General features: G+C 41.0%; 2 protein-coding genes and 1 long non-coding RNA gene across 8 annotated transcripts; 1 reads left to right on the forward strand and 2 right to left on the reverse strand.

Annotated features, from left to right (window-relative positions):
- The first annotated feature begins 33,179 nt into the window (after positions 1 to 33,179).
- On the forward strand, positions 33,180 to 74,841 carry LOC149313716 (nuclear factor erythroid 2-related factor 2-like). Its single transcript, XM_089519692.1, has 5 exons — positions 33,180 to 33,330; positions 69,079 to 69,348; positions 69,521 to 69,625; positions 70,168 to 70,365; positions 72,919 to 74,841. Exons 1-5 carry the CDS (start codon positions 33,310 to 33,312, stop codon positions 74,125 to 74,127), a joined length of 1,803 nt encoding a protein of 600 aa, XP_089375818.1. The 5' UTR covers positions 33,180 to 33,309; the 3' UTR covers positions 74,128 to 74,841.
- Positions 74,842 to 77,763: 2,922 nt separating this feature from the next.
- On the reverse strand, positions 77,764 to 80,771 carry LOC149313717 (uncharacterized). Its single transcript, XR_016280850.1, has 3 exons — positions 80,062 to 80,771; positions 79,652 to 79,708; positions 77,764 to 79,356 (listed from the first exon to the last, which is right to left on the reverse strand). It is a non-coding gene; the product is annotated as an uncharacterized LOC149313717 (long non-coding RNA).
- Positions 80,772 to 83,681: 2,910 nt separating this feature from the next.
- LOC149313718 (heterogeneous nuclear ribonucleoprotein A3-like) lies at positions 83,682 to 98,229 on the reverse strand. Of its 6 annotated transcripts, none has more exons than XM_089519693.1 (13): positions 98,127 to 98,229; positions 95,514 to 95,600; positions 93,654 to 93,753; positions 89,959 to 90,081; positions 89,641 to 89,787; positions 89,292 to 89,502; positions 87,200 to 87,289; positions 87,017 to 87,109; positions 86,841 to 86,924; positions 85,362 to 85,499; positions 84,006 to 84,131; positions 83,855 to 83,926; positions 83,682 to 83,770 (listed from the first exon to the last, which is right to left on the reverse strand). In XM_089519693.1, exons 3-12 carry the CDS (start codon positions 93,714 to 93,716, stop codon positions 83,874 to 83,876), a joined length of 1,128 nt encoding a protein of 375 aa, XP_089375819.1. In that variant the 5' UTR covers positions 93,717 to 93,753; positions 95,514 to 95,600; positions 98,127 to 98,229; the 3' UTR covers positions 83,682 to 83,770; positions 83,855 to 83,873. The 6 variants fall into 6 exon arrangements, with proteins under 6 accessions (XP_089375819.1, XP_089375820.1, XP_089375822.1 ...); XM_089519694.1 differs by lacking the exon at positions 98,127 to 98,229 and adding an exon at positions 98,062 to 98,082; XM_089519696.1 differs by lacking the exon at positions 98,127 to 98,229 and adding an exon at positions 97,765 to 97,923.
- Between the last annotated feature and the right edge of the window lie 45,950 nt (positions 98,230 to 144,179).

Raw genomic sequence — 144,179 nt, forward strand, 5'->3', positions numbered from 1 at the left:
GGGGAGACAGGAGACCCCCCCTCCCAAGGAAAATCAAGCAGGGGCACATTCTGTGAGTGGAGCTCTTCTGCCCATGGAGAGCAGATCCTGGACTCAGCTCAGTATATGAACTCTTACAAGTTCTGTGTTATTTTAGCATGAGATAGGTGGGGTGTGTTGTATGGTCAGAGTTTCGAAGATTACACTATGCTTCTGCTTTGCATATTCTAACAGACATGTTGCAAGACAGACCATGTATTTGATTAAGTAATGTAGGTAATCAGCTTTATAAATAATTGAATAGAAGTTACCTGTTCATATACTTTTTTAGAAGCTACATTCCAATACATGACTGTCTTACCAATTTGTGGCCCCCTACTGAGCAAGGGCATGGAGAGAAGAAAGAAAAATGAACTCTTAATTGAATTTAATAAAGTTTGCCAGGGTCACTTGGAGGCTAGAGTTGCTAGAACAAGCCACCCACTCTAGATTTACAACAACAACAACAGGTTTAGGGGAAATCACATTTCAAAGATTAATTCCAGTTCGATTAGGGTCAATGCTCTCTTCACAAGGAACTTAACATTTGTTTGGATTTACACTGTGAAGCGACCGAAATTTCATTTAACTATCCATGACAGTAGTAAGTGCTCTTAATGTGTTTTAAACACATTAAAGCCATTTTCACAGATGATGAAGATGATGCCATTTCCACCTCTGTAATTTGAATATAAAATGCATTCTGGTTGCAGCTATGAATTGCCATTATCAGTCCCACCGTAACGGTATTTATTTAGCAGAACTAGTAAAGACTTAGTGTGTATTTCTGTATGTGCCTTTAAGTCACTTGTCGCCTTCTGGTGAAACCATGAATTCCTTAGGGATTTCTTAGTCAAGGAATACTCAATAGGTGGTTTTGCCATCTCATTCCTCTGAAATATAGCCCACAGCACCTGGTATTCATTGGTGGTCTCCCATCCAAGTACTAACCAGGTCTGATCCTGCCTAGTGTCCAAGATCAGATGGGATCTGGTGACTTTAGGGTACAGGTTCCCAATCTTTTTGACTTGTGGAGCCCTTTTTAAAAAGATCAATTTCTATAGCGAAGCCCCTAAACGGCCTACCCTACGTCTTACAAGTTAGTGGGGTTTGGGAGTAGTGTTATTGGGCAGGGGGGAGATGGAATAGATTGTAACTTTCCTGGAGTGGCTGCGGAGTACCTGGGAAGTGCACAAGGAACCCTGAGAGCTCCTCGGAGCACAGGTTGGGAACCCCTGCTTTAGGGTATTTAGGCCAAAGACCTTAGTACCTCCTGTGAAAGTAGAAAGGAAGGGAAAATTTTCACAATCTATATACACACTTCAAAAAAGTGTTGCTTTTCAAGGAACAGAACACATCGACTTTGGAGGGAGAGGAGGCTTCTGTTTGCATTTGTTTGATTGCTTAATCTTTGCCCAGCCCAGGCTACTTGAAAACTGCAAGAAGGTAACCAAACAACTTTTACACACAAGGCTCTATTGTGACTTACTACTCACCCCAAACTCAACTCAGGTTGTAGAAATAATGCAATCTGACACTGCTTTACCTAGCATGATCCCATGCTATGGAATCCTGGGTTTTGTAGTCTGTTGTCACATTAGAGCTCTCTGACAGAGAAGCTAAATAGCTCACAAAACTACAAATACCAGAATTAAAGCAGTGTCAAACTGTATTAATGCTGCAGTGTAGATTGGGCCTGAGACAGACTTTATATATTCCATTTTTCATTTCTTTATACATTGTTTAAGTTCAGTGGCTGATGATGATGATGATGAAATGACAGATAAGCAGATTGAACTACACAACTTCTACTTGTGTACAATGAAACAATGAGGCAATGCCTAATTTTGATTTATCATGTGCAATGTTTTCCATTATAGAATTTCTCCTCTTTTTTCACTGCTGTTTATTCTAAGGTTTTTTTTTAAAAAAACATATTACAAGGGAGTATTGTAATATTCTAGATTTATGTAAAAATGTCATTGGGTATTATTTACTACAGAAATTAAGGGTTACTGGAATGCTTGAGTTCACATACACATACTGGTGGCAGCAGTTGTTCAATAGTGGTGGTGTCCATTGGGGGGAAATAGACAATAATATCTTGTGCAGGAATCACAAGGGCATCTAGAAGGTCCTCACATTTGCTGCCATAGCAGTGGGACAAAAAGAGGTCCTCATATTTGGTGGGAGCAGTGGGATAGATGGACAAGCCCACAGATACTCCTGCCAGTCTGTGGCAACAAAACTGAAACCCATTTGCTAGCCCCAACTCCAATAGGCCCATTAAATCAATGGGATGGATGCTAGAAGTGTTGATTTATCAATAGGTTTACTCCGCTTAAAGTAGCAGTTGGATTTAGAGTTCTGTGGCACCATCAAAACTAACAAATTAATGATAGCACAGCCTTTCATGGGCTTTTACTTACCTTTTCAGATGCGTATCTCATAAACATCGATTAATCACACATTTCTGATGTGTTGTGTGTCCTGTACGTTCGGCCTCTGTTGTTGTTGTTGTTGTTGTTGTTGTTGCTGTGTGCCTTCACGTTGTTTTCAACTTATGGCAAACCTAAGGAAAACTTATCATGGGGTTTTCTTGGCAAGTTTCTTCAGAATGGGTTTGCTATTGCTATCCTCTGAGGCTGAGAAAGTGTGACTTGCCCAGAGTCACCCAATCACTTTACATGGCCAAGCTGGGATTTGAGCCCTGGTCTCCAAAGTCATAATCCAGTACCCAAACTCATTTAAATTGTGGTTAGTTGGTGGGCACACATGCAAACCCTGTCTTGCAGCTCACCATTCCCATGTGTCCAAGTCCTTGGTAGGCCTCCAAGTGCTGAGCACAAAGGTCTTCAAATGAGTTGGCGGAAGGTGCTGCCAGTGGAATAGCATTATATGTGATAAAGTCCATTTATCACACGTGAGGAATTTCTCTTAATTTCGAATGAAAAGAAAGTGGGGCTAGAACGTATTTACGTGAATTTGCTAGTTCAGTTAATTTACGTGAATGCAAATTGCGTTCGAACTGGCTTCCCATTGCCCGAAAATAGCATGCCATTGCCCAAATTTGCATGTGGTAGTCTATCACACAATAACATAAAACCCCATGATTGCGCTCGGACTGACTTCCCATTGCCCAAATTTGCATGTGGTAGTCTATCATGCAATAACATTAAACCCCATGATTGCGTTCGGATTGTCATTGGATTATACTTCCAATTTCCCTTGTCTGATAACGCCCAATGTCTCTGCAGTCAGGAACATGGAGAAGGTACCCTTTTCATCCTGACTTGTTTTCAAATAACTGCTGGGCTCAGTTTTAAAGGTTGACACATTTCTTTGTGGAATAGAAACCATTTCATCAAATGTACATGCACAGGTACACAAACAAGCAGTCTGAGGATATTACTTCAATCCTTTGAGACTCTATGTTAAATCCACCACAGATCTGTCCTGCAATAACATGCTTGCTAATCTTTAAAGTCCTCCCAGTTGTGTTTAGCTGCAAAAATCTAATTTGGCTGCTCCTCTGATGGTTATTTATTTATTTATTAATTGCTTATTCAGAAATTCTCAGGGGTGTACATTCTGTTTAACAAGCCACACAACAGGGACAGCCTGGACATATTTGTTCAAGGTGACACTTTTGTTGTAAAGATAGGGCACTTTCTGGACGTTTAAAACATATTTAGTATGTGGAACAATTCAGTGTCTCTCTGTACCCCATGATAGTGCCTTCATTGCTACTGTAATTGTATGGAGCAACAGGATTGCACAAGTGCCATGGATATAATTAATGATGAATAGCACAACCATCTTCTTTGTTCCACTGCAATTGAGTGAATTTTTTGTTTTAGATTAATTATTTTCAAGCTTAAAAAAATATATTTGGGGGCTGTGCATGGAATATAATCAGCAGGAAGGTGTTGTTGGTGTTTGTATTGTTAATGAATAGGCCCACAGAGAGATGATCCATATGACTATGCATAAGCAGACAATTACGTGTAACTTAGAAATGCCACTGTGCACTATCAAACACCAGCTAAATGGGTTTGTGATGTCTCGAGGGATTGTGCAGAGTGATACTAACAGTCAAACAGCAACCCAGCTTTATACTGTCCTGTTTGGGAATAAGTCTTGATCACGTTTTTCAACAGACAAATTCCCAGTTCTGAAACAGGAAGTTTTATGGTGAGCTTTGAAAATAGGCACAATCATGAAAGGTGTATTCAGAAGTAAATCATACTGTCTTCCTTGGTCAAAGAAAGTGTATACTGGGGTTGTTGTATCCACTAATAGTTTTACCTGAGCATAGCCTTTTCGAATAAGGGTGGATGGTAGGTAGGTGTGCTTGAGATGTCGGGTTACGGCTCCCAACATTCTAAGGCAGTATGGGTGATTTTGGTGGGATTTACGGACCCACTGGAACAGAACAGGATGTGGGGCTAAGGACTGCAGTACATAGGAGGGTTAGTGAAATCCAGAGGCACAGATGGAAGCAGTTTCCTCTAAGCTAAAGTCATTACTGGATTCAGTGCAGAGTCTCCTAAAATATGCTGGCTAAGACAGGAGGAAAGGATGGAAAAAGGATAAAAGGAAGGAGACTTGGCTCTTTAGTGCTGAGGCATAAAACTGAATTTTCTCTTCCTTTCACTGGGAAATTTATTTGTTGATCCATGTTGTGCAGTGATCTGATCAGTGATCTGATACCCTTATGGTGGGTGGAAGGATTAAAACAGAAGCCTTTGTATTGTTGAGCGGTGGTAGCAGAGGCTTTGCAAATAATTTCCTTTTGTGTGCTCACGGATTCCTAGCCCTGCAGTATATGAGAGCAAGGAGGGAACAGTTGGGAGCAAAGGGTGGCGGCGGGGGGGGGGGGGGAGAAAGAAAGGCTGTATCAGGCTCCACAAAAGGCATTACAGCTGTAATGCCAGAAAGCTTCACTGCACCCCTGTATATTTGCTGCATCATGAGATTTCCAAGCTATAGGCTGGCATCCTGTTAGGGACATACACATGTGCAATTTTCCCTTTTTTGGTATTGCAAGGGTTGGCATTCTCTCCCTCCCTCTGCAGCATCCAAAGCTGCCACACACACACACACACACACACACACACACACACACACCATATACGGAACAACCTCTGAAGAAGGCCCATGGATGGCCATTCCCTGCTGTGTGGGGAGGGGGTAGGATTGCAAAAGTCTCTCTGTGGCCAGTGATGACATCAGCGCTGAGTTCCGCCAGAGGTCTCAGTGCTGCTGTAATCATTTCACATCTGGCTATGTGGACATAGCCAGAAACTTCTGTGATCCTGGTGACTCCCCATGAAACACAGAATGGCTTGGGGTAGGGGAAAGGCTTCAGAGGCTATTTGTTAAGTTTTGTTGTTAACTGCTTTTGAGTTGTCCCTGACCCAGGGCAACCCAAGACCTCCTGTCCTCCACTGCTCTGCTTAGATCTTGTAATTTCATTCTCATACCCTCCGTAATTGAGCCCATACATCTAGCTTTTGGTCCTCCTCTCTTTCTATGTCCCTCCACCTTTCCTAGATTCCCCCCCCCCCCACCCCCAGTGATTCATGCCTTCTCATGATGTGTCCAAAGTAGGATCAGCCTCAGTTTGATCATCTTGGATTCCAGAGAGATTTTTGGCTTGATCTGTTTAAGGATCCATTTGTTAGCCTTGGGGACGGCACATGGCTCAGCCTAGTGAATGTCTTCCTGCAGACCTATTATGCTACACTGAGCTATGCAAGATTGCACCCCAGAGTGTTTTCCATGTAAAAGAACTGAACATGGCTTCCCAATGGTGGTATTATGGGAAACTGCCAAAGAATATCAGGTGCCCAGTTGATGTAGGCAATATGTCAGAGCAAGACAATCAGTAAACCACCACTCCTTATTCCTTGCCTAAGAAAACCCTATGAAATTCATGAGGTTGTCATAAATCAACAGGCAACTTGAAGGCACTTGCCCACATAAACCAAACACCTTGCTCAACAGAGATTTTCAAAGGAGTAGCTGTGTTAGTCTGTTCCAGCAAGGCAGAAAAGAGCTTTGTGGCACTTTTGAGGTTTATTTTAGCATGAATTTTTATGGGATATTATTTGTGGAAGCTCATGGGGAAATAAACAAAATTAACAGCTACAAAACTCTGTTATCTTGCCCAACAGGTTTAGATGTATTTGCCATCTTAGTTGTTAATTCATGCCTAGGCAATCATTTGATATTCTTTTTTAAAAACAAAAACATCATGCCACCTACATTGGGTGCTGTGTTTAATATAAAAACATGGAGGTGCCTGAATCAAAGTTAATACATAAGGGAGAACTCTTCGGTGGGGGGGGGGGGGGGTATTTTCCGATTGATTTTTTTCCCCCCATGGAGGAAAAAAAGTTTAAAAGTGACTTGTTATTTTGCCAATTGAAAGTAAATAAAATTAAAATGTCCACCCCTTCTCCTTCTCACATGGCCACTAATACACCCCAGCCGCACCACTGACCACCCAAAATCGGCATTAAAATGGAATTGAACTATCAAAGGAAAAAAGGCCATTAACAGATCTTTGTGTTAATAAAAAGAAATGCTTTCCAAATGGTCTGCCACTGGGAGAACAACAAAAGAGGAAAAGTGGTATGTGATACGCTCCAACCAAAGATACTATTATTGTGATGTAATTGCAATTTACCAGTCTAGTGTGATAAAGCCCCTAGTAAAGTGTATTTTAATATTTCAGACAATCAGAGGGTTCCTGGTATTCAGTATCTTTTCGTTCGAGAAACCCAGGTTTTTACAAGGCTTTAAAACTGTTTCCATACATATATGCTTAAGAAGAGCTGGCCTGCAAATGTAAGTTAAAGCTGAGCCCTGAGAATGCCACTTCCTTGGCATTTTCTCTCTCTTTTGTTAAAAGGCAAAGATCTGGCTTTTAGAAGTCTCAATGAAGATGGGTTTGATAAGAACAAAGATAAAAACAGTACATCAGGTTTCTAAGCAGAAAGGCAGAAGATTAACATTTCACTTAGTCAAGTGCCTCCTCCTCTGTGGGAAAGTTGGTTATGTCCATGATGGACACTTCTTGGCCATCTACAGCTTTTCCAAAGCAGGGAAAAATCAGGATGCTTTTTTATTCATCAGAAGGCCAACTGCCACTGATAACAAGACAATAAAATATATGCTGAAGCATGCTAGCTAGTCATTTTTGGGACTACAGATGGGAATATAGAAAGACAGCTTTGTTTACAAAAGTGCACCAGTTTGAATTCTAAAAGCTAATTTATTTGGTACTTTCCGACAGCTTTCCCTTCCCCATGGGAAAATGTTGATTGGCTTTGTTTTTTTGGTAGTATGTGTGCTTGAAGTGTAAGTAACAGATGAAGAAGCATCTCTAAAGCTATGTTTCTTCCATGCACTAGCAGTATATTAATGTATGGGGGGGCATGTTCCTCTCCCAATATCCTCTATGGCTTAGATGGAAGGCTGCACTATTTCTCCTCTGTTTCTTTGGCTACATTCGCACTGAATAAATAATCCAGTTTGACTACTAGAGCATGGGATCTGCTCTTTGGACTTCACAAGGCCCTTGCTGGTTTTGGATCCATCACTTCTTCCAACAAATATGCCACCTTTTAAGAAACTCCAGATTGTTTTTCCTTTTTAAAATGCTCAAAGAAATAAAATTTGGCATTAATTCAAGATAATTAGCTCAGACATCAAGATTTATTGCAAGTATTCAATATGCCAGCTCTGGATTTATGACAGATTTATATCTAGTGTGTAATTCTTCACTAATTTTCTTCTTGTAGGAAACAATGAGTAATTTTAGCAATTTTCTTCCAGCTTCAAGACAGATTTTTAAAACGGTACAATTTTGAAGACTGTTTGCAATTCAGAACTTACTGTGTGCAAAATTCACACATAGATGTTTTGCACAGAAAACAGCATTTTCTATGGAAAAGACCCATGTATAAATTTTGAATAGGCTAAGTTCCCAATGACAGCTTTTTCTGTACAGAATATAATGTTTATGAGCCAAAATATTATGTCATGTGCAGGGGAAAAAAAGCTTTTTTTGGGCAGAAAAGGTTATTTTCCATGCCAGCAATCTAATATACACATTTTGCATATAATAAATCCAAAACTATTATGATTCTTGACAGTCCAGGATTCAGCACTTCAGAAATGCGTTTTTCAATTTTTAAATATTGTTTTCATCACTTTATGTATGATTTTATAATTTAACACTAGTTATTTCATCTATTTTCTGCGGAGCATGTTACAGAAAAAATGAAACTAGCACATAAAGTAAAGCACATCTGTTCTCCTGGAGAGCCAGCATTGCATAGTGGTTTGAATATTAGACTACGACTCTGGGGACAAGGGTTTGATTCTCCACTCAGCCATGAAACCCACTGGGTGATCTTGGTCAAGTACATGCTCTCAGCCTCAGGGGAAGGCAATGGCAAACCTCCTCTAAACAAATCCTGCCAAGAGAGCCTCATGATAGGTTCATCTTAGATCGCCATAAGTCAGAAATGACTTGAAGGCACACAACAACAATATTTGTTCTCCACTATCCGCTACAGTGGGCCCTTGATATCTGCTGGGGTTTGGTTCCAGGACCCCCTGTGGATATCAAACTCCATGAATGTTCAAGTCCCATTATATAGAATGGTATAGTAAAATAGTATCCCTTATATCAAAAAGCAAAATCAAGGCTTGCTTTTTGTAATTCATATATATATGAATATTTTCAAGCCATGGATATTTGAATCCATGGATAAAGAATCCTTAAATATGGAGGGCTGATTATGGAGATTATCATACAGGGGATGGAATGTCCTTGTCCCATTCTTTTCCCATTCTTATAGCGCCATCGAGAGAAGATTTTGATATGATGTCACACTTATCCTGTCAGTGTCCCGTCATTAAACTGTGATTGACTGTGATCATGTGCAAAACTTTTGCGCTGATCCTGTCATTGTTCCCTCAGTGAATTGGAATTTAATGACAGGATCAGTGCGAATGTATGAATGTATTTTGTGCAATCTCTGTAACGGATGGGATAAGGATGGGTTTTGCTCCTGTCCCCTGTCTGATAATCTCCTATATGTTTTTTCAGTGGTTAAAGGTATTCGTGGTTATTATTCAACAGCTATGGTATTGGTTGCAGCAGCAGAGGAAGGAGAATAAGAGATAGGTAGGTTAGCCTTTGACATAAGGTTCATTTCCACTCAGACTGACGTATCCTGTTGGGGATACATACAGGCATAATAGCAGGTTGCCTATGAATGAACCTTTTAAACCTCTTGGAGACCTTTGCAGGTATGATTGGTGGGAAAATAAGAAAGGGCCTTCTCAGTGGCAGCCCCTAGACTTGAGAACACTCTCCTTGGAGAGGCTAGAATGCCCCCATGCCTTGCTATCATTCTGTCAGCAGGTTAAGAACTTAAATTATTATTTAGACACATTTTTTAGAATTGAAGGTCTGTAAGTGCTGTATTGTTTTTATTATCTTATTTTCTTATATCCCACCTTCCCCCCAATACAGGGGCTCAAGGTGAAATGGTATTGTTTAATGTGAAGTCAAAGGCTTTCATGGCCGGCATCCATAGTTTTTTGTGGTTTTTTGGGCACTGTGGCCATGTTCTAGAAGAGTTTATTCCTGATGTTTCAGCAGCAGGAATGCACACGTTCTCTGAAGATGCCAGCCACAGATGCTGGCGAAATGTCAGGAATAAACTCTTCTAGAACATGGCCACGTAGCTCGAAAAACCCACAAAAATCTAGGTATTGTTTAACTTTTTAAAAATCTCTTTTAGGCTATATGTTTTTAATATGGTTAACAGTTTAATAGGACATGGAGAGCATTTTCACCTTTATGGGGCCCAGGAGAGGCCTTTTTTAGAAAAACAATGGGAAGTGAGCAGAAGACACTTACATACACTTCATTTTGTATTTCAAAATAGGTCTGTCCTGTATCTAAAATGGCCAGTGCAGTGTGGGATGTATGTGCAAAATGTGGAGAAAATGCCCCATGCCTCCTAGAGGACATTTGGGAGATTGTTTTTAAAATTATTTTAAATGCAGTTTCTTGACCACTGGGGGGCACTAGGGAGCCATAGAACAGCCCTGGGGTGATCTCAGGCTGTCCACAGGCTGCACTTTGCCCACCCCTGAAGCAACTACTACATGGCTGCGGGCAGCTCCTTCCTCCATGCTCCCGTCTTTCTTTTTCCACTGTAATTTCTGGTGGCCATCCAAGTATGATCTCATATACCATAATACAAATGGCTGTTTACTGATCATCAGTTTATTTGTCTTTCTCCCCAGACGCTTTCTGGGATTTTCATCGTAATTCCTCATGTTAATTCTCCCCATATGAGAAGCTGGGATTTATCTTCTTTATGGGCCTTATCACACGTGGGGGGTTTGCAGCTCAGATCCACAGCCACTCCTGTTCTAGCAACATGAAACGTGATGTTTTTTCACACCAGATCCGGAGTCACTCCTGTCTAGCATGTGAATTCACGTTAAAACATGATGTTTTATCACACCTGGTTGCAGAGTCAGTTTGATTCCAGACAAGTCACGTGATGCGGATTCAAGCAAAGCGGGGTGAGTGCACATTGTATTATCACACCAGAGGGTTCAATGATTTGAATCAGCACCCTTGGGCATGCTCAATGAGGCTCTGCAAGTTGTCCTCCTTCTCTGCCGCCTCCTTTGCTGTCATCCTTTATCGGGGTGAAGGAGCAGTCAGGCGGTGATGGGATAGGTCGCAGGGGGCACTGGGGCCAGGATCGGGATGAAGGAGCAGTCAGGGGATGATGGGATGGATGGCAGGGTGGGAGAGGGGGCGAGATGGGGTGAAGGAGGAGGAGGGGGATGAAGGAGCAGGACGCAGGGAGCCAAGGAGGGTGACATTGGAGTGATCTTCCACACCAGACCAATTCGAAGTGAAATCGAAGTGAGCTTAGATGCAGATTTTGGTGAATTCACTTGTTTCCGAATTCACCAAAATGAGGAGTCAGTGCAGATTGAATGCAGAAGTGCCTCCTAAGAACCCCCCATAGAAAGCAATCACGTGAGATAACATATTCGCATCGTTGGACCCGCAGTCACATCGGAACTGAGCTGTAAAAAGCTGCAAAAACCTCAGTGTGATAAACACCTATGACAGTCTATTCCTAACTACACAGGGGTTACACATGCACTCTCCAGATGTCCTCATAAATTGACTAGGAGGAGATGATCTATTACACCATGCTGGCATGGCACCTCGGTGCATCCACACTGTAAAAATAAGGCAGTTTCACACCATTTCAAGTGCTGTAGCTCCATCCTATGCGGTCCCAGGATTTATAATTTTACAAGCTCTTTGCTTTCTTTGACCATGAGTGCTGGTACCTCACAAAACTACAAATCGCAGGATTCTGTAGGATGGTGCCATGACACTTAAAGTTGTGTCAAACTGCATTATACAGTGTGGATGCACCTCTTGTTGCATAGCCCTATTTTCTCTCCATGGCTTCCGGAGAGGCTCCACGCTGGCATACCACATTGCCACTTTTCTCCTAGGGATCTCTTGGAGGATTGCTCTGTGTTGTTGGGGCTAGCTCTGCTTTAGCATCTCCCCCCACCCCCACAACGTTTCTGTGGTTTTTACAAAGTGACTGTCCTATTTTTTAATTTCTATTTCCTCCCTCTTTCAACTTCTGCCGTGTTTTAGTGGGAAGTGTGAAATGGTATTCCTCAGCAAGCCAACCCTCAGTTAGTGTTGACACAACTACAAGGGCATTATAATCCCCCACCTGCTTTGGATGCCACAACCTACTTGAAGCACCATGGACCATGGTGAAGCAAGAATTACTGGTACATGTCCAATACAAGCAAAAAAGAGGTCGATCCATAACGAACAATGAAGAAGGAGCTAATCCCAAAATCATAGATATAAAGATCCTGTAAGCTTTTTCTGAGAAACTCTCAGACTTGGAGGGAACGCACTCTGGAACAGTGTAAGAATTATTGGGGTTACCATAAAGGTGGGAAAATGAGGACCTCACAACTCCCATTGCCTCCTGACTGCATGCCATTGGATCTTTCTCCTAGTTATAAATTGCTTGGGGACATAGATCTCTCCTACAACCATCACAAGAAAACTTGGTCTCACATTAAGCATTTCAAGGCATTGTCCTCACACTGTAAATTAGGGCATCAGGAACAGTCCTGTCATGAGGACAGAGTGAGGAAGCTGCCTCGGCCTTTATCACACGAGTCTCAGTCTCACCTTGGTCTTGCCACAAGTGCGTTATTTAACAAGAATAGAAACATACTGGTTTTGGAGCTTTTATTATCACACCTCTCTTCAAAAACAAGATGAGGATTTTCTGCGCCATTGATGGTCTTGCACTCTCTCTTCCGCATTCCCCCTTAACCTCACTTTCCTGCCCTATGCCTTATCCAACATGTCCTCCTTTAAAAAAAAATAGGCTGTTTAGGCATAATAAGGAAGAGGGGAAAAGAGAGAAAGGAGGAGACTGACACCATGTAACTGCTCAATATCAGGACAGCCACAAACTGTCACTTATCACACTTGTGAAGTAATGGCGTAGCAACACAACTGACCACTTATTGATGGGTTTTCCCCATCAATGAAAATATGTGTTCTAACAACACTTCAGAGACACGGCAGCAACAGGTCGGAGGCGATGTCATGCAATAGGGATTGCCAGATGCTATTCTTTTGCTAAAATTGCCGTTTAAAACCCGTGTAAGATAAAGTCCTCAGAGGCATGGAATGGATACAAGTGTATGTGATTTGCTTTGCTCAGCTGGCCTCAGATTGAGTGGAAGAAACTATCTTATGACCAGCATTAAAATAAGATTCAGTTGTCAGTCAGATCAACATTTTTAAGGGAACAGTCCAACAGGAAGCCACCATTGTTGCAAGCTGAGATGTAAGTCACTTTCGTCACAAATAGAGTTGGTAATGTAAAGCAGAGATGGTAAACAACTACTAAAAATGTTCATTCTTCCTCTCTAAATCCTCTGCCATGACCTTTGACAGCTCAAAGCCAGGAAATATCTAGAAATGCATAGCATAAAACTAGTTTTTTTAAAAGGTGGATTCTGCCAGAGTCATAGACATGATGGAGCTGTTCTGCTCATTCTGCACTCTTTTGTTAATAAAATGGCAAACTATTCCACTTCAGGGTGTAAAGGCATTCTTAAAAGCGCTTCACCGTATAAAAACCTTCCTGCTTGAGGCATAATAAGCACATAAAAAAGGGAAGAGATACATCTTGCTCCCTGATGTGCTTGTTTACTACATGAAGAGAGTTTTGTTTTGTTTCATTTGGAGGACCATTCAAGATTATGACATTCTCACCTGTAGTCAGAAGTTTTATAGTCTGTGATTACATCGCTGTAACTTCCCTGTTCTTGGCTCATGAGTGGAAAGACTCAGGGATTGTGAGGAGGCCCACAGCTTGTAGGGTTGTGTAATGCATGAGCAATTAGTGCATCTACAATTATTCTAGACACTTTGTAAGTTCATCATGGATGCCAGCTGTCGTAAACTACAAACCAATCCCTAACTATGTGTGGGTAGGAAGAATGCCTTCCTTAAAGAAATATGTGAATAGATTTTACTTGTCTAGTTTAATCCATCCTCATCTCTTCCTCCTCCTCTGCAGCAGCATATAATACACACCTGTTTCTGACCCTCACCTACAGTTGTTGCTTTTTAATGTCATGCAGTCCTTCGTTCATGTTCTTTAAGCCTTTGCTTTCTGAATCCTGACCTTTCTGGATCTGGGTCAGGGTGAACTTGAGTCCAGTTTACTTGCTCTCTCCTCCTCACCCCCACTTTCCTGATTACATCGTAAACTCGGTTGAACTTGACAGAGTTTACAGTTCAAAGGTTTCCAAGGAAATACAAACAACATTCCAAAAGAAAAAGACTGGCAGTTAATTACATTTTCAGAGCAAACCTGAAAAAAGAAAAAGCAGTGGAAGGAGAGGATAAGGTTGATGTTGACTTTCATTTCCCCCATGGGAAACAAAAAGTTTGCCTGCTAATGGATGGTTACCACTTAAAACAGGGGTGGGAAAAGTGCAGCTTTCCAAATATTGTGTGCATGTGTGCGCGCATGCCTTCAAGCCAACTGTCAACTTACAATGACGCCATAAATTTCATAGATTTTTTTAGGAAAGGAATAGTCAGAGGTGGTTTTGCCAGTGCCTTCCTCTGAAGTATAACATGCTACAGCATCTGGTATCTGATGGTAGTCTCCCACCCACATCCTAAAAAGGGTGTTCAAGGTCGAATGGGATCTGGTGATTGCTGAACTGTAATACCCCTGTTCCTCATCATTCAGTCTGCTGATTGGGGCTGAGTGGGAGTTCAGGAGTGGCAGTTCAGCTACCATCTGGATAGCCCTACTCTCCACCTTAAATGTTTCAATCTGCACTCATTGCTCTTCAAAAGAGAAGAACCAGAAATGGAACCAGATTAGAGGTGTGACTCCCTGCACGTACTCTTTTGTGTGGTGCTCCCTCCAGGCCTGTGGGAAATTCATGTGAGGAGGTTCCCCTGATCCAGAAGCTGTTTGTCCTTAACATCTGGTAATCAGCAAAGAGGTTCTTTAGCTTCCCTGTGATAGAACTGTCCGTAGATGCTTTGGTTTGATATGCTTGGAAGTAAAGTCTAGCACATGACTGTGCTACTGTGATGCAGGAATGGCAACCAAGTGGCCTTCCAGAATAGACTGGAGCTCCCAGCAGCCCTGGTCAACATAGCCAGTGATGAAGAATGCTGGGGGCTGCAGCTTAACAATATCTGCAGGGATGTTTGACTCCCCTCTGTGCTGTATTAGTTTTTACTTTTGATGATTTGTTGTTGTGTGCCTTCAAGTAATTTCCAATGCATGGCAACCCTAAGGTGACCCTATCATGGCATGTTTCTTCAGAGGGGGTTTGCCATTGCCATCCTCTGAGGCTGAGAGAGTGTGACTCACCCAGTCTTACCCTGTGGGTCTGCATGGCTGAGCCGAGATTCAAACCCTGCTCTCCAGGGTCATAGTCCAATGCTCAAACCACTGCACCACACTGAAGTAATCTGTTGACCACCAAAAAAAACACCTTCGCCTGCTAATGAATGGTTACCACTTAAAACAGGGATGGGCAAAGTGTAGCTTTCCAAATATTGTGTGTTTGTGTGTCTTCAAGTCACCTGTCAATAAAGGTGTCAAGTCACCCATAAATTTAATCGATTTTCTTATGTGTGTTTTTCTGCTATGTGTGTGGGGTTACAAGTAACATCATTATTTACACCTTGGAAGGCACTGGTATTGCCACTTAACTGTATGAGCAGATAACTTTTTCTCTACTTTTTACTTTAAAACAATGTTTCTGCATTTATTCATTTATTTTATTTCATTTCATTTATATATCATCTTTCTCCCGGAAAGGGACAAAAACAGATAAAAACAGTTTTAAAACTTTACAATAAAATATATATATTTAAAAAAAATTAAAATCATCTCAGTAAAACAAGATAAAATTGCCTAAAACATACACAAGTGAAAAAACATAACCCTGTCTCAAATGCAGATACTCTGAGTAGACCAAAGGAAATCTGTGCCATGCCGTTCAACACTGTACAAATGAAAATCCGGACATGTGTGGCCAAGCAATATCAAAGTGTTGTCAAGAGGGCAAAAGTTATTAAAGAGGAAGAATATGCAAGCAAGGAGAGGCTGCAGCAATTTGAGTCTACTAGGAAGGGCAAGATTCTGCCTGCTTCTTTTCTCTCCTTTCCCTAATGAGATCATTGCACTTTGCACCACCACCAACAGTTTATTTGTATAGGCCACAACAACCATTACAAAAAAATTACAACAACAACCAAACATTTCACTGGATAACAACTTATTAACATTAAAAAAAAACAGTGATAGGGAAAACCTTAGTATGGGCAGTGGAAGGTCAGCAGCAAAACAAACTGGTGTACCATTCCATCTGCAGCTTCTCGTCCCATTTACAGTTCACCATTTTTGTTTTTATAAAATTACTACGCATCTTTTGGGCCGCCCCAGCAAAGATAGCAACTTTAGGACTAATACTTTTAGAGCTATCTGCTGGCAGATCACAAATAATGTCAAGTTGCATTCAGCCCTTGGAGTTTATCACAAGGGAGGAATTTCTCTTAATTTCAAATGAAAAGAAAGTGGGGCCAGAACACATTAATGTGAATTCTCTAGTTCAGCGAATTTATGTGAATTCAAACTGCATTCAAACTGACTCCCCATTGCCCCAAAATAGCTTGCCATTGCCTGAAATTGTGTGTGGTAGTCTATCACACAATAACGTGAAACCTCATTATTGCATTTGGACTGACTTCCCATTGCTCGAAATTGTGTGTGGTAGTCTATCACGCAATAACGTTAAACCCCATGATTGCATTCAGATTGCCATTGGATTATACTTCCAATTTCCCTTGTCTGATAACATCCCTTGTTTTCAAAAGCTCACCCAGGAAATGTCCCTCTGGCCTGTTACAGACTGCCAAAATAAAGCTGCTTCAGGTCTCTTTGGAGGTATGCTATTTAAATGATGCATGGGTCCTAAGAGTCCGGAGGTCAGGCCAAAGCCACACTCCATTCCTAAGCACTGGAGTGCAGCTTTGGTGCAGCTTCCGGATTCTTAGGATGCATGCATCATTTAAACAGCATACCTCCAAAGGGACCGGAAGCAGCTTTATTTTGGCAGTCTGTAACAGGCCTTAGGATCCTCATAGAGAGGACAATATAAAACATAATGGGCTAGGTCTTCCACTTCCCCTAAAACCACAGATGCAAAGAGGGATCCCTTTATATCTTCCATCTAGGTAGACTGTTGGCATTGTCTGAAAGTGAAGGGCAGTTTACACCAATTCAAGTAAGCTGAGGACAAAGGGGAAAAGTGGGATAAGGATTAAAAACCTGGACATTTAAAAGCAACTGAAAAAATAGGACAACAGAGGATTCATTTGAAAGGTTCATGCCAAATTGGGACAGTTGGAGGGTATGCCATGCTCTCTGCTACTCCAGGAGTGTGGTCAAGACCAGACCCCTCTTCCACTCAGTGCAAAGTTGTCGGAGCCTTCAGAATATCTTTTATTTTCAATTTTTTTAATGAAGGAGCTTTACAAGCTCTGCAGACAAATATTTTATAACTATTTCAAGCAAATTCAGTAGATAGTGGAATATACATCCAAAGGGCTTTGCTATCCACTGACTATACACCGTTATATTTTCTTATATTCCTAACACAACAAGAATTAGGATTCCAGTCAGCTCAGAACTGCAGAGCAGATCATATATTACCTGCAGACACTGGAATATTAAAACAGGCTATTTTTCACCAACCACTGAATGAAGTAATTCCTTAATACAATTACCTCCGTATAATTGAAAGTTAAATCAAGGATGACTGTATGATTTGAATATTAATTTAAATAATTTCATCTTTATTACACTATTTCGTTAGTACATTGTACTGCCAGGTGGTTTATTCATTTTCTAGTTGATTTTGATTTGCATGTGCATAGTTAAACAAAGGAACATGTACAAAGCCTTCTCAAATCTTCTAGGGGGCCAATGGGAATTCTTTTGATTACCTGGGCTACAGTTCACAAACCGCTTATTTATACTCCTCCCTTGGCATCACTAAATAAGTAGCTTGTGCAATAAGTAAAAGGCGCAGCTTGTGAACTGTGGCCTTCTTCCAAATAGATGTGAAAGAAAACGTTTGCAGTGTATGCCACATGTCTGGATGCCATATGGAAAAAATAAGTGTATGGAATAAATACATTCTGGCAGAGATCGTTAAGAGGGTGTTTGTTGGGGCAACCGTAACTAGTTCTGAAATCTGTTAAAATGGTCTGGGAGCACCTACTGCTATAGTATTGCTGACAAATTATTCAGTACTTTCATTCAGTAGTGAGTGGGGCAGTTGCCACGTGTAGCAGACCATGGAGATTATCGCACTGTGTTCTGAGAACGTTCCTATCATCACGTGATGAGAATGTTCCTGGAACAGATATTACTGCATTAGTAAACTAGAACGTGATCAGAACGTGATCAGAACTGCATTTTACCGCACAGCGATTCCTGAAACCGTTCCGAGAACATATTCCACCAAGGCCGCCTCCGTCTCCTGATTGGCTGAAAGAATGACAGGCAGGGAGGCAGTGAAGCAGGCAGGCGAGCGACTGCAGTGAGGGAAGGGGGGGGTGTGAGAGAGAGAGAGGGGGGAAAGGAGGAGGGAGGGAAGGGAGGGAAGAAGGAGGGATCGGGAGGAAGGCAGGGAGAAAGAGAAATGGGGAGAGATGAGCCTTGCAAGTTACATCCCAAACCTCCTTTGCAAGGCTGGGAAGAAGGAGGAGCTCCATTCAGGTCTCTTCAAGCCGAAGAAAAGCAAGTTGCCAGGGAGGGGACTGGGCCAAGGGCAGAGCCCCGGCAGCCATAACAGCTCTTTAAACCAGTTAGAAAAGAAGAGTCCTCTGCTGTCATCCCAATTCCCCATTTTGGCTGCTTGTCAGCCTTTTGCCTCCTGTGTGTGTGCGCATGTAATGTGTGCCTTCATAGAATCATAGAATCATAGAGTTGGAAGAGACCACAAGGGCCATCCAGTCCAACCCCATTCTGCCATGCAGGAAATCACAATCAAAGCATCCCCAACAGATGGCCATCCAGCCTCTGCTTAAAGACCTCCAAGGAAGGAGACTCCACTACACTCTGAGGAAAGAGTGTGTTCCACTGTCGAACAGCCCTTACTCTCAGGAAGTTCCTCCTAATATTGAAGTGGGATCTCTTTTCCTGGAGCTTGCATCCATTGCTCCGGGTCCTAGTCTCTGGAGCAGCAGAAAACAAGCTTGCTCCCTCATCAATGTGACATCCCTTCAAATATTTAAACAGGGCTATCATATCACCTCTTAATCTTCTCTTCTCCAGGCTAAACATCCCCAGCTCCCTAAGTCGTTCCTTGTAGGGCATGGTTTCCAGACCTTTCACCATTTTAGTCGCCCTCCTTTGGACACGCTCCTTTTTGAATTGTGGTGCCCAGAACTGGACACAATATTCCAGGTGGGGCCTGTGAGTTTCCCTCCCCGCTTTAATTCTTGTCTGGCTCTTTGCTATGGAATTCTGGGAGTTGTTTGCTTGCTTTTGTGTGTTGCTCCAAACAGAGGAGCTTTTGTGGGTTCCTTCCTGGAGGGAAGGAGGAGAAGGTCCTGGGCATCCCTGCCATCCTTGCCTCATGCAGGCTGCCAGCACAGGAGCCCCGCTGGACATGACACTAGAGGCCCCTGCAGAAGCAGCCAGACCCTCTCCCTCTTGCTCTCTGCTCTGGCCCCCCTGTTTCCCTCTCTCTTTCTCTCTCTTTCCCTTCTTTCCTCTTCTCTCACTTGTCCCAACTTTCCTCCCTTCCCTCCCTCCTTCTTTCCCCCCTCACACACACACACCTTCCCTCACTGCAGTCGCTCGCCTGCCTGCCTCCCTCCCTGCCTGTCATTCTTTCAGCCAATCAGGAGACGGAGGAATGAGAGAACGGATTTGAGAACAGATAAGAATATCGCACACACCTCTGTTGGAACGTTCTCATCACGTTTCAGCTCTCTGGGAACACATTCATATCTGTACCCTCCTGGAACACATTTGGAACACATTTAAGCGTTCTGAGAACCCGATTGGAACACATACGTGCGGTATACTCAAATGCGTTCCGTTCTCATCACGTGATGAGAACGGTCTCAGAACGCAGTGCGATAATCTCCTTTGTGTGTCATGGCAAAACATTCCATTTTACTGTTTCTCAAAATTTACTGATGAGAAGAAATTGATTATGTTTTTTCTCTCTCTCGCTTAAGTGCCAAAATAACTTGCTTGGCATTTGGAAGTATGGATTTTGACTTGAGCAGTAGGCACCATTTGCTGTTTTTTCCGCAGGCAGCAAAATATCCTGGGCAGCCCTGGATAAGAGACACATCTCCTCTCTTCTCATTATCTCTGAATGTAGATTTCTATAGAGAATTCCCTTTAGGATGGCTATTTGTCTCACTTGACAGTCGACAGTCCTTTATTTGAAGGCCACCTCCTTCAATCCACTTCTTGGTTAGGAAGCTGACCAAAACTGAGAAATCAATTTGTTTTAGTACTGTCAACTCTGACTGGCAGTAGCTTTCCAGGGTTTCAGACAGGGTTATTTTCTATCCCTAACTGGGGATCCCTGGTATTTCCTGATAGTTTCCAATTCAGTTCAACCCTTTCCAGGTTCCAAAGTCAGATTGTTACTGTTTAGGGTGGTAAAGACACCCTAAGAAAGCAGAGCTGGAGCCCTGGATTTGCCCATCAACAACTAGCAGTCCCAAAGCAGACTGAGACGGCACACAGATCACCTGGCTATCGTCTTCCAAGTTAAGGTGAGATCCTTGCTGGCCAAAAAAAGTTGCACACACACAGATTTCATTTAATGGTTTTTGAACTCACTGTAATTGCAGTGATCATTTATAGTCACCTTTATGTGCTATTACATTCAAGCAGGGGTGGAAATTGTGCAGCCCTCAGATGGTGTTGAACTGTAGTTTCCAAAAGTTGTAACTGGCATAGCTATTGGTGAGAAATGCTGGGAGCTGTACTTCAGTGGCAAGCCACAAATGCCCACCATTGCATTAAAGGGGCCTAGAAAGATAGAGAATATGATTGAGACTGCTGCTTCTCAAGACTCCTGAAGCTATAAATATCCTTACCCTCTGTTTTCAACAGTGCACCAAAACCCTGCTCTCCATTGCCCCATCCAAGTATATATATATAAGAAAAGCAAAGCACGGTGATTTGTTTAACAATTCCGAATTCAAATTAATAACTGAATTAGTAACTCTCAAGGGGGAAGCAAAGTGCCTGGGGTGGGAGGGTGGAAAATGTCACAGAATGCCTGATCACAAAAACTCCCTGGTTTCAAGAACTCCCAAAATGATTAATCTGCAACTCTCTGAGACACCGCTGAAATTATTTCCATTGCAATTGTTCTACCACAAAAAAAGGTAAGTGTGTGTGTGTAGCAACACTGCTCTACCACTCTCTTCAATCTGAAGGCTCCTCTGAACTAGCAGTTAGAAGCATAGATCTTATTTACCACTAGGTGGCAATATCCAGCAGAAAGCCAAGAGTGGATGTGGAACTACTTAAAGGTCCAATCCTGCTTTCAAAGTGATCACATAACAGCAGCTATAGGTCTGTGCTACCACATAAGAACCCCTGTGCAGATATTTGTGTGCCCTGTGTATTAACAGGCTACTGCACTATAAGCAGAGTTGAATTTAATATATTCCAAAAAGGGCAGTGAACCATAGTGTGTTCCTTTCCTCATCTCAGCACTCTGAGAGAAAGTCATAGTTAGGATTTCAGGATCTGCGGGCCTGGGCCTGCAGCTCCAGTTTTCATGGGTCATCTCCAGGCAAAAGGAAAGCTCAGCTCAGCAAAGCCTAATTCATTTCTTGATGCAACTTGCAAAGTCTATGTATTTACTTAATTAGCTTACTGCTTCTCTTCTAGTCATTGTGGCATCAGGGCTCACCTTCCATTCTGCTGTTCATTCACCTTCTGGCTAGTCATGGTTGCAATCTGAAACCATCACAGTGTCTTAGGGCCTAAAAGGAACATGTGTAACCTCCCGCTGCCTTCATCTTAAGTAAGATTCTGACCTTCATCTAGTCCTGTGGTTCTTAACCTTCTTTCTTTTTTTCAACCAGGTGCTACCTTTAAATATATTTTCTTGCCAAAGGACCCCCCCCCCCAGACTTTACTCCAGATTTTAAACCATAACAGCAGCAACAATATTTGAACACCGCAGGGACATAGCCAGGATTTTAGGAAGGGGGGGGGTCCAGACTAAGTGCCACCATTATAATGGGGCTTGGTCGCGGCAGCGCAGCAGCACACACCATTCATGTTTCTAGTGGAAGGGGGGGTCCGGACCCCAAGAACCCCCCCCCCCGGCTACGTCCCTGAACACCGAACCATTAACAATTACACCTTCCCTCAGAGGTTCAGGAGGGGGAGGAAAGACTTTTCTCTTGCTTCTTCCCTATCTGTTTGCAGCTGGAGGAGATTAAACAGCAATGGAAAGGCCCAGCCAGGCTTGGCCCTGGCTTCTGTTTTATTCCCTCTGCTCTAGGAAGTGGGCAGGTTGAGCAGCTGGACAACAGAGGAGCAGCCACTTGACAGGAGCCAAGGCAAAGGCTGGCTAGCTGGTGGGACCTGCGTGGTGCTGTTCAATCCACTCTGAAGCTGGAGCAGATTGAACTCTGCAGCCCCAGAAAGTGGGGGCTTATTAAACACTGTCCAAAAAGGGACCTGTGTAGATGGAAGTCGATAACTCTGCCTCCCCTGCAGCCCCTTCCAGCTGTGGGATTCTGGGATTCTATGATATCCCTCAGAATGTTCTGATGGGATCTGAAATTATGTGGAAAGAGGCAGAAAAGGGAGGGTTTGAGGTATTGCGGAGGCAGGCACAGATTAAGGCACAGGCGTCATGGTACTAAGGCATGGTAGGGAGGTATGGAGCTATTGGAAGGAAAGGAGATGCGAGGAGGTGGAAGAGGGTGCGGAATCTGTGGATGATACAGGGGCAAGCAGGTCTGCATTGTGTGTAAGTGCCCCAGTTAATTCTGTATAGTTTCATGTTAATTGACATCAGTGCAGAGGAGGAGTGCCCAGGCCCTTGTTTTGCTTGTTTGTTTGCTTGCTTACTAGTCAACCTGCTCTTTCTTTCCCTCCCTCCTTCCTTCTCCCAACTTGGTCTCATCCCCTCCCGTTGAAGGCCCAAAAATGGATGTTTTGAAGCATTTCTGATAGGAGATTGGACTCCTCATGGCTGGAAAGCAGGGTAGGGAGAGGGAGAGAAATGCAAAGGCTGGCTGGCTGGCTGTCAGCTCCGTTATCGCTTTGCTGCTCAACCCACCTCCTGATCTGATCTGTTTTAAAATTTCTCCTGATGTCAAACTGGTTGTTATGACACCTTACAATAAAGAGACATGTAATTCTCAAAAGCTTTCACACTTTTTCGTTGACTGAAGCGGCCTGCTAAAGGAATTGCTGCTGCCATGGTTTCTGAAATTATTGTTCTAATGTTTAGTTTCCACTACAAAAACTAACTTATGTGTATGTATGCGTGGGGTAAACTCTGCCTGACTCATCCTCACACACTTTCCTGTTTCATCAGACTTACATCCTCTCAATTTTGAGTTTCAGTTCCTTTTGCTCAAGTTCTTTAGTGTTCATGTTTATATCTTCTTAATACAAACTACAGGAAAAGAGTTTCCACCTAAACATTAGGAAGAACTTCCTGACAGTAAGAGCTGTTTGAGAGTGGAACACACTGCCTCAGAGAGTGGTGGAGTCTCCTTCTTTAGGGTTTTTTAAAGAGAGGCTGGATGATCGTCTGTTGGGGGTGCTTTGATTGTAAGTTCTTGCATGGCAGGGGCTTGGACTGGATGGCCCTTAAGGTCTCTTCCAACTTTCTTAAGTTTATCGCACAGGACTTGAAGAATGGGAATGGAGCGTAATGGAAGGTAATGGAATGGAAAGGGGGAAAACGTATGTTATCACATGGGAGAACACTGCTGATGCCGCTGGGAGTCCCTTATCCATTCCCCAACCATCCCACAGCACCCGATTTTGAGGAATGATTCTGAACAGTCCTTCAAAATCGACTGCTGTGGAACGGTTGGGGAATGGATTGGGGACTCCTGGCAGCATCAGCGGTGTTCTGTGCGATAACATACTTTCCCCCCACTTTCCACTCCCTTCTGTTCCACTCCATTCCTGTTCTCCAAGTCCCGTGCGATAAACTTATATGATTCCATGATTCTAATATGATGCCTAAATTTTATTAACTTTCTTTGTAATGGGGTGGAATTAGCTTACTTGCTAATTAGCTTACTTGCTGTTCACCGCTATGATCTTTGGAATAGCGGTATATAAATAAAACAAATTATTATTATTATTATTATTATTAATTGCTTTATATTTTTATAGTATCGGATGCATACAAAATCAAGTATTCCTTGTTATATCTCACACTATATGAGAATCCAGGACTAACCCAAGATATCCTTAAAACCTGGGGCAAAGGATAAGATAGCTCTTCTTCCCATTCCCTGTATAGAAGCCGACTGAATAGCAGCTGAATTTTATTCAATACAGTTGACAGGACACTATCTTCCACCTCACCTGAGAGCAGCAGTCTAACTTAGTGGATACCAGACAAGCCAGGACCTTTATCATCAATTGCTCTGTGTACACTTGCCTTTTTAGAAATTCCCCCTAAAAGTCAGTTCCTGGGCCTCAATGCCAGATTAGGCATTGTGCGATCTTTCAAATGTTGGATTGCAAATCCCAGCAGCCCTAGCCAGCATAGCTATTGGTGAAGAATATTGGAAGCTTCTGTTCAATAACCTTCATACTGCCTTTTGACTGCTACCTGTGCTCCACACAAACACATTCCTAGCTGACACATTCACAACCCACTACATATCCTTCAGACCTCCCAACTGCCCTGCCTTCACAGGAATAATCTCAAGGAATCCTTTGTCATCAGTTTTTTTTCAGCGGCTTTTAAAATATCCTGGTTTCTCTCTCCTCTTCTACTTTTTTCTCTTGTCCTTAGCTTACTCCAATTGTTGCAAAATGAATTCAAAGTGCAAAAATGGTTTCCACCCAAGTAACTCATCAGTGGGCAGAGGAGGAGGAGGCGGTGGCAAAATCTTGCCCTTCCCAGTAGACTTAGGCAAAAGCAAATTGCTGCAGCCTTTCCTAGCTTGTCTATTCTTCCTCATTAATAACTTTTACCATCTTGATCATGCTCTGATGTTGCTTAGCCAACTGTGTCTTGGTTTTCACCAGTGAAATGTTGGAGAGTATGCCCTTGGCATAATTTTCCTGTGCTTGCTGTCTCCCTTCTCTGTCTTCACACAATGCCCCAGTTTTAAACCAAACATTGACGACTTCAACAATGCACTCAAGAATAAACTTTGCTGTGTTTTATGGTTGCAATAATTCAGAAGCTATTTCCACATAATAATCTATGTCGCCAGCCGGTCTTTTTATTCTATACCCGAGATTACTGTAATCAGACAAACTCTGCCTTTCAGGGGTTCAAGGTGCAAGGAGCAATACATTACATGAGATTGTTTTCTTCAAAGTCTTTCTTTTATTGTGAAATGGAGCTGCAGGTGGCTTCAGGTTGAGAATAGGACTGTCAAGCTCTTTTTATGTCATTCCTTCCCAGCTGCAGCTTCTTTTTCTCCTGGAGGGATAAAATATATGTGGAAAGAGACAGTTTAAGATTACAGTAAACAATCAGCTCTGATATTACTAACAAGGGATAGAATCATAGAGTTGGAAGAGACCACTAGGGCTGTCCAGTCCAGCCCCCTGCCATGCAGGAACTCTCAATCAAAGCATACCTGACAGATGGTTGTCCAGCCTCTGTTTAAAGATCTCCAAGGAAGGAGACTCAACTACATACCCATGGGGATTAGTTAGCCTATCATCAGGCCCCTTTTGCCATAAAAGGATCTGGAGTATGAAGTCCTAGTGCAGGAGTGGACAACTGGAGCAGAGGCAAGGTTTTGGCCACAGCAGGCTACACTATTATCCCTTTGGGGGCCATAAATTAGCCAAAAGTACAAGCAGAAAAAAATTGCAAATCATGCCTGCTTTGTACTTCTAGGGTTTTTCATGCTGCCAGCTTTTTTCTATGTTGGGAATTGTGCAGGATTTGGTGGCATTTCATGGGCAAATTTTCACCCTCTCCCAAAATATAGGAGCTGTGGGCTGTGTGTGTGTGTGTGTGTGTGTGTGTGTGTGAGACACTTAGGGTCACAAAAGGGAGTTGAGGGTCATATAAAATTACACCCAAAATCCACCAAACAGAGATACCTTTATTGGGTCAACAAAATGCACAAAATACACGAGGCAAGCTTTGGAAGCTCCATTGGCTTCTTCATCAGGCAAAGGTGTGAAAAATCATACAAGAGGAAGAAAACTATGATGATGTTAGAGTCATAGGCCTACATTTTGTCAAGATGTTGTTTTCAGTTAGGATGGTATGGAGGGATATCCATGTAGGCATAGCCCTTTTCCTTCTGGCAATGTGGGTTCTGGGAGACAGAGGAAATTATCACACCATTGTTAATTCAGCAACAATTGCACTTTTGGATGGTAGCACAACAGTAGAGCTATAGCAATAGTTATTTTCCCATGATTGTTCAATTGCATGACAATGGCAGCATAAAACCTAATTAATTGCGTAATTGCATTCCACACATACGCATGAATGAATTGCTATTAAACTGTGGGTGATCATTTTGCGTTGTATGGCAAATCCGTGGACAGCTACCCCAGGACATGTTTTCTGGATAGAGATCACAGATTCCCATTCTGAAAGAATAGTCATGCTAACCCAATGCAGCAAAACTAGTATAGAAGTCTGTTCCAGGTGGAAGCCTGAGTTGCATAAGGCCAGCAGGGTTCTCTGTTCCTGAGGCTGCTAAGTTAAACTGGTTGGACAAACGGCAGTCTCTCTCCATGCTATTATTGCAATGGTGCAATAGTACAATGACCAAACCTGAAATCCTACTCTTAAGCCATGCAATGTCCCAGCAGAAGCATTTCAAAGATGCTACAGATCATGGTGCCAGAAAACGATGACTGCAACATTCTCCTGGCCATGCTGTATATTGAGAAAATTAGCTATGGCAAGACCTCAGGGTCTCCCAAGTCATAATTTCCCAACACCCCAATCTGCAGAGCCTCAGAAACCCTTATACTGAGGCACTGCCTGGGTTGACACATCAGTTTTGGGTGGGAAACGGTAGAAGTATTTGCAACAATGGAGCTCCTTCGTCATAGCTAGGTTTGCTGTTGCAGGCTCTTGGCCTACATATAGTACCTCATATGATTGCTTATTCATGGTCTTGCTTTCTTTTTAACATTTCTTTTTATTGGAATGTGTATCTATGAAGATTATCAGACCGGTGGGAGGGGGAGACCAGGAGTAAAAGGCATACTCCCAGCAAAGCTGCTTAATCACGCTGAAGCTTTTCAGACACATTGCACTTATCCAGGATTTAACCCATGAAGATCCAGGAATGTACCAAAAACAAGTCATTCATGGAGAAGTCTCGGGAATGGCTTATTGCTGGAGCATTCCTGGATCTTCATGGGCTAAGTCCTGGATAAGCACAACGTCATCTGAAAATCTTTGCTGGGAGTATGCCTTTCTCTCTCCAGATTTCCTCCTGTCTGATAATCTCATATGTCTGAGGCAATGGAAGATCAGAGGAGACAATTTAATCTTTGTTTCATTAATGTTGGTGGTTGTTTTTCTTCATCATAAACTGGCAAAACCAAAGAAGTTCTTTATAGTGCAGGTGTTCTTACACTTCAGGACTCTGTAGTGTCAAGTGTATAAATATTTCCTCCTCCCATAAGATCCCATGTGTGATGCAAAACAAGCTGCTTCATGTTTTCCTTCAGTTGTCTACCAACAACAACAAAGGAGTCTCACCTTCCCTTTCTGAGGTTCAGGCCTAATCCAAACCACATTAGCAAGCTGAAAATGTAATCTTAAGTGCATGTGTGCTTTGTTTGGACATGTGCCAATGCTGTCTTCTGGTTGCTTCAGCAATTTACAACTCAAACTACTGTTCCACCCTCTTCTGTCAGTTTGGCAGTGAAAGTGATCTGGGAAATAAAATGATCACGTGATCATCTCACCATTTGGGGAACTCTTTATCTGTTTTACCTTGAGATAGACAAGGTATCGCAACACACTGTTATGATATCATGCATATCTCATGGCAGAAAGTTAATGTATAACTGGGCCAGACCTTGGTGCTGATGCAGATTTGCTGTTAAACATTTAAGCCAGGTTCCATTGGAGTCGTTGAGAGTCATTAAGAGTCATTAAGCCCCATTGGAGTCATTGAGAGTTTTGCCATTTGTGGAGTCCACTAAAACATTGTAGTAGTTATCAAATAGTTATAAAGTTATCAAATAGCTAACAGCTTTAAAAGGAGAAAGGAAGAGGGTGAAGAAGAAAAATTGCAACAGTTTTAAGACTGATTTTTATTTTAGCATGAGCTTTTGTCCTCTTCTCCAAATGCAACAGTGTGATATTAAAACCTCAAATTATTTACCATATTTACCATTTACCACATTTGGGGAGTACAACAGAATGGATGCCTGCCTTAAGTTAGTAATGGGCAATGAGGGAAAACAAACTCAAGTTGAATCCAGAGGAAACGGAGGTACTTGCAATAGGTACCCCAAGTCCAGGGACGGAGATTTGTCAACCAGTTCTGGATGGGGTCACACTTCCCCTGAAGGACAAAGTTTGCAGATTGGGAGTACTCCTGAATCCATCTCTACAGTTGTCATCTCAAGTAGATGTGATGGCCAGGAGTGCTTGGTATCAGCTTCAGTTGATACGCCAACTGTGTCCCTACCTGGACCAAAAGGATCTTGAAGCAGTGGTACATGCACTGGTAATCTCTTGTTTAGATTTCTGTAATGCGCTCTACAGGGGGCTACCTTTGTACCAAGTCCAGAAGCTTCAATTGGCTCAAAGCGCGGCAGCCAGACTGGTCACTGGAACACTGGAATGGCAGGCCTCAGGGTGGAGGGTCTGCAAAAGAGGATTAGTGTCTGCTTGATAGTGCTCATTGTCTGTTGGGAGATTTCTCATTTCTCACTATCAAGCAGACATTAATCCTCTTTTGCAGACCCTCCCACCCTGAGGCCTGCCATTAGCAACAGAACAATCCACATGCAAATCACTCCTGCCTTTCCAGGTCACACAATATATATACCCAAGTGCTTTCCAGGCAAGCATTCTCTGAAGATGCCAGCCACAGATGCTGGTGAAACGTGAGAAAGAAACTCTTCTAGAACATGGCCACATAGCCCGAAAAACCCACAAAAAACTATAGTAATGTTATTGTTTTAATGATTGTATTTTATATGGAATTGTTTTATTGTTGTAATCCCGCCTCGATCTGCAGGGAGAGGTGGGAAATATAAATATAAATTATTATTATTATTATTATTATTAGGATCCAGAAAGATGCAAATTGTGACTCTCCTCCTAACTCTTCAAAGGGCTCTGTGAGGTGATACAAGTCTTTCGGATCTTTACTGTGGTCAGTTAGTACTAATGTGTGAAAGCAATAAATCTTGCTTAGCAAAAATCAGCTCCCTTGAGTTTGAACCCTCTGAGGAGGTTCATTTATTATGTGTGCAGTAGTTAAGACACAAATATTAATATATGCAGTGTGCCTCAAAGCCATTATCTTTGTTCCTACCTCTTCTAATGGAGTGGAATTTGTGGATATAATTCAATTCAGATGTTTCTCTTTCTAGTTTTCCTCTCTGATACTTTTGTTTGAGAACTGTGACCTGTGAATCTTGTATTGTATGTCTAGGAAAGTTGAAATGCTCTGCAACTGGATTTTGGGTACCACCGTTTCTAATGTCAGATATTTATGTCCATTTATCCTGGTGGATAGAGATGTCCTGTTTGTCCAAGGTTGAGTGCAGAAGAGCACTGCTGACATAGGAGGGCATATATCACATTGGAGGAAGAGGAAATGAATGCACCTGACATTGTGGGTTACTGTATATTACTGGCCCCTGAAATATCCCTCTTGGAGTAGACCTAAGGACAGAGTTCACATCTGGATTTGTGGCAGGGTATTACCATCCATGTTATATACAGTCGGCCCTCCTTAGCCATGGATTTTTTATCCATGGATTCAAGCATCCATGGATTGAAAATATTCAGGATAGATTCCAAATAGCAAACCTTGGTTTTATATAAGGTACACCATTTTGCTCTGCCATTATATTTAATGGGACTTGAGCATCCACAGATTTTGTTATCCATGGGGGATCCTGGAACCAAACCCCAGCAGATAACAAGGTCCCACTGTATCTTGCTGTAAGTTACTAACTACTGTACAGCACTGCCTCTTCTGTAAAATGCTCATCTTCAGAGGAATAATTTATGGGAATATCATTAATTTATGATTTACTCCTTGATTCTGATCCCATAGTATGTTTCCAGCCAAGCAGCAGAGGCAATAAATTCTTTTAGTGTTTAAAAACTTCTGAGTTTGGCTAATTTTTTTAAAGCAAAAATACTAAAGCTTCTAGGCAGAGACTAATCAAAACAACTAGTTTCTACAACCCAAACCATAAAAATACTCAAGAGGGGCACGTGGCAACCTTTAGCTTATAGACAAATAAATGGAGAAATTGATTGTTTTTTTTTTCTAAATAAAATAACTTTTATTGGGTGTGATAGATGCAAAGACAATAGGTTTGATTCAAAATCAATCATACCCTACCCAGTAAAAATAACAAGAACCATATAAAAAGCATTTCAACAAATATATGAAAAGTAAAAGGTAACAGAAAGAGCAAAAACAAAGGATTTTAAATTTTTATATATATTTTTAAGCGTACTGTATTGAAGGTTTTATATGAACAGAATGCATAATATAACTACCAGACTATTCATTTCATAAAGTCTTTTCTAAGTCAAGGTACACATCATGATATTATTTCAGAGGTTGTTGTTGTTGTGTGCCTCCAAGTAGTTTCTAACTTATGGTGACCCTGAGGCGAACCTATCATGGGGTTTTCTTGGCAAGATTTGTTCAGAGGAGGTTTACCTTTGCTTTCTCCTGAGGCTGAGAGAGTGTGACTTGCCCAAGGTCTCCCAGTGGGTTTCATGGCTGAGCGGGGAATCGAACTCTGGTCTCCAGTCTCCAACACTCAAACCACTATGCTATGCTGGCTTGTTCATATGCTACTATGCTATATTTCTGCATTGTGTTTTGGACCAATACTTTTAAAATACATTTGTGCATGAAACACTGAACCATCAGAAAGTAAAAGGGTCACTTCCTCAGCTATCCATGTGGACAGTTTTGAATTTTGGAATATTTTGGATTTCGGAATTGCAGGTAAGGGAGGCTCAACCTGTAGATTTCTTTCCCGCCAAGCATCGGAAACCAGACCTAATTAGGATGTCATAAATTTTGGAAGTGACTCCTTTAACCCCATCTGGATCTCTAACAACTATAGTAGGTTCTCAAAAAGGTGTGTGTGTCTGGGTCCTTTGAAAAGGTATGTATCCTTACTTTTGGGCCTAGGACAGTGATGGTGAACCTATGGCACGCGTGCCAGAGGTGGCACTCAGAGCCCTCTGTGGGCATCAGTGCCGTCGCACCAGCACAGAGTTTGCCAGAGCTTGTTACTAGAAAGCCAGAGGGACATGGCACTTTGCAATAAATAAGTGGGTCTTGGGTTGCAGTTTGGGCACTCAGCCTCTAAAAGGTTCACCATCACTGGCCTAGGAGGTTGGGCCTAGCATTAACAAACAGCTTCATTTATATACCGCTTCATACTGAACTAACAGTGTCTAAGCGTTTTGCAACTGTAAGCTAATTACAACCCAAAGTGGCAACAACACCAAGTCTTTGGCCATGTGAAGGCCACTAGCTTGATTCCCATCTTCCCCAGACGCTGTGTCAGGGAACTATTCCTTTAACCGGGTCAGTCACAAAATGTGGGTGCCCACAAAGTTCTGTCACTTATTTGGGTGCAATGTACCCAGGGAGGTGGCTAAAAGGCGTAGCTCCTGCTCTCCTTGGAAGTGGGAATGAGAGGTCGAAATAATGCAGTTTGATACCTCTTTCAACTGTCCTTGGTTCCATCTTACAGAATCTTGGGATTTGTAGTTTTGTCAGGGACCAGCACTTTTTGGCAGAGAGGACTAAAGACCTGGTAAAACCACAAATCCCAGGATCCCGCAGAAAAGCGCTACAGCATTTAAAGTGGCATCAAACTGCATTGTTTCTATGGTGTAGATGCACCCTGGGAAGAAAGTATGGGGAAAGGAGAGACGGCTTTCTTCTTGTTCCCTCCATTGTCCCTTTATTCTCTTTTCTTCCATCTGGGAAGGACTGGGTTTGCCAGTCTCAAAACCATCTACTCACATCCGCACTGTAGAAACAACGCAGTTGGATGCTACTTGTACTGCCAGGGCTCCATCCTACGGGGTCTTGGGATTTGTAGCATTACAAGGTCTCTAGCCTTCTCTGCCAAAGAGTGCTGGTGCCTCACAAATAGAGATATGAAAGCCTGCAGATACCTTTCTTGGGCCATAACAAAAACACACAGTTACATGGTGCAAGCTTTTGACGTCACACTGGCTTCTTCCTCATCAGGCAAACAGGAGAAAGAAATTGAAGATGATAGTCATAGGCCTTATAATTCATTACCATTTATGACATTTAACCCAATATAAGATATCCTTCAGCTACATACATGCATACATATATATATATATATATATATACCTCCCAACTTTGTTTATATTACTACTATTACATTCCATAATAACAACAATAATGAAAGTGGTGTCAAAATTCCAGAGTGAAGGCATAAAAGGGATGACACCCGCAGCTCTCATGCTGCGTCCGCACTGCAGAATTAACCCGCTTTCGCACCACCATGGCTCAGTCCTATGAAATCCCGAGAGTAGTAGTTTTGTTGTGACACTTTTAGCCTCCTCTGTGAAGAGAGTTCTGACGCCACTACAAACGACAGGTTGCACCTACACTGTACACATAATGCAGTTCGACATCACTTTTAAGTGCTTGTAGCCCCATCCTGTGGAATCCTGGGATTTGTAGTTTCACAAGGCCTTCAGCCTATCTCTGCCAAAGAGTGCTGGTGCCTCACAAAACTACAAATGCGTAGGATGGAGCTGCCAAAAGTGCTGCCAAACTGCTTCGTCTCGACAGTGTAGATGCCCTCTACAGTTCCCAGGATCCCACAGCATGGAGCCATGGTAGCTAAAGCGGTATCAAAGTGGGTCATTTCTGCAGTGCAGATGCAGTAGTCTCCCAGCCCTTATGGGGCTTGTGCTCAGGAGAGAGAGAGAGAGAGAAGGAGAGGGCTGTCCCTGGCGTGGCCAGGCCCTCCTCCTCCTCCTCCTGGGCTTCCTCCTCCTCCGGGGCGGATCGGTGGTTTCCCGGCAGGGGAGGACGCTGGGCTGGCAGAGGCAGAGGCGTTGGGACGGCGGAGAAAGCGCAGAAAGGGTCCAGTCCTAGCCGGCCTCAGTCGGCTCATTTCCTTGGGCGGCACCGCCAGACAACGCAAGCGCGCCATGGAGGTCGAGGGGCCTCAGGTGAGAGACGATGAAGGGGAGCCTGTCTCAATGTATCTGTGGGGCTGCGCTTGTCTTTGGAATGGGGGCTCGAAAGGGGAGGGGCTACCCAAAGCCACGCCCCCTCGCCCATTGTGGGGGCGACTCTTTCCGGCCCGGCCACGCCCACCGCCGCTGTGGCGTCACAGTGACATTGGAAGGCGCTGACTCACTGGCCTTGGCCCTGAGGGGATGAGGAAGGGGCTCTGCTTTGCCTTCATAGGCCCTGTCCCCCTGTTCAATACCCTGAAAGAGTGCCCCTGAGCATGTGCAGAGCGCTGTGCCTTTCTGTGGCTAGAGTCAGGACTCTGTTATAATAATAATTATATAATAATAATAATAATACACTTGTCCCTCAGGCCACATTCCCTGGGGTAAGGGGCACCAGATCCCTCCTGTGAATGTGGAAAAACCATAAGTACCTGAGAGGACACCTCTCTAGGAATCTCTAGGTCTTCCAGTGAAACTCTATGGTTAAAATCTGCCATAGAGTTGCACTGCAGGAGCTACAAATACCTAGTGGAGTGTTCTCTCTAGGAATTTCTAGAGGTTGACCGTAGAGTTGCGCTGGAGGAGCTACAAAGGCCCAGTAGAGTATTCTCTAGGAATAGCTAGGTCTTTCAGTGCAAATTTTGGTTAAAGTTGACTATAGAATTGCACTGGTGGAGGACCTAGATATTCCTAGAGAGAACATATTAATCAAAATCCGTGAATAATCAAATTCGCAAATGTCAAAACCGCAAATATAGAGAGATAATAATAATAATAATTATTATTATTATTTCTACTCCACCTCTCCAATAAGATTGAGGCAGCTTACAACAAATATGATCCACACAATATAATAAAATAAATCACACTATCCTCTCCCTCCTTGAAGCAAATCGACATAATAATTGCAACATGGCAATAATAAAGTACAATTAAAGCCATTAAAACAAGCAGGGGCTGTTACAGGATTGTATAGCTCAGGGTTCCCCAAACTGTGTCCTTTAAGGAGTAACCCTAACCTTGCAAGGGGAAGAGAAGGGGTTCCATTTTGCTGGCAGTTGGTGCAATTGTGAATGATGTTTACGTCATGTTCAGCAGGGTTGAGCAAGGAGAGGTTACTTAGTTCAGTATACTTAACTAAGTAGGCGATGCAAAATACCGGCCCATGTTGATGCATTCACTTAATAAACCACTGTAATACTCACACACAGTTTTGGAATTAAAAAGAGATTAAAGCACATGTAAAGCATCCCAGCGAAAATGGCGAGTGATTGCGCAAATGATTATCACACGCAACAGCGCAAAATGAAGCGATGTCGGAAATTTATTGTCACCAAGATCCCAGAAGTAAAAAAGATTTGTGTTAATGCTTCTTTGTGACCACTTTAATGTGCGACCTCATGTGAAATGGTTTCGTGTAATTACATGATTTTTCCAGGATCTTCACGGGATAAACTCCCAAAACTCCTTTTTTGGACTTCAACTCCCAGAAGCCTCAGCCATGATGGCCAATAGTCTGGGATTCTGGGCACTGAAGGCCAAAGTCCCCTTAAAATAAAAACACTCCAACATGGCAATAATAAAGTACAATTAAAACCATTAAAACAAGCAGGGACTGTTATGGGATTGTATAGCTCAGGGGTCCCCAAATAAAAAAACACTCAAATAAAAACACTCAAAACACTCATAGGAATGTAAATTCATGCCTCTTTGCCATTTTCAAAACGGAGGAATTCCTCCTGGAGAGAAGATTGAAATGGAGGGCCAGTGCTGGAAAAGGGCCTACCCTGCATATAAATGTAAATCCATGCCTCTTAGTCCTGCTCAAAATGGAGGACACGACCAAATAAAAACCAAAAAAACACTTAATAGAAATATAAATCCATGCCTCTTAGCTACGATTTATTTCTGTGGAGGAAAAAAGTTTCAAATGTAATGGGTCTGTTGTAATGTGATTGTAATGGAAAAAAGTATTGAAGGTAATGGGCCTGTTGTCGGATCAGGAAGCAGATAACCTGCTGCAGAGTCTGTGTGGACTTGTTGCTGGAGGCTTCACACCTTTGTTTTCCCACATCCGGATCTAGCTCTTATATAAGTATAGTGCTGGAAAAAAACCTCAAACGTCCAAGGTGCACATTTCTAGTAAAATGTGTGTGTTGTGTGCCTTCAAGTCATTTCCAACTTCTGGTGACCCTAAGGCAACCCTATCATGGGGTTTTTGTGGCAAGATTTGTTCAGAAGTGGTTTGCTGTGGCCTTCCTTGAGGCTGTGAGAGTGTGATTTGCCTAAGATCAACCAGTAAATTTCATGGCTGAGCTGGGAATCAAACCGTGGTCTCCAGAGCTGTCATCCAGCACTCAAACCACTATGCCACCCTGGCTCTATACATTAATACAGGGGTAGGCAACCGTTTTGAGCCGGGGGCCGGGTTGCTGTCCCTCAGACAACTGGGGGGCCGAAGCCAATAAATAAATAAATAAATAAATTTTTAAATAAATAAATAAATAAATAAACTGGGACAAATGTAGGACAACATTTTCAAATGGTGGACACTTTTTTTTAAAAAAAGTGGAGGACACGCAAAAAGATTTGCTGATTTTTAAAAAAATGTTAATATAAATGCATGTTTCTGAGGCGTCTATAGACAATTGCCCCCCTTGCCCCTGCGCGCGAGAGGCCAAAGGCCCCGGCGGCAATCAGCGGCAGGAACAGGCTGGGGCCGGTCCCAAGGCCTCGCCGGGCCGCATCCGGCCCGCGGGCCACAGGTTGCCTACCCCTGCATTAATACATTACTGAAAAGAAGGCTATACACTATTTTCAGTAGAGCTGCTGCTGCTTTTAAAGTAAATTTATATTAGCTACAAATTCTTTGCATATGTGCCTGGAAGTAAGACCCACTGTACTTATTGGGACTTACTTCTAGGTAACAGGGCTGTGCCCTTACTCCACTTACCAGTGATATCGCTAGAAATAACCGTAGGTATTGTATACAGTTTGGTAGTGAATTTAAAATATTTAAAGTATCCAAAACAGTTTGGCACAGATATTAATGTAGAAAAGGCAAAATAGTAGAAAAGCAAGCAAGCTTTAATCCAAAATACAAAATGCTTTTAAAGCCCTTGAGCAGACCTGAATTCCGTGGGCTGGACCTGAAGTTGTATGCCTTCAAGCCATTTCTGATTTAGAGTGACCTTATGGGGTTTTCTGGGGCTGAGAGTGTGTGACTTGCTGAATTCGGAATCAAACCCTGGACTCCAGAGTCAAACCGCTACAAGTTATCCTTCTGCAAACAGAAGGGCTCCTTTCATTTGTGCAAGTGACAATGATCCAAAACACACTGCAGGAGTAACCAAGTTTGAGACTGCTTTAACTGTCCTGGCTCAGTGCTAGGGAATCCTGGGAATCATGGTTTACTGTGGCACCAGAGCTCTCTGATAGAGAAGGCTAAATATCTCACAAAACTATGGTTCCCAGAATTCCCTAGCATTGAGCCAGTCTCAAAGTGGATTATTTCTGCAGTGTGTTTCAGACCTATGTTTCACCACAGGCTTCCCACTTGAGAAATGGTTTTATTTTTGGTGGAAGGGAGAAATTGATATCTTGGATTTTCCCTTTTGCCATCTCCAGTCTTTGGATGGCTTCTCCAATGTGCTTGTGCAGCTTTCTGTATTGAGTGGAACTGGCAAAAATTACCCACAGTGGTCCCCAAACTGTGCCCTTTAAGAGATTGTGGACTTCAGCTCCTAGAAGCCTCAGCCATGTTGACCAGTAGTCTGGGATTCTGGGAGCTGAAGTCCAAAATCTCTTAAAGAGCACAGTTTGGGGACTACTGGGGAGTTCCCCATATGCTGAGTTGTGCTCATGGCAGTGGTGTGACTAGGGGAGTGTGAGGGGTACCGCCTACACCAGGCGATACTCCAAAACAAGGGTGACACTCGTTGGGTTGCCCTCCTGCTGTGGGGTGAGAAGGGCTGACTGACCCCTCCTGACTTAGCTGCTGTGGTGCCGGTCTCCTTATGAGGAGCAGCGCCAGTGCAGTGAAAAAGAGAGGGCCGAGCGCACCATTTTGGTAGTCCCCTATGCCACACCAGAGGTGGGGACGTCAAGGGTGAGGATGTCACTCATGGGATGTCTGAACCATACAGACAGCAATAAAACACTGTAAACCTTGGAGAATACAAAGGCCTCAATCTGTATCTGAAGTGAGAAAAGTGTTGGTTGTCTCACAGGTCTAGGGAGGGCCCCATAAATGTGGTGCCATCACTACAGAGGCCTTCTGTGCAGCCAACCTCCGTAGGTATAGGTAGCGGGATTACAACTCAGAGCATCTCATGCGCCAAGCACCACGTGCACAACAAAGTGGGCTCTCATGCGCTAATAAAACATTATTTTTAAAAGTACAGTAGGCCTTCCACATTTGCTGGGGTTAGGAGCACAGGACCACCGTGAAAGTGAAAAAGCTGCAAATAAAAAAAATACTACTCTTTTTTAACCTGAGAGACCACCTCTAGGAAAATCTAGGTCCACCAGTGCAACATCGGCCCAAAGTTGGCCATAGAATCATGCTGGAGGACCTACAAACACCTAGACAAGTGAAGTCGAAGGCTTTCATGGCCGGCATCCATAGTTTTTTGTGGGTTTTTCAGGCTATGTGGCCATGTTCTAGAAGAGTTTATTCCTGACGTTTCGCCAGCATCTGTGGCTGGCATCTTCACAGAAAGTGTTTCACTAGTAATCTCTAAATCCTCCAGTGCATCTCTATGATCAGTTTCCAGCAGAATTGCTCTGGAGGACCTAGGGATTTCTAGAGAGAATGTATTAATCAAATATGCAAATAATCAAAACTGCAAAAGTCAAAGCTGCAAATGTGGAAGGTACCTGACAGTAGTCTCTATTTGAGTCAGCCTTCTTATGAAAACATGAACAAGGGAAGCAGTTTGGACATATACAGACATTCTTTAAAATCCTGGATATGAAGCTCGAGCTGGTTTGACTTGAATAATCTTTCTCCAGAGCAAAGCTTGAAAACATTACCTTTTGGACCACAGCTCCTCAAATCTGCCAGCCATACTGGCTGGGGGATTCTGGGAGTTGTGGTCCAAAGAAGTAATAGTTCCTAGTTTTTTCCAAATCTAACAAGGATCTGTGTGTTTCTAGAAACAGGCAAATTCTGACTGGCAGGATCTGTAAGAGCTGGGAAAATATAGTCTGTTCTCTGTTTCTTCAAAGTTGGGACCAAATGGTGCCAAAATAACAAAAAGAGGATCTACTGTAAAAATTCTGCATCCCGAGTGAATACAGGAAGTGTCACCCTCGATCTCTTGCTATACCACAGACTTACACTGAAGGGTGTGAAATTCAGAACTTAATAAAAAAAGAAATCCCTTGGCATCTGCTGATGCCTCTTGCATAATCATACTCTTCCTTCAGCCTCCCCGATTGTTGTTTCTCAGGGCTTCAGCGTACATACGTGAAGGCTAGATTTTTATTTATTACTCCAACTAGAGTAGGCACGTTGGGTCAGTTATTGAATGGTGAGTCAACACAAAGGTCCCAAACAGCACCATTTAATATTTCTGTGCACACTGACGTCCTGTATGCAGGGAAAGAAATTAAGTATCTGTAACTGCAAGTAGATAACCATTGCGTAACAGGCATGTAGTACTCGAAAATGTTTATTTTGGTAGTATTAGAATACTGTGGAGAAAGCCTGTGGCAAAGGTGTGTCTCCTTTTCTGTGGGCATTTCAAATTGTTAGCTTTCATTCAGGTTAAACTTGAAATGTCAATGTTAGCATATACACACCTCTTGCAAACAGATTAAAGGTGAGTGCATGGTTTTCAGAAGTTTTAGTACTTCTAAAATTATATTTATTGTCTCTGCTCCCGGCAGAAAACCCCTTTAGCTAATTTGCCATGATATGCCTCTCCATCAGTTATGTATGTATGTGAGTTCAAGTTTCCTGTCATTATACATGTCTTTAAAAAGTAAAGCATGTGCCTTCAAGTTAAGTGACCCGAATTATGGCAATCTCATATACTCCTGTACCCCATGTACTGCATAAGGTTTTCATAGGCAAGGAGTATTCATTCAGAGGTGGTGTGCATCTGAAATATACCCTACAACATCTGGTTTTCCTTGGCAGTCTCCCATCTAAGTAAGAACCAGGCCTGACCCTGCTTAGCATCCCAAATTAAGACAGGATCTGATGCTTTCAGGGTATCTGCTGTGGTTGCAGAACAGTGACCAGAAGCAGAAGATCATAGAATCATAGAATCATAGAGTTGGAAGAGACCACTAGGGCCATCCAGTCCAACCCCCTGCCATGCAGGAAATCCAAATCAAAGCATCCCTGACAGATGCCATCCAGCCTCTGTTTAAAGACCTCCAAGGAAGGAGACTCTATCACCCTCCGAGGGAGTGCATTCCACTGTCGAACAGCCCTTACTGTCAGGAAGTTCCTCCTAATGTTGAGGTGGAATCTCTTTTCCTGTAGCTTGCATCCATTGTTCCGGGTTCTGTTCTCTGGAGCAGAAGAAAACAAGCTTGTTCCCTCCTCAATATGACATCCCTTCAAATATTTAAATAGCGCTATCATATCACCTCTTAACCTTCTTTTCTCCAGGCTAAACATCCCCAGCTCCCTAAGTCGTTCCTCATAGGACATGGTTTCCAGACCCTTCACCATTTTTGTCGCCCTCCTTTGGACAACACGCTCCAGTTTCTCAATGTCCTTTTTGAATTGTGGCGCCCAGAACTGGACACAATATTCTAGGTGGGGCCTGACCAAAGCAGAATACAGCGGCACTATTACTTCTCTTGATCTAGACACTATACTTTTATTGATGCAGCCTAAAATTGCATTGGCCTTTTTAGCTGCCGCATCACACTGTTGACTCATGTTCAACTTGTGGTCTACTTGGACTCCTAGATCCCTTTCACACGTAGTTTCATTCAGCCAGGTGTCACCCATCCTATATTTGTGCATTTTATTTTTCCGCCCTAAGTGCAATACCTTACATTTCTCCGTGTTGAATTTCATTTTGTTAGCTGTGGCCCAGCTTTCTAGTCTATTCAGGTCATTTTGAATCTTGGTCCTGTCCTCTGGGGTATTAGCTATTCCTCCTAATTTGGTGTCATCTGCAAATTGCTCCCAATTCTGTCATCCAGGTCATTGATAAAGATGTTGAATAACACTGGGCCTAGGACAGAGCCCTGTGGAACCCCACTGGTCACTTCTCTCCAGGATGAAAAGTAGCCATTGTTGAGCACCCTTTGGGTTCGGCCAGTCAACCAGTTACAAATCCATGTAATAGTTGCCTTGTCTAGCTCACATTTTACAAGCTTGTATGCAAGAATGTCATGGGAAACCTTGTCAAAGGCCTTACTGAAATCAAGATATACTATATCCACAGCATTCCCTTCATCTACCAAGCTGGTAATTTTATCAAAGAAAGAGACCAGATTTGTCTGGCATGACCTGTTTCTCTGAAACCCATGTTGAGTTTTTGTGATTATGGAATTGCCATCTAGATGTTCACAGACTCTTTGTTTAATTGTCTGCTCCAGAATCTTTCCTGGTATTGATGTCAGACTAACTGGACGATAATTGTTGGGATCGTCTTTTTTTCCCTTTTTGAAGATGGGGACAACGTTTGCCCTCCTCCAGTCTGCTGGGACTTCTCCCGTTTTCCAGGAGTTTTCAAAGATTATTGCCAATGGCTCTGATATTACATTTGCCAGTTCTTTTAATACCCTTGGATGTAGTTCATCTGGTCCTGGAGACATGGGCGGGTTACAGACCGCCATTTAGTACGTATTCTATACGTACTAGGGTTAGGAAGGGGCAGTGCTTCCGCACCCCCCTAACCCTAGTACGTATAGAATACGTACAAGATGGCGGCGCCCTGTTCATACAGGCGCTACCATCTTTACGTATCGGACGCTGTGCGTCCAAACGTGTCGCGGTGCTAATGACGTCGCGAATGCGCCCCTTGCACCTCGCGACATCATTAGGGCGCCGCAAGAAGAAGCTCCATTTTGGAGCTTCTTTTTTGCTCCGTAACGGAGCCGCCGGTTTGGCTGCGACGGCTCCCTTACGGAGCAAATGGCGGCAGCGGCAGACTGCCTCAAAGCAGCGGTCTATAACCCGCCTTAAATTCATTTAGATTAACAAGGTGTTCCTCTACTATCTCTTTACTTATTCTGTACTGAAATTCCCCTAATCTGTCCTCTGCTCCATTATCCTCAGGTTGAGCACCCTTTTCCTTTTTTGAGAAGACTGAGGCAAAGAAGGTGTTGAGTAATTCTGCCTTTTCTCTGTCCCCTGTTAACATTTTGCAATCCTCTCGACACAGTGGCCCTACCATTTCCTTCTTCTTACTTTTGCTGCGGACATATCCAAAAAAAACCCCCTTTTTGTTGTCTTTAACCTCTCTAGCAAGCCTGAGTTCATTCTGTGCTTTAGCTTTTCTGATGGAGCTCTTGTTTCTGTAGTAGTTCTATAGAGAAGTTTGGAAGGTATGGATGCCCTTTCAGAGGTAGGAGTTCTTTGTCTTGAAACCTCCTATACCATTGGAGTTTATCAAATGGGAGGAATTTCTCTTAAATTCGAATGAAAAGAAAGCGGGGCCAAAACGCATTCACTTAAAGTCACTAGTTTCGCGCAATTACGTGAATACGCATTGCGTTCAAACTGGCTTCCCATTGCCCTAAAATAGCATGTCATTGCCCAAATTTGCGTGTGGCAGTCTATCACGCAATAACATGAAACCACATGATTGCATTCGGATTGACTTCCCATTGCCTGAATTTGCATGTAGTGGGTTATCACGCAATAATGTTAAACCTCATGATTGCGTTCAGATTGCCATCGGATTATACTTCCAATTCCCCTTGTCTGATAAACTCCATTGTTTAATTGTGTAAGAGCCTTGTTCACTTTTGCACTTAGTTGTCCTGAGTTCTGTTCATTGTGAACACATCAGATGGTCAGGGAACAGTTGCTTCACCTGAGATAACATAATGTCGCAGGTACAACTCACTGTGTTGTTAGATTGGTCTTGCAGAAAGAGTGACAATACAGGTTTTACAACTGGTGTAACTGCTTTAAACAAAAGCATGCCCCTCCTTGTAAAGGAGTGAATTCAGTAGCAGCCATAATAACAAGATGGTTTTTTGGCATCAGTGCAGAGATAGAACTGATTAGTTAAATAAATTAATTAGTTAAAACTAATCCAACTACCAAGTTGCTATTTTCTAACTGAACAGGGCATCTTAATTAAATTTACTTTTTTTTAGCAAAAGCGATGGACTTAAGTTGGAGTTTCAGTTCCAGAATTAAGCCATTTCATTTAATTATTAATTAATTTATACAAGAGACAGTACTAAACACCTAACAAATTTCACATTATTTGCCTGGTTCGTCACCCAAGTACTACTTCTCTTAGATATTCCAAAAACTATGTACTTGTTGGTTTTTGTTAATCTCACAGAGCCGGGGAATTACAGTGTTTGGGTCACAAGATCCAACCCACTTATTTCAGTTCTTGATCAGTATGTGACAGCTTAGTTCATTTTAAGGTTCAAAGGTTTTAAACCAACAAGTAGTAAGAACAGGTTTGAAGGGGGCTGTTTTATTCACATCTACATGATCCCCCAAGTGTTCTGTACTGGAGACCACATAAAAGCTCCTCAACTGCCCCAGGAACCCTGGGACTTCCTGGGATCCACATGGGAATCAGTAAACCTAAAGGAAGGGTGGGATAAAATAGTGGGATTATAAAACAAGAGGTGTTTTGGTGCTGCAGGATGAAAAGGGGTTTTCCATGATGATGATGATGATGATGATGATGATGATGATGATGTAACTGTTTTTCTTCTTTGTGGTCTCTGCAACTCATACAAATGGGTTGTACTGCGCCTGCGCAGTGCTGTTCGGAAAAAAAGAACTCATTTGTATGTATTCGCAGATGACCACTCGAAGAAATACTGTTACAGGTAAGCAACCTGTCCCTCTCCAAAGCTAAAAAAAGAACAAAATAGGGATGAGTGTGAAATTATGGGTGGCATTTTAAAGCTTAATTCTGACTCTGGTGCAGGCAATTTAACATAACTGTAATAGTTTAGTTGATGAAAAATTCTAAATGACTAAATCTAACTAATTAATAGTTAAATATTGCCACCAGACTCATTTCACAAGTTATATTTGTTAGTTGATAGACTGTATTTGTTGTTTGATAAGGTAAGGGAATGGGTTTCTTGTAGAGTAATGAATCACATTCATTTTTTACAGTTGTCAAAAACTCCCAAACATTAGAATAATCATGACAATTGTGAAAACGTACATGTAAACTTGGGAGGAATTATTTCCTCCCCCCACCTGATAATAAATGCAGGTAACCATATTTGTAGGTATGAGAAAATCAAACTCCTAAATGCCAAGCAACAGAATACTGTTTCAGACTGAGTCTTTGTTATTTGACATGTTTGAGACCAGAGGTGTTTTAGATTTTGGATTGTTTTGGATTTTGCCATATCTGTATATACATAATGAGATATCTTGGAAATATAATTTATGTTTCATCTATACCTTGTACACATAGCCTGAAGGTGATTTTATACCCAGTATTTTTAATATTGTGGGGTTAGGCAAGGCTGCATACTGTCACCCTATCTATTCACCCTGTATGCAGAAAGCATTATCCACAGTGCAGACTCAAAGACAGAAGGAGTGAAGATAGGAAGTAGGAACATTAACAACTGAAAATACATAGATGACACAATACTACTAGCAGAAACCAACCAAGACCTAGAGCAGAAAATATCTTGTCCTTCAAGAAGGTCAAGGAGGAAAATACCAAGGTTGGATTAATGCTGAACATTAAAAAACAACAAGAATAATGGCTGTAGAAGGTCTACAATAATTCACCCTACACTAAGAGAAAATTGAAATAGTCAGAGTTCCTATACCTTGGATCATACGTTGAACAGAATGGACTCTGCAGCTAAGAAATTAGAAGACTTGGATTGGAAAGGGCAGCTGTGAAAGAACTGGACAAGTTCAGAAAGTGTAAAGACTTAACTGAACACTAAAGTAAGGATCACCAAAGCCATTGCACATCACCATGTATAAATGTGAGAGCTGGAAAGTGAAGAATGCCAACAGAAAGAAAACCAACAAATGGGTCCTTGAACAGATTAAGCCGGAACTCTCCCTGGAAGCCAAGATAACTGATAAATTGAGGCAGTTGTACTTGGCCACATCATGAGAAATCATTAGAAAAGACAATAATGCTAGGAATGGTTTTGGAGCATTTTGGAATTCCAGAACAAGAGAGACACAACCTGTACAATTGAAAGAGCTGAAGAAGTGAGCAGAGTTTAATAAAAAAAAAAAATCTTTATCGTGTTGGATATTGAGCCAAAAGAAGGGGATGGGTAGGAGAGAAACATCTTGCTGAACATGATTTATTATTGTTTGCATCTGAAGGTTTTAAGAATGTAAAATGGAATGGAGGAGGCGTTACTCAGACTAAATATGATTAGGCAGTGCTGGGCGCAATTGCAGTTTGTAATTCCAATCCCACCCAGTTTCCGAAATGCACCCCGACACAATTGCAGCTATTGCAGTTTTGGAAATCTTGGCTCAGTAAAAGACATGCTTGGATATTTTCAGAAAACAATTGTGTGCACATTTCATAGCATTTCAGAATATTTGTCAAAATGGAAACGTGAACATGTTCATAGCACAGTACTACTTTTAATTGTGGAGAAGACTGAATGCAGGTTCAGTTTTGGACTTGTGGGTGTCAGTTGTCAGTCAGAGTTTCCCTAAAACGGCCCTTTTTGTATTTTAGCGTGCAAACTTCTCTGCTTTCAGAGCCAGAAAGAAGTTGAGAGTTGTGCAATCATTTCTATTCCCGCAGGGCAGCTCAGTTTTTGTGGAATGAGTCTTGTCAAGAGTGCAGTTCTAGAAGTCAGCATATGCTGGTTACCAAGAGAGAGAAAAAATGGATTGTACAAACTGTAATTATTTAAAATTGCTGTCCATATTTAAAAATTGAATTTTACTATTAAATCTTGCTTCTTACAACATTGACCCAAACATCATAATTTTTGTAAAAAAATAAATAAATTACAACTATTGTTACCAGTGACTTTTCTGTATGGCATTACTTTTGTGGTCAGAGAAGTTGAATACCATTTCACTGTATTGTGCTATGAAAATAAAATAGAAGAAATGATTATGTCTTTTCTGTTGTTATTTTTTATTTGCTTTGTGGGTTTTTTTTTATTGTGTATCTTTCTAAATTCAGTTTACTTTTTTGGTTTTTAAACCAATTTCAAGTAAAATCATGTAACTACAGTATTTCTTATTTGGAACTTGTTTCCCTCTGAATTGTGTGGTACAGTTCCTTTGTAGTAAAGAATTTCACCCTGAAGCTAACAATCACCTAGATCAGCAGTGGGAATTTTGCTGTCCTTAGATGTTGTTGAACTGCAGTTGAACAACAGGCCTAATTGGTAACGCCTGTGGTGAGGGATTATGGGAGTTGCAGTCCATAATCTGGAGGGCTGCATGATTGCCACATCTGACCTAGGTAACCCTAGAGGGACAAAGAATGAAATTCAGAAAGAGAGAAAATCGTGCATCAGGTATGCTGAGAAACTAGACTAAATCTTGGAAAGGGGATGAATTCAAACAAGTCTGAAAAATGCAACATGAATATATCACAAATCCAGAGAATTGAATCTCTCCCCTGCCATCCCTTTTCTATAGCTATCTCTATCTTTTCTTTTATATCAGATGGATGTGCATAGTGGGCTGGGGCCATTTCTCCTTCATGTGCCGGTCCAGCAGTCCACACCTGCATGTTTCAACAAGCTCAAAGTGATGTGATATCTTTTCTGGCTGGCATTTTTGGCCAAATTTGTGCCAACACCACTCCTTTTGTTGCTTGGGGGAGATTTGATGGGGCTTGGCAGACTTGAGAAAGAAAAATGCTGCATTTTTAGGCAGTTTTGGACCATTTCGGGGCAAAAAAAAAAGGCCAAATATTGGCCTTTACGTTTTTTGTATGTGTGTGGTCGTGCTGAGGGCTGAAGATATCTTCTGGAGCATCCCAGGGGTAGCGTTTAGGGATCCACGGGCCACACTTTGCCAACCCTTGATCTATACTTTTATGTATCTAAAAAGCAGTTTAGGTGGCAGGTGATTTGGAATGGAAGAGCCACAAAGGGAAGGTGTCATAATATGGGGAAGCCTTATGGACCATGCAGCAAAATACAACAAAATCCAAATGCACAAAACAGCCAACCAAATTATTGGCCAGCCAAAATGCAGAAAATACACCATGCAGGTTTTCCAAGCTTTATCAGGCAGAGATGTTAAAAAATCATACATGACAAGAAAAGTGATTATGTAGGTCACAAGTGTACATATTGTTTCAATATGTTACTTCTGTTACCAGCTGAAATAGTTTGGAGAGATCTCAATGCAGGCAGAGACCATTTCCATTCTTGACCATGTATGGATTAGACACAAAGTGCAATAAAAGGCAGGTAAGAAACTTTCACCTCCATTAGCAACAGAAAAGTAACTTCCCTTGCCATCCAGGGAAGGTCTGTAACTTTTTCCTCCCTGTACCCCTTTAGCCTTTAAATGCCTCACCTATTTGCTGTTTCGGTACAGTTTTTTTAAAAAATCCCAGCAGGAGAGGAAAAAATTTGGCAGTTCTCCTCCTCCACTAAAACCTCCCCCAATAATTTCTTTATTTGAAATCTCCTTCTCCTTCTCCTTCAAAAGGTCATCAGGGCATTTCAGTGCATTATGTTGGTAGGCCTTTAGTGGGGGCACAGGTCTGAGCAGATATTTGTTGGGGCAAATTAAATATTAATTTGTTGTAGGCGTGTTCTGAATTCCATCCAGAATGAAAAAAGTAGACCACAGATTAACAGCCTAGTTAAACTTTGTTTTGGCCCCGGTTACTACATTCCATTCCAAAGGAACCTATTTCTTTAGTTTAGAATATAGTTTGAAAACTTGGAAAAACTACATTCTCATAATTTTTGAGTTTTGTAACTGAAGTCTGCTCTGGGGGAAAAGTTGGACCCTGCACAGAAAAGTATATCGAGAAGTGTAAATGTTCTCTTGACGTCCTAAAAGTACGGCAAGTTGAACAGTCTCTGGAAACATTTCATCTACTGTACTGGTTATGCAACCGACCGATTTGACAACAGGGAACGGTCAAGCAAGGTTTGTCGACATACCTAAAAAAAGCCATCAGGACCTGGCAGACTGAGTTCCAGGGTCCTGTCCTGATAGCTCAGAAATCAGAATTGCTCAACCTAATAGGTTTATTACATGCTTGTTTGAATACTATAAAACATTAATTTGGGTTGTAAGAAAGATGTAGAGAAATACAATAGTTCATGCCAATACAACCTAGGATTTCAAGATCTTTATTATGTGTCTTTCAATATCCAAACACAGATTGTGACATTTTAGTATTTAAAGCATCTAAAGCAAATCAGATAGTATTATAAAAAGTAAGCCAGACACAAAGATGAAGTTTGAGCTAAACATGATGTATTTTATTCTGCTCAACTTACTTGTTTTTGTGGGGGTTTGTTAGTTCCTATGGGATGGTCTTGTGTCTCTGTTCCTCATCTTTACTGGGGCTCTTGGACTCTTACTTCTGAAAAGGCACATGTAGAATTGTGCTGGGATTTAGATAAACTAACACTAACACACAGACACATCTGTAATATTTGTAGAATGGTAAATCTGAAATTTGAAGTTTCTTTTTCTGTTGATGTGCAAATCAACAGGTCTGGTCTTAATACAAAACTACTCAGGTTACAATCTTACACTGATATAGTGACCACTGTACCCATAAAAGCTTATTCATTTTTTCATACATGCCTACAAGGTAACCCTACCTTATGGAAACCCTGTTATAGGGTTTTCATGGCAAGATTTATGCCCAAGGTCTCACAGTGATTTTCCATGGCTGAGCAGGGATTCACAAAACACACAACAGGAGGATTTCACACCAAACACCAAAAGGACAGCAAGGAGAAACTGACAATAGAATAAACAATATTACAACAATGTCCCAAAGGAATGAAACCACAACTCTACCATCTATACAATGATCATACATTTATATGTAAGTAATCATGTTACAGTAATGCTACAAAACACAGAATACACAATACAAAGTGCTGTAGAGAACTATATATCCCAAACTATGTTCAGTGTGCTTCCTCTGGTCCTAACAGCCTCTGTTCCAGTAAAATGATTTCCACAAGCAGTATATAACAGGGATTCAAACACTGATTTCCTAGAGTGCTAGTCCAGCATTCAAACAAGGACACCATGCGGATTCATATGAAACCTTATAATATACAGTGCACTGTAATTATAAATGTGACTTAAGGTGACACAAGGCTCTTAATGATTTTTTTATTGCTTTGTTTTTTCTGAAACACACTAACGGCATCCCTGTGGAGAATGTATCCACACAGTAGTTACTACGGAGTAAGTTTTATTGAACTCAGTGCGATGCATTTATGATTGAAGGTACATAGAGTAGCATTTTTGGTTGTTGTCACCTGTTCCTGCAATCAGTTTTCCTGTTGGGAACATGGATGGGCGAACATACTGGATGCTTTTAACAGAACAAAAAAGCATTGCAATCCACTGAATGTTTTACCCAATATCTGTTGTTGCTGTTGTGTGCCTTCAAATTGTTTCCAGCTTATGGAACCCCAAAGACCAGTGGTTCGCAACCTTCCTAATTATGTGACCCTTTAATAAGTTTCCTCATGATGTGGTGACTCCCAACCATAAAATTGTGATGTCTCGGTTCCTAAAACCATCAGAAATATGTGTTCTCTGATGGTCTTAGGTGACCCCTGTGAAAGGGTTGTTTGATCCCCAACAGGTTGAGAACCGCTGCCATAGATGAACCTATTGTGGTGTTTTCCTGGCGAGATTTGTTCAGGGGTGTTGTTGTTGCTGTATACCACAGGTGACCCTCCATATCCACAGATGTTTTTTATCAACCATCCATGCCTTGAAAATATTTAAAATGTATATAAATTACAAAAAGCAAACCTTGGGTTTGCCATTTTATATAAGGGGCACAATTTTACTATTTACACTATTATACTGTATATAATGGGACTTGAGCATCCACGGATTTGGTATCCACAGTGGGTTCTGGAACCAAACCCCAGCGGATACTAAGGACCCACTGTATTCCACAGAATAATGGCATTATCCTGTGCAGGTGTGTGTGTGTGTGTGTGTGCGCGTGTGCCTGCCTGCCTGCCTTCATGTGGCCTGTTGACTTATCGTGATCCCATGAATTTCATAGGGTTTTCTTAGGCATGGAATACTCCGAGGTGGCTTTGCCAGATCCTTCCTCTGTATACCTTAATCCATTAATTTCGGGATCTACATAGCCAACCAAACACTATAGAACTGGTGTGTGTTTGTGCATGTTTTCTCCCAGAGTTCTTACGTTGCTTCTGTTGTGTTTAAGACTTCTTTTAAAAAATATGGTACTGCACTGCATATGTAGTCCAAATATGAGGTATTTTAGATAAGTATTTGTATTCTGTCAATTTGTTAAATGAGTAGCATTGTTAAATGGGCTCCTATTGAGAGTGCACTTTACTTGTCTTTATCGGAAACTTGCTTCTTTTGTTCCAGCCATTTTGATTTTTGCAAACATACCAGATTTTCTAATGGACACTGTGTGAGACTGACCAACTAACATACTGATTTTTTTAAAATTTCTTGTTTCGTATAGCATTGCCTCATTTCATTATTTTACAGCTGTCAGTAATGGAATCATGAAGTCTGATAGAAGAAAGTCACACACTGTACCATTATGCAACCTTTTGAAAAACCAGTGTCTCCTTTTGATAAACATAGCATTTTATTGTCTCCTTCAAAACCATTTGGTATTTGTGAGAGCCAGAATGGTATGGTGGGGTTTTGGCCTAGGACTCTGGAGACCAGGTTTCATGTCTCGGCTCAGCCTTTGGGGGGCCTTGGGCACGTCACATTCTCTCAGCCCCAGAGGAAGGAAATAGCAAACCCCCTCTAAACAAATCTTGCTAAGAAAACCCCACAATAGGTTCAATTTAGGGTCACCCTAAGTCAGAAATGATTTGAAGGCACACAGCAACAGCAACAATTTGGTATTTGCTGCATCATGATTAAAAGAAGAATCAAAGTCTCTGTAAATTTAGAAAATATTTGGAGAGAAGTAGACTTTTGGCACCAAGGGAATCACATGTGGTGGTGGGAACTATATTGGTGGGGGGACAAAGTGGGCCCATTTGCTACAGAAAAAAAAATCTCTACACTGCACTCAATGAGCCCTTTTGCATTACAGAATTATGGTGCTATACTTTAGCTACCATGGCTGTTCCTGGCTTCCTGGGGCATTCTGGGGCTTGTCGTTTGGTCAGGGGGACCAGCGGAGAATTCCCAGGCTGAATGTCCTGTCCTTCCATTGCCAGTCCCAGGAGCCCATAGAACGGAACCATGGCACTTAAAATGGAGTCATAGTGCTACAGTTCTGTAGCGTGAAAGGGGATAAAGAAAGATAAAGCAAAGATAATATGAGCTACTGCATCTGTACTTTTTAGGCTATCTGAAGTTGGGGACCAGCAAGTTCCCTCCACCCCAGTGTGCCAGGGACTGGTATCATGCTGATGCCCATTGGCTATAACTTCCTTCCTTCCTTCCTTCCTTCCTTCCTTCCTTCCTTGTAAACTCACCAGGGAAAAGCACCTGACCACTCCTGGACTGGTATCAGTCTATGTACTACCACTTTGATTAGCTCTATATTCCAGAGTTCGAGTCTCAGCTTGACTATGAAACTTACTGGGTGACCATGGGCAAGGCACACTCTCTAAGCCTCGGGGGACAGCAGTGACAAGCCTCCTCTGAACAAATCTTGCCTTAGGGTCACGATAAGTCAGAAATGACTTGAAGGCACACAACAACAACAACAACAACAACAACAACAACAACAACTACACATGCAATAAAGTGTGTGCAGGCTGAGCATCCCTAATCCAGAAATCTGAAAACCTCCAGAACCAAAACTTTTTGCCACCAGCATTTTGCCACTTCCACCCTTGCAAGGCAGCCGCAGTGCTCCTGTTCATTTCTCTCTCAGATCCTCAATCTTTCTCCAACCTCATATCTCATACACAACATACTGTAAGTAGCCAGCGAATGAGATGTGAGGCTGGAGAGAGACGAGACCCAAGGATTTGTGAGATGCCAGGATGCATAGATTTGCACTGAGCACTACACTTGGATTCCTGTCATTTGACAGATCCTGAGTCTCTCTAGCCACAGCCCTCTCCAGCCTCACATCTCTCATGTCTCTCTCCAGCCAATATGTACTATGCTATTTGTGTTGTGTAAATGTATTATGTATTCAAAAAATCTGGGAGGAACCCCCCCATGAAATACTAAAGACTTCTGATCCCAAGGATTTCTGATAAGGGCTATTTAAACTGTTCAGTGAGCCCTCCGTATCCATGGATTTTGCATCCATGGATTCCATTATCCATGGTTTAGAAATATTTTTTAAAAATATAAAAAGTAAACCTTGATTTTTTCATTTTATATAAGGGATACCATTTTACTATGCCACTGTATTTAATGGGACTTGAGCATCCACAGATTTTGGTATCCAATCATACAGGGCCTTGGAACTACACCCCAGCAGATACCAAGGCCTGCTATATTAAAAAAGCAGTTTGTTGTTGTGTGTCTTCAAATCGTTTCCAATTCTTGGTGATCCTAAGTTGAAGTTATCATGGGGTTTTCTTGGAAAAATTTGTTTGGAGGAGGTTTGCCATTGCCATCCTTTGGAGATGAGAAAATGTGAAATGCCCAAGGTCACCCAGTGGGCTTTACATGGCTGAGCCAGGAATTGAACCCTGGTCTCCAGAATCCTAGTCCAACACTCAAACCACTATGCCATGCTGGCTCTTAAAAAAGCAATACATATAATTATTTATGTTTCCCAAATGAAAGAAATTAAAACATTGAATTCCACCTCCCCTGAAATCCTGATACACCCTCTGACGAACAGGGCATGTTTCACTGATTGAGAAAACCACCACTATAGTATCAAAAAGTAGCTTTTTAATCACAAAAAGATTTAAAATAAGTGTTTTCTTTTCTTTTGCTAAATCCAGCAACCTCCTGCTGTAGGTGAAAAAATCCAGTTGTTGTCCTGTATCTTCTATCTGCGAGACTGATGACCATGTTTATTATTATTATTATTATTATTATTATGTTTTTATTTATATAGCGCCATAAGTTTTGCATTGCGCCTTACAAAATCAGAAAACAACATAAAATTTCTGAATGGCGTACAATCTAAAATCACAAGATATAAAATATACAGGAAATAGGTAATCTATCAAATTAAATAACTATAAACTAGAAAACTGTAAACTAACAAGACACCCTCAGACTGGATTATCAGAGATATCAAACTGCAGTCTGAAATGCTTCCATGTGTTTCCCGGAGTTAAAAGAGCCTCTTCTGTTAATGCCATGTGGCTTTTCTCAGTGTTGGTTAGGCTGATGCAGTCTGTTTGAGATCTGCAAGCCACATAAGGATTGTGCCAGCCTCTATGCTGGTACCTTGTGCTGTTCCAGATGAGAAGCTGGTTGCACTTGCATAGCCTTATCCAAAACTCTGTGCAACTTGATACTCCTTCCTGTAAAGGTACTTTTATTAATGTTTCTTGTTAACCGTAGACCACTAATCATTTTCCATGAAGCTGCTGCCTGGGTCCAGCCCTGCATGTATGGCTGTAGACAGATAACAGTTTTTAAAAAGTTAGAAGGTGATAGGACAGAACTATTACTGCCTGTGGGGTAAACATTTCCCTTGTTGAGCTGCTGCCTTTCATCAGACTAGTTCTGCAAGTCTTTGGCGCTCTTTTAAAGATTTCATCAAGGACATGGGAGGCCTGCAAAGAGGCCTAAGGCTGCACAAAGCATACCAGAATTGCCACCCCCACTGATAATGTAAGGACCCCAAACCTTTAATTAGCAACAACACAGAAATATCTTTCTAAACAGTGAATAACTTGCAGACTAGAAGAATGGATTCACAACAGATATATATGTTGAATCTATTCCTGAAGAGTGTAAATATAATGTAAATATTTATGCCAGTATAATTATGCTGGTGAGAGACAGCATTCTGTAGTGGTTTGAGCATTGGACTATGACTCTGGAGACCAGGGTTTGAATCTTTGTTCAGCCATGGAAATTCACTGGGTGACCCTGGGCGAGTCACACTCTCTCAGCCACGGAGGATGGTGAAGGCAAAAGCAGCCCCCCTCTGCACAAATCTTGTCAAGAAACTCCCATAATAGGGTTGTCCTAGGGCAGGGTGACCAGATGTCATTACTGCAGAGGACAAGGCACCTTAAAATGTAGGATATTACAAAATAAAAGCTAACAACCCTCATGTAAATATAAGTTCATGCTTCTTAGTCATGCTCAAAATGAAGGACATTTTGGAATTCCTCTTGGATGGAAGGTTGAAATGTAGGACATGTTCTGGGAAAGGAGGAAGTCCAGTCCCCCTGCCCTGTGGTTGCCGTAAATCAGCAATGACTTGAAGGCACACACCAATGACATGCTGGATCCCACAGTTTCACAATGTTGAGGAAATGGGCTCCATGACCTTGGGTTCACCCACTGCAGAATGGTTGATGAGTCCCCTTCCCACCAAAGCCAAACGTGTGAGAGAGGACTGTGGTGTATGCAGTCCTGGAGACCAAAGTTACGGTAATTTTGGAGAAAGCCCACCAACTGGCTCAACTATTTTTATGCTAGTATAAGAGCATAAACAAGATTCCTGCCTAAGGGGTACTTGCTCAATATTATCTTGCTGGTCTAGCAGTTTGGTATGGGAGGACGCCTTGGGTGATCTTAATACATTTACTTTTTTAAAGAAGAAGTGATCCTCATGGAAACACTGTTTATCTGCAAGACCTAATCTGTGTAAGAAGGGCTGAAAGAAAGAAAAAAAAAATACTAGGACTTTGCTGAGCCCTTTATTTCAAGTACATGACTGTGTTAATCTACAGTATAAAAAGAATGTGAAGAACTGATGATAAAGCAGTCTGGTTATACCTTTAAAATTAACTGATTTATTTTGCCATGCCCTTTAGTGGTTTTCAGTCTACTTCTTCAGATGCACCAATGGATCTGGTACTGTTGTGCTAGATACCAAGCTGAGTAGCCCATACACAAAGTACCAAAGTGAACCAAAGTAACAGTAAATCCGTTCAAAAATCCACCAAACAGTGATATCTTTATTGGCCAACCAAAATGCACAATATACATGTTGCAAGCTTTCAAAGCTTCACTGACTTCCTCATCAGGCAAAGTGTTAGAAACCAAACAAGAGAAAAAATTGAAAATGTTAGTCATAGACTTGCGTTTTACTGTTTTTCTTCTTAGTTAAGATGGTATGGAGAAGCATATCTTGCAAGCTGACACCTCCTCCTTTTGGCCATGGGACAACTGGGAGGTTCCCAAAGTCCAGGAAATTCAACATCCATTTGCTTCACAACAAAGACACTTTCTTTGGAATCCAACATGTCTCCATCCTTCTGAGGCCACAGGCCCCTTTGATAGGCAAAGGACACTGGATTTCCCAAGAAGCCTCAATACTTTTGCATCAGGAAAACTTTAGGTGTTGTTGAGGGAAAACATGTCAATCCAGTCCAAATTTAAGAAATTTAACATCCATTTGCATCACAACAAAGATAATTCCTTTGCAATCCAATATGTCTCCATGCAGGGGAATCCTAAAGAGTCAGCCAGTGGACTTAGACCTTCATATTTGAGGTTACAACCTCCAACATAGGTAAAATGTTTTTTTCTTCTTCAGAAGCCAGCTACTGGTGGGGGTTGTCATCCCCTCCATTGCTGTCCTACAACACAATTTTTTAGTCTGTCAATCTCAGGATGCTTGCAGTCCCTATTAAAAATGGCATAGGGCAGCAGCGGAGGCAACACCAAATAGTCCGTGAGCAATAAAATCCTCAAAAGTCAAACCAGCAAACTAGCAAACACAGAGCGGCAACGGTATCTACAATATGTTTGATTGAGACTATGAGAAAAGCTTTGGCTAATCAAAAATGGAAGCTTCTGGTTTAGTGTAAAGTCAAACATAGCCACAAAGAAACCTGTGTTATGTTATACAAAATATCATTTAGTGCTGCATCCCAACACAGTCAGTATAAATTACACACATCTTTTTTTAAGTTTTAAAAGATAATAATAAATAATAAAAAATTTATTTATATTTCCTGCTTCTCCCTTCGGATTGAAGCGGGATTACAGCAAGTAAAAACATCATAAAAATAGTCTTTCTGCCTGTTTTTATGATGTTATGGTATTGTGATATTGTGGATAATGCAAATATAAATAGCTGGGATTTTGAGTGTAACCTATTTCCAGGATCTCAAATTGTTTATCGTTTTGGAAAAGATAAGACAGGGGGCCCTCAGGTTTGGTTCTAGGATCCAACAGGGATACAAAAATCAGTGAATGTTCAAATCTCATTAAATGCAATAGATATTAAAATGGTGCACCTCATATAAAATGGCAAAATCAAGGTTTGCCTTTTGAAATTTATATATTTTTAGAATATTTTAAATAATTCAAAAATATATAAATTCTGACTGCATATTTTGGAATAATAAGGAGATGATCCCATGCAAGCTCTTCCCAAGAAATAAAGAAATAATTTCTTGTTATTGACAGTATGTAATGGTCAGACAAGTAGTCCAGGAACATATCTTTTTAATAGGCCAAAACATCTTCTGTCTATATAAACTAATAATTGCCAGTGGAGTAGTCCAGGAAAAGAACTTCTTAATAGGATGAAGTTTCTTCTAATTGTCTGAGTTATAAGCTAATAAAAGTAATTCTTCAAGACAGTAGTAATCTAATGGGTGAATGTGGATCATGAAGTCTTCCCAGTATGGGGTAAAACGGTTAAAGCTATGCTACTCTTACTACTAATGCGCTACTCTTACTACTAATGCTTAGCAATTATAGATAACTTTCTAAGTTGTTCAAGTGCTTTCAAACACTCTTTCTTCTTGTAATTCTGGCCACACCTCTGTAAAGTACACTAGTATTATTATTATCGCTACATCGCAGGTGAAAGGTTGAAAGGGAGTGAAGCTTGCTTAAAGCAATTTCATAACAGAGATATAGTTTGAACCAGGGATGGCCTATTTTGCAGCTTGTTTGCTTTGAAGATGTAATTACATGTTTCATATTTTGCGTGACACTATATTAGGATTGTAAATTTTGCATAGTTTGAATTGTCCATGTCAGTTTCATACAGGTTCACTCATGAGTTTCTTATTTCCTTTTATCAGTCTGCAAATATTTACAGTCACATTTAATATTTAATTTGTACTTCAGAATGTATCCTCCCTGTAGCATTTTCTATTGTATACATTTTCTCTTTAAATGTATATTTTATATGCATCTTGGCACCCTTTTTGAATTGAAAATTGTATCACAGAAGAATGAAATCTAAAGAACTCTGTTTTGATTTGCAGATTAGACTGGGAGAGGTGAATTAGATTAATCCGGAGATCCACAAATTTGAATTCTTCCAGTGCAGTTTGAATTCTTCCAGTGCAGACCTTAATGTAAACACCTTTTTGGCTTCTGTTTGCGATAGTGGGAGAAAAACCTAACAAGTTACACAGATTAATGTAATTGCCATGCTATGTTTAGATTTGTTACATAGAGATTTTTCTTACAATACCAATAATATGAGTAGTAAATGAAGGTGAAGATAAGTTTTGAGCTCTGGTTGGTTTTGGAGGAGCATGGGATCCGAGCAACATCTCTCCTTAATCTGCTGCAATTTCCATTCAAAGTTTGAGAGACACCTTTGATTTTTATTTTATTTTGATTGAATGCTATGCACAGTTCAGATATCTGAACAAGAACTAGCAATGTGCTCCCTGCCTCATGTCAACACAAAATTGTAATTCCCTAGGAGCCAATTTTATTATTATTATTATTAATTGCTGACCTCTGACTTCACCACAGTTATTGTATTGTTTTAAAGTATGTTTTATGTTTTAAATTCTACATTGTTTAATTGTATTTTAGGGGTGTGTGTGTGAGGATTCGGACTATATATTTTAATCTTGTAAGCCGCCCCGATTGCATTTTGTAAAGAGGCGGGATATAAATAAATTTTATTATTATTATTGAAGTCTTTATAAAATTTTATGTCGTATGGTGTATAGAAGGAAACACATGAGTTGTACAATTTCACAAGTAAGCAGGAAGCACTAAAAGTTCCTTTCACAATTATTGGCTGTTTGATGTTCTATTATATTTACCATAGTATTTGTTAAGTCCATTCAAGTAAATGCTAACTTATGGAGACCCCATCCTAGGGTTTTTGGGGGATTTTTTGGCAAAATTTGTTCAGGGGGTTCTACAATTGCTTTCTTCTTGGGCTGAGAGTGTATGACTTGTCCAAGGCCACCAAGTGGGTTTTGTGGCTGCGTGGAGATTCAAACACTGGCCTCCTAGAGTCCTAGTCCTACACTGAAATCACAACACCACACTGACTCTACTTACTGTATTTAATTACTTTACTTACTATATTGAATTACTGAAAAACATTATATTTGCTTACTCACTTTGAAAACTTGAACTGTAGAATATTAGACTCTGATGCAGAACTGTGGTGTCAGATGAGATTCTAATGCATTTTTGCCTAAGGGATGACAGCTATAGTTCAGTATATCAGATTCAAAATAACTCGTACCTTGCCAATATTCAGCTATTTCTTTGCTGTCCTGGTTTTGCTCACTTTTGCTACATATTTATTTAAATTTAAATCCTGGCTTTCACTCAATGTTGGACACAAGGATGTGATCAATATTAAGAGAGATCAACATAAGTTATGATTCATAAATTTCTAGAATGGGCAAGCAAACTTCATACTCTGTAGGAACTGCTTACCGTAATTTGTTTTTATTACAAGTTGACTCTCCTTTGTCTGGAATTCTGAAATCTGAAATATTCCAAAAAACAAAACCTTTTTCATAGGTGACTGAGGTAGTGACACCTTTCCTTTCTGATGGGTTCAATGTACACGAACATTTGCTTCATGCACAAAAGTATTAAAAATATTGTATAAATTACCTTCAGGCTATGTGTATAATGTGTACACGAAACATAAATGAATGCCATGTTTAGACATGGGTCCTATCTCTAAGATATCTCTTTATATACATATATGCAAATACAGGTATTCTGAAATTTTAAAAAAAATACCAAACACTTCTGATCCCACATACTGTATTTCAGACAAGGCAGACTCAACCTGGTGGGAGAAGTATGTACTTAGAATTAAAAAATCTGAGCCACTGAATTAATTTGAGCAGCAGATTTGAATGGAGTTCACAATTCTTGTACAAAGAAATCCTGATTACAAGCTTAGGGTGGAGGCAGGGAGTTGTTTTGGTGCTGTTTGCTATTGTCACACTGTTGGCAGTGAAAAACCTGACTACAAAACACTTTGAGATTTACCAGTAAATCGAAATCTGCCTTCTGTTCTACTCTAGTCCACCACTGGAGAACTATGAATACAGCTGCATAAAATCTAGATGTCCAGCATGTATGTATTTTGCATTCATTTACACACACACAGACACACACACACACACACACACACAGAGAGAGAGAGAGAGAGAGAGAGAGAGAGAGAAGTGTACATGTCTAGAAGTTGCCTGTCAACTTATGATGAAGCTATGAATTTAATAAGGCCTTTTTAGGCAAGGAATCGTCAGAGGGGTTTTTGCCAGTTCTTTCCTCTGAAATAAAGCCTACAGCACCGGGTATTAGTTGGCCTAAGTACTAACCAGGACTAACCCTGCTTAACTTCCAAGATCAAGCAGAATCTGGTACCTTGAGGGTGTTTAAGCATAATTTATGTATTGCCTGACTGTATTTGCTGAATTTAACTCTCACCTTTCCACTAATGCATTCAAAGCAGTTATGAAAATTATCATTTCATTAGACAGTTTTGACAGCCCCTCCCTTGGCTACTGTTTCTGTGGGAGAAACAGAAGTGGAAAATGGAAGGATACAAACAGTTGATTTTCTCTGGAAGCAATATGTAATAATTGGTAGTAGCAAACCATTGCAGCACATGGCACATTGATGCCAGTGACTGGGGCTGAAGTACATCCATGCAATTTTGCAAGTTATATCACATCTCTTTCTTGGAGTCTTAAAAGTGTTCTTTGTTGCTTGCACTTTTGTTATATAAACATCTAGCAGCTTGAAAAGATCCCAGTCATTGGCTGCAAAAAGTGACTGTCTTGTGATAAAGTGTTTCAGTTTTCAGAATTTCCATTTTGTACTGATCAACAGCTGCTCCCAGGATGACTTACTCCAGCTACAACTAAAACCTGATGCTTTTTTAAAATGCTACTTTTCAAACTGTCTTATGAAAGAATTCTAGACAGATAAAAATTGCCCATGCTACTGAATTATAATATTTTTTCCCTCCTTGAATTCTGAGAATAAACTTGAAATAAAATTCTTGGAGCATGCATCTATGGGTTGTTGCTGTTTTTAAATTGAAACACTTGGGACTGTTGGGTAATCCATATGTGGTAATGATACATAACTTTATCCAGAAAACATACAGAAATAAGTTGCGATGTAGAGCATTTTGAGATAAATATGATAGCTGAAGCCAAGTAAGCCCTTGTAAAATTATATTTTGGCTAATAAAATACACAATCAAGATGGCTTTAAAGAGATGCCAATCTGCTTAGCTATTGTCTTGGCAGTACTAATAATACCCAATGTAACATGGGTCTTAACTTCACCCTTGAATCCCCTTTTCCTTCTTAATTTCATATTTAAATGACTAAAGCACCTCTTTCTTTCTCCCTTCTCACCTATCTTCCCACACGGATGAACATTAAGTCAGAATATGGCATAGAGGAAATATGGGGAAAGCTACACAGACTGTTGTCAGTGTGTGCCTTCAAGTCATTTCCAACTTATGGCAACCCTAAGGTGAACCTATGACAGGATTTTCTGGGGATGAGTGTGTGTGACTCACCCAAAGTGGTGGGTTTTCATGACCAAGTGGAGACTTGAACCTTGGTCTCCAGAGTTGTAGTCCAACGCTCAAACCACTACACAATGCTGGGTTATATAGCACTTTATGCCCAGCGGTGCCCAGCATCCAAGCTGACCTCTTAGGGGAAAAGGGAATGAAAGCAACATACAGTGGACACTTGTTATCTGCTAGGGTTTGGTTCCAGGAACCCCTGTGAATGATAAAATCTGTGGATGCTCAAGTCCCATTAAATACAATGGCATAGCAAAATGGTGTCCCTTATATAAAATGGGAAAATCAAGGTTTGATACTTGAAATTTATCCTTTTTTGAATATTTTCAAGCCATGGATGCTTGAATCCGTGTATAAAAAATCTGTGAATAAGGAGGGCCAACTATAATAACAGCAAGAAGTTAACCTGACTGGCAACCCAGGTCTGATCACTTCACCCCTGATGTGGTCCAGTAGCAGCTTCCTTGCACCTTCCTGTTTGAATCACAAGGTTTGCACAGGGAGATTGCAAGAACAGTGTGCTATTGATAAGATATACTGTACTTGAATATGTATGGGCCGCACATTATTCGTACCCAGCACCAGTAGCTCCCAGATACCTAGACAAAGCACTATTAAGGCTAGTTAGACTGATTGTGAAGACAAACCCTTAGCAATTGAGGATGGGGATTTCCCACAAATTTAGATCACATGAATACTATCCTACTTCACTTCCATTTTGACATTTCAACTAGATGTTCAATATGTGATAGATAAGATGTAGCTACTTTAAAAGGAAGGTGTGTACTTCAAAGCTCTTTCTAGAGCCTAATTGTCCCCCCTCTAAACTCTTTCTATGTCACCTTTAAACAAGACTTCGTTGTGGGAATTATAGTACACACTTTGTAGTTCCCTGCTGTATCCTTTGCATTATGAATCTGGCATCTGAATCACATGGATAAAAATGTTGGGAGATCCTTGAATATTTGGTATATTTTGCAAAACCTTTACTTTTACAAGATTGTTACTGCTAACTTCTTTCCAACTTATATTTTTAAGGAAAAAATATCTGATTTCTACAAACAGCAGTAGCTGGTTTACAGTTAAGAAAGAGTAAAAAATTTTCATAAAAGATTCCCCGTCATAGAAAAAATAACTTATCCTCTTCACGTAATAATGCAGATGCTTTCTTCATACCCAAGGATGGAAGATGCCACATGTGAAGTGGCCTTTTAAACACTGAGTGTAATGCATATAGGAACGTGAAATGATTTCTAGAACAGCAGTAGTTCACTTGGAAATATTTTCCTTTATTACTTGAGAAAGACTGGAACTTTAAAAGGTCTTTAAAAAAAACAGCTTGTAGGACTTGCACTTACAGTTCCCCAGTTAATACTAATAATAATTTTTAAAATAATAAAAATGTAGTAATTATTGCCACAATCCCAACTTCTAGGCTTGAGAATGCCTTAGTTTCTGCAATAAAATCTGAAATGCCCATTTCTCAGTAGATGGAGCAAAATGGAGTGTTTAATTGGAGAGGCTGAAATCCACAGAGAATTATTAAAAGGTGGTTTATGAGGAAAGCAGATCACATGGATTCATAATGTACTGTACAAGGAAAAAGTGTACTTTTAGATGAAACCAAACTTTTTCTATCCAGTGATACTAAGCACAGACTTGCTTTACAGTATGGTCCTATATGTCAGAACTATGTCTCTCTATACTAATTGGGATTTACTCTCAGGGAAATCCCTAGTGGCAGGAAGATGGTAGGAGAGGAAAGTTGTGGACTGGATTGCTTTTCCATATCTAGTTTCCGGAAGTGTTTTGTCCTGGCCAAATACATCTGGATTCTCTTAGCTTCAGGGCAGCAACATAGGAGAGAAGTAGAAAGAAAACTGAAGGACAAGAAGCTCTAAACATGAGACATAATGACAGTCCAGGACAGAAGAAGATAGAACTATATAGGCTATCCAACACCAGTGAATTTAATGTATTGTGAGCCTTCAAGTTGTTCTGATTTATGGCGACCTTATGGCAACCCTATCAAGGGGTTTTATTGGCAAGATTTGTTCAGAGGAGGTTTGCCATGGCCTTCCCTTTAGGCTGAGAGAATGTGACTTGCCCAAAGTCACTCAGTACGTTTTGTGGCTGAATAGGGAATCAAATCATGGTCTCTAGACTTATAGTCTAACACTCAAACCACTATGCCATGCTGGTTCCTCCAGAAACCTTGGAAAAAAACTGTGAGGAAGCTCTATCATGGTCCCATGCACCTGAGGAAGTCTAGGAAAGCTCATCCTACCAGCTTCTTTCTTTCAGTTAGTTTCAAAGATGCTACAATACACCTTTGCATTATGATGCACATCTGACCATTTTTCGTGAGATAAACAACCTGATCTGTTTTTAGTCACTTTTAAAATAGGTATTCTGAGGGTTTTCCATTTAGCTGAAGAAAACCAACTCCTTCCTTCAGGAATCAGACAAATAGACCCATAATCATTTTTATTGCCATTTTATATTTGATGCCGCCTCTTTCCTGGTTGGACCCATATACGTTACTCCGGGTCACAATCTGGACAGTTTTTTTTAAATAGACATGGGAGTGAAGGTTGGTAGCAGTCCATGTGAAAGAGCCTGTTCTCCTTCCATCCCCAAAAATTCATTACATACTTTCCTGTAAAGATCTTCCACTCTACAATTAATTTATTTTTTAAAGCCTCCTGGCAAGGATTTAAAACATTTGGACCACAGAAAGCTTTTGTTATACACCTAATATAAAATTCTAAATATGAGGTCGTTGCCTTACTCCTTTGTTTATCCTGATGCAAATATGTTTGCTGAAAGAGCAATAAGAGTTAATAGTCAAACTTTACAATGCACGCCGAGAGTTTCACATAAAATGTATAACTGACTACCCAGATGGTAAATGCTGATATGTAAATCTAAAACATGAAATTTTCCGTTGGGGTCCAGATGGCGGCTTAATGTGAATTGTTTAACATTTATGTTTATCTTATTAAAACTGCCTTTTATAAGTCCAGACAAAGCTAGCAATGTGGCTTGGAACAGACTCTGGAAAAGCATATCAGCAAATGAGTAAAAACACCAAATGCCAGTCAGCATTTAATTTCTAAAAAGAAAGGTCTTCACACCCAAGCCTGCTGAGAAACCAAATCCATTTGCCCTGGAAGCCCTCGTCTTTTTGTGGCTAAGTGTAATAGGGACAGGTTGTGGTTGTTCGATGCTGGGGGAAAGGCACACTGTAGACCATGGGGAATTTTCTATGAGTTTGATCCAGAGTTGCACGGAAGAGAGATCCACTCATGGGATGCTCACACTGGTGCAAAAGAAGAGACTGGCAGTCACTGATTCCTTCTCCTCCATACTACTAGACCAGTGGTTCCCAACCTGTGGGTCGGGACCCCTTTGGAGGTCGAACGACCCTTTCACAGGGGTCGCCTAAGACCATCGGAAAACACATATTTGCATGTAGCAATGAAAATAATTAGGGGTTGCCACAACATGAGGAACTGTATTAAAGGGCCGCAGCATTAGAAAGGTTGGGAACCACTGTACTAGACCTTTCAAAGAGCTTTCAGTTTTGAATAAAAAAGAGGAATGAAAAGAAAATGAAAAAATGGAATATAGCAGCATGGTTTAAAATTCATGTAAGCTGCGGCAGAAAATTTTAAATGACATGTAGACATTTTCAGATTTAGAGTATTTGTTGATATGAAAGCTATTACATAGTTGAGAGCCAGTGTGGTGTAATGGTCTGAGTGTTAAACTACAACTCTGGAGCAGGGTTTGATTTCATGCTTGAGCATAAAATCCCATTGAGTGAACTTGGGCATATCACACTCTCTCAGTCTCAGACGATGGCAATTGCAACCCCCCTCTGAAGAAACTTGTCAAGAAAAACCCGTTATAGTTTCGCCTTAAGGTTGCCATCAAACAAAAACAATAAGTGTGTATGCATGCGTGTGTGTGTGTGTGTGTGTGTGTGTGTGTGTGTGTAATAAGCTCAATCTTTATACAAAAGGTAATGGGAACAACTTCCTAACACTTAAACTTCTCAATATTATAAACCCACAGCTTCTTCACTGGTGAGAATATACATAATTTTGTAGCCTCCACACATACTATTTCGTTAATTCTGAATATATATATCTGAAACGTGTTTACTGGGAAAGATTCCAAGCAGATTGCTTGCCCCAAATATATTTGCTATAAAATTTTTAAAAGGTTCCATAAGTGCTTGCGTCAACTACAATTCCATATTAATGTTAAAATGAGACTCACTATGTCAGTAACAAATAGTATATAACACATATGCATATCCTATTTTTACCAGGGCCTTGGCGACAATTCTTGAGACAGAAATGTGTAATGGTTTCTCACGTGACTTGCCACCCCATATGCAGTGTTTTGTTCTCTTTTCGTTTTGCAATTTCCCACATTAGGTCAGAGGAAGTAGCTGTTTGGGCAAATCCAAGAAAGGGGAATGCCCAAGAAAAAAGCCTATGGGGCTTTCAGCACTTAGGTTGAAAAATAACATGATTATTAAGCACTAGTATAACTATATTCTCCATGGGCTAGATTAATTATTCTTATTTTCATATATTTTTATATTTATGTATTTTTACTTGTTTTATATTTTCCTCCCATCATCCATAGAGGTGCTCTAACTTTTGCCCATGAACCTTTCCTTCAGTTTATTGTTGTTGTTTGGTGCCTCCAAGTCATTTTTTACTCATGGCGACCCTAAGGTGACCCTACCATAAGGTTTTCTTGGCAAGTTTCTTCTGAGGGTGCTTGCCACAGCTATCCTCAAAGGCTGAGAGAATGTGATGTGCCCAAGGTCACTCAATGGGATTTTATGCTCAAGCGAGGAATCGAACTCTGCTCCAGAGTCTAACAGTCATACCACTACACCACACTGGCTCTCAACTATGTAATAACTTCCATGTCAACAAATACTCTAAATTTGAAAATGTCTACAAGTAGTTTAAAATTTTCTGCCTCACATGAAATTTAAACCATGCTGCTACGTGAATGGCATTTTATATTCATTTTTTCCAATTTTCTATTTGGAAACCCTTTGAAAGGTCTAGTAGTATGTCGAGGACCAGTGAAACGCACTGAATTCATGAAACTCTGCTGTGTAGAAGTAGTGGCAACATCAGTTGTAATGGCACCCTGGAAATGAAGAAGAGAGAGTGAAATCTAAAATCCAGATCCTGCCTTTTTATCCAGAACATATTGCAAACGCTCAGATGTGAAGAAGCCATTTTAAATCGGCTGAAGAGGGTGAGCAGCTGGTAAACTACTGGCCCTTAATGAAGCCCTGCTATATTGCACCATCTTCAGTTAATGCCAGCCTTAATTAGTTCATTTTACCATGCCAATCTGGAGGGACCAAAACCTTATTGTGGGCAGCCATAATAACTCGTTCAGCTTCTTCACTGTTGCCCATTATAGGGAAAAAATTGCATCTTTTGTGAAAGAGATTTTGAAAGACACTTTAATTAGGAATGTATATGTTATAGGTACCACAAAATTTGGTGAACATAGATATGTACAGGCAGGAATGTTAACCATTGTCTTGTTGGATTAGATCCAAGGTTCATCTGGCCTAGATTTGTTGTTTCCAGGAGTGGCCATCCAGATGCCTCTGCAATTATCAAGAGACCAGGACAATCCTTTTTTCCCCTTATTCACAGGTATAGATACTGATGAGGGCCAGTTTGGTGGAATGGTTTGGGCATTGGACTAGGACGCTGGGAGACAAAGGTTCAAAGACTTGGCCATGGAAACCCATTAGCTTACCTTGGGCAAATCACACTCTCTCAGCCTCAGAAGATGGGGATGTCAAACTCCCTCAGAAGAAATGTGCTAAGAAAACCCTATGCTCCAGTGTGTAACCAACCGGTGGAGATATGTATAATATTTAACCTCCCAATTCTCCCTTACTCCTTTGGCCCCAAATGATACCTCCTGCACTTTTTGTGGAGGTCTTGAACAGCTTGAAAAGATAAAGGGATGTTGCAGGAAGGAGAAAATGAGCAAAGATGGCCTACTTCTCTTTTCTGTCAAGAGAAATGCTCTGTTGAATCAGGGTGACCAGATGTCCTGTTTTCCAGGACATGCCCAACATTTCAGCCTTCTGTCCGTGATTCCAAAATGTCCTCCATTTTGAGCATCACTAAGAAGCATGATTTTACATTTATATGAGTGTTTTTTGCTTTTCTTTTGGAATGCCCTCCATTTTTCTTGAATGCCCTACATTTCATGGGACCTTGTCCTCATTTCCATTGAGGACATCTGGTCACCCTGTACTGGATAAAAAGTCTTTGATACACAGAAAGAGCTCTTCTATTTGCAAAAACCAAATCCTGGATCCAAACCCTCAGATCTGCAGCAATGTATTACATAAGCTAATCATTAATTGTGTAAGTTAACTACTTGCTTTTGTCACTCCTGATTCTGTTGGCAACTGGTTTCATTGGGTGACCCTGAGTTTTAATGTGAAACAATATTCTCCACCTTTTCCAATGGCCCTTAGACTTTTTACTCTTGTGACCCCCTTTACATCTGCATCCAAACGTCACACCCCCTGATGTATATGAATAAAAATGTTTGTTTGTTTAGTGTCCGTATTTTTGTTCATACATTCATGCATATTCACATTTTAGCATCCCCACCCTCCTCCTCCTCCTCCAGGCAAAGGCTCCAAGCATCCTCCTTGGCTTTCCCTTCCCCTCCAGGGGGTTATTTCAGACATTAATTTTTAAACACAACTATGTGAATAATCTCACACATTCCAGTTTCATTGTTCACACTATTTTTTTCCATTGGAACTACATCTCTACAAGTAAAGATGGAGTTGATGATGCAGATGTATTTGAAACATGTTCAAGGCATGCAAAGCTTTATTCCGGGTCTATGTGCATTGATTATTTACACAGCGGACAATGCAAATCTTTTAGGAAAATACACCCCCCCCCCCCCGAAATTGATTATCCTGGGTTAAGTGGGGGTTTTCTGCAGAACACCCCCCCCCAAAGTACTCTGGTGCATTCAAAGTGTGTGTGAACAACCAAGATTAAACCCACATTCTACTGTCTGAATAACCCCAAGACAGAAAATGTTTGCAAAGAGGAGGAGGAGGAGGAGGATGTATTAGGGCCTCCAAGTCTTGTGCCACCTCTTGTGCCTCCCCGGGGGTCTCATCCCAGTTTGAGAACTACTGACCTGGTCAGTGAATGTTGATAACCCTGACTTGTATGTATTGGTGAACATCCAGATATGTAGATACATGGGTGAATGCTAAATTATTTTAAGGTGATCCTCATCATTCATTCATGAATATCTGAAAAGTTGGGAAATACATTCTTATTTAGGGCCATTCACACATTAATTTGGAACTGTCAGGATTTGAGTTGTTAAATATAATTTTTATAGAATTATAAATTAATTTGAAGAAAAAAAAAAAACCAACCACCAAAACCCAAGTATTATTCATTGTTTTTGGGGGGGGGGGGGGGGATTTGGTTGTTGGATATAGTTTTGAGCTCCAACATCAGAAACCTAAATTCAGTGTTTAAAAAATGTAACCCGTTTGTTTGTTTTTAAAAAAAATTAAATCAGTCACTTTATTTATATTCTGCCTCCCCCCCCCCCCCCCAAGGATGGAACTCAGAGTAATACAGAAGTTCTGTTATCTTTATGGAATTATGTATTTGCATTTTTAAAATGTCGTAGTGTGAAGTAGTCCATGTCACTGGAATCATTAATGCTTATTTACAGTACAGGCAATTAGGTCTTCTTCGCGTTTATTCCTAATTACTCCTAAGCAGTTCCCATGAATTTCAGTGGGGCATGCTCCCTTGTACTTGTATTTAGAATTACAGCCTTGCTGCAACCCTTTCCATTGTCTATGTTCTTGACAAGTAAATCCCATTGATGTTAGTTAAGTGTGTATGGAATTGCTTCATGAAATCCATGCAAGTGCTCAGGCCAACACTTAAGCACTAGCTGCTCAAAGTTGCCTTTTCTTATAGTATCATATAGTATCATGGACCATGGAGTCCAACGCCCTGCTCAATGCAAGATTTCCAGCTAGAGCATCCCCAGCAGGTAGCTGTCCAGCCTCTTTTTGAAGGTATCCAGAAAAGGAGAGAGAGCCCAACATCTCTCTAGGCAATTGGTTCTGTTGACAAGCTGCTCTTATTGTCTAGAAGTTCCTTCTAGTGTTCAGTCGAAATCTACTCACCTGTCATTTAACGACTTTAGACCTTGTCCTACTCTCTGGAGCAGCAGAGAACAGGCGTCTTCCTCCCTTCTGATCAATTATCTCATTAATTTTATACCAGCATGCTACAAACAACATCCAGAGGCTCATTTTGACATTAACATCAGAACATAAAATGTCTCTGGCCAGTGGAAATGTAATTTGATTCCATGTAAGTCAGCTTAGCTATGAAAAGTTTGAACATCCATAATATTTCTCTCTTTTTAAAAACTCACACAGGATATGAATTTGATTGACATTCTCTGGAGGCAAGATATCGATCTTGGAGCAAGACGTGAAGTTTTTGATTTTAGCCAAAGAAAGAAAGCCTATGAGCATGAGAAGCAGGAGAAGCTTGAAAGAGAGAGACAAGAACAGCTTCAGAAAGAGCAAGAGAAAGCCTTCCTTGCCCAATTGCAGCTGGATGAGGAAACAGGTGAATTTGTTCCTATCCAGCCTACTCAAGCCATTGAACCAGGAAACAGCAATATATCGAACAATTATTCCCAGGTAAAAGCACATTCTCTTTTCTTCAAGCTGATTTATGTGTTCTATCTTCCTCTCTTCATTGTTATTTTCCTTTAGGAAAGAAACAAAAGCTGCTGGTTATTTGGACATAATCTGTGTTTAACAGATTTTTGTATTGATTAATATTTCCTGTCCTTTTATTTTTCTCATACAGAGTGTACACATTTCCAAGCAAGATGCAGATGGCCTCTTTAGTGACATGTTTGATGACTGCATGCAAGTACTGGCAGAAACTTTCTCATTTGTAGAGGACCCAAAGGTACATTAGCTATGCTGCAAATCAAATGTTTTTAATGTACCATATATACTCGACTCTAAGTTGACATCATGTATAAATTAGGGGCGGGTTTTGGGGTCAGAATTATGGATTTTATGTGACTCAAGGGTAAAACATAGAGGCATGTACCAAAGAATGTAAAGGATGAAGCAAAGGAGAACAATTCAAAAGAACTTACAGAATTCCTGCAGGCATAACTGATGGTGCTCAGCGTAAAGATAAGAGTTAAAATACAGTATTTACATTGGCCCATAGATAAATTGACCCATGTTTTTGGGGTCAGTTTTTTGACTCAAATTTCTAGACTTATACATGAGTATAGACGGTAGTCCCTCTGAGCTGTTAAAAATATTCAACCACCCTCTTTTTCTCTCTTTTGTAATTGTGGTTGTCTTAACACTGTGTATTAAGTATATATTTGACTGTATTTGAATATTCTCTGAAAGATTGTATTTCAATGCTAGTCAGTCTTTTAGAACCAAGAGGTTTCAAGAGTAACTGAGATATGTGTCATAATATTCCAGGTTTCTCCAGTTGAATTTCAGCAAGTGGCACCTTCCGACATTGAGAGCAACCAAGTGTTTGTTGACTCAAATCAGATACAGCCCCTTGATTCATCTGTCCTTCAGCCTGCCATCCCAGAGTTTATAGTCACTCAGGCCGGGGGTGCACAGGACATGGAGCAAGTATGGGAGGAATTATTGTCTATTCCAGAGCTCCAGGTAATACTTGCAATCAGCACTTGAATATATTTTCAGCTGCCTTGGAACAAACATTTACTATGAGGATTTGAAAATCCAGCATTGTCATTTTATCTTTATTCAGATAATACTCCCATCCAAATTTGCCCAAGACTTACACCAAGTTCTACTTAGTACAGTGGGGATTTCCTTCGAAATATGCCTTACAATGCAGGTCCAAAACCTGAGGCCCTCCACATTTGTGAAAGTGGAAAAGCTGTGGATAAAAAAACCCACCTTTTCCCTTGAGAGACCACTTCTCTAGGAATCTCTAGGTCCTCCAGCACAACTCTATGGTCAACATCTGCCAAAAATTGACCATAAAATCATACTGGAGGACCTACAGAGGCCTAGAGAAGTGTTTCCTCTAGTAATCTCTAGAACCTCTAGCACACCTCTATGGTCAGTTTTCAGCAGAATTTCTCTGGATGACCTAAGGCTTCCTAGAGAGAACATAATAAAATCCGCAAATAATCAAAGCCGTAAAAATCAAAGCCAAAAATGTAGAGGGCCAGCTGTATTCAGAAACTAGTCCTACTGACATCAGTGGGGATTACTCCCTAGTAAGGATGGTTAGTGTTATTTTTACTGGTTTTCCTAGGTATAATAGATTTAATGCCTATAAATCAAGAGGAAACCACATTGGTTTGGGTTTTAAAATGTGAACTACAAATTATAATGCATTCCTAAGAGACTGAACAGAAAACTGTATTTGTATAGAGAAGTACTACTGTAGTTAAATAGACTTGCTCCTAGTAAATATTTATGTGTATAAGACTTCAGTTTTATTGCTTAGCATTATTCTTGTAGCCTAATACCCTGAAGGCACAAGAACCCATCTGATTTCAAAGCTAAACAGAGCCAGGCCTGGTTAGTGACTGGAAAGGAAACTGCCAAGGAACAGCAGTGCTGTAGGCTATATGCAGAAGAAAACAATGGCAAACCTCCTTTTAAACAAATCTTGCAAAGATAATTCTGATAGGACACTCATAAATCCAGAGTTGATTTGAAGGCATGCAAAATCTTTTCTTTGTTGTAGCACCCGACAGAACAGGAATGGGGGGGAACATGTGACCATCCTAATACTGTTGGACTGCACCTCCAGTCATGGCTCACCATCATCTGTGCTGCTAGGATCAATAGGAGTTGCAGTTGAACAACATCTGGAGGGCCACATGTTCTCCATCCTAATATGCAAAACCCCAGTCCCAGATAACTGATGGCTTGGATAGTGTTTCTGCCAAGGTGTTGTTATATTGTAATTTCCATATAAACAGAGTGTGGGGGACATCTTTCTTGAGATATCTTTTCATTGTACCGAGCTTGGCTTAGAAACGGGGGGGGGGGGGGGGGGATCCACAAGTATTGATTGGTTATTCCTGAGTGACAATAACTTGCACAGCCGCTAAAGAAATGGTATTGTTAGGTTTCATAGGCACGGATGATGATGTTTGTTGATGACTCTCCCACATCTAAGGATTAAAACCAAGGGTTTTAAAACCTTTTAAGGAGAGTAGGCACTGCCTTTCATGTCCATGGCACACGAACAACTGTATTATAGGTTTCTGGTAGCAATGAGCAATGCACTTCTGTGTGCTTTCTGGTTAAATCTTTTATTTAGACAGGCTTTGGGCTGTTAACTGATTGTAGCAGAAGGGTCTTTTAATGGGTGTGTTGTACTTACAGCTTTTTGCTGTGCTATAAATGCATTTTAAACTGTTTTAAATTACTGTTTTTAATAAGATGGCTTATTTCATTGTTTTAAAAACTTTTTCCTAATAGATTTTAGCTGTACTTTGTTGCAATCTAGATTTTAAGATGCCTTGGGTCTTGTACCAACAGAAAGATGAGACATAAATTAAATAAAAAATTAGGAAAGAATAGAATTTTCCCAAAGGCAAAAATATTTTAGCTTGAGTAGGGCAAAGGCACGTTGCTAGCCCACGTGCTTCCTTGAAGACATTTGGATTGCCTCCAACGATTTACTTTGTAGTGTTTGAAAATATTGTCTGATGCAGCATCTATGAATGCTAAAAAAGCCTAAGCAGTGTTTTCACTATATTAAAATTGACAAGAATTTCATCCAGTGCTGTAAACCTTCAAAATGTGTGTTTTTAACTGGTGGTACACAACTTGTTTAGCAACATGCATGTGTTGTTTTTTTAAAAAGCAAAAGGCTGTCAGTTACAGTGCCTGAAAATCCAGATCCCCCTTTTCCTTACCATCCATTTATTCCCATCCTCTTCATAGAGGTTTCAAAGGCTAAAGAGTGACTAGTAGTTGCCTGCATGCAGCTTCTCCTTCTGCTCTTCCCTTTTGCTCACCAGATTTTCTAACCTGGGCAGAGAACCCACTAGGGCATAAGGAAGCAATAATAAAAGGGACACCAGCCAAACTATTAGTAGCAAGCACAATGCCAGCGACAGAGGTTGGCACTGAAGATGGGTAGAACAGTGATTGCTAAGGTGTACAACATAAACTTTATACAGTCAATGTATAGTAATGCTGAACATCTTTGTAACATTTCTTTTATAGGGCCTTAACATTGAAAATGACAATCTGGCAGAAGTAACCCTAAACACATGCACAGCAAACATACCGTCAGAGGCTACTGTGGACTTTACTTTCTACAATTCATTGCCCACTATAGAGAATGAAGTTGCTAGCTGCGGTCCAGAGTTTCTGAAGCCTTTGGAGGCTTCCTATTCTGGCATTTTACTGCCAGAAGATCTTAGTCAAAACAACACATCTTCCACAAGCACTGATTTTTGTGAAGATTTCTATCCTGATTTTATTGATGTCAAAATGAACAGTAGCATATCCAGCCCACCACCCAGTTTTGTGGACCAAGCTCTTGCTGGCTTTTTAAATGACCCTGTTGATCTTTCTGATTTTGCTCAGTGCAAAGCTTTTAACTGTGACCTTACAGGAAACACTCAAGAGTGTAATGATTCTGACTCTGGCATTTCACTGAACAGGAGTCCCAGTACATCTTCTCCAGCTCGATCTGTTGACTCGTCTTCTATCTGTAGAGATACAAGCTTTGGATGCAGTGATTCTGAAATAGAAGAGATGGATAGTGCCCCTGGAAGTGTGCAGCAGAGCAATGCTAAAATGCATTCATTTCAGTTGTATGCTCCACTCTCTCCACCTATAGACGGGGGGCAAAGTACCCCCAAATCTACTTCACCTCTTAAAGGTGTGGTCAAGAGAGAATTGCCTGCCAATCCTGGTCATTCTGAAGCTCCATTTATGAAAGACAAATCCGACAGCCAAGTTGAAGCTCATCTCACCCGAGATGAGCTTAGAGCAAAAGCTCTGCAAATCCCCTTTCCTGTTGAAAAAATCATTAACCTCCCTGTGGATGACTTCAATGAAATGATGTCCAAGGAGCAATTCACTGAAGCCCAGGTTACTCTTATTCGTGATATACGAAGGCGAGGCAAGAACAAAGTGGCTGCTCAAAACTGCCGTAAAAGGAAACTGGAAAACATAACCGAGCTGGAGCATGATTTGGGTTACCTTAAGGATGAGCGAGAGAAGCTCCTGAAGGAGAAAGCAGAGAATGATAAAAGCCTGCGTCTGCTGAAAAAGCAGTTAAGCTCACTATACCTTGAGGTTTTCAGCATGCTCCGGGATGAAGATGGCAAGCCTTATTCACTGAATGATTACTCATTACAGCAAACAAAAGATGGCAATATCTTTCTTGTCCCAAAGACCAAGAAACCAGGGACTAAAGTGTGAAGAGCGAGGCAAATGTTTGCTGAACTAATATTTTTATACTTATATTTTCTATTAGTGGGGCTTCCTATGATTCAGAATTTATCCTGTTGTTAAGTGACTTTATATAGCTCTTTCCCTCTAGAGTTAAGTATATGAATACACTTTAAATCATTAGCATTACAACAAATATATGCACAATGCATAGTATTTCTGTAAGACACTAGCTCCTACTTTTGTCACGGGAGCAGTCAATGCTTCCTTTTCTACTGTAAATATTTCCAGATTTTTTATTTATATTCTGTTCCTATAGTTTGTTTTACTCAAATGTGTATCAAGCATGATTTAAGACTGGTGATCCTACTTACTACCAAGACCAATCTTACGCTTTTGGATACATTATTTTATAAACTTAAATGGAATGTTTGCAGTTTCTTACCAATTTTTAAAACTTGCTTTGCTTTATTATAAGAGCTTGAATGTAGTGTAAGCACACACACAGTAACATCACTAGGGTACAATCTAGTCAGAGTCAAGCATTTTGAAGGCTTATGATTTTCAGTGGCAGTATTAATCCCATGCTTAACTCCCATTGAAATGAATGGGACTTGAAGATGTATAGGTTTGGGCTGGATTGTGTCCTTAAAGTTGAAAGTTTGTTCTGCATACTAATGTATGCACCAAGGAATGCTAATCTTTTGATTTTGTACTTTTGAAATAAAGGGTGTATATTCTTTACCAAGAGTATGTCTTGCGTTGGTTGCAACAATAAGCTATGCAAAGGCACAGTAGCAGGGGAAAAGAGATAATGGGCACAGGATACTTTTTTGGACAAAGTAAATTTCTACTCCCTGGGCAAGGATAAAAGCTTCTTTGTTCAAATGTATATGGCCAGTTAGCCAGTGGTGCAGATTCCGACAGCCAAGTAGTAGCCAGTAGCTGTCCTGCTGAGTTGTACATCCCAGGCAGTGTTGCCAATTTCTGGGGAATTCCCCAGAATCTGGGGATTTAATTAATTTTTTTCTGGAGATTTTGACTGAGTATTCCAATAAATATTTGGGATTTTGGTAAAACATTCCGGGGAATATCTTCGAGGCTTGGCAACACTGAGGCATTGTGTGGGAAGGCAGTGGATGCCTTTTTCTGTAACATCCAACAAAATATGATGCTGGTGTTAAGTCACCAGCAGGAATCTATCCACAAATAGCTGTAGGGTACATGAGTAGGAAGTGACTCCAGGAAAATCTAAAGCAAAGGTGTAGTGTGTCCGGAGGCAAAGTTGTAAAGGAATGATGTTGAGAAAGTAGTGGACCAATAAAATGGAATTTATGAAAAGGTAAAGCAGGAGATGAGCTTTAAAAACAAAGATAGCCAGGGAGCTTTGAAAGCATTTCACTATTAAAGTGAAGGGGGGCATTTTTGTGTGGTGAGAGGTAAGAAAACTGCTGGTCCCTCCACATTTGCTGGGTTTAGGGGCGAAGGACCAACCGTTATGAATGTGGAAAAACCACAAGCAAAAAAACACTATTTTCTTTACCCAAGAGAACACCTCTCTAGGAATGGTCAAGTCCTCCAGTGCAACTCCTATGGTAAACATCTGCCAGAAATTGATCACAGAATCATGTTGGAGGACCTAGAAATGCCTAGAGAAGCGTTTTCCTCTAGGTTCTCCAGTAAAACTCTATGGTCAACTTCTGGCATAGTTGTGCTGGAGAACCTAGATTCCTAGAGAGAACATATTAATCAAAACCGCAAATAATCAAATATGCAAAAGTCAAAGCCGCAAATATGGCAGGCCGACTGTATTTTATTTTATATGCCATTTTTCTCCCAGAAAGGGACTCAACCTACTGGCCAGGACAGCAAGTTTAAGGCACACACCAAGGAAACAATTGATAGACATGCTCATTCCATGTTTATTCCGAGCCCTTCTGTCTCCAGGCAGCCCAGGGCAGTGTACATGATCTTCCCACAGATGTTTAATTCCTAAGTGTAATTCTTTCTGGAACGTGATTATATATTCACTCAACATATTTGTGGAAATCTAGAGCTGACCTATTTATACACAACTTAACGTCCAGTCTGGCCACATTTTCAGTACATGAAATCTTTCCCTCACCCATCTTGAAAGTAAAAAGAAACCATTATACTTGAATTATTAAGTAATACTTTGAGATAAAGACCAATCCCATAGGACTAGCACTCACTGCTCTTTGGATTTTACTACACCCCAAAGGTTGCACCCTGGGCCTTCTGCTTCTTATATAGTTTCCTTGTCATTATGTGGGGAATGTGAAAACTCTGACCCATCAACTCCACAATCCAGTGCTGTCTTGATATCTACTGTAGTTGCAGTCCAATGTAACACTTCAAAGGCCATGAGTGCTTCTTTCCTGTCATAAAAGAACAGGAGAGTTCTATGAAGGCAGCAAAGCACTCTTACTTCAGTATATGCAACTTTACATGAGAACAAAGCTGCACCTGAGGGAGATTCAACTACATGCTGGCCAGAATATTAACAGTGCAGTTTCCACATCCAGCTAAATAGAATCTTAAGGGCAAGCTTCTGTGGACTAAAGTATGGGGCATCAGACTGGAAAAGTCTGGTCTAAAGTATCACTGGTTAGACAGAAGTATTTGGTCTTGTATATTCCATCTTGTGGCATGATTCTACCAACCTGTGAGATATGCATGCTGACAGACCAAGGGTTCTGAATTGTTTCCAGTCCTACTCTAGGTGGAGATGCAACTAAAATGAAAGCAGGCAGGATAGGGTTGCACAGGGCCTAGGTCCAAGAGGCTACCATCTATTTGAAGAGGCTTCAAAAGCTGGAAATGATAAAATCAGTGGGTGTGTTGCATAGAGGTTCTTCTTGTATGCCTTCGTCATTTCAACGCATTTGTTCAGAGGGGGGTTGCTGTTGCCTTCCTCTGAGACTGAGAGAATGTGACTTGCCCAAGTTCACCCAGTGGATCTCCATGGCTGAGCAGGGATTCAAATCCTGGTCTCCAGAGTTGTAGTCCAAGACTCCAACCACTATGCCACACCAGCTCTATGTATGGAGGCAACGTAAAAATCAGTTCTGCCCACTCATTTTACTGTAAATATTCCACTATAAGCTGACCTCATCTATAAAATCAGGGACGGTTTTAGAGCCAAAATCATGGATTTTGATATGACCCGTAGATAAGTCAAGGGTAAAACTTTAGGGACATGTAACAAAGGATGTAAAGGGGGAAACATCATTTCATCCCCTCCTCTTCCTCTGGATCTCTCCCTGACCACCTAACACCACTTCCCAGGGGCTGGAGGTTTTAACATCAGATTGGAAAAGGAAGTTGAAAGAAATGCAGTGTTTGGTGGGGAAAGCTTTTAATACCACATTGAGAAGGGAATCACCTCTCTTGCTCTCTCTCTCACACACATACTCCTGCCTGGGCAGCTCTTTCAAAAATCAATGTCCTGCTTCTTTCAGGACTATTCTAAGCAGTATTACTGTATCAACCTGTATGTAAGTCAACTCAGGGTTTTAGGGTCAATTTTTGGTCACAGATTTCTTTGACATATACTCGAGTATATGCAGTAAGTGTAAAGACCAGGACAACAGACTAAAAAAGGGATATTTCAGTATAAATGAACAATAAAATCTTGATAATTCCTTTTCCTCATCTTTATTTCCAGGCTATTTTCACAAAGCTTATATAGTCTAAACATTCTTTGGGATCAGCCTCTATTAATTCTGCTTTTCACAGACTTCTCCATTTTTTTTCACTTTGAAAACTACAAACCATACTTGTGTTGGGAATTACATGAAATATTTAATACATGGTCACAGCCACTCTCATTAAACCAGCAGTTTTAATAGGTGGGCAAAGTACAGCCCTTCAGAAATGGGCTGCCACACCTAGCATTCCTCACTATACTCTGTGCTAGGAATAATGGGAGTTACAGGTGAATATCTGGAAGGAACATTTGGCAAGTGTGTTGAACAAGATGCTGCTTTTAGATAGTATGTGAAAGACCCTTTCATTTATACAAATATATTATTGAACATAAAACACAACAGCAGCCTGAGCATAAAATTCACATAAAAAAAAGAGAAACAAGGGAAACACAGGGAAAAAATGAAAGGCAATACTGTAGAAATCCTGTAATTAAACAGTGGATAAACTTTTTCAAGCTGCCTAGATACATGATAAATGGTAATATTAACTTGTTTAATACTGTATTATAAATATATTGTAATAGTAAAAATATTTGCCCAAGACTTTGAAGGGACAGAAAATATATAGGGAAATTTATGAACACTCCAATTTCAGTGAGCACCAACTTTTATTCAGTATTTTTTCATGTACGACAAGATCTGCTTATGCTTTTTAACTCTTGTTAAGAAATTTAATGAAATGCTCTTTCTCTAACAGGCCATTTAGCACCTCATAATTTGTTTAAGAATCTTTTACGAAGTGCAAAACAGAGCTTAAACCAATGTTAGTCTTACCTAGAATAGTCAATGAAATGGTTTGGATTCGTTGCTTATATGTGACATGCCATCAATACCAATGAGATTTTAAAATTAGGACTAATATACTGAGATCATATGTAAAAAAATATTAGTTATAAAAGATGTTCACAGAATTGCCCCCTCTCCTGAAGGAACAGCCCCGAAGCCTTCCTGGCTGCTGAACACATTTTCAAGGGAAGAGGCATAACCTATATGTTTGTGCCTTTTAAAAGAATGTCAGAACACTTAAGTTATCACAGTGATCCTCTGCTTAAGGTATTCACAAGGCACTGCAGCTTTTCAGTTTCTAAACTGTGTATTGTACGAAGAAATCAGTTTGGTCAGGTTCAGCCAAGTATTCTTCTTCCAAAGGCCGATTTACAACTTAGAGAAGTTATAATGAAAATAAATTCTGCTACAGCATAATGAAGGACTATTTTGTACAATTAAGGGAATAATGCCTACCCAACGTCCTCTCAAAACCTTTTGAATTTAGTATGTTGTAAAAGCAGAATTCAAGGAGAATGCTCAATGATGCAGAAAAGACCTAACATCCATATACAATTAGATTTACCAACTGTCACAGTAAATGATACTTTATTCTAGATATTTGATCAAAACAGTATGAGATTACAGTCTCAATCATTTTCTGAAGTTCTATCAGTTCTCTGTATGACATCTTGCATCTTATTTCAACTTGCAGAAAAGAGTTGGTCATGCCTGTATAGTCAGGATTAGTTGCCCTGTAGAACTAAAGGACAAAAATTGAAAAGATTATCACAATAAGAATGGTACCATAAAGAATATCCCAGACGTGCACATTTTTTGTTTAGGTACACATTTACTCTTCTGATACTGATCACTCTCCCTGTCCACTCTAACCTCCCCCTGCCACTAAAAATATGTAAGTGGCTAAAGTTCTGCCTTGTCTTAGGAAAGTTCATAGGAAATTTCATACACTGAAGAGATGCTTCTTTTCTATCTGCACAGTGCCAGAACACTTCTGAAACTTAGCTAGAGAGAAAAAAAGATGCATATGCACTCACCCCTTTACTATCTTCTGTCAGTGGATGCTAAGATTAGCACCCAAGCTTGGCCATGTCCTGTTTCAGAAGAGGGAAAGTGAACACAGGGATGCTTAAATAAATGACTTGAATAAATAGTAAACTGCAACATGTATATTTTGGTGCAGTAGTTATAAGCAAACAATTGATTTTGAATTTTGCCCTCAGTTTAAACATTTGTACTAAAATTGATTATACTAACATCTAAGTATGTATGACAGGAAAAGTCTACAAAACTGTCTCCATTGTCCAAACTTGAATTAAGAGTGGGAATGTGGTGATAACATGGAAAACATGTCCCCAAATACAGAATGTTTGGAACCATGATCCTACCTTCACTGGCATGCAGACATAGCACAAACATAATGCAAAATGTAGTTCTAAATACTCACCGTATTATGTAGTCTTCAAGACTAAATGAACAATCGAAGGGAAAATCCCCAAATAGGACATCATTTTACATATTTGTCACCTGAAAGAGAGCCAATGATTTGGCAGGGGCATAATGTGAACCAGATTCAGATGAACAAATGGTTGGTTTATCCCCAAGGAAAATCTGCATTGCTCAACTGAGCTCTTATAACCCAATCTCCTGCTTATCAATTTAGAAATCAGTTCTTCCAATTTCAGTTTAACTTCCAATGAACTTGGGAACATGGTTAACACTAGGCTGAATGCCAAGCCAGTTCACACAAACCACCAGGTGTAGTAGGACTACTGGAAACTGTCCATTTCTGATTTTGTTAATGAACATTAACATTTTTTCTTAGAAAAGTAAAATTATGTTATCAGTTCTTTCTTACTTTTCCAAAATATTTCTGAATTAACTAATAACAAAGATCAACAAAAATATCATCTCAGCAAAGAACCCATCAGTCCAGTTATGACTTCTCATTCATTCCTCTGCAATGTATCAATCACACTGACCTACCTCCTAGAGTTGTGGTAATGATTACTAGAACAAGTGGAACCACTTGACAGCTTAATATATTAATTTATATTAATATATACTTAATATATTAAGTACTACTTTAGTATAAACCAATCAGATGCAAATATTGGTTAATTCAGGGTTCATAGATTTAAAATACAAAAATAAATATTGGTACTCACCTTAAATTTACATAATTTGTTCTTTATCACAGAAGCTGGATTGTCAAAGCCCAGAATACAATCATGGCACATCAATGTTTTTATACTGTATTACTGAGTCTTACCAAGCCAAGAGTTTTCCAATAGGTAAAAAAATCTGCATCTGATCAAGCAGAGATTTCTTCTATGCAGTAATCTGCAAATCAAATAAATTTTTCTTACCTTGTTCATAAACGAGTTATTCTTTAATTCATGAAAAGTGTTAGAGACAAACCTTACCTATTCTTATTCCCCTTCCTTTCAGGTCTAAACGCTAGACCTATGACTTTGGTCAACTCAAGTAGCTATGCCTCAAGGAGATTCCAAATGGTGAAGAACTCTTGCTAGACTTTCTTCGATATTTCAGCTGTGATAGGCAGAATTAACTAGCTTTTGGAAAGCTGCTCACTATCAGCATAGTATTTTATGCCTTCACTTTTCTGGAAGTTGAAGCTGGTGCTGTTGCTGCCTCGTCTTTCTTTAATTATGCTGACTGGTCCACATACACAATAGGCTGCTGAAGTCCTGTCTGAGTTTCCTTTGATCCACACTTTGGCTAAGAGATACATCTTAGAGTCTTAAAAGCTGGTTAATCACTGTCCTTTGCTTGTACTTCACCAAATTCACAGAGAACTAGATCTAAATCACTGGCACCAACAACTGGCAACTTGTGAGAATTGCAAAACAAATACATACAACTAATGAAGTGTTTTCCCTGCATAATTACAATTCCCCCTTTGTTAAGAATCAATCAAGTACCTCAACCCAGCCTCCAGTTTTGCCCCTGCAATGAACAGGTCTAGAAGGGATGATTTAAATCAAAAGTCAGCAACCTGAGGCTCTCCAGATGCTGTCAGACTCCAACTCCTATAAGCACTGATGGCATCTGCAGTGGCAACATTTAAACAGTGATTCCCAAACTCCTCCAGGTGTTTTGAGCTTCAACTCCCAGAAGCCCCAGTCATCTTGGCCAATGGTTTGAGATTCTGCGAGCTGAAATCCCAAACACATGGAAGAGCAGTTTGAGAATCACTGATCTGGAGGATCACAAAAGTGACCAATTCTTATTTAGAGTTCATCCATCCTTGCACAAAGAAATCTACACAGGTAGTTTCATGATCTTAGGATTTCATATCACAATACCAAACCATGCCCCTTCAAAATTTTGTTTACTGCAGTATGAACAGTTTCCTAAAAAGAGGAAGGACATAGTGGGAGGACAATCATCTAAGCCCCATAGTAACAGTAATATTATGGTGAGTCAGGGGTGTATCAGTGCTTCTGAGCTTGTTTTAAGACATTGCTTTTGCTTGAGATTTAACCACATTCTTCCAAACCCAACAACCATGATTGTGTCTCATGTTTGAACAACATTTTTAAAAACCTGATAATCCATTCCTATACTGGAATCATGTTTACCGTATACTGTTCTTTGGCCTAGAGAAGTAGTTAACAGGTGAGAAACTCCAGCATCATACTGGCAAGTATATTTCTTCTACTCACTGTGCCCTACTCTTCTGGATGTGTACTGACAGAAAGCATTGCTCTGGCAATAGTTGAAAGAGAAGTCTGATCAGATCGAGAAGGATAGCAAATTATTAGGGAACATGGCTATATACAAATTTTGTGTTAAGTGAACCACACACACCATTATGAATTTAAGCAAGGTATGACCACATCATTCTGATGCTAAAATGCAGTGATTTGTTTCTAGCCATAGGGCTCATATTAGTCATAAATATATTAGCCAAAATATTTCCTACAGCTGGACTGGAAATTTGTTTGCTTTCACTTCACCTTCAAGGCCTATCGCTGGGGCTTTTTCACAAAGAGCGTGAAATGTGCTCGTTTACTTAATAGTCAGAAAGTTTATACTCCAAAGAAAGAACTCGGAAGGAATGTGCCTATACTGTGAGCCTGTGTCAACTGAAGAGAGCATACAGAATTACACACAACAGAAGTATTACCATTACAACAAACCCATGTTTTTAAGGGCAGAACGTATATACAAATGAGGCTATACAGTTATACACTAAGTAACAGACCCAGGCTATTGGCTTCAAAGTTTTAATTCAATTATGTCTGAACTTAAATCTGTTTACCATGGAGGGGGGAAATCTCAAGAGTAATAAAAGGCAGAAACTTGTTCTGCCAGTGCTCAATGTAGCTCCTGCATGTATCAATGAAATAGGAAGCAAACTGAATAAAGCTTTAAAAGATCTCTTTCAATGCTTTTTTTACTTAAGCTAAGAAACAAAAAGGCTACAAATTAAGATATGCACAAACCAGAAGAATCTGGAATTTTCATTTTAAAGTAAAGGTGTTTTTTATCATTCACAAGCACTAGTTTAAACAACTCAGTCCTAATTATACAGCTAAGCAAGTTTTAATGCAAACATCTCTTCTCTCCCTTTGCATGTGCAACTCATTTCAATTGGCTACATATGCAGAAAAACTAAGGTTCTTAAACGATTCAGCATTTCTATAGTTTAAATTAATACAGATTATAATGCACTGATTTTCTTCCTAGCAAGAGTATACCCTAAAACTACATTTCTTTATTTAAAGAAGTTTCAGTAAGAAAAAACTGAACTACACAAGTATTGAAAAAATTAAAAGTTCCTCAATTATTTTTAATTCCTGGTACCACTACCACAAATTTACAGGGCAATATACCTGATTTATGAAGAAAAGACAAAGCTACAACAACAAATTAAAAAAAGAGAGTCAGGAATGTACATCTAAACACTACATTGCATTAAATCAATAGCTGCACTCTTTGCAAACTGTGGCTATGACAGTCCTTAAGAAGGGTTTCCTGTTTAAGCTGCAGTAAATTTTTCTGACTATGGTTCATCGCTCCTTCTGTGGCAGATTTTACAGTTCCTCTAATTCATTTGGGACGACTGTCTCAAAGTAACCTGCAGCTTTCCTGACAACTCCTCGCTTTCTCCTGCTAAGAACTGTAGCCTGTTGAATATAGGATAAGAAAAGGATTACTCTCAATGAAATGCTGCAGTCTTCATATACAACACATATTTGTAGTATACCTACCCTGTTCCTGGTAGAATTTTTAGAACCTTCTTCCACCATAGCCACCACTTCCTCCTCCCGAACCATAGCCACCTAAAAATAGAATTTTGACTGTTAAAGTGATCATTCCTCAGCAGTATTAGCCAGATGCATATTTAAATGTTCTATTTACCTCCATAGGGACTGCCTGAGCTTCTGCTACTGAAGCTGCCACCTCCTTTGATGGGTCCATAGCTTGAGGCTTGCTGTCCACTGTAATTGCCAAAATCATTATAGCTTCCACTGCCACCATAGTTACCTGAGAACAGAATTTAATTTTATGTTTATCATTTAGATCAATCATGATTTTGGAAGGCTTCCAACACACCACAATTCATTCAGACTAAGTAAACTAAGCAGTAATCAAATAACAGGACATGGTCATGGTTAGAATTAGTTACTGTAGCAATTGCAAAGAATATCCAATACACACAAAAACTGTATTGGAAAGAGTGAGCATACTACTACTTTTACCACAATATTTTGTTCTCATTTCTTTTTCCAGCAATAACTTTGGTACCTTTCAAACACATTAAATTCTAACTTACCTCCAACTTACAATAGTTCTGTGTTTGCAGTGATGTGAATCACATAATCTTTTGATTAATTATGAGACAGAATTCTAGTCTTGAAAACTAGACTTCTAAACCAGTACACTGAAAGCACACGATGTCACAGGACCTTCCAACTTCTTAGATCGTGTTCCATATAAACATTAAACAGGGGTGGGGAAAGTTTGAAATCCTGAGGGTCCTCCAATTTCTTTTTGTCCCTGTGTTCGGGATACTGTTATGCTTTCAGGTTCCCCAGGCCTTACAAATCACTTATTACATTTAAAGAAAGGCCTGTTCTAAAACATTCTCCCTGCGAGAACATGGCAAAACTGTCCCCATGGGGCACTGACAAACATTTTAGATCAAAAAACTTTTTGTTTTAAAAAGGTGTGCCCCTCCTAGCTTGACAGCTGCTCACCCCTGTAATAAACAAATGTATTTGATCCCTTCTATCCCCCCACTATAGAGGCAGAAGTGAAAAGGCTATCACCAAAGCCTCCTTTTTGATAAATAATTATCCAGAAGAAAACAAAGTGGCAAAAGTAGCTTGGTAAGGTAAGTATCTGAAAACATACTACTTCTCAATTGATGACTGCACAAAGACACTAACTGGCAAGTAAACTGTAGAACTTTCTTAATTTGATTTTAAAGATTCGAAGCATGTTCGTCTGCAGGCTTGTTACGGGTTCAGCTTTACGGTCTAAATATGGCACATTTATAAGTCTGCCCTGGAAGGGGGAAGGGGGACCCAAAGTTTCCCAAGACACATTTCACCCTGATTTCAGTTCTACTTGAGTCTAGTCTCTGCCTAAATCTACATTATAAAACATTCTTCTTAATTAGTTATGCGCAACCTTTCCAAATGACAGCATGAACACCTGTCTTTTATCTAACAGAAGCACAGGTAAAAATTGCATATAATTGAGGACTCTTACCACCAAAGCTTCCGCCTTCACTGTAACCATCATAGCCTCCACCACCTCCACCATATCCACCACCTGGGTTTCCATAGGTTGGGCTGCCACCATAACCTCCTCTGCTACCATATCCAGGACTACCTCCATAGCTTCCACCTTGAGATATCAATTAAAAATAACATCATAAAAGGCACCATATTTGTACCAAAACTAAAACTAACTGAGCTGTACACAACATAGGTGACTTCTAGATACAGTTTTAAAGACTGAACAGTATAAACATTACAACATGAGGACTACCAATCAAGGCAATGAATTCTCCCAGCACTGTCCCTCTAAATGTTTTGGCCGATAAGCACAATCACTTCTGATCATGTTGGCTAAAGCAAAACATCTAAGGGACACAGGCTGCAGAAGGCTCATTAGCCTGACACAAAACTCTTAGACATGTCATGAAGTCACATTTGAACAGAGACAACTTCATGTGCTTAATTAACGGCTTCTTCTCAGTCAGATTACCATCAAATCATCAGTAGATTGTATGATTCAACTGAAGTGCAAGTATTATATTAAGGTGGTTGGAATTGAATTTCTGATGGCTTCTCTTCACAATTTGTTTACTATTTCATGTGACTCAAAAAATTTGCAAAAACCTCATGTGGTTCAACCTTCAACCATTCTGTGTAATGTTTCTTAAGGATAACACAAAATTGTTATTTAGCCCAAACTATAAGGGTTTGTAGCTTCAGTTAATACTTGCCTATTAAGTATACTTTACACTTATTTCATGAAATGAAGAGTAGTAATATGGAACCTAAATTCATTCTTTCCACACAATTTAATAGAGGTTTATGCTGACAAAAGCAGGGTGAGAAGTGACTTTTGTCAATTCACCCTAAATCATCATTATTTTCCACATTCTTCCATATCTTTCCCCCCAATCCTTTGGCATAGCTTTTGAGAGAGTCTGGTAGAAAATCACTTTCCATTATCAAGGATAACTCATGGGCAAGTTGTACTATTGGGAACTAAGACTCTACACCACAGGGCCGGATGTACTCTGAGGCTGCAGCCACACTGCAAAATTAATGTTGTTTGACACTGCCCTAACAATTCTGAGATTTGTAGTTTATTGTGCCACCAGCATTATCTGACAAAGAAGCCTAAATTTCTCACAAAACTAGAAATCCCAGAATTCCACAGCATTAAGCCTTTGCAGTTAATGCAATGTCAAACTGCATTAATTCTGCAGTGTAGCTGCAGCCTAAATTAATTATACTTTAGTAATTACAATGAAATTACTAGTTTTACTGAGATAAAAGCAGGAATATTTTCACCTAGATCCACTCTTTCAGTGCTTAGATTTTCTGTAAACTGTCAGCATTAACACCAGAGAACTGAAAAGAACTATTTACACTTAGAAAAATTCTACCACAAAGCCTTTGATTCCTTTAATTTTAGATATAATCCAAGTGATATTCTCACTATAGTACTTACCATCACCAAAGCCATTGTATCCATCCCCACTACCAAAATTTCCTCTGCTACCACCGCCGCCACCGCTTCCACCACCATAACCTCCTAAATCAAAATACAAGAGTTAAAAACTATGAAATATCAAAATTCAAATAAATGTTTTGGAAGAAAAAAAGGAAGACAGGAAAGACATTTACCTCTGCCCCCAAAACCTCCACCTCTGCCATAGCTTCCACCACTGCCTCCAAAATTTCCACGACCCACAAAGTTGCTTGAACTGCTCCCACGGTCTTAAAAAAAAAAAGAGAGAGAGAAAGAGTAAAAGAGTGCAATACAACTATTACCATCCCATTATATGTGCTTTCATATATAAAACTTACTTCTCTGAGCAGTGGCAGTCTGCATTTCTTGCTTGGAGAGAGCTTTCTTCACTTCGCAGTTGTGCCCATTTATCGTGTGGTATTTTTGAACTAGAAAAATTTTGAGATTTGTAAGTCAAACTTATTTTCATTGTTGTATTGTTTAGATTTACTGCCCTTTAATTAATAAAAGTTAATTCATATTAAACCATAAAAACACAGTAAAACAAAAGCAAATTGTTTGAAGTAAAAACACCGCAACCACAGGAAAAGTAATCTAAGGTGCCTTACAGACAGGCCTAAGCGGCGCTGTCGTTGCGCCAGGAATACGCGCGAGGGGCGGCGCTTCCGGACGCGCCTTGCCCCTCGCACATATTCCATACGGCAAGATGGCAGCGCCCTATACAGACGGGCGCGGCCATCTTGACGTAACGGACGCAGAGCGTCTGGACGTCTAAACCCGGAAGAGACGTCGGGAGTGCGCGCTTTGGCACTTGCGACGTCTTTTCCGGGTTGCTGGAAGGAGCGTGATTTTTGCGCTCCTTTTTTACAGCACGGGGGAGTCGCGCGGTTTGGCTGCAGCGGCTTCCCTGCGCTGCAACCGGCAGCGGCCCAAGACCGCCCCTTTGGGGCGGTCTGTAACGGGCCTTTGTCAGCCAAAGACAGATGAAAGAGTTGTAAACCAACTGGCAGGAGAATAATCATATTTCTTAGAACTCCCTGGGGAGGGTATTGCAGCAAATAGATGCCAATACAGAAAAAGCCCTCCTCCCCATTTCTGTTCATCCCATTTCTTAGAAGTAAGGAATATGTGAGGACTGCACCATCTTCTCTAATGAGGCCCAATATGTGGAAGAAGATGCAACCTTAGGCACACACAACCCACAGCCATTTCAGAATCATGCAAACCCCTTCCCCAATTTTGGACAAATGAGCCTTCTCTGCAGTCTTCTAAAAATAGTAGCTAAAGGTCTACTCTAACAGGAACCCCTCCAGCCTTCCTGTAGCATTGCAACAAGGCCTTGCAACTATCCCTCTTCTCTTCTATTTCTGACTGGCACTGAAGCTAGACTCTTCACAAATAACTCCTCACAAACTTTTTCCTTCCCCTGCTGGAATTGAAAGATGCACTTGCTTTGGAGCTGGTGATCTTTGGGTTCCTAATACTGCCTAAGATGCAAGTTGAAAAGCGTTTCAGAAGGCATTTCACTTGCTGAGGACATTCACTTGTCGAAGGTGGCAGGGAATTGTGACTGACAAGACAGGGCATCTGACCAAACTAAATAAAGGGGAGGACAGGGGCAAGGAGGAAGCAGCTAGTTTTGGCTAAGAGACACAGTATGTAAACATGTGTAAAAACAGCCTATGTTTAAAAACAAACAAACAAATGAAGAGCTGCAATGAACAGGCGCATAATTACAGACACAGAATGGAGAGATCCAGATTTAAATACTGTCGTTCCTCTGTTTGTGCAGACTTCAAATCCGTGTACCTCATTTACTTGCGAGGGACAAACAGAGGGACTTAAACAGGGGGTGTATGCCCACGGGGGTGTGCCGCCATTCAAGCCAATAGGGCTTGAATATCAGCAGATTTCTGTTTTCACGGGGGGGGGGGGGTCCAGAACAGATCCTCCACAAAAACAGAGGGACAACTGTAGATGTTTTGGTGTTTGAAATTATTCCCCTCATTGTCTTCTAACTGTAGCTAAAGAAGCCATTGATATGTCTATTGCTGGGGTGGGAGCCATGGGGGGCACAAGCCACCTTCCCTCCATACTTCAAAAGTGGAGTCAGAACTTTAAAAGGTGATTGAAAATATTTGGGCCTCATTCCTACAATAGGTTTTCTGTTCACTAGAAAATATTCCATGTATAAGTAACATTAAGAAGATACCTGGCCTTTGGCATTCATAGATTCTGAATTCATGGATTCAATCATTCACAGCTTGAAAATGTATTTGTTTTTAAAAAATACAATAAGTTATTTGCAACTGAATATAAGGAACACCATTTTACTATGCCTTTATATATGATGGGGCTTGGGCATCCATAGATTTTGGCATCCATGGAGGGGTCCTGAAACCAAACCCATGGATGAAAAAGCATACATACCAACAATTTTGTCAACTGTATCATGATCATCAAATGTTACAAAGGCAAAGCCTCTTTTCTTTCCACTCTGCCTATCTTCCATTACTTCTATGGTTTCAATTTTGCCATATTTTTCAAAATAATCTCTTAAATTATATTCTTCGGTGTCTTCTTTAATTCCTCCAACAAATATTTTCTTCACTGTTAAATGGGCACCAGGTTTCACAGAATCCTGTAAAAATGGCAAGTTATATTTAGTCTTCCAATCTTCAAAAAATGTTAAATATTTAAAAACACTTTTAGATATAGATACAACAGTGTTTGCATAATTAAAGTTCAACCAATTCAGTACACACAAATATTTACTTACTTCTCTAGAAACTGCTCTCTTTGGTTCCACCACACGGCCATCGACCTTATGTGGCCGAGCTGCCATTGCAGCATCTACCTCTTCAACACATGAGTAAGTCACAAAACCAAAGCCCCGGGAACGTTTTGTCTGTGGGTCTCTCATCACCTTCAAGAAAAGTATAATGCATATAACAGAAATTTAGGTATTGATTTTTAAAAAATATTTGCTATTATATCATACAAGCTATTTGGGAATAAGCCTCACTAAAAAGTGTGACTTGCTATCAAATATACGTAGGATTTCATGTGTAAACTGAATGCTGTTAGGTTCACTTACCACACAGTCTGTGAGCGTTCCCCATTTTTCAAAGTGTTCTCTTAAACTATCATCTGTAGTTTCAAAGCTCAGACCACCAATAAACAGCTTTCTTAATTGTTCTGGTTCCTTGGGATCATGGCCCTGAAAGAAGGAAAGTAGTACTATGCTGCAGTAGATGCATACTGTTGTGGTCAAGTTCATCCATCTGCATTCTTACACAATTTACTCTTAGGGGTATGACAATAAAATAATGTGAAAACACCAGTACTAATAGTTTGTTTCTGGTTTTAATAGCACAGTAATCAAAATTAATTATGAGACCACTTAACTCAAGTAGCTATGGCTCCTATACTAAGCACACTTACTTCTATGTAAATATGCTTAGAATTAAGATATTAACCACTTGGGTTTCTAAATCCATCTATTCAGGTACAATCCAAATTTTCAGCTTCAGCAGATAAAAACTACATAAAAGATGAGCATTACATTTTTTTACTCAGAAGTATCTGCAAGTTCAGTGAGCCTCGCTTCTCATTAAAGTGTACATGTACCTGCAGTCACCAGGGCAACTCTATGTGTGTTTATGGAGAAATAAGTCCTACAATGCTTAATGGGGTTTACAATTCACTGTGTATAGCTGTAGTATTGGCCAAAGAATATGCCTCAATGAACTCAGATGGACCTGTCCCTGAATCAATACATGGAATTGTATTGACTGTATTCTAAACAGTGTCAGCACAAGAACATAAAAGACATAACAAAAGTATTAATGTTGCCATCAACTAAGGCCATTTGTTTATTAGTATAATCCAGTTTAATTAGGAATTATTACATCTTTTTTTACTGACATCAATATACACATAAAGAAATACTAGACATTTCTAAATTGAGTTTAAAAGGATTAACAAATGTTTCAGATATCCTGAATGTCAGCTAACTTTAGCAAAAGATGACTGTTTATGCCTGTCTCAGAAGGATTTTAAATAATTTTCTAGTTACCAAACCTTATACCTCATTCCCAAATTGTTTTTTTATTTGCATGAAGAACATGTTTGACTTCAGAATATGTGACATCTAAAATTACTTAACTTTAAAATCAAAATTAATCTAGATGAAACAGAATAACACTACTGCCTTTTTGATAACTAATGCATTTGCTCAGAAAACAAAGAAATTCAGGGGTCTCTGCACTTAAGATACCTAAAACAGTGTTAACAAGATGTAGGGTATATCTTTCCCCTCCACACACAGAGGCAATACAGTACTTTAATATACCATTCCACAGACACAGTGAAGTATTTCAGTTTCACAAATAGTATGACCATTAAATATCCTTTTCTTATTTTTATGATACAGCTTTCCTTTTAATACACTATTAATACTATTAAAATTAGGTAATCCCTTCTGGATCACCCATCTATTCACGTTAAGGGCATAGAAATGCTGAGAGATTTTTTAAAAAAATCATTGATGTGTATCAGCTTGTATGTAGAAATTGTGTGTTTTATTACAAGTGATGCACTGGAGACAATTTTAAAACCCACAAATTGAGGTAGTACAATTCATGGGAGTGGAAGAATATAAAATATTCCCTTCTCTTTCTCAAGGTGAACCCTCCCTTCACATGTGTTTTTAGAGGCTCTCCCTCTGAAACGGGTCAAATATTGCATGGACCTCCTACGATCCATTGCTTTGTATTCCACAAAGATTTGTAATCCTTAGCCCTTAGAATTTGTATGTATCTTTGATACCACTGAGATGCTGAGTTTGGAGTCTTGCCTGAAGTAACAGATTTCCCTGAATATAATTACAAGATATTGTCATGATAAAGAGGACCATTACATTATTCCTAAAACCAAAAAGAGAGGAGCCAGTCATTTAAGTAACAGCCATATTTCCACATATATTGTCAGTCTGGGGCCAATTTTAGGGCTCAGGATTGCGGAGCGACCGCATGCTCCCAAGCCCTACTGCGCGGCGGTGGTGCCATCATGGCACTGCCCCATCCACATGGGGGCCGCCATGATGATGCAAGTGTGGTGCATCATCTAAACATCTCACCCGCCACGCAGACTAAAAAGGACCCATTTTTAGAGGGTTCCTTTTAGTCCTGACCGAGGCCGCGGTGTTTGGTTGCTGCAGCCTCCATCAGGAGTAAAAATGGCCGGATCCAGCCTGCCTTTTCGGGGCGGTCTGTTGAGCCCATTTATTCATGATGTTTTGCCAGCAGCTGTGGCTGGCATCTAGAACACAGCCCCATAGCCCAAAAAAACCACAAAAAAACTAGTTCTATAAAACCATACTGAATCCTATCATGGGCTTTATATTATCTATTTTGGAATATTAGGGCCTAAAGGCAATACCTAGATAATGGAGCAAAAAGCAGTGGGCTCATATTGAAAGGCAAGGAACCACACAATTTGGCTGTCCCTGAAGGTGCCAGGTGTGTTCAATGGGGACAACCCCTAAGAAATTACAAGATTACAGTGTTTGCTCTCTGCTGCATCTTTACTAGGAGATTAGGCCAATCTGGTACCAGATAGCCATTGCAAACATGCCCAGCTACTTCTGACTTGTTCTTCCTTTCCTTCCAGAAACATATTTTAAACAATCTATTTGTCTGTGGCCATCTGATATGTGGTTCTGCAACACAGAGATATACGGATGCCTACCTCAACTACTTATAACTATCAATCTATTTTATAAAATTTAAAACCACAAGATAGAACACCAGCCAACACTCAGGTAATTTTAGTAGGATCTAAGTTTACAGTGGGTATTATGCAGAGTAGGGGAATGATGAGAGATGCTGGTAGAGAGGCAGTGAAGCATCTAAGGAAGTAGAACTTAAATGTTCAGCATTTAGAAATCTTTTAACTTAAGCAAATGCTGATTCTTTTGGTCACTACTGGTGTTTTGACTTTCATTTTTAAATGTCTAGTATAATTCCACTTAAGTATAGCAGCTATTTCAACAACAACAACAAAAACATAGTTAACATTGCAACAGATGGCTGCAGTATCTAAAACAGTTTTGTTTCTAAACAATTCTAAAATATTGCATCAGACAAGTGGCTTTAAAAAGTAAGCAATTAAAACTGAAGGCCATAGATAAATTTGGCCTAGCTCTCAATGAAGTGGTAAACCTATATGTGAGCTTATACTATTTTAGCCTGGAAGTGGAATCTTAAATGACCTAACACCCTTCAGGATACTGAATACTTATCTCTGATAAGCTAGTTTTGTCTCTGGAACTTCTTTGTATGGAAGAATATTCTTCTAATACAGACGTAGTCACTTCAATAGTTTGAAGTAGTACAAAATACAAAATTATCATGTGGAATGAATCCAAGCTAACTGGAAACACAGTGAGATCCTCAACAAGTTCTTTCTTCTTCTTCTTCTTTGTTATTTAAATGCCTATCTGGGTCTTTCTAAAATTTAGTTAACTTCTATGTTTAGTGGCTTCTATGTTATTTAGCATCTAGTCAAATACTGGTTTTCCAGTTTAAACCTTATGCAAAATTGTAAATTACAAGCTTACCACAACTATCTCAAACCAGTGTGGGGAATGAAAAACAAAACAAACCCTTAAGAGGCAAGCAGAAGAGAGTAGTGCAATGAAAGGTTTGAGCTACAGCTGAAGGAACCAAAGCAGCAGCGAGCAAAAATTCTGTTTAGCCATGAAAAAAATATAAAAATAAAGCATTCCACCTGTGAAGATCTTCTTCCCCTCCTCTTGTAATCTTCAGCCTCTCTCTCCTCTTTACACGCCATTTTGAGAGGATGTTCTGACTCAGTTGTTCCTCTTAACCTAGGTAACAAGTAGTACTAGTAACTTACCCATTTCTAGATGTTTTTTAAAACCTCATAAAAACAAAACATCTTTAAATTTTAATGGAGCAAATTTGTGCGAACCACTTTAAATTAAAGTTTAAAGGGTCGAGCTATATGAGAAAATGAATCAAAATACATGTGTGGCTTTGTTCTCAAGCCATTTACTTGACAGATAAAATTCATGGATTTAAGCAGAAGTTGCAAGTAATAGCTAAGGCACCATCTGAACAGGTTAGCCAGATTTAGTCTAGCAACAGTATTAATTTTAGGTGTGCATGTGTAAAAACACGATAGCATCCCTGTAACAGAAAAAAATGCACTCATCCTTATTTGCTATTAAGTATAGCAAACTAAACTGCTGGACACTTTCTAAAATGTGAACAATATGCTTAGACTAGCAAACAGCTGATTGCATTCCAGTTTAGGTTACTTTATATTAGTCCAACTATTCTGATTGTTAGGCTAAGCAAGGGCTAATCTAAGAATAAAAATCAGGACCAGTCCTAACTTTCTCTCTCTCTGACTGCACTCAATTCTCTGGAGAAGGGAGAGGGTTCCTCTCGATTTCAAACTAAAATACCAACACATCAGACTCCAGATGAGGCAGAGCTGCTGTTCCCAATCTTAAACTACTTCCTCTTCTCTTAATCCCCCCCCCCCAATGCCAGATAGGCAGGCCTTTGCTAGAATAACCCCTTGCTTTCCTTTCCTTCAAACTCCGAACACTGATCTGCACACGTGGCTTGCCCTTCTCAGGATCCTGGGAAACATCTAGGCCCTTAAAGCCCAACAGCTCCCTGGGATCTGAATGACTGTTGCTGAAGCGACAGTGGGAATTATAGAAAGATCAGAAAGTCACTGTCTAGATAATCCACTTCTTCATTCCTGTTGAGAGGCCATTTTCAAATGTCAACTCGGGAAGAAGTAAAAGCTGTCCATATAAATTCATAGGAACGCACAAAACAGTGATAAAAGTAAAAAAATGTGACTGGGTACTAACAAAAAGAGGAATTTCTGGTCTTTCTAACCCAGTTCCTACTTGGTGCAATACATCATAATTTTTTCCAACCTTTCAAAAAAAATGTGCCACCAGCGCATTTGGTCTGGAACGGATCCCCCACATAACGGAAGGGCGGACTGTATATGTATAATCACCATATTATAGCTTGGAGGGAGCTGTGGCTCAGAGTGAAATATTGCCAGTTGGAGGTTATAGGTTGAGTGGTTTATAATAACTGTGCAGTGCAGTTCACTGGTATGTAATCTGAACACCACTGATCAAGCCATTAGCTTTGGCCAGTATTGCTGCTCCTATGTAGCAGCTGAACAGGAGCAGCATACAAATCTGCAATATGGATTACTGTTGCACTCCTATTTCAGACAGGGAGGTGTGATGGGAGAACTGCTTTTAACAATCCTACAAGTAGTCCATGGTTATCACTATGTTATTGCAGCCAAAAACATTTCCAACCAAAATATCCCTATACAAAACACACTGGAGTTTGCATTAAAGTGATAGCCTTTAGGGCTGAAGAGCGGGGTATAAATACCATAATAAAAAATAAAAATCCCCTCAACCCCCTTTCTAAACCCAATCCTAGCATTCAGCTGCAAGCTGGACCCTTTTGTGCCAGACTTCCATGCAGACTGGCTGTGCTTCCAAACAGTATAAGAAAGTTTCTTAAAGGCCCCAATTAGGCAGAATGTAACTTCCAGGGTTTGCTTCTACGTACGTACCTCTTTTAAGGCTGAAGGTAACAGCTGCTACCCAGTCACAGTTTTAAAAAAATATCACAAGGTATTTAGCACGGTGAACTCTCATTTCTGTGGAAGAAAACAGTAAATGTCTATTCGACCCAGAAATTCACGAGACGGCCCTCTGATCTTTTACGCAAGAGACACAGGATGCCTGGCTTGCTGACCTAGGCCCCTAACTTCCAGTTCAGATAAGCAAAGATATAGATAATGCAAGCATTGAGACAGCGCAAAAAACCAAGCTACAACAGAACCCACACAACTGGTTTCAGCAATAAACAGCTCAACTAGAATCTGAGGATCAGTAACTCTACACATTTCTTACCAGAGGCACAGTACAAACCTCTTCTAATGTTATGATTTCTGTTGGGCAACATTGTTTGCTAAGTGAAACAAAACGTAGAGTTTTCAAAAGTAGTATCTAGTTTTCATACACAGAGCAAACGTTTTGTTATACTTTTAAATCACTCCTGAACCTTACTTTCAGGGCAGACAATGTGCCTAAACTTTGATGTTGTGAATTAGACATTATTTATCAGAACCTATGCACATCTACTCTGAGGTAAGCCTCACTGAGGTTTATGTATTTACTCTTAGGTAATTGTCTACAGGGCTGCAGCGTTAACTACACAAGTGTTACTGTTATCAAAACATGTTCTACTGAGGTAGTTTTCAAAGTAGCCCTGTTAGTCTCATGCAACATAAAAATGGTGAGGGAGGAAGGAAGAAGGGAAATATGGCAACACCTCTAAGGCTCTGAACCTTTCACCTGAGTTGTACAGAAGTTTTGATTAATAATTATTTCCAGATGCCTTGAATAGTCTTTGGGAAACCATCCCAAAATGCACGCTGTTACTTATTACTGTAGACATGAATTCAGGTTACATGCTAAATTTAAGGCTCAAGGCTGGATCATGAAAACTCAGCCCTAAAATATTTCTTAAGTCCTTTGATTTCTGTGTCCTGTAAAGAATTTAGTACAAGAGTTAGTGACAGCAGTTTCATGAAACTTATTCTCAATGAACTACACTCGAACTTACTTCTAATCCAGCATGTGCTGGATCTGCCTTTAAAGTTCCTAATTTGCAAACAACGTTCATTAGTCATTGGTCCATTAATTACGTTCAATACATAGATTTCAAGGATTTAAGATCTTCCTAAAGAATGACCAGTTGGACAAGTTCTTACAAAAGAAAATATAAGATCTTTGCATGTGACAAACTCATAGTCACTATTTTTAGTGGCTGTTACCAATCTGGCAGGAAGAAAGAGTTAAGAAATCAAAATGGAAAATTTAAACAGAATGTCATCTTAAAGAAATATACAGGGCAGAGGAGTCCATTTTCATCTCAGAATTCAAATTCCCCAAGAACACTGGTCGTATGGAGAGTAGTAGGCAAAGGGATTTTCTAGCCTAAGAAAGATATGTCTTTGAATTCTAATTGTATGGAGGGTCGTTAATTTTAGCCCTTCAACTGGTACCTAGAGAATAGGCCCTTTGGGGGATGCAGAAACTACCACTCCACCAGAAGTTTCATGGGTTTTGTTGCTGTGTGCCCTCAAGCTGTTTCTGACTCATGGCAACCCTAAGGCGAAGCTATCATGGGTTTTTCTTGGCAAGTTTCTTACACCCAGTGGGTTTCCATGGCTGAGTGGGGATTCGAACCCTGGTCTCCAGAGTCCTAGCCCAACACTCAAACCCCTACGTTACTCGAACTTTGAGGAGAGGAGAGGAAAAAATAGAAATTATTATTATTATTACTCCACACTGGCTCTCAGCGAAAGTTACAAGTAGATAATCCGCCACCTAGTATTTCCTGACCACTGTGCCACTATCATTACCATCATTTATTTGGATCCCTCAAAACTGGGACTCCTCATCTATACTGTTTTGCCATTTAATATTTCCAGACCTCTAGGTTCTCATTATTATAATTATTATACCACACTAACTCTCAGTGAGAGAAGTTATGAGTAGACAATCCACCATTTAGCATTTCCTGACCACTAGCTTCTATTATTATTATTATTATTATTATACTACACTAAGTAGTTGTTGTTATTAATATAAATTATTGCATTTATTATACTTATTTATTGTTATTATATTTATTTGGGCCTCCTATATATACGTACGTGTGTGTGTGTGTGTATATATATATATAGGTTCCTCCTAAACCTGGGCCTCATGCACTCTGCTCTTGGAGGGAAGCAGGAGTCAAGGCAAACCCACCCTTCAATGGGGGTTTCCCTCCCTTGAGCAGAACGTGGTGGGCCTCTGTTTCAACCCCTGAAAAAGCTCTATTGAGTAAAGCGTGGGCTCTCCGCTGTCTATAGCGCCTCTGCCTCTGTCCCAGGCTCAGCCTGCCCTCCTCCTCCTCCTCCTCTTCCCACAATGGCGCCCAGACGCCTCTGTTGCTCTGCCAGCGCAGCTGCGCCATTTCAGGGCGAGCGGGAAAACAAGCGGCGCGAGCGCCCAGCAGCAGCCGACCAATCACCCGCCCGCTTTCTGGCGCGCGCCCCCACTCACGAGCTTCAGCCCCCCCTTCCTTTCCCGTAACCGTCGCCTTCCCGCGCGACGCCTGCCGTCTTTACCTCCATTTTGTAACAAGGGGGTTTTTTTGGCCTCCTTCAAGCCTCAATATGGAGTCGAGAGAGAGAAAAAAGTGGGCGGGGCCAAGAGAGGGCGGGGCCACGGGAGAAAAAAGGAATGCAGCCAATCAACGGCGGCGGCGTGGCTCGGACGTGGTTTGGGTCACGCGAGGTGTCATGGCGCCGGCTCGAAGCGGCGAGGTGGGCGGAGCCTCTGACGAGGAGCCTAGTCGGTTCCGGGTTATTATGGGGTTGCTTCTCTCAACCCCCAACCCCCCCATTTCCACTCTCACTCTTATCGCCATTTCTGCCTCAGAGATAAAAAAGGCGCCCGGGGCGAACGGGTATGTCCTCCTCGCCGCAAAAATGGAGGACGTGACCCAATTAAAAAACAAACCTCAAAACACTGATATAAATATCAATGCAAGCTTCTTAGTCATGTTCCAAATGGAGGACGTCCTAGGAAAGAAATGGAGGACATGACCCAATAAAAAGCTCTAAACACTCAAATGTCAATTTGTGTGTCTCAGCCATGTTAAAAATGGAGGATGTTCAGGAGAAAATGGAGCATGCGACCCAATAAAAAGCTCTAGCTATTCATAAATGTGGATTCATGCCTCTTAGCTGTGTCCAAAATGGAGGATGTTCAAGAAAAATAGAGGACATGACTCAATAAAAAACTCGAAATACTCATAAGTGTCAGTTCATGCCTCTTAGCCGCGTTAGAAATGAAGGACATTCAACAAAAAATGGAGGATGTGACCCACTAAAAACCTCAAAACATTCATATAAACGTCAATACAGGTCTCTTAGCCATGTTCAATATGGAGGATGTTTTGAAAGTCCTCCTGGACAGAAGGTGGTCATGTAGGACGTGTCCTGGAAAAGGAGGACAGCTGGTCACCTTGTGGTTGCTGCCTTTCTTGATAAGCACTTCAGATCCTCATTTCAACCTCTGCTCCATCATGGAGGACTCCAGCCTGTCCCTCATACGCCTCATCTTCTTCCAAGTGCTGCCTCAGGCTGCGTCCACACTGCAGAAATAATGCAGTTTGACACCACTTTAACTGCCCTGGCTCAGTGCTTTGGAATTCTGGGAATTGTAGTTTTGTGAGACATTTTGCCTTCTCCGTCAGAGAGCTCTGGTGCCACAACAAACTACAAATCCCATAGCACTGAGCCGCAACAGTTACAGTGCTGTCAAACTGGATGCAGCCTCAGAGAGAAACCTGGGGGACAAAGAGCAGCCCACTCTTTCTTTTGTTCAATTGTTCTTTCTTTCTTGGTGGGAGACTCTGCCTCCAGGCTTGTTTCCTCAAGGGAACATCTTCAGGGGTAGCCTTGTTGGCCCTATAGAAAAATACCACATCCCAAAATCCACAAATGCCCCTCATGGGATGACACTTGGGGAAGGATTGGTCCTGGAGGCAGGTTGGCCAGACGTCCTCCTTTTCCAGGACACGGCCTATATGCCAACCTTCTGTCCAGAGGAATTCCAAAAGTTCCTATTTTTGAGCATGACTTAGGTCCAGAAACACACTACAGAAATAATCCAGTTTGAGGCCGCTTTAACTGCCCTGGCTCAGTGCTAGGGAATTCTGTGAATGGTAGTTTATTGTGGCACCAGAGCTCTCTGACAGAGAAAGCTAAAAGTCTCACAAAACTACAGTTCCCAGGCTTTCCTAGCATTGAGCCAGGGCAGTTAAAGCAGTCTCCATCCAACGGAATCTTTGGATTTGTAGTTTTACATGGTCTCTAGCCTTCTCTGCCAAAGAGTGCTCACAAAACTACAGATTCAAAGATTCTGTAGGATGGTGTCATGGTAGTCAATGTGTTGTCAATCTGAGTTATATCTACAGTTTGGATACACTCCATCTCCTTTCTTGTTGTGTACTTTCAAACTGTTTCTGATTTATGGCCTTACCATTGCCTTCTCCTGAGGCTGAGAGTGTGTGACTCACCCAAGGTTTAGGCCTATTATTGGAAGTAGTAAAAAGGGTTTCTAAGGAGCTACAGGAGCAGATACATAATGAAACAGTTGCTACTGATACATCCTGCTTTCTTGAGTGGGATTTTACATGTGTCCAAAGGAGGGTGCAGCCAGGCAGCTTCCCCTTCCACAAGGGCTACTGTGTCCCCAATTTTGTTTTTGAAGCTGATAGGCTTTCTCTTGTCCGGCTTTGCTGCTAGGGAACAAGAGAGAGAAAACAGCTGCAATGTTTTGGCATCACTCCCTTCCACCATCATCACCCATGCATCCACTTTCTGAGAGTCTTTCCAGATAGTGGGTTTCTCTTGCCAGCAGTCCCAAGGCTGTTTCTCCTTAGTGGTGAGAAAACAGGGACAGATAGAAAAATATTCTTTGAATGTTGTGAGCCTTCAAGTAATTTCTGACTTATTATGGCCAACCTAATGGCAAACCTATTGTGCGGTTTTCTTGGGGAGTTTCTTCAGAGAGTTTGCCATGGTCTGAGGCTGAGAGACTGGGATTCACCCAATGGGTTTCCATGGCCAAGCTGGGATTCGAACACTGGTCTCCAGAGTTACAATCCAATGCTCAAACCACTTCACCATGGTAGCTCTCAAACCAGTATAACATTCAGAGAACAAGGTAGGGTAGATAACACCAAGCCAAATCTGTAACCATGCTCAGCCTCTGCAGTCCCGCTGGCTTCACTTTTGGCTGCTGAGCTGCTTGAGCAAATAGGCACCACCTGCTCACGCTTCCCTGGGGACCTTCTTCCAAGTATCCAGCATTGCAAGCCTCAGCACTGGCTGAGAAGCAGCAGCAAATGGCACTTCCTTTCGTCCTAGTACTCACCCATGTCAAGGTACATTCTACTCAAAGCTCAGCCAAGTTAATTTTGGCCCAAGAGGCAGAAACTTTCACAAAGCTCTCTTCCTCATTCCTATCGAGGGCTCATTCCCATTTACATTTAAACTGGTTTCCAATCACCTTCACTCCATGTTGGTAAATTGATTCCAAAAGGTTCATCGTTCCCACTATGAAAGCAGATCTTTTAATTATCTCCTTGTAATCACTTCTTTTTTGCCACGATTGTCATCCCCAGTAGTTTGTGCCCCTTCAAAATGCATGTCAATCATCTGTGCGTCATCAGTGATGTAAGCAGCAGCCCAGGCAGCCTGGCTTGGAAACTATACAGTATAAATATTGGTTTTGCAACTGTTTGTTTCACTGATTGCAAGTACAGTGCACCCTTTGTATACATGGGGGATCCTTCCGGACTCCCCCATGTAAAACAAAAAACGCCTATGCTCAAGCCTCATTTAAATGAATAGGGCTTGTGCACATGGCAGCGCACCCCATTCGTCCCTATGGGACACACCACCCCTTCCTCCCCGCACAGCTTTCAGTGTATAACGCAGGCACACTGTAGTTGCAAAATCAATTAATTGAATCTTCTATCATTTTTTTTAAAATTATGTGCCCCTAAGTCACACCACAAGCACAAAGGCAGTATTTTTTTTTTAGGGGGGGGGGGATGGTGAATCTACCAAAAACTGAGGAGGGATGGTAAACACTATTAGTCCCTCCCCTCCAGAATGATGCAATTAAGATCCGTCGTTCCCATTTGTTGAACATGCTTTGGAATCTATTCTTTCCAAAAGAACCACTTGGAAACTAGTGTCTGGAAAAACTGGATTTTTTGCATTTGCCTCATTTTATCGCAACAGAAATTGATCAAAGTACGATTGGAACCGCTTTCAAATGGGAACGATGGTCATATAAACCGATCAGCAATTTACTTTAAATCATTGTGGGAACAAGCCCCAAGAATAACAAACCAAAGATAATGTCATTCCACAACAGGCAATGAGGTTAACTGCCTCATTTTGCTTAATGGGAAGGGTGCCTCTGCCCAATGCTGGAACATTGCATGTTCTAGAGCCTAGCAGTTTCTTACAGACACCACTTGTTTTTCAGGACATGCAAACAACAGCTGCCCTGTGCCACCCACTTTCCAGGGGCACCCATTCAGTAAGGCTGGGGGAGAAGACATTGACAGCTATCACACCAGAAATAGCAGATGTTTGGGACAGCTGGTGAGATGTTGGCACAGGGCCTTGCTATCTGCCAGACGGCTAGTACCTGTTCTAACTAGAGTGCTTTTCTCCCTTCTAAAATGATAGGTAGTCATAATTACTAAGGGCCGAGACAGACAGCTCAAATGCACCATGGCGGTGGCGATAATAGGGTACCGGAACCCTAAAACATGCGGACGGCAGCCTAATGGTGGCCTCCCATCCACACAGGGGCCACCATCTTGGTGTAAGTGGTGGGCACTGTCCGCATGTCTCTGTGCGTCGCTTATGTCACAAGTGCACTTGGAACATAACTTGGGAGACGCAAAAAGAACCCGGAAGAACCGGGTTCTTTTTACCACGGAGGGACGCTGTGCTGTTTGGTGGCTGCAGTGTTCCTTCGGAGGTAAAATAGGCATCTGCAGACCGCTGTTTTTCGGCCTGGAGACAGAAGAAGGAAGAGTGAAAATAGGAGGAAGAAATACACAGGATTGTACTGCAGTTGTCAGTATTGTGGGCCCGTGGTATCAACTGGGGTTTGGTTGCAGGAACCCCATGGATACCAAAATCCATGGATGTTCAAGTGCCATTAAATATAAAGGCATAAAGATGATGCCTCTCATATAAAATGCCAAAATCAAGATTTGTTTTGTGTAATTTATATATTTTAAAAATATTTTCAAGCCGTAGCTGTGTGAATCCGTAGATAAAAATTTCTGTGGATATGGAGGGCTAACTCTATTTAACTTCTTGCTTACTTTTCAATATCATATTTTACTCACATGTTCATGCATAGGTTTCATACAATAGTAAGCCATGCGTAGTTAACGAAAAACAAAATTCTCAATTACTGTAGTTTCTCTGGCTTTGTATTTAAATATGTGCTATTAAAATTCTTAATTGTTTATTTTAGAATTTTATAATGTGGGTGTTAGAATTCTACCTTTTGTTTTGGACATTTTAACTCTCTATTTCATTTGCTAGCATTTGTGTCCTATGGCATTTAGTAACTATTGTTGGAAAAATATGTATGTTTCAGTGTATAGGGTGATAACTCACTCCTGCAAAACAAAAATCAGGTTACTGAAAATCTAATGTGCCTCTCATAACACACCCAACTAGCTAAATTCTAAGTATTTTAATTGACATCCATACCCATTTACCAATGTTGATATAAGACAAGAAGTGGGTTTGTTTTTAAATTTTTGTTTTACACTGCAGTGCAATCTTTAGTTCCCCCAGCTTGGGTATTTTCCAAGATTGGACCTTAAAATGTGTGTATGTTTGGGAGAGGGAAATGTATAGAATGGAAGGGAATAAAACAGACAAATCCAGTTTCTTGTATTCCAGTTTTGGATAATGACATCCAGTAGCGCAATTGCTTTGTTCCACTTAATGATCTCTCTTTGTTTCATGAATAAATTTGCAAGGGGAACATAATTATTAATTTGAAGACTGAATGAATGCATTAATATTTTATTTAAAAATATTTACTCTTAAATATCAAAATGAGGGAGAATGATAATGTGTTCTCTCTGGCTGTCTTCATAGCTGCACTGATGAACACCATTGGAAAAATAAATCTCATTCCTTCCATGACTGCAATGCAGATCTGATGTGGGAGTGGTTTTCAGCAAAAGCTATGGGTCAATGTTCAGCCAATAACAGTCAGCTCTCTGGGGCTGAATTTAAATATGTGTTGATCTGAATTGCCTTTCTCTGGCTTCTAAACAGAGAACAAATCCCTCACTTTTTCCACTAGCACAGACAATTTTTTGATCACTGGAAGGTATTAAGTGAAAAGAATATTGTAAAGGCTGTTAATGTTTGGATAGCATTTTAGAAAAGGAATCTGTACCACAATCTGTAATGCTATTAAGATGAAAGGGATAATTTATACCTGCTAGTCCTGTGGGAATAACCTGAAGTCATAAGATCTTGCTCTGCTGGTGGCTCACTTGCAATTAGAGCTAAACTGCACACTATGCTAAATAGCTGCATGGTTTGGGATCACTTTCTTTCTTACATTGTGGATTCATGCATGGCAAGAGGTTGGATTGGATGGCCCTTGTGGTCTCTTCCAACTTTATGATTCTACATTCAGTTAGGTATGTATGGCCCATGTTGTTGTTGTTGTTGTTGTTGTGTGCCTTCAAGTCATTTCTGATTTATGGCCAACCCTAAGGTGAACATATCACAGGGTTTTCTTGGCAGAATGTGTTCAGAGGGAATTTGCCATTACCTTCCCCTGAGGCTGAGAGCATGTGACTTGCCTAATGTTGTCCAGTGGGTTTCCATGGCACAGCAGAGATTAAAGCTCTGATCTCCAGAGACATAGTCCAATACTCAAACCACTACACCATCTGGTTTGGAATCACTGTAGGTGGGGAAGATTTACACCTCCACCTGATGATTTTTATTTAAACTCTTATAAAAAAACAATCCTTTGGTGCCTATGGGAGCCAGCATGGTGTAGTTGTTTGAATGTTGGACTAGGACACTGGGAGACCAAAGCTCAAATCCCTGCTCAGCCATGGAAACCCAAGGGTGACCTTGGGCAAGTCACACTCTCTCAGCCTCAGAGGAAGGCAAGGGCAAATTCCCACTGAACACATTCTGCCAAGAAAACCTCATCACCTTAGGATCACCATGTCAGAAATGACTTGAAGGCACACAACAACATGGGCTCCTGTGTACTCTTAACAGCTGACTTCCTAGCATATATAATAGGTCTGAAGAGCCAGTGGTCTCCAGGTGTTGCGGATCTACTACTTCAATCAACCTTCACCATGGGAACACAAGTCCAACACCTGGAGGAACAGGAATTGCACATCCCACATTTATAGTAATATGAGTAGTGCACATTACTCCTGAAAAAGTAGACTGATTATATACTGCATATTAGCTATATACATAGACTGCGTAAATCCTCACAGCACAATGACTGCAAAATAAATCCATAGCACCTTTGACTGCATGAGCCAATGTAGTGCAAACAGCAAGAGTCCAGTGGATGAGAGTGTCTCAAAATACTTGCGTGCAGGACATTTACTTCTTTTACATCACTTTCATACATTGTCACATTTATGGCCATTGCCACAGAATGGAATAGGTGCCAGGCTTGAGTCCTCCCTTCATCAATGCACCAACCTGCAGGTGGAAAACATCCAACAAATTTACCAAGAAGAGATACCTCTGTAGCTGCCTTGTCTGTTGCTCCTTTTGGGAGCTAGATTTTGAAAGGGAGAAAAAGGTATAAGGGGAGATAGAACTTTCCCCAATAAGTTTACTGTTGGTGGGAGGAAAGGTAGATGCTTCGCAAAGGTAGTGATTGTTGGCACAACCTGCCTCCCTTTTAAGTACCTGATATTCTTAGGATAAGCATTAGGCTGGTGACATTCCTAGAAAAAGCATTCCTCTAGGCATTTGTAGGTCCTCCAGCATGATTCTGTTATCAACTTCTGGCAGACGTTAGTCATAGAGTTGCAGTGGAGTACCTGCTCATAGGGAGAAGACAGGTGTTCTCTCAGGTAAAAAGAACAGTGTTTGTTTTTTATTTGTGGTTTCTCCACATTCATGGGGGGGGGGGGCACTGTGGTGGGACCACTATACACATCATAGGTTTCAAGATCCCTTCAGTCCAAGGCCATATTTTGTGGAATTTCTCACTGGGTGCTGTGTGTGAGAGTGCATGTGTACGTACATACAGTGGGCCTGCCCCAACCATAGGCTTGCTGTCCACGGATTTGAGCATCCATGGATGGTGCCATCCCATTGACCTCAATGGTGACACATGCATGCTGCTGCATGGCCACATGCATGGCCCATCCATGGAAATTAAGGTCTCATGGTTTTTGGCATCCACGGTGAGGGGTACAAAATGGAACTCGCCGAGATATGAAGAAGACCCGATTTTACATGTGTATGTGTGAGAGAGTGAATGTGTATGCATACTGTGTGTTTGGGAGAGAGTGTGAGTGAGAGATGCTTCTCAGGGCCTCCAGGCATAGCAGTTTTTTTGTATAAAACAGGTTCAGTTGGTTGAGGATTTATGGCTATACACTTTAGTATCTAATTTATGATAGGATTTTCTATGTAAAGGTTGAAAACCCGACCTGTTGACTCACCCATGTTTGAGGGGACATGGCACACAGGGTTCATAGTGGGAGTATTGTGAGATCATGAGCCAGCAAAGATGTAGAGAACAGGACTGACAAGTCACATCTGCATCCTCTGTACTATACCTTTTTCATGATGTGCTACAGATCCCAGTGCTGAACACTGTACAGAAATATATTCTTATTTGATAGTACTGATGTGGGATCTTAATAATCAGTCAGTGGTACATTGCTGCCTTGTCGTACGATCTGTCTCCATTGTTGTGGATGACAGACATTTTCATGACATATTTGCCACAGTGTGTAAAATGATTGTATGTATTTTAAGCTATCTTGTACCTCTACATGAGCCTTGGGAAGAGGCTGGTAAGAAATAATTACTGTATTTATTGTTGTTGTTGCTGTTACCATGTGTGCATCATGCGCCATGTATGCGATGAGCCTTATTTGAGATTACGTCAAATGTGAAACAATGTTTTCACATCAAGCATTGCAGTAAAGGAACAACACACCACTTTCAACAAAGAAATCCATTATATAGAAAATTATAACAGATTAAATACTGATGTGCGTGTGAAAAAAGAAGTTCCTTGGTGTGTCATTGGTATGTTCATGTTTTTCCCAAAGTAATGCACACTAGAGTGCTTGATATTGTAGGTCACATTGCAACAGGCACAGTTGGAAACTGCTGAGTACTACAAATATTTATGGCAATATATAACCTGATGACATTTCCTGCCTTCAGGACACACATGATTTGAGTTCTCCTGCTTTCATAGAGTGTATGATTAATCATATTCTTACACTAATAAGAAGGATAGTAATATAAGCAGTTTACACAAACAAAAATCTAAGTTGAGGTCAACTGTATAATACACAACATGGAATAATGTCTGAGTGATTAATTCTCAGACATGTCATTTCATGAAATTGAAGTAGCCCTTCAGGTTGGAAATACCTTACAGAGGTAGCACTCACTTTTTGAGACAAACAAGCACACATAGCCATTAGCACTATTTCTCTAGAAGAAGGGAAGGTGTCCTGAGTTTGGGGTAGTTTTGTAATTCCAGCTTTGGCAACAATTTTCTGCTTTAAAAAATAAAATAAAATAAAGAGTGTTGAATCCAGCATCTGTCTTTGCTGGCAGAAGGGGACTACTCACATAAAGTGCCCCCACTTTCCTGCAGTGCAACTCAGTGCATTCAGACTCTCTGCAGACCATTTGCAAAGAGCCAGTGGGATGGCCATGGTGAAGAGGGGGGCAGGGAAGGTCTCTTCTGTCAGCCCAGCTGCACGCACCTAAATCTGGAACCAACTCAAAGTCAATATCCAGAATGGTGTAATATGTTTATATTTCAGGTATCGTAGAGCAATAAGAATTTTAAATATCTAAAACACCAATAATGACAAATGCCCTTTAAACACCAGGCATGATTTAAAAAAAGCTTTATCCCTTCTATTTAAATCATTAGGATTGAAGCACTGAAATGGAAACCCCAACTGAAAACCAATTTAGAATGGTAGTTTAAAGGGGCTATTTAGGGATTATTCAGATGGCGAAAATAATCTCATTAGCATGTGGGTTAAATCTTTGTTGATCACTTGCTTTTTGAATATACTGGAATAATTTTTTTGGGGGGATGCCAAAACCCCAGTTAAACTGGAATAATCCATCTCGTCCCCCCCCCCCCCCAATTTTCCTAAAAGATTTGCATTGTTGGCTGTATGAATAACCAGTGTGAATAGATCTGGGATAAAATTTAGCATGTTTTGAATGTGTTTCGAATACATCCGCACCATCAACTCCATCTTTATTCCCAGTGCGGACATGTGTGAGCAATGGAACTCACTGAGATGTGCATAGATGCAGTCCGGGGGGTGGGTGTGGGTGAGTGTGAACAACAAAACCAGAATGTATGAGTGAGATTGTTCTAATAGTTGCGCTAAAAAACATCTGAATAATGTCTTAGTTGCTTCCTGTTCAATCACTGTGGCTTCACTATTCCTGAATCAGCCTTAATTAGCACAGGTTTCCTTTTTATAACTAGATCAACTTGCAGTCATTAATCCCCCTTCTTGTTAAAAGAGTGAAATATAACATTTCTTTAAAAAAATTAACAAGTGCTCTGGCTTCAAACCAAAAAACACTATAGAATGCACTCACTCCATGGAACAGGAACTAACTAGTTACAGGCAACTGGGATTACCCTGGCCAGAGCAGTTAAACAAGAGGCAACTAATCTGCTCCTTGAACAGAAAAGAAGAAGCTTTTTCTTCAAGGCTACAAATGAATCTGGGAAGCAGCATGTGATCAGCATGTTGTCTTTCTTCTCCAAGGAAATAGCATTCCTTCCAGCCACCCAAAGAAGCACTGTTTCATGGGAGTGTGAATTAACTGAGGAAGAGGGCTCATGGAGATAGTAACCCCCATGCAGAGCTTTCATATTTAAACTGCATACCTCCTTTTTTGTTTCTGAGTTGATAAATCCTGTGGGGAAGCCCACAATGCCAGGATTGACAGACGGAAAACTTGAGAGGGCTCCTGTACCATTTGTGGTGGTGTATAAGAGTGAATTTTAGCAGGATATACTACTTGTTATACACAACCAGGTAACAAGCAGCCCCTGCTGAAATTTCCTCTTCTGAATAACCATTAAAGATATAGGCAAAAACCATTGGGCATTTCACAGATGAAAAGTGGGACACGTGAGTCCAAGCAAAATCAGAGTATGAGGAAGAACACCCCAGAGGCTACAGCAGTTTGCTTTTGCTTAAGCCTACAGGGACAGGCCAGATGCTACTACCCCATCCTTTTCTCCCCCCCCCCCCCCCCGGTGCGGATTTAACTGAGTGCAAACTACTTTTGCATTTTGAATTCTCTTTGCAAGAACTGAGGTAAGCTGAGGCAGTAGCATCACTAGGGGTGTGTGGGGGTGCAGACTGCATCAGGTGACACCCAGCAAGTGCTCCCTACGTCCCTGCTGCATAGAGAGGGCCTGGCTCGCCCTGTCCCTGCTCTGCCCAGCTTTACTTTAGAATAAAGCCATGTGGGACAGGGAGGGAGAGGGCCCGGCATCCCCTTTCTGTCCCTGCCCCATGAGGCTTTACCTTAAAGTAAAGTCACATTGGACGGGGAGCTGAGAACAGGCCCCTTTGACTCCACCCTAAAATGTTGCCCCCTGTGATACCCTGGTGTGGGATGCGGTTGAGCTGAGGACAAAGGGGGAAAGGGCAAGGAGGATGAGAGAGAAGCTGGGACGTTTTTAAAGCAGCTAAAAAGGGGGCTAAATGAGACTGTCCTTGCCAAATTGGGACAGCCGAAGGGGATGTATAGGAGACCTCTCCAATTTTCATTCTAGTAGGCCTAAGCGACATGCAGGAAAACCTCTGCCTTTTCGTGTATTAAGGATTGTGTGGGGCAGAACGGAGAGAGTATTTGTACCTCTCTGTATGCATATGATTGTGTGTTTACAGGGGGAGTCTAAAGGGGAAGGGTGCAACTACAGCAGCCAAAAAAGAGTCACTAGGTGAGTGCCACATGCGCTGGCACAACAGTGAGGTGAAGTCACCTTGATGTCAAGATGGTTCATGTGCCAACTGTGCATTGGCACTGGTGCTCTGTCCTCCTTGGGGCCACAACCACTGTCACCACCTCGCTGGCCACAGAAACCGTTCCCTGGCAGAAGCACCTTGATGGTGATGCCACTTCTGGTGAGGTCAGAATGAGATGCCCAGTCATGTGATCAAGCTGTTGACAGGCAGTTCTGCCAGGGTGTATGTGCATCTGTTGGTGGAGTCTATCCATTGCCAGAGTCCTCTTCATTGATTGGCAAAATCTGCCAATGCCCCCCAATTGTGCAGCTTTTACACAACTGATTCATGTGTGATAAGTTCTTCCTACTGCAGTTCTGATAATACAAGCAGTCATGTAGTGTGAATGTGTGTGAATATGCTCCTCTCCCCCTTGCCATCCCCAAACGGTCTATTTTTCCATTTTTAAAAAATTTCTTTTCTGTCTTTCTTTTTCACTGAATGGATTGTCATGATTGTACAATTGCACTTAAAATAAAAATTGATTAAAAAAATTAATGCAGACTGAAAGGCATGCTGGAAAAGGGTTAAGGTGGGGAGGCAGGGCTATGGAGGCAGTGACCAGGATGGAAGCAGCATCATTGCACTTTCAAAGAGCTGTGCGATAATGAGTGCCCCCAACCTGGCATGTTTGCATTTCTTGTTGTTCAAATCAACTTTGGCTAATGGCAACCCTGTGAATGAGGTATCTCCAAGACCCCCTATCTTCTGTTTCTCTGCTCATGTCCTATAGGTTTAGATCAGTGGTCTCCCTGTCTATCCATCTGGCAGGTGGTCTTCCTCTCTTTCTGCTGCCCTCTACTTTCCCCAGCATAATTGTCTTTTCTAATGATTCATGCCTTCTCATGATGTGGCCAAAGTAGAACAGTCTCATTTTAGTCATCTTGGCTTCCAAGGAGAATTGAGGGTAGGACCTATTTGCTCATCTTTTTGGTTATCCATAGTATCCTTAGCACTCTTCTCTAGCACCACATCTCAAACGAGTTTATTTTCTTTCTATCAGCTTTCTTCACTGTTCAGCTGTCACATCCATACATGGTGATGGGAAATACAATGGTTTGGATGATCCTAACTTTAATATTCAGTGTTATGTCTTTGCATCTTAGGATTTTGTCTGGCTCTTTCATAGCTGCCCTTTCTTTTCCTCCATTCTCATCAATGTTTGATCCATGGTATGGGAAATATTTAACTATTTCAATTTCCTCATACACAAACACTATTGGGGCATCTTATGAGTCTGTTGTAATAAAGTTCTTAGTTTAATTGATTCTAGACTGAGCTTGTTTGCCAGCTGCACATACAAACAAAACTGATGTTTCCTTGCTAGTACTGCTTCACCAACAGGAACCATGAAACAAAATGTTAACTGAAAAATAATGAACAAATAATTTATCATATGGATATTGTGTTTGTTTGGTTTTTGCCTCCCATTTTAATACTATCTTCTAATCCAGACCTTAACACTCTTTGGTGGTTTACAGACCGCCCCTTTGGGGTGGCCTGTACCCGCCCCTTTCCCTGCCAGATCAGGGCCTCAGCTGCCACAGCAACAGCCTCTGAGGCCCTGATCCGCCGCTTTCCAGGCCGCGGGGAAGTGGCAAAAGGCCGCTTCCCCGCAGCCTAGAAAGGGGTGTCCTTGGGGCTTCATGCCCCAAGAACACCCGACGGCGGCGGGGACAAAGAGAAAGGGGCCACTTGGCCCCTTTCTGCTTTGCGTCGCTGGTGCAGCCGTCTAAAGGCTGTGCCCAGTGATGCAAAGCTGGAAGGAGCTCTGTTTCGGAGCGCCTTCCGGCACTGCAGAAAGTGAACCCCAGGCACCCTCGCACAGCGCCAGCACGTCACTTTCGCGCCGCTCCATTTGGAGGTGGCGTGGTTGTGACGTCCCAATGGCGGCGCCCATGTAGAATGGGTGACACCATTTTCTACGTACTAGGTACATACTAGGGTTAGGGCGTCCGGAAGGGACGCCCTTTCCTAACCCTAATACGTACCTAGTACGTACTTTGTGCGCGTCTGGAACACGCCATAGTTACCCTGAGGAAACCTTGAACTATTATTCAGGTCTCAGGTAATCCCTGCATAAAAATTCTTGTATCTATAGCTTATTTTTTTTATTCACACTTCTTTGCAGAACCCCTAGTGAACTCTCATTGAACACTACGGTTCCAGGGAACCATGTTTGAGAAATCCTGCTTTAGTCTATGGAATTGTTAAACTGTAGGGCTAATGTACTTGGTTACAATGCTTTTGATTTGAATGTTACACAAGCAGTCATTGCTTAAGAGGAGGTTTAGCATTAAAAGGTCACTAGAAGAATGCCATTGGCAAATTAGTAACTAGTTAATGGATGAATTCTTATCTGTCACCCTGAAAGGTTCAGCTTTGGACACATGTCCCACATTATCCTAGCAGAAACAAGTTTTAATCATTGTCACAAAAATCTTGAGTCACATGTTGGAAGGATTCCTTTCTGCAAAGAGATTTCACAGAAATAGTTTTTACATACATAGAGGCGCTACATGAAGTGTGGTTTCTAAACAACACAAACAATTATGTGTTTGCGTTTGCTTGCGTCTTTACTTGCTCCAGCCATTTTACTATTTGTTGAGCCTTTTAGTTAAGCTACGGACAGTTTTCCATCTGAGCATTATATTTTAACGAATGGACACGAAGAAGAGGAACATCTCAGTATTTATGCCTTTTGGGGGGATGAGAAAACTTTGTTTCTGTGATCTGTGATGCAGCATGACAAATAAATATATTGGGGTTTTTCGAATGTACACAATGTAATTCTAGCAGCCTACCAGGTGTAATATTTATGGGGATGGCTCTAGGGTTGAGGGAGCTCTCTTCAAAATGCTGACTGCCAGGACACCTCTGCCCCACACATATGGCTGCAAGTTTACTTTGTAGCAGTAGTGGGCATCTGGAAAACTGAAATTTTTAATGTCCTACAGTAGTGGTTCCGAGATGTTTTGGACTTCAACTCCCAGAATTCCTGAACATTGACAAAGTTGGCTGAAGTCCAAAATGCCTGGAAGACCAAAGTTTGGGAACCACTGTCCTAGAGTAACTGACATTGCTTCACTCCACAGCTTTGTGGGAAATGGCAGTTTTTAGCTTTTATTTGGTAATGTCCTACATTTTTCTTGAATGTTCTACATTTTGCAGTGCCTTGTCCTCCTTTGTTGTTGTGACATCTATATATGTATCTGGTCATCCTGAGTTATACATGGATTGTTATCTTTAAAAGCTCATTCTAAAATGGATCAGTTTGTCTTAAAAGTGTTGCTAGATTCTGTCCACCACCCCGCTTTCTTTTTGATGTTTTGAGAGACTAACATTGCTATTTCTTTGAAAACTGCTACATTGGAAAGCATTCATAACATTAGTTACACGTCTATTATTTTTAAGTTATCTTTTTAACTCTAGTCTCTAGGTTGATTTGTACATTATGATTTGGCAGGGGTATAAGCAGAATTTTCTAGCCCCAGTGTGCTGTATGTGGTTTGGGATATAATTTGCAAAATAAAAGTATTACTATAGTTTAATTCAAATGGAAATGTACTCTTACCAGAGTGAGGAAGACTCTACAAATTTGTGACTTGGTTGGTGATTTCTTACTGCACCTTGGAATTATTTTGTGTTGATAAAAATAGGGCAGAGGCAGAAACACCTTTTCTGTAAAAGTCTGTTAACCCACAAGGAATGAAAGATCAACTTGGGGCTACATACAATTAATACGATGTCTGATGGAGTGTTGACAGGTGTAGCTTTCCACATAAGTGTATTCGACATTAGAAAAGGCTTTTAACCTATTAAATGTTTGCCTGCCATACAGTTGTTAAAGGCATAAGAACACTGTGTATGTGTGCTTTCAAATCACCTGTTGACTAATCCATGTATTACATATGGTTTTCAAAGGCCTGTTACAGACTGCCAAAATAAAGCTGCTTCGGGTCTCTTTGGAGGTATGCTGTTTAAATGATGCATGCATCCTAAGAATCTGGAAGCTGCACCAAAGCTGCACTCCAGTGCTTAGGAATGGAGTGTGGCGTTGGCGCAACCTCCGGACTCTTAGGACCCATGCATCATTTAAATAGCATACCTCCAAAGAGACCCGAAGCAGCTTTATTTTGGCAGTCTGTAACAGGCCTTAGTCAAGGAATTACTCAGAGGTGGTTTTGCCAGTTCCTCCCTCTGAAATATAGCCTACAGCACCTGGTATTTGTTGGGAGTCTCTGATAAAAGTACTAACTAGGGCAGACTCTGCTTAGCTTCCAAGATCAGATGGGTATTTAGGTCAGAGGACACTCCCACAATAACAATCTTAAACCATGCAAGTAATTCAAGTTCATAAACTGTAAACCAGTTACATTATTGTAGATCAAAGCTGTGAGAGTTGGAGAACCGTTGGCTTTCCAAATGTTTCAGCCTCCTCCTCCCCACACAATGGCAATAGACTTATTGCTGTGTGCCTTGAAGTCATTTCAGACTTATGGGAACCCTAAGGTGAACCTATCATGGGGTTTTCCTGTTACTTTCTTCAGAGGCAGTTTGCCATTGGCATCTTCTGAGGCTGAGAGAGTGTACCCAGAATCGCCCAGTGGGTTTACATGTTTGAGTTGGGATGCGAGCCCTGGCGCCAATTCTCAGACCACTATACCACTCTGGCTCTTTGCAGGACTTGTAATCCAAACATCTGAAGCTCCAGCAGTGGCCACTCTAATGGTGGAAATATTATTTCTGTATCTAAAGTGAAAAAAGCAAACATGGGAACTAATGTCATTGAAGTATAAGTACAGTGATGATGCAAAAGAGTGACCATTCTGCTGCTTTTCTGAGTACTGGAGAAATGATTTTCAGGTGGAATGACCCCAAACCACTCACCAGTATGATAGGTATTCAAGGCTGGGACGGAGGCAGGCAAAGGGGGGCAGGGATGAAAGAAACCAAAATAAGCAATAGCCCACATAATGAAAGGGATTACTTTTTTCCAATCTACACATACACTTTTGTTAGTCTAGCCAGTACTGTATTTGTGTTGTGTTCTAAATATATGTAGAGCAATATTATTCTATGTAGTAGGGTTTGCCCAAAATATAGCTGTGGAAATTATCGTTTTTGTACACCTAGGAGAGGAAGGTTTTGCTTCATGTGAGCTCCCCCCACATTCTCCATGTGAATTACTGAGACACTTCCTATAAAGAATGCAGCCTGGGGGGCATACCTCATAAAACTTACAGTGCAATTAAATGGGCAGTTTCTATTGGAAATGAAATGGGTATGTTGCTCAGAATCTGAATTAAACCAAGCAAAAACATATAGTTGTTGTCATTGCTGACTGTTCTCAGTGAAGCTCAGCAGCAAAAGGCGGTTGGAAAAGAAAGCTGGCCTTAAAAAAAAACAGAGTTGCTTCAAATTTTGATTAATGTAAATTCAGTGCTCTGGAAAGTCTGCATGGATAGGCCAGCAAAATTAGGGCAGGGAGTAGAGTTTACTTAATGCAAATAGGAAGCTGCTTTATTTTGAATCTATTGGTGGCTCTTCGAGCTCTGGATCTCAGAAAAAGGCCTTCAGAATAATACTGCTGTACTGGATCAGATGAAAGGCCTACTTAGCCCAGCCCTCTGTTGCCACAGTGGCAAGTTAAATTCCCATGGGAAGCTCACCATCTAGACACAAACACAGCAGAAAGCACCTGCACAGCACTTCCCCAGCAACTGTTCAGATAAATAACTCCTTTGGTCTTGGCAGGATGTAAGGTTGCCAGACTGAAAACTAGAGAGGGCTCCTGAATCTTTGTTGGTGGTTGTGTAGAAGAGGAAATTTCAGCAGGTGTTGTGTGTCAAAAAGCCAGGTATCCAGTAACCACCTGTTGAAGATCCCTTAGCTACACAACCATCAAAGGTACAGGAGCTTTTTTCCAGTTTTCAGTCTGGCAACCCTAGGAAGGAATATGCCCCTGTCCTGGCTTGTAGCTAGAATTGCTCAATCAAATAAGGGATGGAGCTCCCATACATTTTAGCAAATTCCCTCTTCTACACAACCATCAAACAAACAGGAGCATTGCCCCTTGTTTTACTTTGGAAACCTACTTGTAGCCACTTCAGGTCGTTTCTGACTTATGACAATGACAAACATCCCCTGAATATATCTTACAGACAAAACCCTAAGATAGTGTTGTCATAAGTTGGAGTTGACTTGAAGGCACATAACAATAATAACAAATGATGTTAGGCTAAACAATCTTGTTCCTTTTAATTCTTTAGAATTCTAAATACAAAGCATTGAACTATCCCCATATAGTTAATTATACAGTGAAATAGGGGGTCCATGTGATGTTCTTGAAAGGAAAAAAAAATCTTATGCAAGTTACAGATGTGGCTAACAACATTATGGTGGGAAACTATTGGGCTATATCTAGTATGGTAAGAATTCATGCATTTCCTGTGCTCTCCTTTCCCATGTCCTGAGCAGAGCTCAGAAACATTACTAAAGCATCACAGAAAATTGATTCATTTGTGTTAAGTACTTAATACAATTTTATAAAATTAATTTGTGAATTAATGAAACCTCTAGATTAAAAATATTATTTGAGTTTACTTAAAATCACTTTAAATTATTTAGAAATATTAAATGAAAGAAAACGTTAACCATTGCTCAAAAATAATGTCGTTGGTGTTTAACGATTAAAATGATGAAGTTTAAAATCATTCTGAATGTTTTAATGGATTAGGGGTAACAATTTTTGAATGATTATCCCTCAGCTCCATACTTAAAGTCCCCTGAACCCTCCAGAGAAGCTTTGCAGGAGGGACAATGTGTTTGTGTGTGTGTTTGTGTGAGAGAGTGGAATCTTTTCAACTTGCACTAGGGATGTCTCCAGTTTCCCAGGGCATCTGAAGGCGGGAGACAAGGGTGTACATTCTTCAGTTTTCTGGAGCTCGTTCCCACTAGAGTTTAAAGTGAATTGCTGATTAGGTTATATGTCCGTCGTTCCTACTTGAAACCAGTTCTGATCCTACTGTGCTTGGTTTCAACCAAAATGTAGCGAGGCAAATGCAAAAGAACCACTTTTTCCTGACACTAGTTTTTGGATGGTTCTTTTGAAAAGACCCAACACTGAACCGTGTTCAACAAGTGGGAACGACAGGCCAGATTTGCATTGGGGAGCTGCGCCTGCTGTTTCCGGTGCTCTGGTGCTATTATTGGGGGGTGCAGCCGTGGGGCACCATCTTGGGTGCCTCCTTTCCCATGGCACTTCCTTTTGGCTCAGCCAAGGCTGGCAGGCAGGACAGTCCTTCTTCCCTTCCTTCCTCCCCTCGGCCTCACCAGAGTCCTTGGAGTGTAATGCCTTCTTTCCCAGCTCGGCCATGGATATCCACTGGGTGCCCCTGAGCAAGTCACACTCTCTCAGCCAGAAGGCATGAGGAGGAGGCGGCGGTGGCTCTCTGGCCAGGCTCTCTGGTTGATGCTGCTGAGGATAGGTCGGGGCCTGGAGAGGCCCGTATCAGGGCCTGGAAGCAATCTTGCCTTCAGGGAGTGCTCTGACTGGGCTCCCTGGTTGAGGCAGCTGAGGGTGGGTCAGGACAAGGAGGAGGAGAGGGAGACGGAGTGCCACTGCTGCCATAGATGGCGAGGTGAGGGGTGCACCCATCTGGAGAAGGCAGAGAAGGAGCTGCTGGGGCCCAAGCCTTCCTGCCATGCCACCACCCCTCCTGTATTGCTGTTGCTGTGTGCCTTCAAGTCTGTCGTGGGGTTTTCTTGGCAAGGTTTGTTCAGAAGGAGTTTGCCTTTTCTTTCCTTCTCATCCTCTTTCTCTCTCTGTGGGAGCTGTTCTTCCTGTCCTCCCCCTCAAGTGTGAATGACAAAGAAGAGTAAAAGGAGAGTAAATGGCCCTGGAGAGATTTGATCACAAAATAACCTGGTTTCCACACCGGGTTATTTTGTAGTGGGAATGAGCCTTGGTGTGCTTAAACCAGGCAAGAGGAAAGGGATGGGTGCAAATCTCCAGCTCACATATTAAAGCAGCAGCATGATACAATTCCAAAACTTAATTGATTTGTTGCTGCCATTTGCAAAGATTCTCCAGTGTCTTTTTATTTACATAGTTAGTGTCTTCTTTGCCTCCCAAGTCTGACCCCTAGCCCATCTAGAATCAGTTAGGCTAGATTTAATGTTACTTATCCCATCTCCCTTAGCAGGTGAGGAAGAATAATCACCTCATTTCACCTTGATCTCCTCCTCCTCCTGCTTCATTTATATCCCACCTTTCTCCTAGTAATGGGTCTCTAGGTGACTAGCAACATTTTAAATGATACAAGTTAAAACTACAACAAAAATTAAATGAAAGCATCAAATAGACAATAAGACAATGATTTATTAAAACAATTAAAATACTAAAATGTATTAAAACAATAAGAATTAAAAACTATATACAGATCCTTAAAATCTTGGAACAACCCCTTTAAAGCTAAGATAGGAAATATGTTCTTTCTCTGTATGGATGTTTGAATTACAACCTGTGAGTACTTGTGGTTTTGTTGTTGTTGTTGTTGTGTGCTTTCAAGTTCAGTTTAGGTGACCTTAAACCGAACCTATAATTGGGTTTTCTTGGCAAGCGTGGTTTACAGGAGGGTTGCCATTGTCTTCCTCTAAGACTGAGAGAGTGTGACTTGCCCAAGGTCACTCAGTGGGTTTTATGGCCAAGCTGAGAATCAACCATGGTCCAACACTCAAACCACTATGGCATGCTGGGTACTTAATGCTTAATGACATGACCAGAGGCCATCTCTCAGTCTCAGGTTTTGGCCCAGAAACCTTAGGACTTGATATGATCCTGAACTGGCAACCCTAGCTAGAAGCAGCAGATTAACCCACCAAGAGATGAATTTATTTTCTTCTTGCTCCTGAGAAAGGGATCCTTTCAGATGAGTCATGAGGTAAAGGCTTGAATCCTAATGGTTCCATTCTATGGAATCCTGGGATTTGTAGTCTGGAGAGACATTTGACATTCCCTGAGAGACAGCCCCAGTTCTTTAGGAGCTGAAGAAACCTCTTTAGTGAGATTTCTGAGTACCACTGTAAACTACAATATTCCAAGATTACATAGGATGGAGCAATGACTATGATTACACACCTATCATCCATCTATCTATCTATCTATCTATGGAATTTATTGCCACTGGACCCACCAGTTTTTCTCCCCCTATCATGAAGATGCTGACGAAGTGGGGTCCTAGGCTACAGACTCTTATAAATCTATTAATCTTTAATGTACCACATGACTCGGTTGCATTACTCCCGTTTCAATGTTTGTTGTTCCTACCACTCTGTAGGGTTTTCTATAGTACACATTTCTGCTCTAGACCCTTCTAGAGGGTTTTGTAATTAATAAATCGATTCTTCTCTCTCACTGGAGTAATATCTCAGAGTGTATCGCTGCCGTTAAAAAAACAATACAAAATCTTTCTGATAATTGTTCACATGGGTGAGAACAATTTTACTCTAAACAAAATTGTAGTACCAGTGGTAGATTCATGTGGTGTAATATTTTTATACTATTTTTGCATGAACAAGGACAAAGTACAACTGGTCATAGTTTTCATATGTTTTATTTTGGGCCCTTGATGATATTGCTGAATGAAATAGCTAGTTCTTCTGATTTGTATAGAGGTTATAATCAGAGAACGTTTTGGGACAATTCATTCAAATACAGTGAGGGAAAAGATGTCCGAGACCAGCAACATTACCTTTAGAGGCATTTGTAATAGACCCAAGTACCAGACAACAAAAGTAGGTGGCAGAGATTGGCAAAGATTTCTAGAAGAAAATAGAATATATTTGTTACCTTAGCTGGCATAAAAGCTGGCAGCTTCTAATTTTCAATAAACATAGACTAGCCCTTCTTATTTATACATGTTTGTGTGTGTATCTGTCTATTTGTCTGTCTGCCTTTGTTAGGCTTGCCATATCCCACCTGGGGGCGGGACTTTCCCGGTTTGGGGCGGGTCCACACGGTCCTGCCCCGGTTTGGCCCCGCCCCCGGGACACCCCCCTCCCAGCGAGGGCCTGGAGGCTGGGGCTTGGGAGAAGCTCTCCCCAGCCCCCTTTGGAGGCCCTGGAAGAGGCTCCGCAATCGCGGAGCACTCCTCCAAGGCCTCTGGGGCTTGGGAGAAGCTCTCCCCAGGCCCCTTTGGAGGCCTTGGAAGAGGCTCCGCGGTTGGAGCTTTGGCTGTGGGATCCTCCAAGGCCTCTGCGAGGCCGAGGAGGAGGCCGCTTGCCACTGCAGCGATGGCCGTGATGACAGGCGGCCCCCACGCTCCTTCCCGGCCTGGGAGCAGCCCAAGGCTTCCTCCCAAGCCGGGAAGGAGAAGGAGGACAAGGTTCAAAAATGTAGGACCTTTTTTTTTTTAAATTTCCTGGCTAGGAAATTTAAAAAAAAAGGTCCTACATTTTTTAACCTTGTCCTACATTTGTCCCGGTTTGGAGGTCCTCAGCTATGGCAACCCTAGCCTTTGTGTCTATGAGAAGTAATCCAGATTGTTAGAGAATAAAAGAATAAATAGTTTTATTCTTTCAGTGGAGTTTTATTCTTTCACTATCATCCCCAGCCAGCAGTGGCAATGCTAAGGGGTATTGTAGTCTGGCACATCTGGAGGGTACTGGATTGAAGATAGCTACTTTAAATGTTTGTAAGACGTTAGTTTAAATTTAGTCTGCTATACTTACAGGATTCTATCCACTGTCCACTTCATTGTGGCAATCTGAAATCTACTTAGTCCCATTGAACTAAAATAACTAAATGAATAAATGAATGAACAAGTCTGAAATCCTATGTATCAGGGATGGGAATTGTGCAGCCTTCCAGATGTTGAACTGCATCTAGCAGCATCTCCCACTATTGGCTATGCTGTTACAACATCTGGAAGGCTGCACGTATCCCCCCCCCCCCCCATTCTGTATAAACAGAATCCATTAGTTAGACTTCTTAGCAATTGCATTATAGGCTATATGAGCTTGTTCTGCCCTGGATGTTTCCATGACTGTATGGGCTTCTATCCCAACAAAATGGAGTGTGCCTTGCTGCCTAATTAGTAAAGACCAACTGCAGCACACATATAAATGGCATTTTTAAAGCGAGGGTGCCAGCTAGTGGCTGAGAGATAATATACCATGATAGAACCACAGGCTTGACATTTATGTAAGGATACGGTACATTTTTATTTGCATCATGATAATGTGACATTAAGTTTTATTTGTCAGTTATCACTACATTGTAACTGAGGGTAGGGGAGAGAGCGAAATCAAATCTGGCAGCTGCCATCCCACCTTTCTTTTGGGGCAGCAGGAATTAATTGGGGATTATTTATTTGAAACTCTTCTGGTCCTTATTGATGGAGAGATTGCCTCATACATCAGACTATTTACCAGGGAGGGTCTTTTCAGATCTGTCTTTACGTCTGTGGACATTGCTCGCTGTATATTCTAAACATGTAACGACTGTAGCACTTTGTGAGATATATCGCATTTCTTGAGAAATGCTGTAAGTTTTAACGTGGTGCTTGTTAGAAAGTCATTCAGAATATTTCCTCTGTGAGAGTGTATCTATCCCATCGCTCGAGCTGATTCACTTGTGAACATAAGGAGAGCCATAAAGTGGCTAATAAAAGGGAAATGTCTGCAGTGGCTATTTATTTTATTTTATTTTAAAGATACTACATTGAGTGATAATAAGCAGCTCATGTTTCAAAGAGGAAAAAAAGTGCTCTTTCCTCCCTCCACCCAGTGTTTGTTTACAAATCAGTATTGGTGCTGGGTTTGAGGGGAAATGTGCAGGAAAATGGAAATTTCACTGCAGGTATTTTGTGTGTGAAGAACAAGAGAGTCATGGGCAGGTCATCGTTTCTCATTTAATTAAGCAATAACGGATCTTAGAAGAGCCGTGGAGAGCCCTCGAATGCTAATAAATAAAGCGAGGGACTGAGGCATTTCTTTCGTTAACTAGTGGGAGCTGTTTATAACTCTATTACTTACTGGCAGGAATCAATTATTATTACTGATACTCGGTGAATAATTTATAACCAAAAGTAGAGGGTAGGCTGGGAGGCAGACCTTTTCTTTAAATGTCATATGTACCTATGAAGGTCAGTTGTCACGAATAAGGACATCCCAGATGAACACACTTGCAATAACATTTTGTGAAGACCGACGGCAACCGGCTGTAAGCAAAGAAACTGTGGCCTTCTTCTTGCTCATCCAAGACGAAGAGAGCAGCAATGCCAACTCATGTAGATAATTGGTGATATTATTTTGTGATAGTAAAAAAAGAAAACAAGATAATGTTTTGATGTGTGAGCAGGAGGATTGTTGGAGACCATAGGTCTATTGATGTATGTGGTGGCCTTGCTGAAAGAAAAAAAAAATCAAGGAAGAAAAAGTATTGAAGGTGAAGGAAGTTCAGGCTTTTACACTTCATGAAACATTTGACACTGTATAAATGCTTTAAACCAGCCTCCCCAAGCTGGTACTCCTTGAAATCTTATAACTCCTATCATCCTCAGGTACCAGTGGGTGTTGTAGTCTGACACAACTGGAAGATGCTGGATTGAAGTTAGCTATTTTAAATGTTTGTCAAACCTTAGTTTAAATTTAGTCTGCTATACTTATAGGATCCACAACTCTTTTGCAGATAAAATTTCAATTTTATAACGGTGAAAATCAGTATTGGTACATGAACGTGAATTGCTATTGAACAGAGCGATTCTAACCCCAAGACAGTCCAAGATGGGATGGAGAGGCCCTCTTGCCAATGGATGGGGCTCTGTCTACTCTGACAACTAAGTTACACCTGAAGAAATTTCTGCAAGTGGAAAGCAACTAGCCCACTGACACTAAAGTTGTGAAATGGGTGGTTTCAGGGTTGGGTGGGGACAGCATTGGATCTGGAATTGAAGCAATTCCAGTACATTCCTCTGAAAGAAGGACCTAGACTAGATTCTCCAGGTACTCTAGTGCAGAGCTGCCATAGCTACCCCTCCAACTGTGTCTAATAAAATAAAATTAAAAATCTGTTAGGCTGAAGAAAGCAGAAAAACCAACCCTCTTCCGATTCATCTTGACCACAACAAGCTAGAACAAACAAACAAACACAGCTTCATTTATATACCCTTCATACTGAACTAACAGTGTCTAAGTGGTTTACAACCGTAAGGTAATTGCCCCCAATGATCTGGGTACTCAGAAGGGTTTGTCATGAGGCAATCCATCCTCTTCCTCAGTTTTTAGGACTGAACTGTCTGTTCTCTTTAGACCTCTTTGCTTCTAGATTCCCAATGACCTTTGGATGTTTGCCAGCATTACAGTCAGCTCTCCATATCCACAGATTCCTTCTCCATGGATTCATCCATGGCTTGAATATATATATATATATATATATATTCCAAAAAGCAAATTTTGATGTTGCCATTTTATATGTTATATAAGAGAGACAATTTTATTATGCCATTGTATATAATGGGACTTGAACATCCACATATTTTAGTATCCATGGGGGGTTCTGGTACCAAGCCCCAGCAGATACCAAAGGCCCAATGTATATGTAACAGCAGAACATGGACAAATTGGACTATAGCTCCCCGAATTACTGGAAGGGCCCATTGTATTTCCATATCACAGATGGTGGGGATGATATGTCATTATTTGCTCACCCAGTTTACAGCACAGGAGGGTTTCCCAGACCATCTTTCTGTCAATTTTGCCCATTCTAGTCCTGTGACTCCTTTCAGGCAGTGAAGGTTGCATCTGGTCCCACGCAAAATAAGAAAACATGTTATCTGATCCTTTCTGCCATTCAGTGAACAGCACTCATCATAAAATCACCTGGAATTCTGAGTAGCAAAAAGCAAGGCATGAATTGTGTTGTTAGGGAGATGGGTCATATCCAATGGCTAAACAGCCTGTTTTTTATTTAGAGTGTGGTTGTCAGAGCTTCCCATGGATCTTACCATTAAAAGATGCAACTCAGTATGGTGGTTTGCCACATCTGTTAGGAAATAGCTGCAGATGGTTCGACTCATTAGCTGGCAGTACTCTTAGTGAACGTCATAAAAAAGTATGGGGGCCTTACTGACGGCAAAGAGTGCCTCTTCTTCAATCTCATTACATTTTCTCCAGAGTTTACTGGTTCTATGGTGCCCAAGACATATTTTTAAATGCAGGTGTAAATGCAGCAGATGTAGCAAAGTTAAACACTAAATCTGTTACCTTTATGCGTGCCCCCCTCATCCAATGTGCAGTATATTTTAATTTTATTTTTAAAAAACACAACTATATTTTTCTTCTTCTTGATAATGGCACTATTAAATTATACGGGTTTAAAAAATAAAAAGGATAGATTTCAAGATTTTGATGGATGCGACGGAAGTAGCAGGTGCTTCATCTCTTTTTATGTTTGCGATAGCACAGTAAGTAAGGCTAAAAATCAGATTTAGGGGTTTTTTTCGCTAACATTTTCAGGTAGTCCAGAAGAGGGCGCTCACATGTCATTTTCTAACTGCAGGTTGGGGTCAAATGTTCATGCTCAGGTTTGTTTTTGCAGAGACTGGAAGAGTAGGGTTGCTGCATTCTAGAGGTATCTCCATGCAGCTGCAACTTTACAACCTTTACCTAAAGGCATCCCTTGATATATCAGCCCTGATTGCACTATTAAGAAGTAACACAGGCCATCCTTTAATTAGTTTCAATGGGGCGATAGAAATAAATAGGCATTTATCAGAAAGAGCTGATCCAAACAAACATAGTTTTTATTATTTTTTTAAAAAATAATGTATCTTATTTGTGGCGCCAAATGGCACTGAAAAAACCGAGCTGACTATGTGCTATAGAAAAGATGTTTTATACTGCTTATTCCCCCCCCCCCCCCGCCATCTTCTGTATCCTTAGAAACTTCCATATTTAAGGAATGAACTGAGAACATTATAATGTATCACATGCTTCTTCCCTGAGGAAGCATAATATTGCATGTGGAGATATCTGGGCATATAAGAGATGGGTCCCTTCATCCCACCCCAGTATAAAGACCTTTAGTTTATTTTAAGTAGAATATACAACAACAAGGCATTTTCTATGGTGAAAATGAACATGACTGTTACCAGAAACATCACTGTTTTCCATTGTTGGTAGGCATGTGTGCAGGGCAGATGAAAATATACTTGTTTTGAGTTTTTAAACTGGTTTGATGGTAATGTTAGGAGGATGATTTACAATCCCATTTCAGCTCTTTGTGTGGGAGTCACATGCAAAACCATGCTTCCACATCTGAAAACAGGGTTTCATCCTCTGCCCAGCATGCTGTAATGATCTGGAAATGTTTTTTCCACATTATAATCTCTCTGTCCAGGTTGGGTTGTTTCTTCAGTCACGTATCAACAGATGCAACACATCTCTCTTACTTAGTACCTCCTACATTTCAGTGCTTGTGAGAGTTTGTGATGTTGCTTTTTTCCTCTCTGTGGAAGCTAAGAAGGCCGTGGGAGGGGTACATTTACCATTTCACCTATTCTACCTATTAAAACCCCCTTGGTTCAAATAAACTGGTAAAAGCTGCATTTGCATTGCAGATATAATCCAATTTGACCGTGCTTTAACTACAACGGCTCCATCTGATGGAGTTTTGGGATCTGTAGTTCTGTGAGATATTTAGCCTTCTCTGTCAGAGAGCTCTGGGGTCACAACAAACTTCACTTCCTAAAATTCCTTAGCACTGAGCCATGGCAGTTAGTGGTGTCAAACGGGATTATTTCTGCAGTGTGGATGCAGCCAAAGTGCAGGGAATCTATTTCACAGATGCTTCATGAGTTTAAAACAATAATGCTAATGATAAGAAAGTATTAACCATGAGAGTCAGTGCAACTATGCATATATGTGTCCTTCTGAAGGAAAGCTCTATGGGAATTGACAGGGATTTCCCACATCTTGTCAGTTTCACAAAAAACACATTTCTGAAATTGACAACATTCCCAGAAACTTTTTTTTTCCAGTTTCATAAGATAGGGCTTTTCCAGTGATAATGACATTGGTTTCTGTAATCTTTTCTGTTTCATTAATGGCCAGGGAGATGCAGGGCAAAGGATATCACAATGTGCAGGTAATGCCAAAAGTGGTGTTAAGCACAGCATTTTCGGGATTTCATCAGCCATGTTATGAAGGAACTGTATCAAACACTAGGCAGAAGGAGCCTAGCAAATGGCAAAGAGCATTTTCCTGCACTAGCTCTAGGTAGGCTGATGACATTTAAAACAAAGTAAATGTAAATGGTGAACAACACCAATGTGTAATAATTGAAAGAGAGGGAGATGTTCAAGTATTCCCAGATACTTCTTTGAAAACCGTGTCAGTGTTATCCATGTCCTAATCATTCTTGAGGTCTAAAGAATATATTTATGTCAGTCCATCAGGCTGGAGCTAAATAGTTGCTAGGATGCAGATCTCTAACTGGATCATGTTTAATCTATTTATTTAGAAAACCATCTCCTGGTGACATTTCTCCTATGAGGGAAAATGGAGGTCCCAGTTAGTATTCCTTACAGGAATTTGAAGCGTTTTATTTTGCTTTATTCTTGCTCCATATCAGGTTAAAAATCAAGGCATTGCAAGAGGAAGAGACCTACTACTACATACAATTAAAATGCATTATACAGCCATTGTGTCTTTTTTCCTGGGAGGGGGGGGGGCGATGGGAAAACCTGAGGATGGCTGCAAATGGAAGACATGTTATCATCTCAGCCTCCTATAAACTTCCATGATTGAAACAGTGAGATTGCACAGTAAATGCCTTGGCAGGAAACACTCTTCATATGTATTGAGAAAACCTGTTTTAAATGAGCATATTCTCCACACAACTCATGATTGCTGTACAAAATGGTACATCAAGAAATCTGGATATCTAATCAACTTTTGGTTGATGAGCCAACTGCAGTTTCCTTGGGAGAAAAATTATGAGATGTAGGCTATTGCAATGACTATTTCGCTGAACTAAGCATACATGAAAGGGGCTTCCAGACAGGGGGCTCCTAGAACTCATCAACAAAAGATATTTCTCCTTGACACGTACTTTCTGATAAAGAAAACTAAGATGGGACACATGGTAGAAAAACACAAGGGTGTATGTGTGTGCTTTATTAATGGAAGATGATAAGATTTGGGCATCCATTCAGTAAAATACTGTATTCAAAGTGGGCTGATGGCAATCTGAGGGCAGCCAAGGACTTGAAAGTTCAGATGATCCAGGACACAGCAGCCCAGGACTAGCAGAAGAGATTATATTTGCATAGCATTTAATGCCACTAGCTAGTAATTTATTGGGGAAGAGTGTGATATAAAGCTGTTGGGGGTTGTTCTCACTAGGTGAAACCCCGCGTTCTGAATCGAATCCAAGGAGTGGCGTTCCTATTAGGATCCGATTTAAACCTAGAACGGTTCTAGAGCAACCCGCAATCGTCTCCACTACAAATCGAATTGTAGAGCGGAATAAAATTTTGAATCGAGTTTTCCTCATTTAACGCGTGTTAAAAAAACACTAGGGTCCGACCTACGTTTTTCCATTGATTCGATTTAGGAACCGGAGCATTTAAATAGGAACGACAGCCTTTGAAATTGCGTTAGATGAATGGGAGGAGCGGAGTGCGAAGGGGCTGTCCTTGGGGGAGTTGCCCTTTCTGTCCCCATCCGTCTGGCTGTCGCCATTTTTGCTTCCCTCACCCCTTTGTCCGCTGTGGTCTTTCAATAAGAGATAAGGATTATTTTTATTTTTTATTTTAATGGTTTACAGGCGCTTAATCTCTTCAGCGCTTTAAACACCTGAAGTCCCGGCTGCTCAAGGCTTCCCCCGGTGGATTGCAACCTCCCCTCTGTGTGGGGAGAGCCCATTTCTAACGGAGGAGAGGCAGGGAAGGGATGGCTCCTCGCGAGGAGACATCTGATCTCGCCCAGGCAAGGAAGGGCTCTGATCAATGGGGGGGGGGGGGGATAGAGCCTTTCTCTCTCCCTTTCTCAAATGGAATCTGCCTTCTCCTCCAACCCTGGAAAGAGAATCTTTGGGAAGAGTGCTCCCTCCCTGCTTTTCCAGCAGCCTCCTTCATTGATCTCTGAGCTCTCTGAAGGGATTCTCCCATAGTTCCTCTGGAAAGAGCTTCGCTTTGCCAGAAGCCTCTCCCATTGATCTCTGTGCTCTCTGAAGGGATTCTCCCTGGCTGTCTTGGGAGACAGGATGCTGCCCTCCAAAACCTATCCCATAGTTCCTCTGGAAAGAGCTTCGCTTTGCCAGAAGCCTCCCCCATTGATCTCTGTGCTCTCTGAAGGGATTCTCCCTGGCTGTCTTTTGGGAGACATGAAGAGGGGATGCTGTCATGCAAAACCTATCCCATAGTTCCTCTGGAAAGCTAAATTCACAAACAGTCAATGAAATGGAAACGATGCCAAAAGATAAATCGCTTCCAAATATTCCGGATTAACGTTACGTCATTCTGACGTACTATTGATTGACAGCTCCAAATAAGGTATGGAGGAGAAGAATCGCTTTATTTAAACACCGATTTCATGCCAAGTAGGAACGCTTGCAGGTAAAAACTTCAATTTAAATAACCAGATGGGAACGATGAACAAAGCGATTCGGATAGCGGGATAAAAACAGTGTTATTTTGAATCGATTTTATTAAAAACGTTGTATTTTAAATCGTTTCAAATCTTAAGTGGGAACAACCCCTTAGTGGCCCAGGGTCTGGATTTCTCCTGCTGCCTTACAAACCTACCAAATTCCAAGATCAGCAGCAGGAGTTTGTCACTGGGTTTCCTGCTTCCCTGCTCAAAGCTGGGGAACATTGATGCTTCGTTGGACGTTATCAGACAAGGGAAATTGGAAGTATAATCCAATGGCACTCCAAATGCAATCATGGGGTTTAATGTTATTGCATGATAGACTACCACACGCAATTTCGGGCAATGGGAAGTCAGTCCGAGCGCAATCATGGGGTTTCACGTTATTGCGTGATAGACTACCACACACAAATTCAGGCAATGGCATGCTATTTTCGGACAATGGGAAGCCAGTTCAAACACAATTCACATTCATGTAAATTCGCTGAACTAGTGAATTCACATAAATGTGTTCTGGCCCCACTTTCTTTTCATTCGAAATTAAGAGAAATTCCTCACATGTAATAAAGTCCCTTGTCTCTGGGGTTGGGAATCTGCTCAGTGTTTTAGCCTGAATTTTAAACGAGCCGCCCAAGGTGTTGAATCCTGAATAGAGTGAATGAAGGCGAACAAATAGAAACCTATTCCAGACAAGACACAGACGCTCCTGGGTTGAATCTGCATAGGTTAAATGGTGCATCCTTACCTCAGTCCCAGTCCTGTTGGAATGCATGACATCCCTCTCTTTCCAGTGTGAAAATACTTCTTTTCTGTGCCTTAGATTTTAAGGCAATTAAAAAAAAACCTCCAGTTTACTCTGCTGTTTTTTTGGGAGGAACTGGTCTTTTTAAAAAATCTGGCTGCACTCAGGCTCTGGAACTCCCTTTCAAGAGAAGTTAGACTGCCATCCACCTTCCTACTTATTTTGGACACAAATAAAGATTTTTCTGTTTAAACAGGCATATGGTGATTGACTAAATAGTAGGGCCTAGGTATCTGCTGGCATTTGGTTGCAGGACAAGTATGGATACCAAAATTCATGAATGCTCCAGTCCCGTTATAGACAGTAGCATAGTAAAATGGTGTCCTTTACATAAAATAGCAAAATCAAGGTTTGCTTTTTGGAGTTACTGTTTTTTTAATATTAGGAAGCTATGGATGGTTGAATCTGTTTATGGAGAAACTGTGGATATAGAGGACGAAATAATGAGGCCAATCTCACCAAAAATAATATGCCTGATCTTCCTGTTGTTGTACTGATGTTTGTGTGCATGTTTAATGATATATATTTTATTCTGATTTTATTTTTTACTATTATTTAATCTTGTTTTAATTTTTGTATCTTGTGGATTTTTAACAATATGTATTTTAATTGTCTGTCAGCCACTTTGAGTCCTGAATTGGAAAAAAAGACAGCATACAAATAATAATAATAACAACAACGAGGACTGTTCCTGTACGTTCAATGGTTGTGTAGAAGAAGGAATTGCAGTACATGTTGCTTTGTCACACAACCAGGTCCCCAGTCATGCCAGGTGAAATGTCCTTTCTGCACAGCTATTAAAGGTACAGGAGCCCTCTCCAGTTTTCAGTCTTGCAACCTTACTTACCTCTGATCAGACAAGTGAGTATCTAAAGGCAGTAAAATACCTGAACAAGGAAGAGATCCATGGCAGAACCTATACTGCATACAGGCCTCTGCCAGCTCTCTGCAGCCTGGCACAGGAGGTTGCAGGTGGCTTTTCTCCAGTACTTTTTCAATACCTGCCTTCCCTTGCCTTTATATTTTTCAGTCCATTGATACCAGTAAGACAGAAATTCACAAGGTCGGCTTCATTATAGTGTAGTTAAGATACTTAACCCTAACCAGGGGAATTATAGGCCGTTGGATGTGGTGGACCTAAAGCTGCTTCTAAAACACTCCTAAAATTTCCCATATACGTAGGCTCCTAGTGCCAGTGGGAACTAAGTGGTAGTACTGCACCAATAAAGCTTTCTGTGGATGGCTGCTGCCATACTGGTGAAAGTCCTTACTCCTAGTGGAGTGGTACTTCCACCCCATCCTAAACCCAGTCAGCCAATGACAGGATTCATATGCAGAGGGTTGATTAAAAAACAAACAAACATTCCAGCTATGTTTTCTTCTTTGTGGTAATAGCTTTGCAGTATTACCATTCAAATCTGCTACAGCAGGCCCATGGTATTCACTGAGGTTTGGTTCCAGGACTCCCCTGTGGATATCAAAATCCGTGGATCAACAAGTCCCATAATGTACAATGGTATAGTCAAATGGTGCCCCTTATAAAATGGCAAAATCAAGGTTTGCTTTTTGGAATAGATAGATAGATAGATAGATAGATAGATAGATAGATAGATAGTATTTTTGATAAAAAAATCAGTGGCTATGGAGGGCTGACTGTATTTGCTGGTTATAGAAAACATTTCTGGACTTGGTAGTACAGCTGCCTCCAAAGGCAGAGAACATCATAAGTTAAATTCATTTTATACTCTCAAGGTTGAATATGAGTCTAATTCTGAACCTTGAATTTCGTGATTTTTGTTTGTTTGTGTCATGGCTTTAAGCTGCATTTAAAAGTGCATCAGTGGGTTGTTTTCAGGATTATTACACTCTTTGCTTGGTTAAGCCAGGCTGCTTGATTATCATTAAAGTGTTATTTATTTCTTTTTTATTAAACCCCTTTTTCCATTCATGTTACAGGTTAATTTATACTTTTATTTCATGCACTACTTGGCTTTACTGATTAATATGCCCCATGGCATTCAATAAAGCCAGGCTGTGGTGGAAATAAGAGTGGTATTAATTTCTAACATTGCTATAAATTTGCCTTAATAAAACTAGCTCAATAACACTGCAGTAGTAATACAATGGATGCTTCCAAATTGTTAACAAAGTCTCAACTGAGAGAAAAGCACATTTTCTTCCCCTAATTTGGCATTACCTTCGTACTGGAATTTTTAAAGGTTTTTTTTAATGCTCGTATTTGTTTTATGCTAGTTTCCCCCTCTGCTCTTAAAGGGCAGTTGCAGCCTTGCTAATATGAAAAAGACGGTGGAATATTACTATGATTTAAAAGGTGTCCATTCTCTCTAAAGATACAATGCTTTGCAAGGAAATATTTTCCAATATTATAAGGAATAAAATGGAACTCTAGAAGTTCTGGAATGAAGAGCTAGTAATCCAAGAACAGAGAATGGATTCTTTCTTTTTCTTTCTCAGCAGTAATATAACTAGTATTGATTTACATTTGCCATAGCTTCCCATTGATTTACACCAATGATTCACAGAGGGGGAAATGCTTTCCAACTCCTGCTAATCAGCGTGCATTACTATGCAAATATTTTTTTTCAAAAATATTTCTTATTATGAATCTCATTAAGTACAAAGCCTTATGGTTTTCGCGGGTTCATTTAATGACTCTTTAATATAACTATACTTCCTCCGACAACCATCAAAAGAAAAGTGGTGAACAGGGTGGAGTGGGTGGGCAATGCAGCTCCTCTTTTAAAATCCGGCCTTTAATTTCATCTGTCAGCAAAAGCGCTTGTTGACTTCCTTCGATGTTAAGCATCCGGCGGTGTTGGGTAAAAAATTCTGAACAGCCAGACTGTAGCATATCTGAGGACCTAATATCTCTCTCATCCAGATACTGCATGTCCTTGGCATCTTGAATTTGCACAATGTGGTGGGCTTTCTATGTCTGCAAATGTCACACTGTGACATCCCAGTGTTCTGCATTTCACTACAAGCGGAGACAAGGGGAAAGATGCTGAATGATATCGCAGCATGATAGACAATTAAGAAATTGCATGCTAAACAACTAACCGTCCAGTTCACAACCCAATTAAACTGAAGTACTTGGGCTTAAACCGATTTAAGTCTCATTGACTTTAATAGAGCTCAATCAGCTAATATTCTGCTTAAGTGGCCTGGCTGTCCAGCAGTATTATTTATTCCAGTTTATAAAAAGTGGAAATGAAAAGACTGTCATCTTGAAGAGGTTGGGTTTTATATAGAAAAATAAACAACATAAGCACATTGAGAAAACTGGCATTTAGAAGGTTTTGGTATGATTGGGCAATTTTACTTTTTGGTTTTTAATCTTTGGATGATCAGAGTTTGCATTATTAGAATGTGATTGCATAGAGAGAGCAATGCATTATGTATGAAACTGCTGGAGGGATTACCCCCTCCTCCTGCCCCATATTCCACATCATCCAGCACTGCATCCAAATTAATCTAAACTAAGCTAAACTGAGGAATCTTGTAGCACCTTTGAGACTGAGCAAAAGTGATGAAGTAGACCAGATCTATGAAGGCTTATGCTGCAATATCTTTTGCTCAATTAATCTCAAAGGCACTACAAGATTCCTTTCCATACTGAGATTCCAGATTAACACTGCATGTCTCTGAATTGTAAACTAAGCCGAGTTAAATTAAACTAAGGAGTTTATCCCATGGCTTACTAAATCGATTTACCTCTATCTGGCTTAAAGCTGAATTTGGGTGGCATCCTGATGTAATCACAAGGTTTTTGCCACCAAATTTGCCACCCGAATACATATCGAGTCCACCCTGCTTCCAGGAGCACTCATCGCGGCTCTTCTCAGATCCAGGAGTTTTCCAGTTTAAGAAAATGGCTGCTGGAACGCTCCTGAAAGAGGGGGTGGGACTGGGCTGTATTCGGGTGGCAAATTCTGCAGCAAAAACTTTCTGATAGCATCAGGATGCCACCCTAATTCAGCTTTAAGCTGGATAGAGATAAATTGATTTAGTAAGCAATGGGCTAAGTTCCTAAGCTAAGATTTGTGACTAAACACACAGGTCTATGAAATTGTGATTTATTATGGGAATATCTATTTCTTTCTAAGAAATGCATACACGTGATCTTTCTTCATATGTTTTATAATGTTAGCACTTTCCCATCCAGGGCCAGCCTGAAGTAAAGGACAAGATGGTATTCTTTCCCTATTCTAACCATTTGTTGCAGTAGTTCAGTCCTCCATCTTCCTTAAACAGCAGCACTGCAAAGTGTCTCTAGTTTAGCTGAAGTAATAAGGGTAATTTAATGAGCCCAGGACAAATTGTGTGGCAGAGAGGAACAGCTGAGCTGAACTCAGTAGAAACAGCTGGATATGCTGCCTGAGGCAATCACCTCGCCCTGCTTAATGTTATATCCAGTCTTATCTCAACCATCCAAAGCATTGCTTCTTCTTCATAGGATTCTGGGCTAGTTTTCTTGCTACTACACAACAGCCAGCATGGTGTAGTGGTTTGAGCCTCAGTTGATGGCAGTGGCAAACCTCTTCTGAACAAATCTTGCCACGAAAACCGCATGATAGGTTCACCTTCATCATTAAACTGGAAACAGTTTAAAGGCACACAACCATGCACAACAAGATTCTCCACAGTGCTGTCTTTCCTTGTAGGGTTGCCAAGTCTCCCTTATTGTAAGGTATGTGTCATATTGAAGAGCTGGAATGCTTTCCTATATGAGCTTTAGACAGGACACCAACATTCCTGTATTTTCAGATATAAGACCAAATAGGGCTCTCAGATTACACACCAAATGTTTGAGAACCTTTGCAAGAACATCTGGTGCCCATTTATGCCACTCTAGACTAAGCAACATGTTTATTCTGCTGGAAGAAAAATTGCTCCCCTTGGATGGCTGCAAGCCTGCCATCATGATATCACTAGGAGTCTGGGGATTCCTGCAGTATTTGAGATCTCATGAGAGCCCAGAAATCTCATGAGAAGTTCTCCTCTTACAAGACGAGGTGGGCATGCCTCACATCCCATGGCCAATCTTCTGCTGGCTGGCAATAAGGGTGCAAGGTTTCCAAATGAGCGTTTCTTTATGATGACCTACTATTGAAGTTTATTGCATGGGCCCTAAAATGGGCCCATTGTGTTCTAAAATGGGTGTGCGCAGGGAATAGGATGGGGCTAGGGACCGCTTTAGAACAGTTCTCAGAAACCACACTCTCTGGAATGGAGGGAGGATGCAACTGGAATGTCTGGTGGCAATGGCGGCGTTCCCTTGTGCAGTAAAATGCGGTCCCTAGTCCCATCCTGTTCCGTGCGCACCCATTTTAGGACGCAACGGGCCCGTTTCAGGGCCCATGCGATAAACTTCACTGGTTTGTTAATTACAGTACTGAACAAGAAGAGGGACAAATATATGCAGCAATGCCAGACAACCTACTTTGCAACTTGATGGGCAACTTGATTCTAAGTAGTAACACCCAGGCCAGAAAAGGAAGAACTTTGTATATGGGCCGGCTGTTTAAAATTACAGTTCTGGGAGACCTGTAAAACTAACCAGTTCTATTATCATGTTCACTGATTGTTAATTCTGCGGGCCTTTAATTTCAACTGTCCCTTTTTGTTATTTTGAAAACCTCGCAACCCTATTAATATGTAATCTTTATATTTTCCATCTTACTCTTGAAGGGATCATGCTCCCCAAGCTCATTTGAACACTGGCCTGACTACTGTTGTTGTTGTTGTTGTTGTTGTGTGCCTTCAAGTCATTTCCAACTTATGGTGACCCTATCATGGGGTTTTCTGGGGCTGAGAGTATGTGACTCACTCAAGGTCACCCAGTAGGTTTCTGTGGCTGAACAGGAAACTGAACCCTGTTTCCAGAATCATAGTCGAATGCTCAAACCATTACACCCCTTTGTCTCTCACTGGCCTGACTTCCATGTGAATTGGTCTGAATAATGGGTCTCATCCACAGTGCAAAATTATATCCCTATTATTCCACTTTAACAGTTATGGTTCCATCCTATAGAATCCTGAGATCAGTAGTTTTAAGGAGGTAGTTTAAGAATTCTCAGACACAGGGATTCTTTGATGGCCCTTAAACTGGAATCATAGTGCTGTAATTGTGCAGTGTGAATGGGCCCTTGGCCTGGGCATTTCATTTACAAGATGGCTCCCGGTTGCTATTCTCACAGCCAGGAATTCCTGGAGCCAAAGTCTTCTGTTCCCTTTTTGTGTAGATCTGTTTGCTTGTTTCAATGGAAGGCCATTTTGAGGGAACCAAAAGCACACCCTCCTGACATGAAAAGGAAAAAAGACCCCTCCAGACCTGGCTGGCAACTTGAAGCACATGCGGGGCAATAAACAGCCAAATATGTCTATAAATTGTCTTTAACAGAGCCAGAAGTGGTTTAAGCATTGGATTATGACTCTGGAGAGCAGGGTTTGATTGCCTGTTCAGCCATGAAAACCCACTGGGTGACCTTGGGCAACTCAGCCTCAAAGGATGGCAATGGCAAACCCGCTCTGGAGAATCTTGTCAAGAAAACCCTGTGATAAGTTTACCTTAGGGTTACCATAAGTTGGAAACGACTTGAAGGCAAACATCATCAATAAAACACCCATAAAAACACAGTATTTCATGGATGTGATAACATTAAAGAATGAATGCAAGCGTTTAAGAGCCTCATGGTTCATAACCGAGGAAGGATGCTCTCTGCTGACATGATTTTCATGTCTGCTGCCTCCTTTATGCAGCTTCCTTTGCTGTAAGAAAATATCCGATAATCTACTGAGCCAATCTACTGATCAAGAAGGTCCCCTGATGACCTGATGAAGGCAGGGTGACCAGATATGTCTTCACTGCAAAGGACAAGGCACCACAAAATGGAGGACATTCAAGAAAAATGGGGGATATGACAGAATAAAAGCTCAAAACACTTAACATAAAGATAAATTCATGCTTTTCCTCTCCAGTGGGGAGCTGTAGTGGGCAGCCGGAAGGAAGGCTACACTTTCTGGCCACAAGATGGTGCCCCGAGCTGTTGTTTTGTGTTGTGGTAGCCTGCTTCTTGCACCTCAGCTTGGAAGCTGCAAAAACCAGCTCACAGTGGAGTTGATGGCTAATAGTCACCATTATGACCTCTTGAAAAACAAGCAATACCATATCAAGGGCAAGGCTGCTCCTTAGTCATGGATCTTTTGAGCCTTGAAGAAGGGGGACTGTTCTCCCTTCTGCAGCCTTGTTGCTGGTGCCTTGCGATGGCCCACTTAAAGTGCTGAAACTCTGTCTCATGGATTCCTGGGCTCTGTGGTTTTGCAAGGTGTTTAGTTTCCTATTGCAAAGCATGCTGGTGCCTCACTATACTACAAATTCAGTTCCAGAAAGCACCACAGCAAGACAGTCTGTATAAAGGCAGCAAGCTTAAATGTAAAATGGATGCCTATTTTTAACAACTGAGGCTGAAAAACAACAACAGGTGGTGTGAGGTGGTGGATAGCCAGAAAAACTTCATTTCAAATGCCTATTCAGCCCCAAAGCTTCTTGGGTACCCTTGGGTTGGCTCCTGTCTCCTATTGCCAGGATTAAACATATGTAACTGAATATGGAGGAGAGGGCTATCAGTGTTACTAATCTTGGTGGCTACATTTTCTTTTAGTATCAGAGGCAGTATGGCTCTGAAGAATAGAATGCTTGCAGGAGCGGGCTGTTACAGACAAGTGCTACTTTGGTAGTCTTCCCTTAGACCCTGTTTGTTCAGTATGAAGCGGTATATAAATGAAGCTATTTTTTTAAAGCAACTGGTTGCTGGGTTAGATGGGCCATTGGTCCCAGAATGCTCGGTTAGATGGGCCATTGGTCAGATCCTCAATGGATCTTCAAATACAGCCTTTGGTATCTGCTGAGGTTTGGTTCCAAGATCCCTCATGGATACCAACATCTGTGGATGCTCATGTCCCAGTAAATACAATGGCAAAGTAAAATGGATATATCTTATATAAAATAGTTTGCATTTTAGAATTTTTATACATTTTTGAATATTTGCCAGTCATGGATGTTTGAATCTGTGGCTAAAGAATCCATGGATACAGTGGGCTGACTGTATTCCCATGTTCATCCTGAGCCTCTCTTGGGGCATGGTGGTGGTGGGTGAGAAATAGTGCCTGAAAAATATATATATTTTTAGACGGCAGCTCTCATAATCTCCATGTTGGCTGGTGGTGTCAGGGGAGCTATAGTCCTAAAAAGTAACTTTCACAAGCTCTGAGGAGAAAAATATAATACCCGATAGAGCCCAAACAGCACAACAGAACTAATTTCTCCTGCAAACTGAGTAAGCCAGGCCAACGTGTGTTCGACAGTGGAACACACTCCCTCGGAGTGTAGTGGAGTCTCCTTTGTTGGAGGTCTTTAAGCAGAGGCTAGATGGCTATCTATTGGGGATGCTTTGATTGGATTTCCTGCATGGCAGGGGGTTGGACTGGATGGCTCGTGCGGTCTCTTCCAACTATGATTCTATGAACGTACCAAGCTGGTTCCGGGCCCTTGGACTCAATCTTTAGGAAGGCAGAGTTTTTCTTCTGGCCATTGGAAGCTACAGCTCCCAAGGCCTGTGCCATCCTCCCCTGGGCTTTGGATGCAAAGGGCTCTCTCAAAGCCCTTTGTGGGCTGCCAAAGCCATTTGCTACAGTTCAGCTCAGGTACAAAGCTCTGCTTTGATTGCAAGGCAGGCACAGGCCTTGCTAATTGCAAAGGTATAGCCTTTTAATTAAAAATCAATGAGCCTGATTTTATTGTGCCTTTCTTAGATTGATGCAGGAGAGCCACACACTTTCCTTTGGATTTAATTAAAGTTTTTGGTGAGATAAATAACGGGCGCTTTTATTACCTAGTTCTTGTAGCTCTTTTTGCCTGAAGAGCACACGATGACGGGGAGGATTAGCAAATTTCAAGGCCAGCAGAGAAGGAAGGAAAAGCCTTTAGGCAATTGTGGTCTTCATCAAGCTTCTTGCTTCCCCTCCAGCTTCCTTTTGAAGCCACAAGAATATATTCAGGATGGAATCAAGGGTTTGTTCTAATTATCCTGCCCTTTAATACGATGGCTTAGGGTGCAGGAGGAAATGGCAGGACATTGTGGCATCAGCCATACAGGTGGAGCCATCCTGCAGGAGATTGCCTTGCGTCTTATCTCAAGCTTAATTTATGATAGGGTCTGCTGGAGCTTCCTCCTAGATCATGTAAAATAATAGTAGAGAGCTTGGAAGAGTTGCTTTGTGGGATTAGTAGCCACACCAGCTGGTGGCTTTGGGGCAGTGTGAGCCAACAATACCACCTTTCTAAGCTCTAGTATTACTCCTCTTCTTCTCAGAGACAAAGTCCATAGTACAGAATTGAGGTACATGTAGCTTGCCTGATGTGAAGGGACTCCAGATTTCATCAGCCCCAAACAATATCACCAGTTGTTGGGGACAATGGAAATTTAAGTCCAACGGTGTTTGGAAGGCACAGGCTTTCTTTGTCTGCAGCAGTAGAATTTGAACCAATGACCAAAGAAATCTCGGGCAAAGATTTAGCCTGGGTATCACCACTGCCCAGAGGGGAGAAATGTATTGATATACCAAACCAGTCTCCAAGTCCAAGCAAGTCAGTGCATCTTTATGTAAGATCTAGAAGTTTTTTGGACTGAAGCTCCCAGCATTCCTCTCCATTGGCTACACTGGCTAGGGCTGATGGGAGCTGAAGTCCATCAGTATCTGGAGGGTCACATATTGATGAACTTTAGCTTGCACTGGCTTTTTGCAATAAAAATAACACTCAACACAACTCAGAATCCTGACAACAAATCAACAACATTTAGTAAAATAAATAAATAAATAAATAAAAATTAAAAAATGAAAAGAAAAGAAACATGTAACACATAAAAATTAAATGACTAAAATGACAGGATCAGATATTGAAATCCCAACGGCAGATTCAATATTGTGTAATTTCATAAAAATGAATACTTAATTTAGAAGCAGAAGACATCCAAGAGAAGACTAAGAGACTTCTTGAGGAAGGGAATTCTCTGCTTTAGAGGTTTTCTCACATGATCCAACTTGAGCTTGAAAATTTTACTTTTTTTGGATTGCACCTCCCAAAATTTACCAACCAACCAGTCATTCTCTCCCCTTGCCCCATCAGTGACATTTCCAAGCTAGAGAACCTGTTTTGTCATTAACAGGACAAAGAAGAAAAAAGGTAATTCCTATCAGATCTTAGGTGTGGGCAGGAGAAGGGCTTTAGGTGCTTTCTTTTATCTGGCCCCGAAGCATTTAGGGGTTTCAAGATAATCACTAACATCTTGAATTGTTTCTTAAACCTACTGAGGCCCCATTCTCACTTGCCCATTTGCACTGGATAGAACTGGGTAGATCTGGTTGCCCCCATACTGAATCATTTATTATTATTATTATTATTATTATTATTATTATTAACCTTTATTTATGAAGCGCTGTAAATTTACACAGCGCTGTACATGCAATCTTACAAGTGCCCACTACCCTTTACCTTGATCGGGGCAACTTGCCCCTCTGAAGTTCACATTTGCAGTACTGCTTTAGAATGGAGCCTCCTTTGTTGTCAATCAAATTCGCTTCCTCTTTTGTCAAAGGTGACGTATCCAACAGCCATTGGCCAACCGAATGGGTACTTTCCCCCCTCCTTTTAAAAAAAACAAAAACCGACAGCAGTGTGCACATATTCTGTCAGCTTGTCAAATTTAAAAACCTCCAGGGGTGTGTGTGTATTTGGGTCCCATCCTGGGGTTTTCTTGGCAAGATTGGTTCCAAGGAGATTTGACATTGCGTTTCCCCTGAGGCTGAGAGAGTGCAACTCCCCCAAAGTCATGGGTTTCCACAGCCTTCCCTCTGAATGCCAGCCTCTAGCTTTCCCTTCGCTTCCAGCCCAGCATTTCCTCCTGTTTGGAACCTCTTTCCTTCCCTTCATTTCCAGCCCAATGCCACCTCCGAAGCCCTTGCCTCCCCCCAGATGCCAGCCTCTCCCCTTCCCTTCCAGCTCAAAGCATTCGCATAATCTGTCATAATAATAATAATAATAATAATAATAATAATAATAATAATAAATGTTGTTCGCAGGAGAGGCCACCTGAATGCCATCTCTGCATCCTCTTTCTTTGCTTTCCCTCCTATTGCCACCCCAGAATGCCATCTCTCCTTACCTAAACATATGTAGTAAAAGCATTCGCACATTGTATCAGTTTGCCAAATTGAAAGGGAAACATTTGTAACATTCACATTATAGCATTCACATATTCTGTCACACACACACACACACAAAATTAAATTAAATTAAATTTTAAAAAATGCCACTTGCATGGCAGCAAGCAAACAAAATGGAAAGATAGCACAAGCAGACACATTCCATCAATATGTATCAACCTGTAGAACAAGCTTTTGCATAATCCAGTGTTGGTGAACCTTTTAGAGGCCGAGTGCCCAAACTGCAACCCAAAACCCACTTACTTATTGTAAGTGCTGTGTCCCTCTGGCTTTCTAATAATAAACTCTGGCAAACTCTGTGCTGGGGTGACGGCACATGTGCCCACAGAGAGGGCTCTGAGTGCCACCTCTGGCACGCATGCCATAGGTTCGCCATCAATCTGTCAAAAATAAAATTACAAGAGAGAGAGAGAGAGAGAGAGAGAGAGCTCCCTGCAAGAGGGGAGGCATGTTCTGCCCTCCCTCTGACCTAAATCCCTCCCCTGAACTTGACCCAATCATAACCGGGGCCAAGTTCACATTTGCCGACAGCAGGGAAGAAATGGGTTTTCCTAAAAGACACAGAAAATAATCCACTTTTGGAAAAACCACTCTAAGGGGGATTTGCCCCGGATTGGGTGTGCAAAACCCCAATTCTGATGTGTTTAAACCGGTGCCAATGGGAAGTTCTGACTTTTAATCCGGGTTACAATTCCGTACAAAAGGTAGTCTGAATGGCCCCTGAGAATCACTTGTGAAATAAATGGGTATAATCTTTCTCCTGCAGACATGCCTCCACATTTGAACTGCAGAAATAAACCAGTGTTACCCCACTTTAACTGCCATGGCTCCATGCTGTGGAATTCTGTGAACTACAGTTTTGTGAAACATTTAGCCTTCGCTGTCAGAGAGCTCCGATGCTACAACAAACTAAAAATGCCAGGAGACCATAGCACAGAGCCATGGCAGTTAAAACTGTGTCAGGCTGGATTTTTTCTGCAGTACAGATACAGTCCAAGAGAACTTCCTAGATATTTTTCAGAGGAGGCACAGAAGACTACAACAATCCAGTCCAGATGTGAATAAGAGCTTCTACAGACCAGTGTTATACACTGCCATGCGGCATGAGAGTGTGTTGTATGCACACTGGCTGCCCCCATGCCGCCCCCATGCCAGTGTCACACTGTACATGGTGTGTGTGTGTGTTACGGCACTCCATTGGCACAATGTCTAAACACGTTGCACCAAAGGAGCGCCAAAAGTTGCTTTTTGTGGCTTCTTTTTGCACTGTGGAAAGGCCAGATTGGGGGCTTGGTGTGTAGTTGCCACAGCCCTGATCTGGTGAGGAAAGGGACAGCTATAGGCCGCTCCAAAGGGGCAGTCTGTTGAGCCCCTCAGAACCTATGTTGGCATTCCAATCAGTTGGGCAAAGTTCTGATCATGGCTGATCCTTGAGGATCCAGAAGCAAAACTGGTTCAGCAGGACTGACCCCTAACCTCTTTTCTGACATCTGAAAGGAGACTCTTGGAGGTTTACATCATTATGTATATGCAAATATTCCAAATTCTGAAGAAAAAAACTGAAATTCAAAAAATGTCTAGTCTCAAGTATTTTGGATCAGGGAGACTCAACCAGTACTCCTCACTTTTGCTGAATGGCAATATTGCAAAACTGAATGCACACTTCAGTGTGTAACTGAATGCACAATCAGATATACATGGTCACCCACATCCATATATGCATTTGCTTGCACATTGTGACTACATGCACAAACCTGCTTGCATAGTCTTGAATTGAAAACTGACATTCCATCTGAGACAGAAATGTCCACCTGCTTCTGTAGGGAAAGTCATGTCAACAGGATTCCAGCTGTAGTCAGACATTCTTAAGCCTGTGATCACTAGCTATCAATACATTTCATTCTGTGCAGGATTGTTGCCCAAGTATTTTGTCCTTACTCTGTTTCACCCCTGAGATGCATAGGTCATCTCCACCTGTGAATTAATGTGGGCACCTCTAGAGTCAATCTTTCAATTGATTTTCATAACACAGTTGATTTAAGCAATGCTAAAATGCCAATCTTGATTTGCCTTATTGCTCATAAAGTAGTTAATCCAAACATCTATTGACTGATAGCTTCCTTCTTCAGCTACTGTGGAACAGCTAATATCCGGAGAGAAATTGATTGGCTAGAGTGTGTTTGTCACATTAGTTACTCTGATAACAATTTTTTCCTAGGGAACAGTTTCATTTTTAAAATAGAAAAAATGATAGTACAATTTCCAGTCCTATGTATTATGTCCCTTCCTGTGCCTGCTTCCACATTTGCAGTTCTAAGCACACTGTCAGTCAGTGTAGGGTGGATCCAACAGATTTGCGTAACATTTGGGTGTACACATTTACACAGGGGCGTCATTAGGGGTATGCAGGGTGTGTGGGCTATACCAGGTGACACCCTAAGGGGGAGTGACAGCATTGTTTTCCCAAACAACTGCCTTTGGCAGGAACAGACTGTGGCATGCACTTGCATTCCTTTAAAACACTGAAGAGGTGATGTGCGTGGGAGAAGAAAGGAAAGGGCCCAGATTTTTTTTAAAAAAAAATAATTAAAAATATTTTTTAATTTAAAATTTTTAACATTTTAAAGCTTCTTTTACACTTTTCTTTAAAAATATCACATCTTACCAAATTTTCACTTTAACCATATGAAACAATGTACATATAGTATCTATGTACATCATTAGACTGTGCAAATGATACTGTAATTTAAATGTATAATTTTAATTTTAATTTTGCTAGTTGTTTATTTCACAAGCATTGCCATTATATTCAGTGATATATGGGAATTACATTTTATGAGTAAGATTAGTACAAAAAATCTTACTAGGGATTCTGTATGGGGTGGTGTGGAAGGAGGTCAGTAGAATGTGTGTGACATGATGGGTTGCCGCACCAGGTGAAGCCAACCTTTGTGACACCACTGCATTTACATATAGAGTAATGAAACTGAAATGCAACAGATCTCCCCACAGTGGGGAATACAGTGACCAGGGCCCCTTTCACTACACATTTATATCACCATGATTGCACTTTAACTGTCATAGTTCCATCCTAATGAATCCTGGGACTGGGAGGGATTTTTGGATCATCAGCCAGGGAGTTCCTTTACTGCCTCTGACTAAACTGTAAGTCCCAGGGCTCCATAGGATGAAGCCATGGCAGTTAAAGTAGAGTCATGGTGCTATAACTGTGTAGTGGGGTGGACCCCAGGTGACCCATGTGCCTGTTGAGTCTGCTGCTGTCCAGGTATTCGTTTCTAATTGTCAACTTCAAGGCTCTCCTTTCTTAGCATTATCATTAAATATGAACTGGATAGTCCATGCAAACACAAGATACCATTAGGAAGATGATTTTCTTCTGTAAAGTAGGACAGGTGGCCACTCTGATTCAATGGGACTTGCTTCAGCTAGCTATGCTGTTTTGCACTACACAGAATTTTTATTTAATCTGCGACACCAAGGCTGCTATTATGGAAACCTATCTGGGACAAGTCCCAG

Source organism: Sceloporus occidentalis, unplaced genomic scaffold (genome assembly GCF_023333645.1).
Source record: "Sceloporus occidentalis isolate IW3139 unplaced genomic scaffold, rSceOcc1.0.p SCAF_4, whole genome shotgun sequence".
Classification (NCBI taxonomy): domain Eukaryota; kingdom Metazoa; phylum Chordata; class Lepidosauria; order Squamata; family Phrynosomatidae; genus Sceloporus; species Sceloporus occidentalis.

Excerpts from the sequence above, each read along its gene's own strand:
- LOC149313716 (XM_089519692.1), top strand. The coding sequence starts at position 33,310 with ATGGAGGTCGAGGGGCCTCAG. Across the intron at positions 33,331-69,078 it reads TGGAGGTCGAGGGGCCTCAG|GATATGAATTTGATTGACAT; the intron begins GTGAGAGACGAT and ends AAACTCACACAG. Across the intron at positions 69,626-70,167 it reads CATTTGTAGAGGACCCAAAG|GTTTCTCCAGTTGAATTTCA; the intron begins GTACATTAGCTA and ends ATAATATTCCAG.
- LOC149313718 (XM_089519693.1), bottom strand. The coding sequence starts at position 93,716 with ATGGCGTGTAAAGAGGAGAGAGAGGCTGAAGATTACAAGAGGAGGGGA. Across the intron at positions 89,503-89,640 it reads AGAGAGCAGTTTCTAGAGAA|GATTCTGTGAAACCTGGTGC; the intron begins GTAAGTAAATAT and ends CCATTTTTACAG. Across the intron at positions 87,290-89,291 it reads TACAGTTGACAAAATTGTTG|TTCAAAAATACCACACGATA; the intron begins GTATGTATGCTT and ends AAATTTTTCTAG.